We start from the raw sequence: 139,808 nt of genomic DNA, 5'->3' as shown, positions 1-139,808 counted from the left end.
GTTGCCACTGCTGTTGTATATCCTACTGGCTCACCTGTCGGTGAGGAGCCCCCACCGGGAGGACGTAGAGCCTTCGTTAACTTCTACTCCTCCCGGCCAACACTCCCCACTGGCGGGATGACCTTTTACGCAGAGCCTGGTAGTCGATGGTCACTGAGGGGGCGCTTGTTTTACAGGCGACCGGATTAAGGTTGGTGAGGGGTCCGTTAAAACGACCGGGTTAAGGTTGGTGAGGGGTCCGTTAAAACGACCGGGTTAATGTTGGTGAGGGGTCTGTTAAAACGACCGGGTTAAGGTTGGTGAGTGGTCCGTTAAAACGACCGGGTTAAGGTTGGTGAGGGGTCCGTTAAAACGACCGGGTTAAGGTTGGTGAGGGGTCCGTTAAAACGACCGGGTTAAGGTTGGTGAGGGGTCCGTTAAAATGACCGGGTTAAGGTTGGTGAGGGGTCCATTAAAACGACCGGATTAAGGTTGGTGAGGGGTCCATTAAAACGACCGGGTTAAGGTTGGTGAGGGGTCTGTTAAAACGACCGGGTTAAGGTTGGTGAGGGGTCCGTTAAAACGACCAGATTAAGGTTGGTGAGGGGTCTGTTAAAACAACCAGGTTAAGGTTGGTGAGGGGTCCGTTAAAACGACCGGATTAATGTTGGTGAGGGGTCCGTTAAAACGACCGGATTAAGTTTGGTGAGGCGTCCATTAAACGACCGGATGAAGGTTGGTGAGGGGTCCGTTAAAACGACCGGATTAAGGTTGGTGAGGGATGCGCTGCTCCGTGCTTGCGGTTATGGTTAGGTTAGGGATTGAGGTAGGTAGTAGCCGGCGCTGTAAAACAAGCGTCCCATCAGCGACCATCGAAACCGAGGCACTGTGTAAAACGTATTCCCCCCCCATTGACAGGTGCCGCCCGGCCCCAGCCCGTTAGCCTGGCTTGGCCAGCCTCATAGCGGGGATTCACTGAAGATTCTTCCCCGCATATGAGGGGAAGAATCTTCAGTGAATCCCCGCTATGAGGCTGGCCAAGCCAGGCTACCAGCCCGTAGTAGTAGTACGGGCAATGACAATTATCACCCTCCCCGCCCGGCTTCCCTGCTCTGAAACACGGCCAAGTGTGTTTGTGTGTTCGTGATGCCGGCTGGCTGCACCATGGCAGATTCAAACCCACAACCTCCAACAACTAAATATCATAAGATTTTAGTCGACTAAATCTACAGGTGATTTAGTCGACTAAAATGTGTTTTGGTGGGCCTTGATGCCGTCGTAATGACTGATTTTACACTCTGCTACACAGAAAATAGCAGATCTACAAGCTCACAACGTTGTGAGCAATTTCAGCATGCAACCAAGTGTAAAATGACTTATAGTGGATCTCTCGTCCACTATAGTCCCTTCCTAACATTTTAGCCTAGTTTTTATTTGTGGACAAAACCGACGGTATATATTTAGTCATAGTTTTAGTCATCATGGCTTAGTTTTTATTTAGTTTGCATGTAGTTTCCGTCAGTGAAAAAAGGTAGTCGACGAAAAAAAATTGTCAGTGTTATAGTCGACGAAAACGACACAGGTTGTAGGCATGCAGTCGGTGGGAGAGGCCAGCAGTGCACTAAAAGCCTGCAGTGATCTACAGTGGTGGTTATGTAACTGGTGGTTGGGTTATGTAACTGGTTGGGTTATGTAATGGCGCTGCTTAATGTAGGTCAGCTCAGCAGCACAAAGTGGGGTAAGAAGGAGAATGACGTTGGTGGATGGATGTATTATGCACTTATCACGTGTGTGTGTGTGTGTGTGTGTGTGTGTGTGTGGGGGGGGGGGGGTGTTGTGTAAGTCGCTCTGCTATAGGAAATTATTATGTGAACACACATATGCTTAGTCACGCGCAATAAAGTGCGATAACATGTAGTGAGTATAATATTCCGGCATGTAACATTTTGCTGTAAAAAAAAAGATCTTATCTAAACACTCGTGTGAAGTGAGAGGAGAGCCTGGCAAATGTTTGTTTAAAGTGCTCTAAAACAAGCATTCAAAGTCCATAGCCGCTTGGCTGCCACTATGTCTGATAAAAGTGCTCTAAAACAAACATTAGAAGTCCATAGACTTGGCTGCCACTCTATGTCTGTGATAAAACAAACATTAGACTTATGGCTGCCACAAAAATACGTCACACAAGTGAAAGCCAGACTATAGGTGAAATAAAACGTCTGGGTTTCCGAGGCTAGACTATAGGCAGCGCCCGTCAAAAACCTGCCGGGATGAGATTAGTACAAGCGATACATTTCAGAACCAGTTTTCTCAGGATTGTTCTGTAATCTTAGACTAGTCTATATAAACCCTCAGTATTTTTCTTCTCGGTACAACGGAGAGAAAGCTCTATAGTGGCATTCTGAGCCAAGGCCAACAGAGAGGGGAGGGGGTGTTACACCATCTCTGAATGTTCTTCGTATAAAGTTGTTATAATCAACAGCAGACTGGACAAGGGGGACAATTTCATTCCCACTGCGAAGACGAAGTGAATGGAGCAGAAATGGGTCAAAGCAACGTTTAGGTGGGGTTGGTGAAAGCGCCTCTCTGTTCTCCCTGTGTCACACGTACGTAGGTATACTGCCTCCCACTGGTCAGCCGGGGTGCCCGATGGAGGGGAACGAAACTGGTTGGAATAACATGTTCCCTTCCACGCGCTATGTACGTCCTATACTGGGGAACCCCCCCCCCCCCTGTTAAGTGGGAAGAAGCGGCCTCCTCACTCCTCATGCATTGAAGGAAGCATGAGCTCAGTTTGGGGCTCTCCCCAGGTTGGCAGAGGGAGAGTATAGCGCCCATGATTACAGCTTAGGCAATTGGCACAAAATGGGTTACAAAATATATATTAACTAGAAAAAGTGCCCTTCTGGAAACACCACACCAGGAGGATAGGAGTGTGTGTGATGTTTGGCAAAATGTTTAGGAGTATATAAACATGTTTTTTTGTTTGTTTGTTTTTTGCAACAATTTTCTTCATTTTGTGAAATAGAATTCTGGATGAGCAGGACATGTGCAGCATTTTGTACAAAACGGGCCACTTTTGATCACATGACTACAGAGATCATGTGTACCGATTTGCGTGAGATTTGGATGAAATCTGTGCGACTAACATAAACAATGTGTTTTGCAGAAATCGGCCTCATGGTGGCGCTATAACCGGCAGATGTGGAGGGATGCAGGGAAAATGTTTTTCCATGGCCTCTAGGGAGTGCACATACAGATCGATGCAGTTATAGGTAAAAACAGGAATTGCCCTGTTATAGCGCCACCGTGAGGCTGATTTGGAAAAAAAGAAGTGGCATGTCGTCCTCGGCCTAGTGGAAATGTACGTGTATAATTTCACGGAAATTGCACACTGTGTTTGTGATTTGTGGCATTTTGTTCGAAACGGACCAATCATGTGAGCTTTGGAAGCCAATCTTAGCCAATCAGGATGGAAGATGGGAAATGGTGCAGATCTGTGTTGATAACATGACTATGGAGATAGTGTATACCGAATTGTGTGATGTATGGATAAAATGTGTACGAGTAATATACAGAAATGTGTTTTGCCTAAATCGGCCTCATGGTGGCGCTATAACATGCCGTTGAGGAATATTTGGGGCAGAGGTTCATCGTTGGCATCCAGGGAGTGTGTGTGTGCAAAGTTTGGCATGGATCGGGCCAACGGTGCCGGAGATTAGCTGGTAACGGACGGACAGAAGGAAGGACGGACGGACGGACGGACGCACACACGACAGAGTGCAAAACATACTCTCTCCCCATGCCTTCGGCCTGGTAGAGACAAAAAAAAGCAACTTTTAGCCTATAGCCTATTTATTCTTTATTATATGCACATATCTTAGCACAAAAAGGGGCTGATGTTTGGCACGGGAGAAAGAGAGAGAGAGAGATGGAAAGAGAGAGAGAGCGAGAGGGGGAGGGAGAGAAAGGATTCCTCTGTTGCGCATACTTGGCTGGCTGCTGTTGTCTGTCTGCCATGACCCATCCCCTACTGCCTTTGTCTTGTCAAATAGCAAGAAATAGGTCAGGTGTGTTTGTGTAATGTGTATGTATGTACGCTCTGCAGTCTAGTGCACGCATATATTATGAGCGAGTGAGCGTGTGTCTCTGAACTAAGATATATTATGAGCACTGTTTTCAGAATTGATAAATGGCATATACAAATAATGTACTAGTGGAATCATAACAATGATGTAGGCAAGGCAACAAGGTCTCTCTCTCTCTCTCTCATATATATATGCCTGCTACTTTAAAGCAATGTATTGTCTCCACCAGGCCGAAGGCATGGAGAGAGAGTATGTTTTGCACTCCGTCCATGTGTCCACGTGTGTGTGTGTGTGTGTGCGTGTGTCCGTCCGTCCGTACGTCCGTCCGTCCGTCCCGTCCGTATACAGCTAATCTCCGGCAATGTTGGTCTGGCCGATGCCAAACTCTGCAAAACACTCCCTGGATGCCAACGACGAACCTCTGCCCCAAATTCTTCAGAACAGCCCGTTGTAACGCCATCATGAGGCCGATTTTTGCTGAACACATTTCATTACTTTACTCATACACATTCTATCCATACATACAGCACGCAAATCGGTATACACTGTATCCTTATAGAGCACCGAAGTCCTGACGTCACTGTCAGTAGAGGGCGTCAGTCCACAGGTTTGTGTACTTTTTATTTGCATTGTAATCTCCATAGGGGGATTTTAGATCGCCTCATATAAGAACTGTGTTTGAAAAATAAACCGATCACCCCAGCCTTTTGACTCATATGGAATATGAAGCATCGACTGAAGGTGGAAATGTACAAATATACCCAAAGAGTAACAAAATAAGCGTTAGTACGAGTCGAGTCACCACCAGCTGAGCTTACGTCAACGAGGAATCTCAGGAACGCAATGTGTTGACAGCTGGGCGTGACGTATATTAGCCGCGACATTGCTTTCATATGTAGTTTCAAGGCTTTTGCGGCCACATTAATTCCATTTTCTCCAGAAACTGGCTGTATCAAATATGAATGGACATCATTAACGACGCACGGCCACGACAGAAAGGCTGGGGTGGTCGGTTTATTTTTCAAACACAGTTCTTATATGAAGCGACCTAAAATCGCCCTATGGAGATTTCCCTGCAAATAAAAAAATACGGTAACCCTTCATTTTACGGTACGGTAATTACCAGGTAACTAGCAGGTAATTACCTGGTAATAATAGGTAAGTACCTGGTATTACCTGGTAACAACCAGGTAGTAGTTATAAGTATTTACCCATTAATTACCTGGTAATTACATGGTAACTTCCAGATACATTACTCGGTAAAGTATTACCCAGTATGTATAACTATTTACTGTATAATCTCTTCGTAATTATATGGAACTTACCATGGTAAATGACACACTGGTTGCCAGGTAATTACAAAGTATGTTCCTGACAATTACCAGGTATTTATACGTTTTGACTATGTAATTACCAGCTAACTACCCGGTATTTATAAGTATTTACTCTGCAACCAGGCACGATACCCTGGTTGCAGGTACTATAGGTATGTAGGTACTAGGTATACCAAGTATTTTCAACAACTACCAGGTATTTACTCTGCTACCAGGCAAGTTACCCAGTAGGTACTAGGTCATTACCAAGTATTTTCCTGACAACTACCAGGTAATAACATGGTAACTGTATTCACTGTGTTTACATGGGTACTACCCATGAAACACGAGGGTAGTAGCCTACCAGGAAATTACCAGTTGTTACTAGGTAATTTCCTGACAACTACCATGTAATTACCTGATAGGTACCCAGTAAGGAAGGAGGAACTGTACTGTAAAAGGAAGCGTGCTCTATTTCCATGATATTACCATGTACCTACCTGGCAATTGTAGATTATAATCACTGGTAATTTCCTGGTAGGCTACCCATGCGTTTACATGGGTAGTACCCATGTAAACACAGTGATTACAGTTACCATGTAATTACCTGGTAGTTGTCAGGAAAATGACCAGTTGTTACTAGGTAATTTCCTGACAACTACCATGTAATTACCTGATAGGTACCCAGTAAGAAAGGATGAACTGTACTGTGAAAGGAAGTGTGCTCTATTTCCATGATATTACCATGTACCTACCTGGTAATTGTAGATTATAATCCTCCCCATTACCCATCAGGGTGTATTTTGAACTTTGAACTTTGAATTTTGAACTGGCAATAACTGTTAATTACCAAGTATTTACTGTGTAAATTAACAGGTAAAACCAAGCAAGTTACCATGTAAGAAAGGTGGAACTGTACTGTGAAAGGAAGCGTGGTTTGTTTCCATAAAATTACCCTGTACTTTCACTGTAACAAACCACGCTTCCTTTCACAGTACAATTCCACCTTTCTTACACGGTAACTTGCTTGGTTTTACCTGTTAATTTATACAGTAAATACCTGGTAATTAACAGTTTTTGCCAGTTCAAAATTCAAAGTTCAAAGTTCAAAGTTCAAAATACACCCTGATGGGTAATGGGGAGGATTATAAATTATAGATTATAATTCATAATCTACAATTACCAGGTAGGTACATGGTAATATCATGGAAATAGAGCACACTTCCTTTCACAGTACAGTTCCTCCTTTCTTACTGGATACCTATCAGGTAATTACATGGTAGTTGTCAGGAAATTACCTAGTAACAACTGGTAATTTCCTGGTAGGCTACCCATGCGTTTACATGGGTAGTACCCATGTAAACACAGTGATTACAGTTACCATGTAATTACCTGGTAGTTGTCAGGAAAATGACCAGTTGTTACTAGGTAATTTCCTGACAACTACCATGTAATTACCTGATAGGTACCCAGTAAGAAAGGAGGAACTGTACTGTGAAAGGAAGTGTGCTCTATTTCCATGATATTACCATGTACCTACCTGGTAATTGTAGATTATAATCCTCCCCTTTACCCATCAGGGTGTATTTTGAACTTTGAACTTTGAACTTTGAATTTTGAACTGACAATAACTGTTAATTACCAAGTATTTACTGTGTACATGAACAGGTAAAACCAAGCAAGTTACCATGTAAGAAAGGTGGAACTGTACTGTGAAAGGAAGCGTGGTTTGTTTCCATAATATTACCCTGTACTTTCACTGTAACAAACCACGCTTCCTTTCACAGTACAGTTCCTCCTTTCTTACTGGATACCTATCAGGTAATTACATGGTAGTTGTCAGGGAATTGCCTAGTAACAACTGGTAATTTTCCTGACAACTACCAGGTAATTACATGGTAACTGTAATCACTGTGTTTACATGGGTACTACCCATGTAAAAGCATGGGTAGCCTACCGGGAAATTACCAGTGATTATAATCTACAATTGCCAGGTAGGTACATGGTAATATCATGGAAATAGAGCACGCTTCCTTTTACAGTACAGTTCCTCCTTCCTTACTGGGTACCTATCAGGTAATTACATGGTAGTTGTCAGGAAATTACCTAGTAACAACTGGTAATTTCCTGGTAGGCTACTACCCATGTGTTTCATGGGTAGTATCCATGTAAACACAGTGAATACAGTTACCATGTTATTACCTGGTAGTTGTCAGGAAAATACTTGGTAATGACCTAGTACCTACTGGGTAACTTGCCTGGTAGCAGAGTAAATACCTGGTAGTTGTTGAAAATACTTGGTATACCTATAGTACCTACATACCTATAGTACCTGCAACCAGGGTATCGTGCCTGGTTGCAGAGTAAATACTTATAAATACCGGGTAGTTAGCTGGTAATTACATAGTAAAAACGTATAAATACCTGGTAATTGTCAGGAACATACTTGGTAATTACCTGGCAACCAGTGTGTCATTTACCATGGTAAGTTCCATATAATTACCTGGAGATTATACAGTAAATAGTTATACATACTGGGTAATACTTGGTAATTACATCGTAATTAATGAGTAATGCATCTGGAAGTTACCATGTAATTACCAGGTAATTAATGGGTAAATACTTATAACTACTACCTGGTTGTTACCAGATAATACCAGGTACTTACCTATTATTACCAGGTAATTACCTGGTAGTTACCTGGTAATTACCGTACCGTAAAAGGAAGGGTTACCAAAAATACATGCCTTCCAAAGTTTTCAGTAGTGGCCTGTTTCGTACAAAATGGTGCAAATCATGAATGCAGCGTCCGAGTGCGGTGAAACTGTGCATGCATATTCCCACTAGGCTGAGGAAGAAATGCCACTCGACATTTTACAAATCAACCTCATGGTGGCGCTATTACAGGACAAGTCACGTCTTTACAAACAACTGCACCGATCTGCGTAAAACTTTGTATGCAGACTCCCTACAGGCCAAGGAATAACAGCTGGCCTTTATTTTTCAACTGCCCTTTAGAGCGCCACCAGGAGGAACACTTTATTATATTAGTCCTTCAGATTTTATCGATACATCACGCAAGTCGGTACACCTGATCTTTAACCCATTCTGGACGGGAACCCCTTTTGGTGTTTTAACTAAGCATTATGTTATACTTTAGCTATTGAAAAATAGCAGATCTACAAGCTCATAGTGCGCCACCGAGTGGCGCGCTACGAGCTTGTAGATCTGCGATTTTTGAAAAATCGTAAAAATGTGGCACAGATCTTTGAATATATATTCTTTCAGAGCGAACGTTTTTCTTATTTCGATAGGCCTATGCATTCACCATGCATTCATCTTCATAACATAACATAACATACTGTTATGTCACAAACAATCCTATAGCCTGGTGGAGACCTGTGCCCCGAGGGGCACTTTTTCCAGTCTCACATAAATCAGAGAAGAGCTTGTACAACTTAGGCTACTGAAACTATTATGTAAGTAAGTAACTACAGCACCACAGTCACATAACAGTGAAAGGACATACATCTCACATACGTGTGTGTGTGTGTGTGTGTGTGTGTGTGTGTGTGTGTGTGTGTGTGTGTGTGTGTGTGTGTGTGTGTGTGTGTGTGTGTGTGTGTGTGTGTGTGCGCGTGTGTGTCCCCGTCCGTACGTCCGTCCGTCCGTATACAGCTAATCTCCAGCAATGTTGGTCTGGCCGATGCCAAACTCTGCAAAACACTCCCTGGATGCCAACAACGAACCTCTGCCCCAAATTCTTCAGAACAGCCCGTTGTAACGCCATCATGAGGCCGATTTTTGAACACATTTCATTACATTACTCATACACATTCTATCCATACATCACGCAAATCGGTATACACTGTATCTTTATAGTCATGTGATCAACACGGATCTGACAAATTTCCAAATTCCACCCCGACTGGCTGCCACAAATCATGAGCACAGCGTACGAGTTCCGTGACATTATACACTGGGCCGAGGACGGAATGCTACTTAAAAATGTTCAAATCAGGCCTGGGCCATGGCTCAGTGGTCCAGGCACCTTGGCTGGTAATCCAGTCTGGCAGTGTGCCGCGGGTTCGACTCCCGATCCCAACGGCCTTTACTGCATGTCTTCCCCCCCATCTCTCTCCCCATTTTCTGTCAGCCTACTGTCTGTCCCTCCATAAAATATATAAAATAAAGGCGAAAGCCACAAAAAAACATTTAAAAAGAAAATGTTCAAATCAGCCTCACGGTGGTGCTATAACAGGCCAATTCCTGTTTTTACCTATAACCGCACTGATCTGTGTACAACTTTGTATGCACACTCCCTAGAGGTCAAGGAAAAACCTTAGCCCTGCATTTTTTCACATATACCTGTTATAGCACCACCATGAGGCAGATTTTAGCTAAATCCATTTCTTTATATTACTCGCACAGATTTTATCCAAATCTCAGGCAAATCGGTACACATGATCTCTATAGTCATGTGAACACAATCCATGCCACCCAATAGAAACGCTGTGCACCTGTGCCAGAGATAAGGGACAAATGAAAGAATGAATAACCGTGGGCGCATCCATGTGCACATCGTGTGCACGTCAGATTAAAAAAAATAATTAAAAAAGAATATATATATATATTTTTTTTTATAGCGTAACTTTATGTCTTGGCACAGGTAGTACCTGCTGCTTAAAACGTAACCTGACGTTCCTGGCACAGATTGGGTTAATTAAAATTAAGACTGGTCTGTTTGAAGATTGCCTTCCAAAGTTTTCAGTAGTGGCCTGTTTCGTACAAAATGGCGCAAATCATGAACGCAGCGTCCGAGTGGGGTGAAACTGTGCACACATATTCCCACTAGGCTGAGGAAGAAATGCCACTCGACATTTTTCAAATCAACCTCATGGTGGCGCTATTACAGGACAAGTCACGTCTTTACAAACAACTGCACCGATCTGCGTAAAACTTCGTATGCAGACTCCCTACAGGCCAAGGAATAACGGCTGGCCTTTATTTTTCAACTGCCCTTTAGAGCGCCACCAGGAGGAACACTTTATTATATTAGTCCTTCAGATTTTATCGATACATCACGCAAGTCGGTAGACATGATCTTTATAGTCATGTTTATAATCACGCCAGATCTGTCATGCATAATGTATAGGCCCATGCCAGCCATTTATTGAAAACACAACATGCATTCATCTTCATAACATAACTGAGCACTGTACTGTACTGTACTGTACTGTACTGTACTGTTATGTCACAAACAATCCTATAGCCTGGTGGAGACCTGTGCCCCGAGGGGCACTTTTTCCAGTCTCACATAAATCAGAAAAGAGCTTGTACAACTTAGGCTACTGAAACTATTATGCAAGTAAGTAACTATAGGCACCACAGTCACATAACAGTGAAAGGACATACATCTCACATACGTGTGTGGTGTGTGTGTGTGTGTGTGTGTGTGTGTGCGCGCATCCGTGCTTACATGATTAAGCAATGATGTTATGCAATCCTAAACCACCCCTGGGTTATGTCATATCCTGTACATGTGTGAACATTGCTGAGGAAGTAAGCTGCGTGTGCGTGAGTGCGTGCGCGCACACAAGCTCAACCATTTCTATGCAGTGAAACACCATGGTGTATTTTAGGATGGTGATCCATTCTATCACATGGCTGGTGAATTTATCAGCATAATGCATATAGTGCAAACTGTGCAGATCAAAACTCTCCGTGCATCCGCTACACTACTTCCTACTTCAGTGGCATGCACAGATAGACACTAGGTGGTGCTAGAGCACCTGCCCTTTGCCCTCTGGACAGCAATGTGCCATTTTGAAGGAAAACAATAAATTACACACACACACACACACACACACACACACACACACACACACACACACACACACACACACACACACACACACACACACACACACACACACACACACACACACACACACACACACACACACACACACACACACACACACACACACACACACACACACACACACACACACACGTATGTGAGATGTATGTCCTTTCACTGTTATGTGACTGTGGTGCTGTAGTTACTTACTTGCATAATAGTTTCAGTAGCCTAAGTTGTACAAGCTCTTTTCTGATTTATGTGAGACTGGAAAAAGTGCCCCTCGGGGCACAGGTCTCCACCAGGCTATAGGATTGTTTGTGACATAACAGTATATTCATAAATAATGCTCAGTTATGTTATGAAGATGAATGCATGTTGTGTTTTCAATAAATGGTTGGCCTATCGAAATAAGAAAAACGTTCACTCTGAAAGAATATATATTCAAAGATTTGTGACGTGTCCTGTTATAAAACATTTAAACGTTTTTTTTCGTGTGACTTTTTTATGGAGGGACAGACAGTAGGCTGACGGGAAATGGGGAGAGAGATGGGGGGGAAGACATGCAGTAAAGGCCGTCGGGATCGGGAGTCGAACCCGCGGCACACTGCCAGACTGGATTACCAGCCAAGGTGCCTGGACCACTGAGCCATGGCCCAGACCATTTTTTTTTTTTTTTATTATTATTATTATTATTTTGTACAGCATGTGGACCATGGTGACATTGATCAATTATTGATTAAAAGCTTCTAATATATTATTTATGGCCCAAAATGTATACTATACTATCACACTATTAAGGCAACCGGCCGGTTCCACGCGCAAGGTTCCCTTTTTTTCACTTGAGCACCTGCCCCTCTAAATGTCTGTGCACGCCACTGTGCTACTTCATATAACAAACCTCCTCCTTGACTGAACCGTTATATATTGCAGTAGTTCCCAAACGTTTTCACGTCAAGGCCAGGGACCCCCATAAGAGAAGATTGTTATGGCTCTAGCAGTGATTCTCAAACATTTTAATTTCAAGGACCCTCAGTTTGATATGCATTAGGCTACGGACCCCTATTTAATGGCAGCATTTGAATTTCTACCTCTGGGGCCCCCATTTATATTGTAAAATCAATGTTGATGTAACTCTGAGAGTGTAGAAGAAAAAAAGTCCTTATGCACAACTACACAACAGCGGTGCGTCGGATAACTGGAACTGGACAAGTAGACAAAAAAAGGGAAAAAATGTCTTCACCAAGGGGCCAGTGAGGCTATTCAACATTGAAGCACTGGGCCCTAGTGGTAGGAGGAGGGACTACAGGCGGACCCGTGGATTCATGACCGGGAAACCCCGTGCAGCTGGGCTTTAACATTGAGCGCTCGGTTGCACTTCCGCATTTGACCACCAAAATTTGGTGGTCAAATGCGGAAGTAGACGTTCTGAGACGGTACTTCCGGCAGTCTTCCGGGTGCTTCAAAACGCCACTGAGCAACTTCCACTGACATGAATTGCTGGGGCTTTTATATACTCTATGGTCTTCACTTGCAGAATTACATTACATACAAAACGTGTCGGTCATTCAGACGCCTGATGAAGGTCTGAACGACCGAAACGTTGCTCAATAAATCTAATTCTGCAAGTGAAGACAGTGTCCCTTTTTTCTCTACTACTCTGAGTGTACAAAATGGAACCAAATGGACCCGATATACAACTCTCAGAGTTACAGACCTATAACGGTCCCATTTGGTTCCCTAATGATCATTTTACTGGGGACACCTAGGGGTCCCCGCCGGACCCCACTTTGGGAAACACTGATATATTGTCATCTCATCTCAGCTCAGCTAGCAACCAGTAAGGATGTTTAACTTTATTGAACTATAAACAATCATCTTGGTAACTAGTTACACACACAACATTGTTACTATGGTGAGGTTGACCCCATTCCACAAAATGACTCTTGCTCATTTTGATAAATGATGCTATAATTTTACAGTGAGTGCAGAGGCGTAATTTCCGAAAGAAATAGAGGGTATGTGTGTGACATCATCATCATACCCGGAAGTTATGCAGGAATGCCTACTGAGTGGCAAAAAACTACTTTCTGGCCTTGACAGCCCATGCATCCAAACAGAAAAGTCATATTTGATTGCATTAAAAACAACGTTAAATTCACTTTGTCACTCACTTTTCCACTCGATTTGCCACTCGATCTGCCATTCACTTTATGCATTCGCATACACTCTATAGCAGGTGGCAAAATAGAGGCATTAAGCTCCATTTCTAAAATGGCGAAAATCTACAAGCTCTCAAACTCGTTGAGAGCTTGTAGATCAACTATGAATGTAATGACATTCCCCAAATTGGAATGCCACGTTGACAGTGGTTAATAAATGTATACAATAAAGCTACATTACAAAGCCGCAGTCTGAAAACCCACCTTTTCAGACTCCATCATGGCCCGTAGTACTTGCCCTAGCCCCTTAGATAGCACTTTTTATAGAACATATGTCTACATACAGCATGTTATGTAGACAGCTTTAGAATTGCATTTTATGTAGTCATAGCACTTTATAGTATATATGTATAGTAGTATATATGTATAGTTTATATGCATAGTTTCATCATATAGATATTCCACTGTTACGCTCTTAGCTTACGCATGTTTCATGATAACTACTTTGTATGTATATGATGTATTGCCCATGCTTTTGTTCTTGCTTAATGTAAGTCGCTCTGGATTAAGAGTGTCTGCTAAATGCCTAAATTGTAAATTGTGTCATTAGTACACACGATGAAATCAGATTAATTAAGTTGGAGACAATGACAGACTTTTAACGTTAAATGTGAAGCAATTGCCATCGTGTGATGCCCCAAATCCCTGAGTGAGTGCATGTCTTGATAAGTGTCGTCGCACAAGAGTACTAGGATAAGATATATTGGCTGTTGATGGACACAGTGGTCTGACTAACGGACAAACATAAAAACACAAAGTATTTAACACCTACTTGAATGCTTCACAAGGCGGCTGTGTGCGCGTGTGTGTGTGTGTGTGTGTGTGTGTGTGTGTGTGTGTGTGTGTGTGTGTGTGTGTGTGCGCAGCTCTGACAGCTCCTTAGCTAGATTCAAAGCTAACATTTCACGATGTGTGGCATGTGTCTTACAGGTCAGCTTGAACTGCCAGCATTCTCCTCCACACTGACAATAAGTGACTATTCATCAGACAAGATGAATACAACACTGAGTGGCCAACTTTGCTTGACCCTAAAAAGCCTGACCCATGAAAAAAGACCTGTCATCTTTCAAATACAAAAGCTACCATTTTCGCTTTCTTCGGCATTTCTACTTAACTTTGTGTCAGTGAGAGAGAGACAGAAAGGGGATGCCAAGAAAATTGCCACATGGTCAAAGACGGGGCCTGGTCAGGTGCATATTTTTCAAATACATTTTATATTTTTGGAAAGAATGTTTCTTTCATTTTTATAATGGAAGTCACTGGAGCTCAACTAGGACTGAAACCATTCCAAGGACTCCATTTATGGTCATTAAAAGGAAATTTACTGACAGATACAGATATCTCCATACAGGGAAAAAAATCACACCCGTGTGAACTGAGTGGTGTGAGGTCTTATATAGACTGATCAGCTGTGGTCTGACGTAATGTCTGACGTAATGAAATCACACCCGTGTGAACTGGGTGACCATAGCAACCGTGCTCATTTTTTGGTACGAACAGACAGACAGACAGACAGACAGACAGACACGTAAACTAACAAAGCCAGTTGTAGGAGTGGTTTACACCACTCAAAAAGGGACACGGGATGTATGTATGTATGTATATGCATGTATGCATGTATATGTATGTATGTCTGCATGTATGTCTGCATGTATGTACGCATGTATGTTGCATGCATGCATGTATGCATGTATGTCGGGGCAAGAATGGTTGTCCCTTATTGGCTGTTGATGGTGACGTAACTATGGTACGTTTCAAGGTTGGTATAAGGTCAATAACGTTTCTAAAGGATTTAGAACAGCAGTTGTAATAGACATTAGTTAGTAGCAGTGCTTGCACGCTCTGCTTGCGCACAAGTAGGCCATGTGTGGTCTTTGTGTGGCCTACTTGTGTGCTTTTATTTTAATTCTTTTTGGGTACTTCGCCATCTGGTTACGTTTTGGTGGTTCCGGGCTTGACGACTACAAACCAGTGACTACAAATATGACGTAAGTTATCATTGTGGCAGCGGTGGCCGAACGGTTTGCGGAGCGGTCTTGATACCGGAAGGTCGCCAGTTCGTATCCCCGGACCGGCATGTTCAAATTACCACCGCTGAAGTGCCCTTGAGCAAGGCATTGAACCACTACCATGAAATGTTCTATGAGCAGGGCCTGGCTGTAAACAAGTATCTGATGCTTAGTCCAGTTACCCTGGGTAAATATAGTAACTTTGCTTTTTCTTTGCTATCCGCTCCCGACCGGATCAGAAAATGGAAACTGTTATGTGTCCCAGGCTAGGGCAGAATGGGCAGTGCAAGGCTTTGTGTGGTTGCTATTAAATGGATTAACCTCTTTAGATTAGTCTCAGCTATTTCCACCCATCTGTCTGCTCTATAGCGTCGCAGAAGATCTACTGTACTTCACATACTGTACCTTTGTGAAGTAGGCTGCGACAGGACACTGGGTTACAGCGATGGCATCCTGACATAGTATAAGCCAGACCGAATCAGCCGTTGGCAAAAACAAATTGCCTGCCGGCGGATTACGGTCTGGAGAGGTTCAATTGTACGCCCATTTCCTACACCAGAGAACTGGTGTGGCCAATCGGGACACGGTATGCAATATGGGCGGGCTTTGGTACAGCGACGTTCAATGCTTGAGACCTTTGACTGACAGTAGCTCTAACCAATTGTGTCAAAGAGAAAATGTTTGAACCCGCCCCCCGGGAAACAAGATCCATACACAGCATCTCCAGACTCAAATACCACACGACAGTGTGATTTGAGTCTGGCTTATTAGCCAGGCTAATCCTGACAGCCACATGTTCAGTAGGTGTTTGTGCTATCTCAAAAACGAGAAAGCGAAAGGGGGAAAAAAGTGTGTGTGTGTAAGGCAAGACAAAATACACACAATGCAGTCTCCAGGATTCAGAAATCATTGATAACTAGGCTTAGGTTTACAAACCATGGACCATATGCAGACCGCGGCCATCTTACCATATAAGTTAATGGCAAGGTGGCGGTGCTACCTAGGTGCAACTTCCATTGGCAGCCCATTCATCCAAACAGAAAAGTCCTATCTGCTTGTATTACACAACGTCAAACTCACCAACATTGCAGCTGTACGGAAAGCTTGAATTATTCTCTTTTATCCTCAGTGTTTGTTTCATAAAAATCCACTGTATACATGTTATGAGTTACTTTCTGTCCTTGCAGGTGATTCATTTTCTAAGTGTTGCAGTTTGGAAGTGCTCGTTAGATATCACTCAACTGCCCTGTGTACCACCTGTTTTCAATTTGCTCATAATGCAGGAGGCAGTGGGATGTTGCTTTACTGAAAACAAGTGTTTCCAAACTCTGATGGCAAGATGGCAAATTGTCAATTAACTTAACACACATGGCACCTTTGTCAAGTCCCGCCCGTGGTCGCGACCCTCTTCACACCCATTGGTTCCCGTTTCTTGGTTAGACAATAATCCTTTCTCTCCATCCACTACCACTGATTGCGAACGCAGTGAGCATTTACTATGAGACCCAGCAGATCATGTCTGTGTGTGTGTGTGTGTGTGTGTCACGCTGTAACACCACCCGCCCACCACCAGAGGGCGCAGCTGTATCACACACAAAAACACACACGCACACACACACACACACACACACACACAACTTAACTTAAAAAAAAACTTAACTTGAAAAAAACTTAACTAAAAAAAAAAGTTAAAAAGAAAAGACGTTAAAAAAAACTTAACTTAAAAAAAAAACTTAACTTAAAAAAAAAAGTTAAAAAGAAAAAACTTTAAAAAAAACAAAAATAAGTTAAAAAGAAAACTTTAAAAAAACTTAACTTAAAAAAAATCTTAAACAAAAAAAATAGAACTTAAAAAAAAACCTTAAAAAAGTACGTAATTTATTCTAATTGTGGTTATTGCAATTTACGAGCTGCGTTCGCTTCCCGCGTTCGCGCGTCTTACTTGTCATAACAGGTTGTTCAGTTGCTTCGTGTTGATATTTAGTGTATTCAATTGTTATTTTAAATTTAGTCTCAGTAAAAAGGAACAACTCAAATGCAGTATACTAGTAACTGGGCATAAATTATGTCTTTTAAAATGTTTTAGCAAATTTAACACAAACTACCATTAGGTGGAACCAGGCAGGGTAGAACAAGGCAGAAAGAGCCTGCTGGTTAGTCAGTCATCATCAGGGACCAATCAGAACGGCTGACAATGTTAGATCTGTACACAACAGTACGATGCAAGTACTGCAGAGAAAAGCTAGAATATATCATATAATATCAAGGTTCAATGTGGGATGTAGAACAGCAGACGTAGACAGACAGACATGTGGACAAAGTCCTCTCCGGGTGGACGTTATGTGACAGCTATTAAACAACATGTAACAGCGCGCGCACACACACACACACACACACAGACACCAGTGTGCAATACCACCTCCTCCTTCCCACAGAGCGAAAGCTGAGAGGTGGAATGGAGGAGTGTGTTGATGGAAATTGGGAGCTCTGATTAAGTGCAAAAGCAGCACAGGCCAGAGAAAGGGGAGACAGGTCACGACCCCGTGACCCCTGGGGGTCCCCTGGAGGCAAAAGGGGAGGGGCAGGGTGCTATTCTTAGGGCTGTGTGGATGTGTGTGTGTGTGTGTGTGTGCATGTGTGTGTGTGTGTTGACTGTCTGAGAGACAGCCTACGCGGGGGCATGAGGTTCATGGCTATCCCCGTTGCTAGGATACACACATCTGCCACTTTGAACTCTGACCTCCCAGATTTCGTAGCCAACAAGAGGTCACCAAGGTAGGAGAAAGGCGGGATTATGTGTCGAGCGGTCTTTTGTTTTCTTCTTTTCCCGCTACTACTTTGTTCATCATCTCTCTGCTGCTGCTAAAAACGGCACACATGTAATTCTGGTGTTTATTTATTGGTCAAAAGACTTCGGTAAGAATGATACCCGACAAAGATTTATTCATTCTTAGTAGTGATACTACTAGTTTAAATGCCAGGGGTGGGCAACTTCGAAGCTGGAGAGGGCCACTATATTTGCACACCCACTCCAGAGGGCCACTAGGCTATATTTCCACACAAAAATAGCCGATCTACAAGCTCAAGTCAAAACGCGTCGCACTGCGACGTGTTTTGAGCTTGTAGATCCGTTATTTTCCTGAATTATTTTTGGCTATTTTTTTAATTGGAATCCTGAAAAGTAACTTTTTTTATTTCAATTGCATTTAGTTATAGTAATGTTGACTTTATGAACTAAATACAAATATTATTGGACATAAAAAAAGACAATAGCATTTTAATACTATACTCATTAAGCTACAAATAGGCCTATCGGCTGAAGTAATTAAAGCGGGTCATGTTTGCATGTTTGGAATTGTAACAGCTGAAATCAATACAATATCATTAAGTGAAGGTTGCCCATGCCACCAGTTGCCCATGCATGGTTTATTTATGCCATTGATATTGCAGTGCCCTAGTAATGGAAAACTGTAAAAACACAAAGATTGTTTTCTAGCACCACCACATGGTAGCTTGAAGTCATTACAAGTTCAAAGGGATGAATGGCCAGAGTTGCAAAGTAAACCACTGACCAATTCGTTTTTTCTCCCTGGAAATAAAAACGTCTGGCTTTCCGAGGCTAAACAACTAGCAACTTGTATCTTCTTTTGAATATGGAAGTCACGTCAAATGAGAAAGTGTCACAGAACTATGCCAACTTTGGCCATATTCTGAATAGCAATTAAAGGTAATAATAAACAAAATGTGCACTCCGTGAACTAGGGTTGTCCCGGTCAGGTTTTTTTGCTCCCGATCATTTGATTATTATATTATATGCCGATACCGATTTTTCCCGATCCGATATTTATATGTTTATGGAACACTTATGCCATATCACAATAGTACAATATCCAAAATCACAGACAATATCCAGTCTAACTTCATGATCTGGATATAATATTGATAGGCTACTAGGGATGTCCCGATCACGTTTTTTTTGCTCCCGATCGATTCCGATCATTTGAAAAGGACGCGATCGGCTCCGATTTCCAATCACGTTGATCGGATCGGGACAACCCTATACCGTGAACAACAAGTGAGCAATCGTTTGAGGAAAATGCCTTTATTGTTTCATCATCGCAAAAATTGACAATGAAATACAAGTGCTTAGATTAACCTCTGCTATAAATAAAATGCCTACAGTGTATGGAAATTAAACGAGTAGCACATACAGGCTCACAACACACACCGAATGACGATGATCAAAGTCAGTGGTTCCCAAACCTTTCATGTCCAAGGACCCCCCATTTGAAAATATATGCCAAGGACCCCCCATAAGAGAATATTTTTACGGCTCTAGCAGTGATTTTCAAGGACCCCCCCACCCAGGTTTGACCTGAATTAGGCTAGGGTCCAACATTTCTATCTCTGGGACCCCAATGTATTGTGAAATCAAAGTTAATTTAACTCTGAGAGTGTGCAAATGGAACCAAATGGACCTTTTAGGGTCCATTTGGACAATCTCAGAGTTAACGGTCACTGAGAGTGTATCACTGAGAGTGTACAAATGGAACCAAATATTTGGTTCCATTTGTACACTCTCAGAGTTACAGACCCATAAGGGTCCAGGTGGTTCCTATAAGTATCATTTTGCATGGGGACCCCCTGGAACTCCCTCAATGGACCCCTAGGGGTCCCTGGACTGGACCGCACTTTGGGAACCATTGATCAAAAGTTACTTGTAAGGCAAGGCCAGAGAAAGAAAGAAAGAAATGAATGTCTTTTTTATATCATCCCTGAGTTTAGAGAATGATAGAACACCACCTTATTCCCCATGAAGTCTCGATAAGGAATAAAATGAGCTACAACAACACCCATTTCACGATGAAAGATACACAAAAAAAAAGAAAAAAAAAAGTAAAGCGTGTTTCGCCTTTGATTGCAGACCGAAGTGATGATCGGCCTCCATGACCCAATTATAACGAGTATATTTAAAAGGGGGGGGGAAAGTGCAACAGTGACCCACAGCCCACATAAATATGTAGGAGGAAGTTCGACCGAAGACCTCCTCTACTTCCAAGTATAAATAACAAGCATAGTCACAAGACAGTCCGTTAAATTAGAAAGCCAGCATGCATAAATAACACACACATGTAGCACATGTAGTCACTTGGTGAGATCGTACTCGAGACGTTGGCACTTAAATAGAACACACAACGGATATTAAAAATGACATAAACAGATGTCATTATGATTTCATACTGTTATGGACATGACATTACAACATGTAATCATTAAATACCATTATGTTATTACCCACTATTATAAGGGTTATAGTGTGAACGAGAATGAGCATAGGAACGCCCATCTTGGCATTTTGACCTGAGATCAGATTCTAAAAATGTCTTCTACATCCTGACAGTTTTCTGAAAAAGCTATGTTTCTATGTCAGTCGTTCTTCGATTTTTCAAAAATAGCAGACCTACAAGCTCGTAGCGCGCCACTCGGTGGCGAGCTATGAGCTTGTAGATCTGCTATTTTTCAATAGCTAAAGCATAACATAATGCTAACACCAAAAGGGGTTCCCGCTCAAAATGGGTTAAATAGAACACAAAACGGATATTAAAAATGACATAAACAGAGTCTTATGATTTCACACTGTTATGGACATGACATTACAACATGTAATCATTAAATACCATTATGTTATTACCCACTATTATGAGGGTTATAGTGTGAACGAGAATGAGCATAGGAAAGGCTTAATGCAGCGCTAACAACTCACGGAGAATCAGAGAATGGGTCTCCCTAATGAGGTTGAGAATCCCTTACCGAAAATATGTATAGGTATATAAACTAGCATGGTTACATTAAATGCCACAAATGCACTCTTAAAACCTAAACATTTAAATGCGAGAAGTTAAAAGTGTATTAAAACAATTACCATAATTACAATTACGGAAAACAATTCGGAAAATGAATTATTGATTTTTCACCATTGCTAGTTCTAACAGCCTAATTATGCTAGGAATGTCCACTGCACAGACCTTTGTCTAATCAGTAATGTGTAACCAAAAACGTTTACCGTTTTGGCCACATTTCAACTGGTTAAGGACAATTAAACCATCACATGAATAATCCGGATGCTTGTGGGGATTCAATGTTAACTGATGACAGACATCAACATCATTCTGTCAGGCTTCTTCTGTCTTTTCTCTGAGGCCCGTGTGTGATATGAAATACAGATTAAATGGCAACAGTGACCAGGATCTTACTACTATACATGGCAAGAGAATCCAGGTGTCTTTATTCTGTACCTTTCATTCAGAAAAAAAAAAAAGTATGACTACCACCCTAGAGTGCCATCGACACCGGTTGACCATTCCTTTATCCCTGTATTTAAATAACTAGTGTCGGCTGGGGACAACTGTATTCTAGAACAAAATGGAAGGTCCTACAGTTGAGTTCTGTTAATACTTGAGCATTCCAAAGCTCCCGAAATACCAAAGCTTATTATTGGCTGATATTTAGAACGCCCATCTTGGCAAAAAGGAAAATTATTAATATAAAAATAACTGCCGATTCTTTTTTTTGTTATGTCCTTTGCTATATATATATAAAGAAGACTGATCTAGATTCCAACACGTGCAATCTCATTTCTAAATCTGAGCAAGAATGGTGCAGCACTATAGTTGGCTGTCCAATTCATTTTACTTACTCTTATGTTTTTGCTACAAGAGAGAGACTTTGAGAGGTTTAGGTCAAGCACTTTGATGTTGTCTGTTTTTAAGCAACAGTAGTTGGCTCCAGGTGCCACATTTTGAACGTAGTAATGTTCAGCAACTACAGAGTAAAGACAATACTTATTTTCATGGTCGTGATCTCAAATCTTGTGGAGGAAAAAAAAATCGAGATTCACATTTGAGCAAGAATCGTGCGGCACTAGTCCTTGGCTTCTCTCTTCAGATGCCCAGGTGTTTTCCACCAAGCCAAGCCCATATACAGTATGTGTTCACTCACCATCTCGCAATTTAGATCTTGTGAATTCCAGTCAGTAGATCGGAGAATCAGCGTCTTGGAGAATAGTGCCGTAAGGTCATTTTAACTCAACATTCTCAGTGACTAGGGGAAACTCTAATATTTCAGGTATATTACAGCATTTACACCCAAAGAGAACTAGTGGGTGATTGCACCAGGTGGGTCTCGTCGTGAGGCTGCAGTTTTCAGGAGTGCTTTTCTCTCCCTGAACATAGGTCATAGGTCAACATAGTATTGGTTCTCTTCACTGAACTCTTCCAGATGCAATTATTATCCCGTCCCTCTTAGTTCCAGCCAGGAGTGTGGCCGCCGCCGTTCATTTGGCCTGGCGTCCCTTGGCTTGAGTCCCAGGGCTGGAAGAGGAGCCCAAATGTCTGCCGTAGCTCCGTGAGCGCTGCTGGCGCAGGATAAAGTCATAGTTGGCCGAAGTGCACATTGCATAGAATACGTTTGCTTTGTCAGGGATTTGGAGCTCTGAAGTGACAAGAAGAACAGGAAGGCATTACAATAGGGAAGGGAATAGGAAGATTGCGCTCATCTTTTTCGTTTTTTTAAAGATAATTACATTTTTAAACAAGATTAACGCATTACTTCAACTCTGGCTCCCCCATTTCGGCCCATGTTATTATAGGCAACATTTTTAAAATTCTGTTTGGAAAAGCTTGTATATATTTATAGCTATTTTCCGAAACATTGCAAGACACATTTAGAAAAGATTAGGGCTTCAAGTGCCAATCTCTCTAGGTCGTCCCTCCATCGTCGCTTCCAGTCATCCCGGTTCTCTCTCCATACCGTACATCTGGCCAGATCGTTGGTGCTTTGCGCTCTTGCGTCTTTCTTGAGTACATCCACATATTGGTTAAGGTGGGACTTCCGCGCGAGCGGTGCCCGTGTGTTGGTTCCCACAGCACCAATGAGATGAATATGTATACTATATGTATACTTTTAGAGCATACCGTGGTCATTTGTGTATTTTTATGTCAAAAGTCCAATTACAGCTCCTGTTGACTGTTCATTTTGGAGTTTTGTTGTTATTGAACAGCCCTTGTGTATACTTTAGTTTACTTCTTGGAGAGCATTTTTGAGTGGTGTAAACCACTCCTACAACTGGCTTTTGTGTGCAGAAAAAAATGAGCATGGTTGCTATGTTCAAAATAATTTCTGACTTAATTAAATCACACCCGGGTGAACTGGATGACCGTAGCAACCATGGTCATTTTCTCTGCACAGAAAAAGCCAGTTGTGAAATCACATCCGGGTGTGATTTCATTACGTCAGATCAGAGCTGATCAGGCTACATAATACCTTACCTTATTTCATTACGTCAGACATTACGTCAGACCACAGCTGATCATGCTATATAAAACCTTACACCACTCAGTTCACACGGGTGTGATTTTTTATTGCATTGGTAACTGTAGTTTGTTATTCATTTTGCTTCTGTAAATACGCAGAACAAGTTCAGTCAGGAAACTCAGTGCAGTTGTCGGCGGCCGTTCATTGGGCCATAATAAAACCATCAAACCATAATAAATATATTGTTCCATTTTATATTCAATAAATATATATCCATTTGTGAGTTGTCCTGACTGAACAATATCCATCCTCCCGATTCTAGGAATGGAGCAGTATTTACAAGCCTCAAGGTGAGCAGGCAGGTCCAGCCCAGCAGACTAGTGGCTGGATTGTCAAAGGCAAAGGACTGGTGGTGGTGTTGTGAACTCACCTTTGTCATGGTTGAGCACCTGACTGAGACTGAAGTCATGACAGCTGACACCCTCCATGTTGTGCTTCTCCAGAGCCCTCTGAATCACCTGGGGTGTGTGGTCCTGGCTCGTTAGCTAAGAAGGAGAGATAAAAATGTCACGTTTCAATTTTCTTCATTTAATAGCAGGATAAGATAATGCTGCAGTGCCAACCATTGCAAACAGACTAAAACATTTTGTAAATCCCCCAATAATCACCGAGACATGCAGAGAATAATTTTATATCAGATCATCTTCAGCTGTTACAGTTAAGTGCTGTATGGCCAGAGACGTATCTTGTATTTTCTGTTGTTTAATGCATTCTGGGCGGGAACCCCTTTTGGTGTTTTAAGCAGTGTTATACTTTAGCTATTGAAAAATAGCAGATCTACAAGCTCATAGCGCGGCACCGAGTGCCACGCTACGAGCTTGTAGGTCTGCTATTTTCTTTTAAATCGTGAAAATGTGGCGCAAATATTTGAATATATTCTTTCAGAGCGAACGTTTTTAACTCAAATCTTTGCTTCTGGGTGGTCACTGGAACAACATATTTTCAGAAGGGGTCGGCGGCCAATTACATACATTTTTGGGGGTCCTTGACATGAATGAAAATGTTTGAGAACCACTGACATAGAAACATAGGTTTCTCAGAAAACTGTCATGATTTAGAAGACATTTGTCTCGGGTCTAAATGAGTTAACTTTCCTCAGACTATGGTCTCCATTTTCATCACCGCTAAACCCCTTATCCCTAAACATCTTTGCCTTTTTTTACTATTTTGCAAAACATTTTTGAGTAGTTAAAATGGCCAGTCTACAAGCTCAAAACGTGTCAATGTAGATTGGCTAGTTGAACTATTCAAAAATGTTTTTCAAAATAGTAAAAAAAGGCAAAGAAGTTTTAAGGATAAGGGGTTTAGCGGTGACGAAAATGGAGCCCCTATGTGCTAAACCCAAGTCAAATAGGTGTCATTATCACACGTCTCAACATCCGCGTCTCCGAGTCCTTACCAGTATGCTCTTGTAGACGTTGCCGTTGTTTTCACTTTCCACACTGACCCGGATGATGCAGGAGTCGGCCACCTGCCTGTTGTAGACGGGCAGCGAGGACTGGGAGGAGGACGAGGAGGAAGAGGAGTCTGCGGGGCTGATGACCACCAGGGACAGCGAGCTGAGGTCAGGCTGCGAGGAGCTGCAGGAGGACATGGAGGGACTGGGAGACGACGAGGACGTGGAGCAGGAGGAGAAGTCCTCCGCCACGTTGTGGAGAGAGCCCGAGAGAGACTGAAGGAAAGAGCACAGAGGACGGGATGTTAACCACATGATAGTTTATTTTGGTTGGTTTATTTTGGTTTTTGGATGATTCAGTACGGGAACTCCGTTTGGTGTTTTAAGCATTATGTTATACTTTAGCTATTGAAAAATAGCAGATCTACAAGCTCATAGCGCGGCACCGAATGCCGCACTACGAGATTGTAGGTCTGCTATTTTTGAAAAGCGCAAGTTTGGAATATATATTCTTTCAGAGTGAATATTTTTAACTAAAATCTTTGCTTCTGGGGGAGGTCCCTGGAAGAACATATTTTCAGATGGGGGTTGGCGGCCAAATACATACTACATTTTTGGGGTCTTGACATGAAATAGTTTGAGCACCACTGACATAGAAACAGGTTTTTCAGAAAACTGTCATGATTTAGAAGACATTTTGTAGAATCGAGCTAAATGGGTTAAATCATCTAAATGGGTTAAAACATGTACATGTACACATGTAGATATATTACAGCAAACTTTACAGAAGATGTTTGGACCGTAAAGGTGTAGGTTGAAGCCGTAGCTTAAAGTGCCTACCCTTTTTAACTGATATATTACACTAATACAAGTAATAACAAAACAAACAACAAAACTTGATACAACAGGCAAACAAAAGAAGACATTTGGTAGAAGCATATGGTGGAGATAATGTATGTTATTGTTTATAATAATGTTTGATATTTTTCAATTATATCATTTTCTTAAATGTATAGATTGAATTGCAACTTTTGTGGTCATTATCACAACTATTCCATGTTTCTGCTGCCGTTACAGATGGAATGAAAAACAAAAATCATGAAAAAACGACATGCTATAATTCATGGTTTCGGAAGACAGACTATAGTCTGTCGTTTTTCATGATTTGAGGATTTAATTCTTTTTTTAATTAATGAAAAAACGACATGCTATAGTTCATGGTTTCGGAAGACAGACTATAGTGTCATACATCATCATATTTCATCTCATTATGGCCAATCACAACAGCCACAGGCGTAGCTTAAGAGGTCCAAGTATATTCTGTCTCTCGAGTAATGCGCAATGTCTGACATCTCTCTACCAGCCACATATATACGGGTGTCCCCCGTGGTACAATCGTTATGCGATGCTCAACCAATGGCACATCTCCCACCCAATCACGCCGGCCAATCACAACTTGCGTGCTCCCTTTTGTCTTCAATGTTTGTGTATACACAAACCCGGAAAGCTGGGCATAGGAAAAAAGGAATAATGTGTTTTTTTGACCACCGTCTGTCCACACCTTGAGTTTGAGTCTGAGAGGCGAGGGCTGTGGGCTGGACAGATCCTCCATCTCTGAACCGCTGGAGCCAGAGGACGTCACGCTGATCTGGTCAGAGTGGGTCCTCCTGTTGGAGCCGTCACTGGCTGGCCGCGACCTGCAACACAACATGACGGGCACGTTTCAGCCATTTAGACCCGAGGACGATTCTACAAATGTCTCCTAAATCCTCCTGACAGTTTTCTGAAAACCCTAATGTTTCCATGTCAGTGGTTCTTAACCTTTTCCATGTCAAGGATTATCTGGGGGTCCCCCTTTCATGTCGAGGACCCCCAAATTGACACTAATTAGCCTGCGCCCCCCCCCCAGTCTAGTTCTTAGGATGTATGTTAATTTTTCCATTTTGACAATATCCAGGACTATTCCATGCCAATCGTCCATTGTGGGTGTGATTGGGGTTAGCCATATTTGTGCTGGCTGCCAGGAGCACCTGCACAAAGTATTAAAACTCATTCTGTCTGGGACATAAAGGGGAGGCGTCCAAAGGCGTCCAAAGTTGGCATGGAATGAGTTAAATGCTGAACACAGTGATTTGTGAATATTGTTCCAAAATACCTTCAACTTGGGGCACCCCCAGAAAATGTGAAAGTGGTTGGCTTTCTTTGCCCCACACTGCCCTAGCAGTGATTCTCAACACGTTTAATTTCAAGGACCCCCAGTTTGACATTAGTCTACAGACCCCCATTTAATGGCATTTCCATCTCTGGGACACCCAATTTATATTGTAAAATTAATGTTAATTTTACTCTGAGAGTTACAGACCCATAAGGGTCCATTTGGTTCCAAACTATCATTTAGCTGGGGACCCCCTGGAACTCCCTCAAGGACCCCTGGGGGTCCCCGGACCCCACTTTGGGAACCACTGGCGTATGGAAACCACTCCAGAACCTGTGAAATGTGCAACACAGCACAGTGCGGATCACTCAGTTCTTGTAGTCGAAAAGAGCCATAATAACTGACCTACGTTACCAGGCAAGGAGGAGAGTTTACATCTCTGTGGTCAGAAGGGGCATTACTAGTATGGCCCACAGGTTAAGACTCATATCAGACTTACGTGGCATGTTTCTTGGCGAGCAGGCGGCGGTGGCTCCACCTGGGTGAACTGGGACAGGGGTCCGTGGGGGGCTCCAGACCTCGGGACAATTCATAGCTAGAGATACAGACGAGCACAACGAGACATACAGTAAGTAATGCCACCAAGTTATCCATCCGTTGTGTTATTTTATGTGCATGTGGTACAGTGTGTGTGTGTGTGTGTGAGAGTGAGTGAGTGAGTGAGTGAGTGAGTGAGTGAGTGAGTGAGTGAGTGAGTGAGTGAGTGAGTGAGTGAGTGAGTGAGTGAGTGAGTGAGTGAGTGAGTGAGTGAGAGAGAGAGAGAGAGAGAGAGAGAGAGAGAGAGTGAGAGTGAGAGAGAGAGAGAGAGAGAGCGCGTGCGTGCGCTTCTCACCTCTCCTGGTCTGTGAGTAGTGTGTGAGCCTGTATCCAGGTGGTTATATCAGGGTTCACCGGGAGGCTATACTGTGAGCAGGACCCCTGCATTTGGCGGATGTGAGAGAGAATCTCAAACTCCTGGAACAGAATCAAAAAGAAAATCAACCACATAAGATAAGAACGCCTTAGTTTTAAAAAACTAAAATGTCTTGCATGTTTTGTTTGGTGATATTAGTAGCAATTCATCCAGGAGGCGAGACCTACCCTTCTGCGCTTCTCAAAGTTGATGAGCCCACCCTTTGGAAAGGGAAATAAATAATAAATACGGTGAATTACACTGTGCCATAAAAGTGCGTTTAGTACAAAGTTCATCATATCCACTTAAGACATCTACAATACCCTTACTTTAAAATACCGAAAATCTTCAACGAGGTTGGACGGAGGTCTTTCTGTTAACACCCATTTTGGGCGGGAACCCCTTTTGGTGTTAGCATTATGTTGTGCTTTAGCTATTGAAAAATAGCAGATCTACAAGCTCATAGCGCGCCACCGAGTGGCGCGCTACGAGCTTGTAGGTCTGCTATTTTTTTTAAATCGAAGAACGACTGACATAGAAACATAGCTTTTTCAGAAAACTGTCAGGATGTAGAAGACATTTTTAGAATCTGATCTCAGGTCAAAATGGGTTAAGAGTCAAGACCCTTCATTTACACCTTGTTTATGCTTTTGAAGTACCAGGTACAGAGAGGAGGTTATTATCTGCTGCAATCAGGAGGTCAAATTGCAACTCTCAGCAATGCCGTCTCAGTGCTATGGTTTGCTCTGAAACCTGACTGAGAGCCTTCGAATAAATTGTTGTTCATGTCTATTGTTTATGTTTATTTTAAGTCACATAACTGTTTGGCGACTGCTTTCTCTGGGATTTTGGAGAGAAATGGAAGGTTTGATATGGGTCTACAGTTGGCTAGAATGCCTGAATCAAGAGTAGGCTTTTTGAGGAGAGGTTTGATTACAGCTACCTTAAAGGATTGTGGCACGTAGCCTGTCACCAGGGACATATTAATCATATTGAGCAGGGATGTACCAACCGGGGGCAGGACCTCTTTGAGTAATCTAGTTGGAACTGGATCCAGGGGACATGTCGTTGATTTTGAGGAAGTTATCATTGAAGTAAAATCAGAGAGCTCGATTGGGGAGAAACTATCCATATATATATATTTGGGTGTGCGGCCATCTCTGAGACCACCACACCACAGGGGCGACTGTGGCTCAAGAGGTAGAGCAGGTCGTCCAATGATCCATGGGTCGGCGGTTCGAAACCCAGCTCCTCCTGTCTACATGTCGAAGTGTCCTTGGGCAAGACACTGAACCCCAAATTTCTCCCGATGTGCTAGTTGGTGCCTTGCATGGCTTCCACCGCAATCGGTGTACGAATGTGTGTGTGAATGGGTGAATGTAATGCACAATCTATGTAAAGCGCCTTGGATAAAGGCGCTATATAAATGCACCATTTACCATTTGGGGGCAGTCCAGTGGGGGCCGAGAGTAGTAGGTTATCAATTTGATCTCTGATAGTTTCTATTTTGCCATTGAAGAAACTCATGAAATCGCTACTGATGATGTGGTGGTTGGTGGGGTGGGTGGGAGAGGCTGTGTATTTATGTATGTATGTATCTGTATATTGTCTGTATCTGTGTACCGTACGTTTTATGTATCTTGTTCGTGTGTCACGGGTCCCCCTTGAAAATTAGATGCTGCATCTCAACGGGGCTATCCCTTCAATACAGGCCCGGTTCTTCCTACAGGCCGACGAAGCGACGGCTTCGAGCACCATGGGGGAGGGGCGCCAAAAAGGGGCGCAAAAAAAAAAAAAAAAAAAAAAAAACATTTTTTTTTTTTTTTTTTTAACTTTTTTTTTTACTCTGTCCCAACTCTGTCTGCCCAGTGTCCCCCCAGTGCCTCCCCAGTGCCTCCCCAGTGCCTCCCCAGTACCTCCCCAGTGCCAGTGTCCCGCCAGTGCCTCCCCAGTGTCCCCAGTGCCTCCACAGTGTCTCCTCAATTTTTGGGACAGAGTAAAAAAAAAAAAAAAAAAAAAAAAACTTTTTTTATTTTTTGAGGGGGGGGGGGGGGGGGGGGGGGGGGGGGCGCCGCGAAAAATCCTGCTTGGGGCGCCAGATTGCTCAGGACCGGCCCTGCTTCAATAAAAATCTGAAAAAACGCGTTCGTTCTCACCTCTATGATGTCTGTAAGCGCGGTGTCCAGCATGGTGAGTGCGGTCAGGTACGTGCCCAGGTAAGGAACGTTACCGCCACTGGAACTCTGACAACCAGGAGGAGAATACAGCGTACATTTTACCAGAATCAATGCAAACATCGAAATAATTATTAAAATCCTTTTTTGCCCATGAAGAATTTTAGAATTAGAATTCCTTTCTTACATATCTTTATGGTAAGTCAACTCAAGGAGGGAGGCAGTTCAATCAAAAAAAGGGGGAACTGGTCTATTTAAGTTTACCGGTTACATCTTCTGTAATAATTCTATCCTAGAGTATAGTTCAACTACATGTGACTTTTAGAGAAGTAGAACTGCTGATGCAGCTCTGCAGGACGAATATAGACTTGCATTTCATTTTTGCACTGGCTGGCAAACTCAAACATCCACTTTATTTTTAGTCTCACGTGGCCAGACTGTGCCTCCCACAATTTTAAAAATGCAAATGTATCCTAATATAAATCGAAATCATCTATGCATATATAGCTTGCTGCTTAGCAGAAAGATTTTTTTTAAATGTATTTTCGTAGACGGAAATGTCAGCTTCCTTGCTCGTATTTTGAGAGGTGTAGTTTCAGACTCTATGTAGCATTCGGAGATTGTGGAATTAGTTGCCTGGCTACGCGAGACTACTCTATTTTGGTCTTTGGATTTAAAAAAGAAAAAAGGAAAATCCACAGGAACATCACTCTCACCAGTTGCCTGGAGAAGGGGCAGTGTTTGGGTGATTTAGGGTCAGATGTCATGTGATCCTCAGTCTGAGTCCCATCCTGAAGCAGAAAAATACACAATTGATGATTGATTGCATTGAACTTGACATGAGTGCATGGTTGTTAGAAAATAACACGCTGTGGATGGTTATATAGCAGTGGTTCTCAACCAGTGGTCCGGGGACCACCAGTGGTCCTTGAGGGGGTTCCAGGTGGTCCCCCAGCTGAATGACGGAGCGTTGGTAACCAAATGGACCCTTATAGATCCTTAACTCTTGAGAGCGTAAAATGAACATTTTAGGCTCTCAAGAGTTAGATTATTGTTAAACACCTGCATTAGTTAATCTACATACAAGAAGTGAAGTCTACACAATTAGAGAATTGTAGAATATTTGTGTTTGCCTGTTATCTCTCCTAATGGTAACAAAACATGAGTACAGCATGGAATTGTGGACAAGATATTCTTTAGCTTTGGGCATGAGGTGCTAAATGTCATTCAAATGGTGACCCGTGGCTCAAATGATGAGTAAATAATGGGCCTTGAAAACCACCGTTGTATAGTTTTGTACAGCAGGCCAACTACTTTGTTGGGCTGCTGTCCCATAATTGTCCCATAATTGAGGCAGATGCCAAATCCACATTTAAGCACGTGTTCTACATCTGTCCTATTATAGATATATTGTGTTGGCTTCATTCATAGGTGTATGCACCGTAAATGATATATGTGGATATTGTGTGTACTTAAATTGATTCGAGCGAGCGAGAGCTAATCAACCGAGCAGAGCTTGTCAAATGTCTAGCATTTTGTCTCCAACAATCTACCCTTATTTCTAGCTCAATGTATTTGCATTGGCCGTGAAGGTGCAATTGTTCTTTGTCCCTTTTTACAGCCTTATCCTTGTACAAACATTCTTATCATTTGCTTTTGACCGGGGGTGTGGCTATTAGAAAATGGAATATACTCTAGACAGAAAAACATTAGGTGTGACCTATAAATGACAATATACCACGGCCTGGAGTTATTGCTTTTATAAAACGGCTACCAAATATAGCAACATGAAATACATATACCAATTAACTATTTTATAAATTAATTAATAATGAATAATTTCATAATAAGAAACATGTTTACAATTAGTTCATGATTGCCTGCACACACACACACACACACAATCCCTATAATGGCATGGAAGTGTAGTGGGGAACCTTTATAGAATGCCAAATGTGCATTTTATTTGTTCAAATATGTTTTTTGTTGATTTCTATTCAAAATGAGTTTGGAGTGTTTGGGCAGTATTATGCGTGTCTTAAGTACCAGGTCTTATGACTTAACTTAAGACCTGGAGGCGTGGACAATGCTGTTTGGCCACTCAGAATAGCCAAATGGCATTGATCACGCCTCCAGGTCTTAAGTTAAGTAATAAGACCTGGTACTTAAGACACGCATAATACTGCCCTTTGGCTCCAAAGCAGCTGGTCACAATCTCCTGTTGCTCTCATTAGTCTCATGCACTTCTCCGGTTCTCAACATAAACATGTCAGCGGAACTGTTATTGATGAGTGTCATAGAATATTATGACCATTGAAGATCGGCATCTCTGTGGGAGTGGATTTGCACCCGAGTAGAGGCCGTTGGGGCTCGGGAGAGATAAGAGGCCTTGCCAGCAACCAAGGTGCTCTGATGAGGATCTCACAGGGCGGAACCCCCTTTTGGTGTTTTAAGCATTATGTTATGTTATACTTTAGCGAGAAAAATCATGAAAATGTGGCACAAATCTTTGAATACATTACCCTTTCACAGCGAACGTTTTTAACTCAAATCTTTGCTTCTGGGGGAGTCCCTGGAACAACATATTTTCAGATGGGGGTCGGCTGCCAATTACATATATTTTTGGGGGTCCTTGACATGAAAATGTTTGAGAACGACTGACATACAATGGGTTTTTCAGAAAACTGTCATGATTTAGAAGACATTTTGTAGAATCAGCCTCGGGTCTAAATGGGTTAATAAACTTATATATATTTTTTACCATAAACAGAAGCTTAAACTAGCTGTTGTAAATGTCAAATAAATCAGCTACTGTAGGTAGCACTTGCACTTGTTGTCCTAGCCTCGACGACCTTACAGGCGTATCCAAAGGCTCAACTTATGTAACTTAGATAGCATTCTATGTAGACATAGTGTTCTCTTAGGTTCTTAGTGTACTGTACGTATGATTCTTGATGACTATTTTTTTTATGTTTTTGATGTATTACCATGTTTTCTTCTTGCTTACTGTAAGTCACTGGATTAAAAGAGTCTGCTAAATGCCTAAATTGTACGTATATAGCGACTTGGCGGAGACACGCTATATAAGTCAGCATTGGTGTCAGCTCTTAGCCGAGTGATTGATATACAAAGGCAGACTTCATACATAGCCATGGTATATGGTTCTTATATAACAACTATCAACCACTCACATGATTTGCACAACCTGTATTTACAGCTCTATGGACAGAGCAACATTTTGTGGAAACACAACGGTTTGTACCTCCATCAACAACTCTCTGCTGGTCAGGACACAGTTCTCATCAGGAAAGGTCTCGGACATCTGGTCGAAGATGGCCATACTCTCCCTGAAAACAAAGATATTATAATAAATGAACGGTGAGTTCAATAAGCTTCGGCACAGCAACTTCTTAAGGATAGGAAAACCGTTTTATTTGTGGCAGTCAGCAGCACACCAAACAGCACAGCAACTCAGTTCTTCATCAAAGAGGAGAGGGGGTGCTACGTACCTATCTCTCATGGTGTTCTCCCCAAATACATTTTCAATCTCATCTGTGAGTCAGTCATTTATATATTATTCTTTTATTTTTATCTAGTGACGTTCCAAATAAATACAAATCTGCTGCCATTTTTCATGCAATGTCCTAAAAAAACAAGTGTTTGCTGCTTTAACTTTTTGGGGTTTCAAAACATATACTCAGATTATGGAGAAAGTGCCAAATGGCGTTGGCCCCCAGGTGAATATGGCCAATTCATTTAATTAAACCAGTGGTTCTCAACCAGTGGTCCCTGAGCGGGTTCCAGGTGGTCCCCAGCTAAATGATGCAGGGTTAGTAACCAAATGAACCCTTATAGATCTTCAACTCTTGAGAGCGTAAAATGAACGATTTCATTTTACGCTCTCAAGAGTCTAGACGTCTACGGAATTAGAGAATGTATAAGAATTTGTATTTACTTTTGTCCTGCGATTTTGCAACCCATTTATACACCCGGTGCCTAAACTGCCAACCTGGGGAGAGCCCCGAAATGTGCTCATGCTTCTTTTAATGCATGAGGTGTGAGCAGGCCACTTCTTATAACCTGACAGGAGGGGAGTTTCCCCGGTATAGGAAGTAGCGCGCGGAAGCGTGTTATTCCAACCATTTCCTTTCCCCTCCATCAGGCGTTTGCCTGTTGGTTACCACATCAATACAGCATGGAATTGTGGACAAAATCATTATCCAATGATAACAAAATATTCCACGTTTTGGGTCTGAGAGGCTAAATCGAATCAAATGTTGGTCTGTGACTCGAATGCTGAATAAAAACAGTGTCCGTCTCTGACCTGCTAACAGCCGCCCAGGTCTTCTTCAGTCTGTAGACGGCGTTGGACTGCAGCGCCGACAGGATGGCCTTCAGGGAGGAGAAGTTCTTCAGCTGTCTGCACTCCTACAGAGACAACTGTCAGGACTCACTCAACAAACTGTCTGCACTCCTACAGAGACAACTGTCAGGACTCACTCAACAAACAAGGGGGCATCATTTAGGGCATCAGGGGCTGGCAATTGCATGTCACCCCCTATTAGTCTTCACATTTAACCTCAAATTCAGTTATTTTATATTGTCCCCGATTCTGAATGTTATTTTGAGTGGTGCTAGCGCCACTCCTATACGTGACTATGTGTGTGTGTATGAGCACGGAAGTACCACACACACACACACACACACACACACACACACACACACACACACACACACACACACACACACACACACACACACACACACACACACACACACACACACACACACACACACACACACACACACACACACACACACACACACACACACACACACACACACACACACACACACACACACAACCACTTTTTGTTTTTGCAGATTAAACTGATTTCATTGCAATCGATGCCCGTCCATCTACATGTGATGATGTGACACGTGTTATAATTTAGATACCGGTACGCGTTTTATTGAATGCAACCATTAACCACTTTCAACATGGCATCACACATTTTGGGAATGTCATTATAGGCGATTTTTTTCTCTCTGTAAACTGATGCTGACCTGGGCAATGGCAATCCACCTCTCTATGACGTGCGCTCTGTGAGTGGGACTGGTGGTGTGAGAAGGACAGGGAGAGCCTAGGGTGGCATGGGGGGAGGAGCAGCGTGACACGGGGGAGGAGAGAGGAGAGGAGGTGGCAGCGGGGCTCGGCGTGATGACCGGGCAGAGCAGCGAGGTAATGACACGGTTGGTGACGGCGTTGAACTGTGCGATGGTGGCGCGCACGGTGGGAGCCAGGTTCCGGTTCTCCTTCTTGTCCCGCTGGGACCAGACACAGCCGAGGCAATGGAAGGGCACCGCCTGCACAAACAGATCCTGTAGGGAGAAGTAGCAAGGAGGACACGTCCATTCAAGTGCAGATTGACACCCAGAAATAAATAGAAATTAGGTTTTAATATTTTTGTTAATAATAAAATGGTAAATGGCGAATTTATATAGCGCCTTTATACAAGGCGCTTTACATAGATTGTGCATTACATTCACCCGCACACTCATACACCGATGGCGGCGGAAACCATGCAAGGCACCAACCAGCACATCAGGAGCAATTAGGGGTTCAGAGTCTTGCTCAAGGACACTTCGACACCAACTCTGGGGGAGCCCGGGTTCGAACTAGCAACCTTGCAGTTACCATCCAGCCACTCTACCCCTGAGCCACTGCCACCCCCCTATATACAGTAAGTATCTCAAATTTATATAGAGCTTTTCTGAGTACCCAAAGATGCCTTACGTGGGGGCTATGAGGAAACAAATAAAAACTACTTTATTAGGGGGGAGACACTACGTTTATGGAATAAAATCAATAAAAACTGTGGAATGAGTTAGCAGGGGAAAGCAATATAATATTGAAGAGGTGGGTTTTGAGGGCGGTTTGGAAGGTTTGGAGGCTGGATGCATCTCTGAGAGTTTTGGGGAGTACGTTCGATGTTGTTAATGCAATGCTGTAGAAATGAATAGTGATCGCAGATTAATACTCACAGCATCTAATCTGGTCAGCTGCTCCGCCACGTCTTTGACGAGAAAGTCCATGAAACCCAGTCCGTCCTCCTCATAGCCGTGTTCCTCTGGCCGGTGACAGTAACCATTCTGCTCCGACGTGGACCCACGGCCCGAGGTGCAATCTACCAAATACCATGGAACCATTCTCGTAATTCACAACTTAATTCAAAACAAACAACATTGCACATAATTCGACGCACTCTTTTATGGAAAAAACATCTTCTATTCTTTGTGTACCTCGTTCCTGGAACTTCTTGAGCAGGCTCTCGGCAGTGCGGGCCAGTCGTCTGAAGCAGAGGCGAGGTCTCAGGTGGCCACAGAGCAGGCGGAGGGCCGGATGCTCAGGAGGCTCGTAGAGGTCTTCACTGAACTCCTGGAGCCACACTTTGATCACTGGCAGCAGGGGGCTAGTGGGGACCATGGTCATTGGTCAGGGACATTTATTACATAAGCAGGGGGCTAGTGGGGACCATGGTCATTGGTCAGGGACATTTATTATATAAGCAGGGGGCTAGTGGGGACCATTGTCATTGGTCAGGGACATTTATTACATTCACACGGGGCTAGTGGGGACCATGGTCATTGGTCAGGGACATTTATTATATAAGCAGGGGGCTAGTGGGGACCATTGTCATTGGTCAGGGACATTTATTACATTCACACAGGGCTAGTGGGGACCATGGTCATTGGTCAGGGACATGTATTACTCACTGGCAGAAGGGGGTTAGTGGGGAGTCTGGGGACCATGGTCATTGGTCAGGGACATGTATTACTCACTGGCAGAAGGGGGTTAGTGGGGAGTCTGGGGACCATGGTCATTGGTCAGGGACATGTATTACTCACTGGCAGAAGGGGGTTAGTGGGGAGTCTGGGGACCATGGTCATTGGTCAGGGACATTTATTACATTCACACGGACTAGTGGGGACCATGGTCATTGGTCAGGGACATGTATTACTCACTGGCAGAAGGGGGTTAGTGGGGAGTCTGGGGACCATGGTCATTGGTCAGGGACATTTATTACATTCACACTGCAGCCACATTTTGATCACTGGCAGCAGGGGGCTAGTGGGGACCATGGTCATTGGTCAGGGACATTTATTACATACACACGGCAGCCATTTCACTCTCGAATACAATTAAACAAACTATTGGGATTTCCCAAACCAGAGTATTAAATATACTCTGGGTTGGGAAATCCCAATAGTTTGTTTAATTCTATTCTTTATTAAATAAATAATGGTTGTTCTTACCTTCTTAGGCAGACAGTGGTATCTAGATTGGCAACCAAGTCATCCCTATGGAAAGAGACCAAACTAAATTACCCATCAGCTAAAAACATATATTTAAATTGAGGTGCTGAAATTCATTCAGTCAAACCTTTTATTCTCGAAAGACATTGTGAAAATGATATCAAAAGGAGACCTTATTTTTTTCCTGTTAAATTACGGTCCTGTATGTAATGGATGGATTTGTAAGAGAAAAACAGAATTCAATTAACAATACAATTCTATAGCGCCTTTATCCAAAGCGCTTTACAATTTGCTCTAAATTCACACCCACATTATACACAGACAGCAGAGACAACCATGAAAGGAACCAACACTCATTGGGAGCAGTTAGGGTTGTACTGAAAAGTGACATCACTTTAAGCCCACAGGAAACCTGTTGCCACCAGTAGCACAGATATGAGGGAGTCTGTTTAACAAATACATTATCAACTAAACGACACTCCGCAAGTCTCCTACCGGAGACTCCGCCCATCTTATACTGCATAACGGCCACACGTGGTTCATTAAGAGGTTACCCTTTCTGTAGCCTCGGAAACCCAGACGTTTTTATTTCCAGGGAGGAAAAAAAAAGTCTGGGTCCGAGTCCACTTCAATTCGGCATAGAGTAGCGCAAACATCGCTCACTCTCTGCTGATTTCTGATCATCTGCACCTTTGTTAAATTGACACACGCACACATGTACACACACACTCCTCTCTCTATCTGTCGCTCTAAGTAATTAGTCTCATGTCGCGCAGCTGCGCATAGTTTCTCCTGGCGGCCATAAAAAGCATAGGTGAGTTCCAGGCTACCCTTTCTGTCGTCATCAGCAGGTGCATTTTGAGACACTGCCACTGAGACACACAGTGAGTAGAATTATTACCAAAGGCTCATTTAAGGATGGTCGCCTCATTAGTGAAAGAGATGCAGTTAAGTTGAGATGGACAGAACACTTAAAGGAAGTGTTCAATAGAGTAGAACCAGAAAATCCAATAACTGAAGATGAGGAATGAGATTTCAACGACACCTTTGTAGACTTTCGTAAAGGCTTTCGACTCTGTTCATCACGAAAGCCTGTGGAAAAGTATGAAGAAGTACGGAATCCCAGAGAAGATTGTTAGAATGATTTTATGAAGACTTCCAGTGTGCAATAGAAGACCAGGGAGAAATATGTGAGTGGTTAAAACCGGCATCAAACAAGGATGCAAAAATCCTGGTCTCTAAACTGCCTCCCCCTGGCCAGCCGGGGCGCCTGATGGAGGGGAAAGGAACTGGTTGGAATAACGTGTTCCTTCCAACCAGGGAAACTCCCCCCTGTCAGGTGTAAAGGAGCAACTTGGACACTCAGGCATGAAGGAAGCATGAGTTCAAGTCCGTTGCTCTCCCCATGTCCCCCATATATGGGGACTAGGTTGGCGGAGGGTGTGTAGAGCCCAGGATCACATTAGATAATTGACACAGGGGTGAAAAACAAAACAAGGATGCAATATGTCAGGGTTCTTGTTCTTGATTGTGATGGACTGGGTAATGAGAAGAACAGGGAGAGAATGGAATTCAATGGACATGGACATCAAAACGTAACAATCTAGATGTTGCAGATGAAATAGCGTTGCTCTCCACCACAAGACAAATGGATGAAGAAGCCAGGTGAGTAGGACTACGGATTAACATACAAAAGACAAAAACAGTGAGGATCAATGCAAGAAACCAGGAACATTTTCAGATCAATTCATGGACAAGATCTTGATAGAGCAGTTCACTTACTTGAGAGCTACAATTTGCAAAGAGGGAGGTGGCTGCATGAAGGACCTGAGGAATAGACTGTCAAAAGCAAGAGCTGCATTCGTCAGACTGAAAAAGACCTGGAGCTCAAACAGCATCACAAAAAGAACCGAGCTAAAACTGTACAAGACGGTGGTGACGCCAGTATTGCTATATGGATGTGAAACATGGAAAATTAATAAAGTTGATGAGGCAGTTGATGTGTTCCATTGCAGATGCCTACGAAGAATACTCGGTTTTCGTTGGCAAGATCACGTCAGCACTAAAGACCTGCTTGAAAGAGCCGAGATGAAGCCACTGGCTGAGGAAGTGAAGCTGTGTAGATGGAAGATTATTGGACACGTACTGCGACAGGACCGCAACATATAGCAGTAACATGGGCACCAGAAGGAAAAGGAAGACCAAAGAACAACTGGAGGTTTCAACCGTTGAGAAAGAAAGACAAGAAGGAGGATGGAAATCATGGTCTCTAAAGTGAGGACTGCGGCAGCACCTGAAAAGTGGAAGCACTCTGTGAAAGCCATATGCGCCACAAGGCACAAAGTGGATAGGAAACAGGCTACACCTCATTTAAGATGAGTCAATTAAAATACTTTTATTTTGTATCCCATGCCAAAATATATCCAACTAGAAAAAGTGCCCTTCTGGGCACAGGTCTCCACCAGGAGGATAGGAGTGTGTGTGATGTTTGGCAAAATGTTTCGGAGTAATATAAACATGTTTTTTTGTTTGTTTGTTTCTTGCAACAATTTTCTTCGTTTTGTTGAGGAAATGCAGAGCCAGATCACTCATAGCATCTCTGAGGATAGAATTCTGGATGAGCAGGACATGTGCAGCATTTTTTACAAAACGGGCTCCTGAACTTTGGAAGGCAATCTTAGTGGCTCGTCTTGATCACATGACTACAGAGATCATGTGTACCGATGTGCGTGAGATTTGGATTCAATCTGTGCGACTAACACAAACAATGTGTTTTGCAGAAATCGGCCTCATGGTGGCACTATAACCGGCAGATGTGGAGGGATGCAGGGAAAATGTTTTTCCATTGCCTCTAGGGAGTGCGCATACATAAGTTGTCGATGCAGTTATAGGTAAAAACAGGAATTGTCCTGTTATAGCGCCACCGTGAGGCTGATTTGGGGAAAAAATTGTGGCATGTCACCCTCGGCCTAGTGGAAATGTGCGTGTATAATTTCATGGAAATTGGACACTGTTTGTGATTTGTGGCATTTTGTTTGAAACGGACCAATCATGTGAGTTTTGGAAGCCAATCTTAGCCAATCAGGATGGAAGATGGGAAATTGTGCAGATCTGTGTTGATCACATGACTATGGAGATAGTGTATACCGAATTGTGTGATGTATGGATCAAATGTGTACGAGTTATCTACATAAATGTGTTTTGCCTAAATCGGCCTCATGGTGGCGCTATAACAGGCTGTTGAGGAATATTTGGGGCAGAGGTTCGTCGTTGGCATCCAGGGAGTGTGTGTGCACAGTTTGGCATGGATCGGGCCAATGGTGCCAGAGATTAGCTGATAACGGACGGACGGAAGGACGGACGGACGGACGGACGGAAGGACACACACACACACACACACACACACACACACACACACACACACACACGGACGGAGTGCAAAACATACTCTCTCCCCATGCCTTCGGCCTGGTGGAGACAATAAAGCAAATCCCACTCTCAGATTACACAGCAACCAGAAATACTGAATTACTGGATGGTGATTTGTCCAAACAGCTTTGTGGGAATACAAAATGCAGAATGCATTTCCCCAGCAGTGGACAAGTCCACTGACACCAGTGATAATGGTCAGTTGGTGGTGTTTGTGAGGTATTATGATGAGGGTATGAGGCAAAGGGGGAGTTTATTGAGTATTAATTTAGTGTTTGAGTGGTGCAACCACTATAGACAGCTATGTGTGTGTCCCTCCCTGTGTCCGAGCACGGAAATAGCGTTTTTCAGTTCCAAGTATTTTGTAGCTGCAGATATCATGATATATCGTTGATGAAATTTCATACAATATATCGATATATCGCAATATATCGAATATCGTGATATTATCGTTATCGAGGGCCTAATATCGCGATATATATCGTATCGTGAGGTACCCATATCGTCCCACCCCTAATTAGCAGTACTGATGTCAGTATCTTGTCACTATCAAGGTGAGTATTATGTCTGTATCATTCATGGCATTATCATGTCAGTATCATGGTCAGTACTATCATGGTCAATATCATGGCCAGTGTCATATCAGTACCATGGTTAGTCATGGTCAGTATTGTTAGTATAGTCAGTAATCATCATCAGTATCATCATCGGTATCATATCAGTATCATGGGTCTGACATGAAACAAGGGGTAGGATATGCATGCACATCCCCACAGTTTCTTTAAACAGTGCTGGACCCAAAAATAATCAAGTGAAGAAAAAGAGAATGTCCACACAGTCACACGATAGGCTGCTTGCGTCTTTTTTAATTGTAGGCTATTTATTTATTTGTATTATTAATTCAACCAAACAACAACTTATCGTTATCGCCCATGTGCTTCAACAAGTTGACATTCAGTCACAGTGCTGTGAGAGCTCGGGCCCTGATGTGACATCACATCTTAAATCTGAGGCTTTTTTTGTATACTATTTAAATAGTCTTGTGAGTCTTGCTATTTGTCCCAAAGTGACTATAATACATTGCTGCTATTTGTTTCAAAAAAGCTTTATACCCAGCATTTAACATCTTTATAACGATGCAATGTAACATAGCTCTGTTTACAAAATGCCTGTACCCCCTCCAACTGTATTTACTGTACTTTCCACATTTTCAACTGCTTTTATTATATTTTGACACTTGCTTTGGCAATGTAAACGTATGTTTTCTCATGCCAATAAAGCTCCTTTGAAATGGAATTGACATCCATATACAATTCCACTTATAATGTAACAGGCTTTTTACCTCTCCCCCTCTCCCCCCTGTTTTCTAAATTATAATAATCAACACAATAGCACAAAGCTTTTTAATTTGAATTGGTTGTGGGGGGGCGGTAAGGGACCTGGATATTGTATAGGGGGCACTGGACCAAAAAAAACAAAGGAAACTGTGCCTTAACACTAGGATGTCTGAAAAAAATGCACTACTAATATCATGACGGCTAACGGTCAGGCTGACCGGTGTTTTTCGTGCTATTTGATTGGCCATTGTCTCCCCCACTGTCTAATGATCTTCACACCTCTCTCTGCACCCGTTGACGGCTTGCCATTGTCTTCTAAATGTTACATTCCAACGAATTCAAGGCAGCAGTTTCAACTAGACAGGACAACTCAAAGTTATTTTTTATTTCAGTTTACCAAACTATAATTATAGTGACGGTGTGAGCGCTATATTGAATACCCTTGCGCAGCAAACACTGTCCGACTTTGTATTGAGCCAATACAATAGGCTACCACACGTTATTGCCAGAGTAGGCACATTGCTCAGACGAAATACGACATTAGTTATATATTGTCATTTTATATAGAGGGGGAAACATCGATGTAATTAATATATATTTGATTGATTGTGCCAAAAAAAGGAAAGAGCTGTGCGTGCGTGCGTGCGTGCAAATCAGAAAAGTTTAGGCTACAGACAAAGGAGTTGGGAGTTTGGGAGCGGCTAGCCTTCTATATAATGCTGCGCACATATTAGCCTATATATATTTTAAAAATACCCAGCATAATTTTTGGGAAGGCTAAGCCTGGCCTAGCCTTACATACCCGCCGCCTATGATCGATGTAATTTATATATATTTGATTTATTGTGCCAGCAGAAAGGTCCGTAGCAGCAGCACGGTTTATATATACACCATAGGATAGATCAAGTCATGTGACGCATCACCGCCACAAATAGTGCTACAGCGTTATCTAAAATGCACTTCCGCATACCTCACCGTCAGTTACTTGGATATTTTCTCCCTCTCCACGAGAGAGGGAGAGAGCCGTGAAAAAAAGAGAGCCGTGATGCGTGGAAATCAGTTCCACTGGTCGCGTGCAGAAAAGTTTACAAAGAAGGACGGACAGAACTGTTCTTCTGACTGACAAAACATTTAGAAGTTCGGGACGTCTATCGGGTTGGACTGATTTCAAACACTGTCATTTTTATTTGGCATCGCGCTGATTCGCGCTGATGTACAACTTTGTATTGAGACAATAAAGACATTTCAGGCCTACATGGTAATATTCGTTCAAAAACTATAGCCTACGGTACAAAATAAATGTAGGATGTACCATTTATTCATATTATACACAAGTCATTTCATTGAAAACAGCCTTTGACTAGGAAAGAGGTCCACAGCTCAGGGTATATTGAAAACGGCCTGGGAAAAAAAAAATCGCATCGGCAAACACACCATATTTCACCATATTTTTGATGCGCTGATATATGAAATGAATATGCGCGACATAGTCACAATGCTATAAACTTTATTATTCCAACATAATTATGCTAAAGATGGCGTGTATAGTCAACATGTATTTATATCTATTGAGCTATGCGCTTGGTGGAAACAATACCACACACCATATTTATTTTTCCGTTTCGAGAAATAAAGTCAGACATCGTTATTTCTGCAAACCGCATATAACAAATATAACATCTAAAACAACATTTAGTTTATGTAAGTTTGTAATGTAAGTTTGCCTACATGTGGAAGTAGTTGGAATGCAAATGACACATTAGCTTGAACAATGCCCGTCTCCAGCCGGGAGGAAGGTGTGAACAGCACTGCTTGTGGGGGAGAAAGGGTGAGGGCTCTAAGAGCGGTCCCACGGACCGAAAAAGAGCAGACATTTTAGTAGAATTATGTCTAAAATCATATTTCCAAAACGTTTCAGATGAAAAAAAAAACAGAGATGGTTTGAATCGAATTTAGAAAAAGTCATGCAAGGGGAACTTTCTCAGGACTTCATGGGCAAAGAAAATCCACTTCAAAATTTCAAAATCGGTCAGCCTGACCGCTCCGACGCGCTAGTGTTAACAAAGCATCTGATAACATCTCAACTGCTGAACTGATCACACAACCGACACACCTGCTCACCTGATTCAATCTCACCTGCTAATAATTCCTCCCCCTGCTCACCTGCTGCCAATCGATCTTCCATCTGATAGCTCTTACCTCACTCACCTGTCACTAATCCATCTGATATAACAACTCTTACCTCACTCACCTGTCACTAATCCATCTGATATAACAACTCTTACTTCACTCACCTGTCACTAATCCATTTGATAACAACTCTTCCCCCGCTCAGCTGTCACCAATCCATCTGATAATAACTCTTCCTCACCTGTTGCCAATCTAGAAAAAGTGCCCTTCTGGGGACAGGTCTCCACCAGGAGGATAGGACTGTGTGAGATGCTTGGCAAAATGTTTAGGAGTTTTTTTGTTTTAGTTTTTTGCAACAATTTTCTTCATTTTGTTGAGGAAATGCAGAGCCACTCATAGCATCTCTGAGGATAGAATTCTGGATGAGCAGGACATATGCAGCATTTGGAACGAAAACGGGCCACTCCTGAAAACTTTGTAAGGCAATCTTAGCCAATCTGTGTAGAATCTGAGAAATCCATGAAATCCAAATCTGACTACAGAGATCATGTGGACCGATTTGCGTGAGATTTGGATGAAATCTGTGCGACTAAGCAATGTGTTTTGCAGAAATCGGCCTCATGGTGGCGCTATAACCTCCAACCGATGTGGAGGGATGCAGGGACAATGTTTTTCCATGGCCTCTAGGGAGTGCGCATACATAACTTGTATACAGATCGATGCAGTTATAGCTAAAAACAGGAATTGGCTTGTTATAGCGCCACCGTGAGGCTGATTTGGGGAAAAAAATTGTGGCATGTCGTCCTCGGCCCTAGTGGAAATGTGCATGTATAATTTCACGGAAATTGCACACTGTGTTTGTGATTTGTGGCATTTTGTTCGAAACGGACCAATCGTGTGAGCTTTGGAAGCCAATCTTAGCCAATCAGGATGGAAGATGGGAAATGGTGCCGCTCCGTGTTGATCACATGACTATGGAGATAGTGTATACCGAATTGTGTGATGTATGGATAAAATGTGTACGAGTAATCTACATAAATGTGTTTTGCCTAAATCGGCATCATGGTGGCGCTATAACAGGCTGTTGAGGAATATTTGGGGCAGAGGTTCGTCGTTGGCATCCAGGGAGTGTGTGTGCAAAGTTTGGCATGGATCGGGCCAACAGTGCCGGAGATTAGCTGATAACGGACGGACGGAAGGAAGGACGGACGGACGGACGGACGGACACACACACACACACACGGACGGAGTGCAAAACATACTCTCTCCCCATGCCTTCGGCCTGGTGGAGACAATGAGGCACCACAGGAAATCAAAACTCATAGCCTCATAAACATTTCAACCCCTTCAGTCTGGACAACTCACCTATTGATTGAAAAGGTTGATTGATGGCTATGGCATGACAATAGTTTTGGTAGACTAGATCTGCTTTTATGTCTCCCTGCTGCATACAGTACGTGTGCATATTCTTTGGTCAGGAGGAGTAACATAATCCACCCAAAGACCCATACAGTAAAAGCAGATCTATGGAAGTGGAGCTGGAGAGGGCCTGGCTGAATAAAACAGTAATGGCAGATCTATGGAAGTGGAGCTGGAGCGGGCCTGGCTGAATAAAACAGTAATGGCAGATCTATGGAAGTGGAGCTGGAGAGGGCCTGGCTGAATAAAACAGTAAAAGCAGATCTATGGAAGTGGAGCTGGAGAGGGCCTGGCTGAATAAAACAGTAAAAGCAGATCTATGGAAGTGGAGCTGGAGAGGGCCTGGCTGAATAAAACAGTAATAGCAGATCTAAGCAGGTTGAGCTATAGGGAGGAGGCCGGTTGAGCATGGCAACAGAAAGCAGCCTGATGGCGAGTCAACTGGGGCAGACTCGGCAGAGTACTACACCACATGCTGTACTTGACATTAAGGCGTGTGAAGGATCAGCTAGGTAGTCAATTAACTCTTAGCCTGCCGCCATTAATTAATCCCTCGATTGCGTATTGCCATGGTTTAATCACGCGTGACACTTACTTTGAAGAGCCAAATATCCGTATCGCATTTTACTATGAAACCATTCCGTGTGTGTTGACGAAGCTGGTGCTCGTTCTCTCGGTCGGTGGTGGAAAAAGTGGACCGCGAGTATCACAGCGCCTGCTACAGGCCGTTGAAAACGCTTTTCTGGGACAAAGCGTCCTCTGCAATGTCGCTTCTGTGAGATAAAGCCGTCTGAAAACAGAGCCGGCAATGTTAGTGGATGCGCGCGCATTTTCAAAATGGCCGCGCCCATTGTGTCAGAAGCATAACAAAGCTAACGGACGGTAGATTTCGATACGATCGTATTAAAACATGCATTAATGAATACATCGCTGTTAAAACGGCTTTTCCGTTTGTGGCAGGCTACAAGATTCTACGTGTTAATATTCCTATGTTCCTGGCGGGTAAACGATTAAATCGTTAATTAAACATGTGAATGATGGATTAATAGTAAAGTTAAATGTGTAATCGTGACGGCTTCTAACAGCGGGAAGTCTGGTCTCTCACCTCTCAAACAGCAGCTCAATGAGGGAGCTGGTGGAGGTGAAGGCCTTGTAGGTCGAGAGGAAGACCCGTGTGAAGTCAGCTTCCCGGTGCTCCGGGTCCAGCAGGTGGGTGATCAGGCGCTCCAGGGTGCCGGCCTTCAGTCTGCGCACCTTCACCGCGTGATACTGGCGGAAGCCGGAGACCGGGGGGGGCTCCTCGGACGTCTCCATGACCGGCTGGGCGAGTTCCCTGCACAGGGTGATGCCAAACACAGCTCCATCCTCATCCACCTCCTCCCCCCATTCCTGCCTTGGATCCTATAAAAGGAGGAAGAGAAGAGAAGAAAATTATGGCTGGGGAAGAGTGTTGGAACCGAGGTTGTCCGGACAGACAATGTCTGAATACGTTTTGGAATAGAGAGTATGCACATGCATCACTTTTCCACTGGGACATAGACGTGTGCACTGCCCTCGTGATTCAATTTGATTGCGATTCACCAGGTAACGATTAGATTCTACGATGCATCGCAATTCGCGATGCATCACACTTTTCTACAAGCAGTCAGGGCCTGGGCTGTGGCTCAGCGGTCCAGGCACCTTGGCTGGTAATCCAGTCTGGCAGTGTGCCGCGGGTTCGACACCCGATCCCGACGGCCTTTACTGCAGGTTAACCCCCCATCTCTCTCCCCATTTCCTGTCAGCATACTGTCTATCCCTCCATAAAAAAAAATATCAAATAAAAGACGAAAGCCACAAAAAAACATTAACAATAGTCATATATACCAAACAACATATTTTATTTTAATTTATATTATATAATATTCTATACATACATATGCACATACTTCGATTATCGACTATGTCACGTTGCTGCATCGATGCAGAATTGTGTACGAACGAATGGCGATGCATTGCTGAATCGATTATTTGTTTTACACCACTACCGGGTCCGGGACATGACCCCCCCCCCCCCCCCCCCCCCCCACAAAAATCTTACTATTTTGAATGTCAATCCCATTTTCTACCCGGAGCCAACCTATAGGCTAGGCAAAATGGGCTGTAAAAAAATGGATTGATTATTGATTGGCTAGTCCCAGTACATCCCATAGGCTACAGGAGGGACAGGAGCATTATAATTGGCTAGCCTGGCAAGATGCTGTATTCATTTTCCATTATCGTAGTGAAAACCGTAGAGATTAGCTGTGGAAACGAACGCATGCACGCACACACACTCACACACCTTTCAGAGATAAACGTTCATTACAAACCTTGCAATGACAATCTGAAGGTGACGTGATAACTCAGATCTCCAACAATACTTCACCACCAAAAGTAACATGACACCAAAGTGGGGCCACAGCTGAATTCTAAAACTTAATTTATACTCCATTCACCAACCCTTTTATCTAATGTCCCTCAGTTTATCATAATTATGTTCATTTATTTGACAGGTTATGAAAAACCTTAAACAATAACCAGAAAGGCTACATAATTTATATATAGCCTACATTTGAGTCATTTTATCACATTCACAGCCTGACATGTTTGAGTCAGACACTGTCCAAATGTGAAAATAATTTACCCAAGTAAAAGTCAGACTCAATGTAGATTATATTACTTTTTAACTCAAAGTGCGGCCACTGACTGATGAAGAGATTAGACTCAGCTGATAGCTGTGTGATGATGACAGCATGTTTGGCAGTCTTTGAATGCTCAGTGAGTCAAATAAACGGTAGCCTAACAACCGCAATATTTTGCTAACAATGTTTTAGATCACACTGTGATGATACATTTAAATCACTGTCTGACTCAAGTCATGAAATCATGTTGATCCAAAAATACGACGTGAGGCAATACAGGACACTGCAGCCTACTGGAAAGGTTCAATTTTAAAGACGTTTCTCCCAAAAAACTAAATACTAAATGAAAACAGCATTGCTACTATAGCGTTATGCAACATGCACCATAGGCGCTTTAATGTCAGATATGACAGAGTAGACCTATCCTATCCTACATTGAATTAATCTGAACACTGCACAGATGATGAACACGCGCAAATTAAAGTTAGCAAGTTTTCCTGTAGAGAAGTTCCATACATTCTATATTTATTATATATATCATACGAAGCAAACAAAAACACATGTTTAATTATAACCTACCATTGATATTTGCCATTTCCCCATAGGTCTACTGTAGATTTGGGAAAGCTGCGCAAAGGTCCACTGTTTTTCCCCAAAGGGACCCGATCGAGTGGCTAGTGGCCGTTCGTTCGGAAGGATTTCTATTGTATGGGATCAGGCTGTCGATGTGCGTTAAGTGACAGTCCGTCCACGTTCAACGTGCATTCATTCACGTTAAAGCGACAGAACGTGCGATTAACATTAGCCAGCGCGAGCTCGAACGTCGAAAAAGAACTGAAGCCCAATGAATGAATAAGTCCTTTAGAAAAAGGTTCAACTTTTCCGCAGCAGTTTCGTTGAGACTGAGCGACACCCGAGGTCGTGTGGCTCACATGCAGGCTGCTTGTGCTTGTCAAAAAGGTGTGGGCGGTCGGACGGCAACTGGACGTCATACAACAGTGGTATCTCAACCAGTGGTCCTTGAGGGGGTTCCAGGTGGTCCCCATGGAGCTATATGAAGGAGAGTTGGTAACCAAATGGACCCTTAGGCTATAGATCTTTATCATGCTTTTATCTCTTCCAGATTAGATTACTGCAATGCACTTTATTCAGGTATCAGTAAACAGAACATTCACAGACTACAACTGATACAAAATGCAGCTGCTAGACTACTGACGCGCACAAAGAGAAGTGAGCACATTACACCTGTCCTTGCGGCTCTTCATTGGTTACCTGTAAGTTTTAGAATAGATTTTAAGATTTTTGTCTCCACCAGGCCGAAGGCATGGGGAGAGAGTATGTTTTGCACTCCGTCCGTCCGTCCGTGTGTGTGTCCGTGTGTCCGTCCGTCCGTGTGTCCGTCCGTCTGTGAACAGCTAATCTCCGGCACCGTTAACCCGGTCGATGCCAAATTGTGCACACACACTCCCTGGATGCCAACGATGAACCTCTGCCCCAAAATTTCCAGAACGGCCTGTTATAGCGCCACCAGGAGGCCGCTTTGTGCAAAACAAGTTTTTGGACAGTACACCTACAGATTTTGTCCAAACATCAAGCAAATTAGTACACAGTCTCTCTAGAGCCATTCAACGAAACGGGTCTTTCAGATTTCTCAGACTCCATCCTGATTGGCTAAGATTGGCTTCCAAAGTTCGCAAGAGTGCTCAGTTTCAAACAAAATGCTGCAAATCATGAACACATCATGTGATTTCCGTGAAATTGCGCACGTACATTCCCACTAGGCCGAGGAAGAAATGCCACGTGAACATTTTCAACTCAGCCTCATGGTGGCGCTATAACCGGCCAAAAAGTGTTTTTACCTCCAACTGCACGGATTTGTGGATAACCTTTTTTGCCAACTCCCTAGAGGCCAAGGAAAAACCTTTGCCTGGAATTTTTCACATCTGCTCTTTATAGCGCCACCAGGAGGCCGACATATGTAAAACACATTGTCTAATATTACTCCTTCAGATGTTATCCAAATTTCACGCAAATCGGTACACATGCTCTCCATAGTCATGTGATCAAGACGGGTTTCTTTGATTTCTCATAATCCACCTTCATTGCCTACGATTGGCTTCTAAACTTTTCAGGAGTAGCCCGCTTTGTACCCGTTTTGTACAAATCGCCGCAACTACTCAACGCAGCGTCCGATTGCGGTGAAACTGTGCATGCATATTCCCACTAGGCTGAGGAAGAAATGCCACTTGACAGTTTTCAAATCAGCCTCATGGTGGCGCTACAACAGGCCAAGCTGTGTCTCTCACACACACACACACACACACACACACACACACACACACACACACACACACACACACACACACACACACACACACACACACACACACACACACACACACACACACACACACACACACACACACACACACACACACACACACACACACACACACACACACACACACACACACACACACACATTATATTACTCCTAAACACACACACTCCTATCCTCCTGGTGGAGACCTGTGCCCAGAAGGGCACTTTTTCTAGTATTACTTGTTTTTAAAGCTCTAAATGGTCTGGCACCTGCTTACATCCGAAATCTTTTAACTCCCTACAAGCCTGGCCGCTGCCTGAGATCATCCAGGTTAACCCTATTAAAGGGTGGAACTCACTGCCTGAGGATCTCAGGCTGGCAAACTCAGTATCCTCTTTTAAATCGCGGTTAAAAACTCACCTTTATTGCACAGCCTTTTTATGAATGTTTTAAATTGTGTTTATTATTTTATTTTGTTTTATTCTTATTGTATTATTTTACTGCTATTATTATCTGTAAAGCACTTTGTAAACTTGTTTTTTGAAAGGTGCTATATAAATAAAGTTATTATATTATTATTATTATAACTCCTGAGTTATAAATGCATTTGAAATTAAATTAATTGAAATTAATTGAAATTAAATTAAAAAAATAAAACCAAATTGAAATTGAATAATTAAACGAAAATGGACCCGTACGGGTCCATTTGGTTTCATTTTACGCTCTCACAAGTTAAATAATTGTTAATCATCTGCATTACTTAATTCACAAGAAGTCTACACAATTAGAGAATGTAGAAGAATTGTTATTTCGATCAACGTTTGGCAACAGCATGGAATTGTGGACAAAACCTTATCCAATGACAGCAAAATATTCTTTAGTTTTGGGTCTGACTCTGAGAGGCAAATGTCATCAAATGGTGGTCCATGGCTCAAATGCTAAATAAATAATGGGCCTTGATATGAAAAGGGTTGAAAAGGGTTTTTTAGCCACATGTTTCACAAGAATACCGGAGAACTCGCCAGTTTTCCACCTCGCCGCGAAAAGGATGTGGTGACTGACCATGCATTTAGTAATGTAGGTGAACTGAATGACCTGGTGACCTATGATGACCATTCATGTAGTCATTTACTGACAAGTTGGAGGTCAAGAAATAAAAAATTAAAAAAAGGGAGTCAATCTCAGGAAGGGGAAGTGCACTGGATTGTCTGGTTGAGTCATTATTATTGGTTGAGAAACAGTGGCATGAATACACATGGGATGCATAGCAAGTGTTACAAAAGCTCTAATCTTAGCCCATATATCCCACCGAACACAACAGTGGTCCCCAGGTTAATTCTAAGTCAGGGTGGTGGTCCCTCGTTCACAATAAGTTGAAAACACCTGATCTACTTGCTATATCAGCATAATCAAATACAATTTCTATTTTCTTTATATGGTTATCTTTGTTTCGAATAAATGGTTTTACATTCAGCATAATGCATCAACAACCCCATCATGACAAATTCCTTATGCAAACATATAGGCTACCTGCCAATTCAGATTTCTCTTCAGTATAGTAATTTATACTAACATAAAATACAATATGCCATCCATACTTTCAGTCTCTCAAAAACAATCACTGGGAACTATTATTTTTCCCTTCCTGGGAACTTATAGAGACAAATTCACAGTCTCCCTTCCCAAGAGATTGTTCTCCACTAATTCACAAAAACAGATGCCTGATCCACAAATAGCTATATGCATCGGACTGCCGTTTTGTATCGCACTTGGCATTGGCTATGAAAAGTCTACTTTTCACTGTAGATATTCATAACATTCAAGGTTAGAAAGATCTCTCTATAGCAGTCTGGACAGTTGAGTCACAAATAACCGTAGTGTAGGCCAGGGGTGGGCAACTTTGACGATGGAGAGGGCCACTATAGTTCCACACTCACTCCAGAGGGCCACTATAGTTCCACACTCACTCCAGAGGGCCACTATAGTTCCACACTCACTCCAGAGGGCATAGTTCCACACTCACTCCAGAGGGCCACTATTCCACACCAGAGGGCCACTATAGTTCCACACCCACTCCAGAGGGCCACTATGGTTCCACAATCACTCCAGAGGGCCACTATAGTTCCACAATCACTCCAGAGGGCCACTATAGTTACACACTCACTCCAGAGGGCCACTATAGTTCCACACTCACTCCAGAGGGCCACTATAGTTCCACACTCACTCCAGAGGGCCACTATAGTTCCACACTCACTCCAGAGGGCCACTATAGTTCCACACTCACTCCAGAGGGTCACATTGCATATTACTGTCGTAGCAAAAATATTTTTGCTATATTTGAATTGAAATCCTGAATGTTTTGAACTGGAATCCTGAAAAGTGAGCATTTTATTTCATTTCAAATGCATTTAGTTATAGTTATGTTAACTGTATGAACTAAATACAAATACAGTGGACATAAAAACATTTTAATACTAGTAAAATCAATAATATATCAGTATTCTGACATTAACCTGCGGACCGCATTAAGTGATGGTGGGGGGCCGCATGTGGCCCCCAGGCCACCAGTTGCCCATGCATGGTGTACTGTAGGTAGGCCATAGCAGAAAAGTTCACATTATGTTTAAAAGTTCCACAGTTAGGTTATTTGGCTGAAACAAAGAACTGCACTAGATTGGAAGAGAAAAGGTGCTGCCACAGATTTCCGTACAGATCATCAATTCCAAAGACCTGCCACTAGTACACCAAGGACATACTGCGGCTCTTACCATGTTGCACCTGCACCCACTTCCTTCAGAGAAGTCAGGGCAGTTTATTTCTTCTTTTCAACATGAATATCCATGATGTCTAGGGAGTAGTGGGTCCATGTTAACACATTGAGAGCCCACGCAAAACTGCCCAAAAATCACTTTCACCTAGAAAATCCATTCACATTTTTTATAATTCAGCTGACTATGGAGACACATGGTGGAACTTTTTACTTTGAAATGTTTTATAGTTTCTGAGTTATTTAATTTAAACGCCAAATGCATTCTCAATGGCGAAAACACAAACTTTGGCACCACGTATTAAAAAAATATATATATTACTCCTCCAGATTCTGTCCAAAAATCTCACAAATCATTACACAGTATCTCTATGGTCATGTGCTCAAGTCGGATCTGTCCGATATTTCATATTCCATCCTAATTGGCTATAATTGGCTTTCACAAGTTTGCAAGATTGCCCCCTTTTGAACAAAAGCCTCAAATCATGAACGCAGCATGCAATTTACGTGAAATCTTTCACACATTTTCTTACTAGGCTGAGGAACCCTTTTCACATTGGCCTGTTATAGCGCCACCAACAGGTTGATTTTTGCAAAACACATTTTTGGAACAAAATGCCTCAAATCATCCAATTGCCATTAAAGGCGTATGAAGAAATGGCACCCTTTTCACATTGGCCTATTATAGTGCCACCAGGCACAAAAAAAACATGTTTATATTACTCCTAAACATTTTGCCAAACATCTCACACAGTCCTATTCTCCTGGTGGAGACTTTTTCTAGTTTTAATTCATTTCAATCAGTTTTTCTGTTGAATGTCTTGACCTTGAATGTCTTGACCTCCAACTACATGGACGGTCATCATAGGTCACTCAGTTCACGGTTTCTCAACTAGTGGAAAGAAAACTAGAAAAAGTGCCCCTTCCACCAGGGCAGACGGTTGTGGCCTCCTGGTGGCGCTATAATAGGCCAATGTGAAAAAGGTGGACGTAGAATACGCACATCGACAGGCTGGGTGCTGGGCTAAAGAAACTTCAGTAGATATTGGATGGAGCCCACACACCACAGGTACAAGAAAGACGTTCTTTATTGACAATTCTGACCAGAATTCTACCTGTGGTGTGTGGGGCGGGCTCCATCCAATATCTACAATGTGAAAAGGGTGCCATTTGTTCTTATGCCTTTGATGGCAATTGGATGATTTGAGGCATTTTGTAACAAAAATGTGTTTTGCAAAAATCCACCTGTTGGTGGCGCTATAACAGGCCAATGTGAAAAGGGTGGGATATATTCCTCAGCCTAGTAGGAAAGTGCGTGAAAGATTTCGCATAAATTGCACGCTGCGTTCATGATTTGAGGCTTTTTGTTCAAAACGAGCCAGTCCTGCAAACTTTGAAAGCCAATGTTAGCCAATTAGGATGGAATATGAAATATCGGACAGCTCCGTCTTGAGCACATGACTATAGAGCGTCGCAGTCCCGCCCCCTACCATGGACCAGGAAACGCCGCGGACAAAGCCAACTCGAGTCGTGACAACTCATGACAACACAAACAATATTTTGGACCAAACAAATAATTACAAAGAAGAAAAACAACAAAAAAAGTGTTGTAACCTGCCGTTTTTTTTTCTTTCTAATGATTTGTCACGACTCGAGTTGGCTTTGTCCGCGGCGTAAACGTCTTTAAATAAATACTTTCTGAAATGTCTATGAGGAAAATGAACGGAGAATCATTTCCTGGTCCATGGTAGGGGGCGCGACTGCGACGCTCTATAGAGATACTGTGTAAAGATTTGCGGGATTTTCGGTCTGGAGGCGTCTGGAGGCGTAATAGCAAAAACTGTGTTTTACAAAAGTCGGCCTCCTGGTGGTGCTATAACAGGCCGTTCTGGAAAATTTGGGGCAGAGGTTCATCGTTGGCATCTAGGGAGTGTGTGTGCAAAGTTTGGCATGGATCGGGCCAACGGTGCCGGAGATTAGCTGGCAACGGACGGACACACACACGGACAGACACACGGACGGACGGAGTGCAAAAAATACTCTCTCCCCATGCCTTCGGTCTGGTGGAGACAATTAGAAAACAAAAACAAATCCTACATTACAAAATGCATGGTCAGGGACCACATGCAATACCTCCACGGACCACCTTGTTGAAAAAAACGTAAGCATGTTTAGTGTTATTCTGATCATCATCAGGCTTCTTTTTCTCGTTAGGCATAGCACACATTACTAGCAATAACAAGGAGACTGGAAAAACTGTCTACTAATGAGTTCACAACCTCTCCACCGGAAATTCCAAACCCATCCATCCAACAAGAGGATGAAAGGAACACTGAGAGCTTAATTAGTGTTCATTTGATAAATGAATGGGTGATGAGGTGACAGGTCAACACAACAAGCACGTAGTGTGCATAGCATACAATACATGCACAAGCATACTGTAGGCACACACATCATCCATCTTTAGAATTAACTTGTAATTCCATTCAAACTATTCATTTCAGACCTTATATATATATAGCCATATTTGAAATGACACCATTTATCGGGATAAAACAGCACTCCGGGAATGACAGACCACTTCCTTTTTTTTGCAAGTTCCACAAATAGCTCTTCATGCTGTTTTGAGTGAAACTGTAGAGCTGAATGGAAACATTTGGCAATCACAGGTAATAAGCTAGCATCTGACGTCAAACCAGCATCGTTCACCATGGTAGCCATTATGCTGTACAGTACACTAATGCCTAATTTATACTTTGTCATACCAAAAAGTGTCACTTTCTAAAAATAACAATCTTTCAACTAAGAATAGGCATCCCTTACGATGAAGTATACATTCGCATTAAATAGACTAGTCATTCTAAATAGACAGTACACTGTCAAGTCCAGTGTAAATGTGTTCATTTGTAACTCAGGGAGTGTACAAATGCCCATTTGGTAACATTTGTACACTCGCAGAGTTAAATGAATGCTCAGGACTTTACAGTGCATCTACTGCATGCCAGCTGTGAAATGGTCCAAAGTAAATTACTGCTCCCTGACTGTGAAAGCCTGTAACAAATCAGTTCTACGTTAAGAGGAAGCAACAAGCAAAGTCCATGCTATTGTTCACATGATCTCATGTTTTCAAGCAGCTGTACTGTCTGTCAATGATGAGAACAGGTGTCACCACTCCAGTGTTCATTATGGAATGAAACTCTTCAGGTTCCTTACCAGTTAAACAGCATACTTTCCTTGCTAAAAGTATTTATAAGGCTTATGAAGGAAGAGAAGTGGTCACGTGACTGGGCTGCGCCATGACACTTTCATGGACACTTTCATAGGAGCCAAACTCACACCGGAAGTGCAATGAATACATGGCAGTGAATGGAGCCAGCTGGACCAGCTCATAACAAACAAATGAGACCTTTGTCATATAATCGGTTCAGGAATATAAAAGAATACATATCACAGGTTGTTTTCTAATCACTTACTTTTCGACGTGCACAGAGTGCACAGTATATAATTTTATCTGAGGATCTAAACAGCAGCAGGTATCGTTTCTGGCTCCGAAGTATCGCGAGATTTGGCTGCCAGGCAGAAAACTGTGGGAAGTCTCGCGATGGTACGTTCAGAAAGGTACTTTGTGCTCTTTAGATACCATAACTCTATAAAAATTACACAGTGTACACATCGAAAAGCAACACAGCAGACAATAATGTGTTACATGTCTTCTGTTATTTTCCAGAAGTGATTACTTTACAAAAGGCCTCAGTCATTCATAAATAATGTTTGTTCATGAGCTGGTCACTGAGCACTCATTGACTCCAGTGCATTCTGCCAAACTTCCGGGGAGTTTGGCTCCCATGAAAGTGTCCATGAAAGTGTCATGGCGCAGCCCAGTCACGTGGCCACTTCTCTTCCTTCTCAAAGCTTCCTTGGGTAGAACAGGAAATGTACAGTACACAGCGGGTAGCTTTTTAAGATCACTCTCTGGTTCAATGGGATTACATTGCTGAGACGGTATCAAGGAACTCTACTAAGCATTATGTTATACTTTAGCTATTGAAAAATAGCAGATCTACAAGCTCATAGTGCGCCACTCGGTGGCGCGCTATGAGCTTGTAGGTCTGCTATTTTTGAAAGATCGTGAAAATGCGGTAAATCATGAGAGTACTTTATCCACCACTGTAAATAACATACATGACACATATTGACGTCTCCTCTCTCTCCAGTCTCTCCCAGTACAGTGATGAGAACATGATGGACGCGTACAACCTGGCCATCTGTTTCGGCCCCACTAGTGACTTACCTCAGATTGTCCATCATCAGTGTCCAGCGACTGGAAGCTCCTCAGCCGGACGCCTGGCTCGATGTCCGTGTGGATATCCAGTGAATGACCCCTCCTCAACAGCAGCCTCTTCACCTTCCCCACTTTGGACCTCAGACCGGTGGACCTCATGTCCACCACTGCAGAATGAAGAACGAAGATGGCTTGGTGTCACACTACAGAGGTCCTCCTGTGTCCGAGTTCCACCATAGCTTCTGGCATCTGTGCGACGGGGACGGAACATTAGAATTAGAAAAGTAACTCGCCTTCATGCACCCACGGAACTATTTTGTTATAATGAACATAATAAAGAATAGTTCAATATTCAAAGAGAAGTGTTCTGATCCATAGCATACTGAAAGCTATCGTCTCCAATTCTTTCTCATGTTTCTATGAGAAAAACAATCCTCGAGAAGCTGAGACAGTAGTAGTCATACAGATTACAGTACATTAACATTTGTCAAATATAAGAAAATCATGATACAACTGACCAACAATGACGGTTTTGACACATAGTCAGAACACATCTTTAGCAATAATTCTGGTTTTACAAGCATGATGACCCCAATTACAAATGAAGAAAATTAACCCAATTCAAAGAAAAGACAACTCTTCATAACATAGGGCATATTAAAAAGTATTCCCGACTCTACCAACAAGTCAATTCTGTCAGATTGTGCCATACATTTCAGACTACTGCATAAAACAGACCTATAGATAATCACAGTATGGATAAACTGTTGGATCAAACAAATTGTGCCTTCTTTAAAAACTATCACCAGACCACGAAAGTATAACCCTTACAAAATGTGCTAAATATATTGATTTTGAACAATGTGGCAATTTCATCAAACACAACATAAAAACATGATGTGGTAAAATCTAAGAATAGCTGTACAATATGCCTAATCCTGGAACATGTTAGCCGACATGAGCAGATGGGCCCACTGACCCAAAGGAAACTGACATACAATACAATATTTAAAAAAAATCCTTCATCCCAAATGCCATTAAGGCACTAAATGATACCATGTCTCGCTAGATATGTTGTTTTTCAATGTATTTGCCACTGTTGTCCTGCACTTTTTTGCCATGGAAAAATAATTGTGTAAGTGTTGTTGCTGTTGTAACAGTTTGTTTTTTACTGTTGATGAGACCGAAGACAAATTTACACACATGGACAATAAATGAAACTAACTAACATATCCTATAGCCACAATCCAAAGCAGAGGACCATTATTGACTGTCCCAATCATAAACTCACTCTATAGTTCGACATTTTGGACACTCAAAATACCTTTTGATTTTTTTTTAAAGAGACCCACTTAACTGTTCTCTTCTCCAGTGTCTTCTCTTGTAAAACATCCTTAAAAAGCATACTCCATATTAAGAGAAATTATTCAAAAAAAGCAAGCAGTGATACTGATACAGTATAGGCTATGCGTCACACACAGGATAGACTGAGAACGAGGACTGTCTGAGTCGGTGGTGTGATGACATGACCCGTGTGTGAGTTTGTGTGGTGGATGGAATGCCCTCCTGCCACATTGCTTCTATTGTCTGACATTCTAATATGGCCCACTTGATTATTACTTAGGCAGGCCTGCATTTCTGTCAGATCCGATCCTTCCACGTCAGTACTCCTTATCAAAACGCTGCCCTCTTTCTTTTCCTCTCCAAATAACGCCATGTGTCAGTAGGCTCGATTTGTCTTTTATAGTTTTAATCTTGTCAATACAATCTTTGATGTTCTGCTCGACTCTCATCTGTCATGGACTATACAAAATACAAATGCTTTTAGTTTTCATCAAGTCTACTCTACAGATGAGATGACACTAACTTATTGCCAATGTGTGGTGTTATGTGGGGTTAATGTACCTAGCATGTCTTACCTGCAGGTAGGCTGTATACGTAGGGCTGAAAATGAGCAACTACGGAAAAACCTAGAATACTACTAGGCGCTTTATTTCGTCTGGTTATCGACAACGCGACCATCTTTTTGACGTTTGGTCACATCGCAGACAGCAGCCTGCCGACATGTATACAAGCGCGACTGTTTGTTTGAAACTCGGTGTCAGGAAGCACAATAGAAGACAGATGCATCACATGACGTGTCTGATTGATTTAGGCCTACTCCTCGGTGCCATTTGTGCCCCAGGTCATAATACAGTATATATCTTTTAAAAAAATAACAAGAACGGGGGAAAAACTATCCAAAAAGCTTATCTTATACTATTAAAGCTGTTCTACCATAGAAGAAATATATGTGTACCTCAGAGTGAAATCCATGGATTTGAGTAGACAGTAGAGGCATGTTAAATGCCATGTTGTCCCTCATCATGTTTATTCAGCTGCAGTTACACTAATCAAATTCAAACAAAATCTAAATTTCGAATTCTTATAGTTCTATAGGCTTCTAACCAAATTATATTAATTGTGATAAATGTATTTTATTAATGCTTAAAATCTGAGACAAATCCACCTGTAAATGTCCCCCCGACTATTTATCTAGCCAGAAGAAGTAACCTGTGAGTGTTTAATGTTATATTATACTGTATCCTATGAAAGGGTGTTTTGGTATACATTTTAAATACAATTTTTTTCTTATTTAACTCTGCAGGTGTTAAAGGGGGTTTAAAACACTTCTGGAATCATTGTAATGTCTATGTTGAAGGAAGTCCAGTTGATCAAGCAGAAAGTATTTATTTGACACGCATTAGACATACAGCAAAGGCTGCAAAGCAGGTTTTAGGCAGCAATCGAACAGAGTATCCACTTGATATCGTAGGAGACCCCGCACATCCTAAAATCTGTCCCTTATTATACTTTCCGTTTAGGTATCTGGTCCAATTAAACAACGTCATCAGATGGATTACAAATTATTCTCCTGATAGCTGTGTTGGCAACAAACTCCTTGTTTGTCCAAAATGTTCTTTCCTTCGCCTATCTAAATGGTGCATTTATATAGCGCCTTTATCCAAGGCGCTTGTGCATCAATTCACCCATTCACACACACATTCATACACCGATGGCGGAGGAAACCATGCAAGGCACCAGCCAGCACATCAGGAGCAATTAGGGGTTCAGTGTCTTGCTCAAGGACACTTCCACACTAACTCTGGGGGAGCCCGGGTTCGAACTGGCAACCTTGTGGTCCCCATCCAGCCACTCTACCCGTAAGCCACCGCCGCCCCTATCTCCTTCAAAACATCTGGTGTGGCCCCAGTTGGAAATCATGTACTGAGCTATATTTATGTACTTTTACTGTTTTGCCACTAGATCTACACACTCAGGCTTTTGTGTGTGTGCAACACAGGCCGTTTTAAGTTGCTTGATTCGATATTTAGATATGCCTACAGTATTTTTTTTTAGTATTTTATTGGATTTTCTTTTTCAGACACAAACACAACACCAGTAACAACAATACAGAACAAACCCACGAAGAAAAATAAAATAAAAAAGGGTTTGACACAAATCGACAGTCACATTACAAACAAAAAACAAAAAACAGTATTTGATATTAATTTGATAAGACACGCCCTCCTCCAATCTATCTATAAATGTCATAAAACACTTACCACCTATGACATGTTCGCAAAAATGTGTGTATGAAAGCCTGGTGATGCGAGGTGTATCATAATAGCCATCACTTGCTGCTGGCATATGTTTTGTAACGAGGGCCGTGCATCTCCCACAAAGACCATGGATGAAGAAGAGTTCACATGACATGACACCTACCTGACTTGAGGAAAAACAAGCTGAAACAACATTTTACTTGAATGAGAAAGAGTTAACTCAGTCTTAGACTTAGCGCAACACAGGCCCTATGATATGATTCAATATTATCTTACCATAGAAAGCTGATAAATAAGCCCAATTTGTTGCATTAATTACTGACTGTGTCATATTGTAATAGCAGAATCTGGTAACCCATGTGCTTATGCTGACTTGACATCTGTCAGGGCAAGCCTCCTAACAGCATTGTCAGTGTCACCAAAGAATAAAGGTAATTGTCACACACAATACATCACACTAATGATCGCATTACATTTACAATGGATAGGTTTCAATCAGGGACAATGCAAGTAACTTGTCCCTCCCAATATGCATGGTCTATTGGGGGTTGGCTGCATATGAGTAAATCACAACAGGATTCTTTTTGGTTTCACCATGATGCAAAGTGTTAATTATCAACAGTGAAAAAGAAGAAGAGGAGAATTGTTGAGGCAACAATGAAACATGCGGCAGAGAACATTTCTGTTGTGAAAACAAACCCACTTAAATATACATGTAACCATCATCAAAGGCACGTGGCTGTGTAGGCTACAGGTACCTGTTAATAAAACACTCAAACAAATAGCCACAGTAGCAAAATAATTAACCTTATAAATGGATTGGATATACTCCACTAAAGTAAAAGAGTAAATGCACTTGTAATTTCCACCACTGGTTCCTTTTGTGTGTTTTTTTGGTGACAAATAGATCAGGTGAAGTGAAAGAAGTGGCAGTCGCTGTACCATTTAAAAGATTGTGTCAGATATTGGAATTCTGACAGACAAGCAAGTCTAGCAAGTGTCATCAGTAAATTACATAGCTGTCATAGCTGCGTCATAACGTCACTCCCCCCCACCCCAGTACAGCATGTCCTACAACCACATACAAGGCACATTAGTAACCAAGAGGTCAAGAACAAACATTTAAAGTCATTCTATCAGTGGGCTGTCCATTTAGCTCCCACAGATAAGCTAAGTAAGTACTTTCTCCTTTCTAACAAACAGGCCACAACAGGTGGACAGGTTTGTAACCTGGTGTGATGAACATCACTTACAAGTTAATGTAAGGAAAACCCAGGAGATTGTAGTGGATCCCAGGTCTATAGGTGACCACACCACGATCACCATACATGGTCATGACATCAAACAGGTCACCTCCTATAAATATCTAGGAGTGCACATGGCTTGTGATATAAGCTGGCACTCCCATGTGACAAGTATGTGTGCAAAAGTACACCAACGCCTTCACTTTCTCCGTAGGCTCAGACTTTTTGGTGTAAGTAGAAACATAATGCTGATCTTCTACAGAGCTAGTATAGAGTCTATTCTAAGGTATGGTATCACCAGTTGGTTTGGAAACCTAACTGTGAAATACAAATCTGAGATCCTTAGATTAGCCAAAATGGCAGGGAAGATCATGGGTATGTCTACACCTCCGATCACCCCCCAGGTCATTTTTGAGCAGGCCACCATTGGACAGGTTAAGAAGATTGTGTCTGACCCCTCCCATGTACTATACCCTGAATATCGGCTAATGCCATCAGGTAGGAGGTACGAGGTCCATGCGTGCAAATATAATAGGTACAAGCATTCCTTTGTCCCTCTGTCAATCACACTCCTTAACAGAGTCCTTGCAGAGAGCAGACAGGGTAGGGGTCAAAGGTTATGAGGTGATGTTCTTCTTCTTTTGCACTAGGTATGTTGGTGTGTGTTTTCTTTTCTTTTTAATGTTGTACGGGTCACCGTGTGCCTTTGTTGTCTTGTATTGTGTATTGTTTTGTATTGTACTGTATTGTTTTGTATCTGTATGCTGCAGGACGGGTCCTTGGGGTCCAAGACAAATTTCTCCCTTGGGAGACAAAATAAAGAAACCTTGAACCTTGAACCTTGAAGCATGACGACAGCTTGTCTAAATATCAACTATAGTCTTTTAGTTTCACTGCACCCGGGAAGAATTAAACTGGCACCAAACAAGAAAGGAAAACTGGCAGAAAAAGACTTGCTTGCCGCATAAACTATTAAGGAAAACACCTTAGGCAGAGAAATAAGAATTTATTTTCTTTGCACCTCATGGTATCATAGCAGTAGCACCACAAAGCCTTAAGAACAAGGCTTCAGACATCCCAAAACAACCTGGTCAGGCTACTGCTTGGCCTGCAACACATCTACCCCTGCTGATTATGCTACGGTGGTGGGATGGCTAGTATAGAGGACAGAGTATAGCAACTTGCAATGGGCCTGGTCTAAGACAGGGGTTCTCAACGTTTTTGGCCGGGGACCCCCGGAAATGCTTTGGCAATGTCTCGGGACCCCCGCCCCGCCCCCTCCCGACCCCCAATATAAATTGACTGCTACAATAACCTTAAACCATTTTGGGCGGGAACCCCTTTTGATGTTTTAAGCATTGTTATAATTTAGCTATTGAAAAATAGCAGATCTACAAGCTCATAGCGCGCCACCGAGTGGCGCGCTATGAACTTGTAGGTCTGCTATTTTTGAAAAATGAATTCTTTTTTTTTTTTTATCTTTTTTTTTTTTTTTTTGAAAATATTTTGGGGACCCCCCAAAATAATTTGGCGACCCCCCGAGGGGTCGCGACCCACGGGTTGAGAACCCCTGGTCTAAGATACACAACAGACACCACAGAGACACCCATGTGTATGTACTGTACCTGTCAAACTACTTCAACAATGTTAAAGACGCATACAAGCACAACACCAGAGGGAGCTCCACCAGCACAGATTTGGCTCAAACAAGGGCTTAAAACTACTGCTGTGCCACCAAAATGTGGAATTCCCTACCAACAGTCATAACAAAGTGTGACTCCTTACTCTCCTTTAAAACCGCTCTAAAAAGAGACTTTTGGCTGCAATTCATATAACTGACCCCCATAAAAAGTGCATACTTTTCCCTTTGATTACTACTTGTTTTATATGATGTTGTTCCATATAAATGTCTATCTTTAAATGTTTCGATTAATTTAATACAAGCCATCCGGCTTTCTTGGGTTATCATTTTAGCATCCTTTGTATGTACTGTGCTTTTTGCAAACTGTTACAGTATTCAATCAATCAAATAATCAATAAATGAAGCAAGCAATCAATCAATCAATCAAAGCATTGGAGGACCCCAATGTAAACAAGCCATTGTGCTTTTCTGGGTATTTCAATCCCCTTTGTATACCTTGTATAATTGACCTGTGCTTTCCTCGAACTGTACAACTCTACAAACTGAATACAAATTTCAATCAATCAAGCCAAGCGACAGCAGTCTGTTCTGTTTTTCTGCCCTCTAGTGTCGTTTTCCAGTATTGCAGCTGCAACTCAGCTCGCATAACGGTAAAGTGCCCCTCGGGGCACAGGTCTCCACCAGGGCAGGTCAGGTTGTGGCCTCCTGGTGGCGCTATAATAGGCCAATGTGAAAAGGGTGCCATTTCTTCTTATGCCTTGGATGGCAATTGGATGATTTGATGCATTTTGTGCCAAAAATGTGTTTTGCCACCTGTTGGTGGCGCTATAACAGGCCAATGTGAAAAGGGTGGGACATATTCCTCAGCCTAGTAGGAAATGTGAAAGATTTCATGTAAATTGCACGCTGTGTTCATGATTTGAGGCTTTTTGTTCAAAACGGGCCAATCCTGCAAAGCCAATGTTAGCCAATTAGGATGGAATATGAAATATCGGACAAATCCGTCTTGAACACATGACTATAAAGATAGTGTGAAACGATTTGTGGGATTTGGAGGAGTAAAATAAAAAATTTTTTTTTCAAAAGTCGGCCTCCTGGTGGCGCTATAACAGGCCGTTCTGGAAAATTTGGGTCAGAGGTTCACCGTTGGCATCCAGGTAGTGTGTGTGCAAAGTTTGGCATCGACCGGGTTAAACGGTGCCAGAGATTAGCTGTACACAGACAGTCCCTGCCTGGGTCCCTGCCTGGGTCCCTGGCTGGCTGGGTCTGTCTGAGCACGAAATAGCATTTGGTTGGTTTTCACAACCAAGTGTCACTGTTGCGCGCGCACACACACACACACACACACACACACACACACACACACACACACACACACACACATTAAAGGTATATATGATGATTTGGGTGTTACAGTACAGTACAGCGACAGTACAGTAGGCCACAGTAGAGGGACCCCCACAAAGTAACTGTCATTTCTCGACCGTTTCGGACGCGGGGCGGCTCACCAGAACCAGGCCGGCATCCTGGCCGCGTTCCTGTGGGTCTGCTTCTTCCGGGGACCCCCACACGGAGTTGCACTACTCACTTCACGCGGGTGTGATTTATTTTTCTCTCAATTTGGTGTGAGTGCCTGTCTGTCTTAGCTCCCCAGCCTTCTGTTTCTGTTCGCTGCTTTGCAATACAACTCAAATGATCATAGAGGTAAGAAGAAATCCATTACTCAGTAACAGAAATGCAAAAGTAACCTGTTGAACCTTTTTGATGGCCATTCACTTGGGAATATAGCAGGAAAAGCAACCTGTAACCTGACAATGGCATTGAGTAGTATGGAATGAGCACACTTCATCACTACATGACAGGATGGAACATCTTTTTATTTGGTGAAAATGGGCTATTAAAGTAAGTAAATGGCAGTCAGATGTTGCATGTCTAGTGGTTAGAATGTTAAATCAACCCGATCAATAGGCCTATACACAGGTTTCATTTATCTGATAAGTCTACACCAGTGGTTTTCAGCCCATTATTTTGATGAGATTTAGCCTCTCAGACCCAAAACGTACAATATTTTGTTGTCATTGGATAAGCTTTTGTCCACATTGATGTGGTATCCTTATAGAGATAACAGGCACACGTCAATCAAAATAATAATTCTTCTAACTCTTTAGAGCATAAAATAAAAAGAAAAGGACCCATACGGATCCATTTAGTTTAATTTTACACTCTCAAGAGTTAAAGATCTATGGGTCCATTTGGTTACCAACTCTTCATCATTTAGCTGGGGACCACCTGGAACCCCCTCCCTGAAGGACCACTGGTGGTCCCCGGACCACTGGTTGAAAACTACTGGCCTACACAAAAGATAATAGTGGCCTTTCTGATCATTTAATTGTATTTGTACTGTAATGTGTAAAAAAACGTAAGTTTATTTGTAATTAAATTCAGTTTACTGTACCAAAATTTACATTGAACATTTTGCACGCAATGGAAAAGTATGTACACCGAACTTATAAAAATGAACTTAATTAAAATGAACCGCATTCAAGGCAAAGTAAAAACACTCAGACAAAACATCATGTGATTAGTTCGTTCAACTTAAAATATTGTAACCTACAGTACAGCTTAAAGGAACATTAATAGTTAATGTCTAAACAGTGCAATATGCAATATGCTTAATAACATCAACAAAAAAAATCATTAACATACATTTCCCATAATACTGGTAACATTACTGACGAATTATGGACCCTTCATACGTAGCATTACGGAGTTGAAAACAACCCAATTGCATGGCCGAGTTAAAAAGAAAACTCACAAATCTCACATACTGAAGCAAAACAAGCCTAGGTCAAGGAATTTATGCAACATATTGATGCTTAAAATTCATCGTTACTTCTCTAACATAGTAAGTAGTAGTAAGTAAGTAGCCTTGCCGAGCCATGAGGCCCATAGGGCAGGAGCCTATCTCCTGTTTCTGTAGCGTGAGGCAGCTTGATGTACAAGTACACCCCCTGGACATGACACTAGTATGTCGCAGGGACTTACCCCCAATCCAACCCTTGATGCTGAGTGTCAAGCAGGGAGGCACTGGGTCCCATTTTTAGAGTCTTTGGTATGACCCGGCCAGGGATTGAACCCCGACCTCCCAGTCTCAGGGCGGACACTCTAACCACAAGGCCACTGAGCTGGTATCTCTAACATACATAAAAGGCATAACAGGCATAAGCTCCCGTATTGTTTTCTGTGATAAAAAATAAATCTCCTCTGGTGTATTTAAGCCATAAGTTTAAATAAAACAACCAACAATGACATCCTGGAAACAAAACAAACCGAATGACAGTAGCTGGTTATGGTAACAACATCTCTGTGAGACAGATTAACTAATATTTAAGGCACATACATCATACAAAACTAAGATATGGCACTTCTCTTTGGTAACAAAACCGCTTACTTTGTTCTGTTTTTTGGTCACATTCAAATGCAAGCCCCCGCACACGCACACACGCACACGCACACACACACGCACACACGCACACACACACGCACACACACTCCCAGGTATACACAGTAAAATCCTTTGTTAATCTAACTCAGAAGAGTATACAAATGGAACTAAATTGACCCGTAATCACTCTTCGGAGGTCAATTAACACCGGGGGATTTTACGTGGTAAGATATATTATTCCACAGTTTTTGCCTGAACTTCATTGTGCTTCTTCAGTACGCTGAGCAGATTCTGGTTCATAAAGAATGGCCTCTCTGCCGATCCGTCATTGCGCTCCAAGTCTTCCACTGTGACAAACGGAAACAACCAATGAGAGGGGAGACTGAACAGCATTATAATCAACTCGGCTTTTGCTTGTATTCATTTATTTCTATTTAGAGTACATTTTGTTTTCTATTTCTATGATTAGGAAATAAAAAATACAAGTTTAAAGAAAGCTAGATTGGATATCTGAACTCACCTGTTGCCTTCATCCAAAATGCCAAATATCAAGACGTTCATCCATTTCACACATACATAACAGAACTATTGTGATTAATACAAGTACCTTTAATCAAGAAACTACAACCAATAAATATGGAATGTCATCTAAGTGTCAGTGAAAAATCTACTTACAACGCTCACAATGTTGACGAACGACAAAACGGTACAAAAGCATCCCAATAACATATCAGATGTTAGTAACGGAGAAGTTAGTATAGGCAATGTTTCACGCACCATGCAGCACTGTCTGAGACAGAGAGAGAGAGAGACAAAAAGAGAGAAAATGACAGAGAAAGAGATACCAAGGCAAGTAAGGGTTGGTAAACAATTGCAGGGTTTTGCAGAGTCTTAAGAGGTCAGCATGGTTGCGTCGTCGCGGCAACACAGTCACAGCACTTTACACCAGTCTGACTGAAATACCAAGGCAAGTAGGTGGCAATACAATACCGGGAATCCCAGCCAAGCAAGTAACCTTTGGCCGGGGGTCTCTACAACAGTGGTTCCCAAAGTGGGGTCCGGGGACCCCCCAGGGGTCCTTGAGGGAGTTCCAGGGGGTCCCCAGCAAAATGATAGTTAGGAACCAAATGGACCCTTATGGGTCTGTAACTCTGAGAGTGTACATTTGTACACTCTCAGAGTTAAATAGATTTTACAATATAAATTGGGGTCTGAGATAGAAATGCCATTAAATGGGGGTCCGTAGCATGTCAAACTGGGGGTCCTTGAAATGAAACGGGTTGAGAATCACTGCTAGAGCCGTAAAGATCTTCTCTTATGGGGGTCCTTGGCATGTCTTTTCAAACGGGGGGTCTGCGGGCTAATTAGTGTCAATTTGGGGGTCCTTGACATGAAAAAGTTTGGGAACCACTGCTCTACAAGACTGAAGCTACGTAAATAAATAAGTAAATACAATTCAGGTTCAGAGCAATTATTATACAATATCTAATATTTATAAAGTATATGAAACGTGTTGGTAACCTTTTGGCATCAGCTGGCATTATATTACGGTAAACAGTGAGAGATATTCACCGTGGATTGAAATGTGTTGCTTAAGAGTGTAAACAATGGTATATCACGGTTCTGTAGTGCATTCAATTGACAGGTTTTAAGATTAATGATAGTTAGTCAGGCACAGAGTCAGCACTTGTACAATATTCTACAGGTTCTCACAATATAAAAACCAACACTGTCTACATACGGGCCAACATGACAGAACCATTTTTTTTTTCAAGCTACATAGATGCACCTGGAGGGATTTTGACTTGCCTCGAAACGATCACGCCACGACAGCCATCTCCGAAAATGAACGAGCGCTGAGGGCCAACCCGTTGGCATAATAGCAAAGGTGATATGTATCGAAGCTGATTGTATAGCCTACACTCAACGGGTCCACATCACATCGTTGGTCGGGTACGTATACAGCTGTTCCACTCTGACTCAGAACTATAACGTATGTTGAGAGACCCCCCGTTTGTCTACTCTCGCGGCGCAGTGGGAGGATCCTCTTCTTTAGCCTCCAACTTCTCGTCTTTCTTCTCATCCGCCGTCTCTTCTTTTCCAGCTTCTCCAGGCGGAGGAGGAACCTGCTCCTCCGGCTTAGCCTCCTTCTCCTTGGACTCCTCCTCCTCCTCCACGGGCTGCGTGATCTCGGGGACGTCCTGTTTGTTGTCGTCGTCGGGGTCTTCCTCCTCCACCGCGAGAACGACCTCCTCCGGCTTCGTCTGGCTCTTATCCTCCTCCTCCTCCTCGCGAGGACCGTCGTCGGTCTCTGCGTTGGACTTCAGGGGTTGCTCCTCGTCGGGGTTCTCCTGGCCGAGGACGGCCTGCGTTTTCATCTGGATCTCGCCGTCCTGTTGCTGGAGAGGGGTGTCTTCCTCGGCCTCCGCCACCGGCGCGCCTCCGTCCTCCTCGTCGTCCACCCCCTTGCTCTTAGAGAGGATCTCCAGCAGCTTGGGCGACATGAAGTAAGGCCTCGCAGCGGAGCCATCGTTTCTCTCCAGGTCTTCACCTTTTTGAGTGTGTGCGTGTGTGTGTGTGTGTGTGTGTGTGTGTGTGTGTGTGTGTGTGTGTGTGTGTGTGTGTGTGTGTGTGTGTGTGGGTGTGTGTGTGTGTGTGTGTGTGTGTGTGTGTGTGTGTGTGTGTGTGTGTGTGCGCATGTGTCAGTGTATTGATTGATTGAGTCAACGCAAAAATTCAGAACGGAACAAAACGATGTGGAAGAAAATGGAAAAATAAAGCGGGAAAAAAAGGTGTGGGAAATAAAGAGAAGAAAATATGATCACATGGAAGGGAGAGATAAGACAAAGAGAAGAGCAGTCAGAAACATGTCCGGAACAAAAGGAGACCAGCAGCTCAGACAGTGATTAAAAAGCACAAAGGGTGATATTAAGATCACTCTGCGGAAGGAAAAGTATTTCACACTAAATGAAGTTGTGTTCAACGCAGATTCAGGAGTGGAGAACGCCCACTGCTCAACCTGATCAATCAGCTTCCCTATCTCCTTATCGAGTTCACCTGCGTCCTACAGTCTCACAGCCTATCACGTAACATTCCCCACAGCATAAATACACCTCATCTCATCCCTTACCTGCTTGATACTGCCTCGCACTTTAAAATTCCCCCCCCTCCTCCCCAACTAACCCCCTTCATCCTCAGCCTTGCCCCGCTAACACTTATTTCCCTCTCCTTCTCCTAGGAGCCCCGAGGGGGGCAGCATCCGAGCCGAGGCGACCGATCGCTACCGAGCACGGCGGTCGCCTTGCTCCCGAGACTACGCCCCCACCCTGAGTCTCGCCCTCCCCGGCTCCTCATCAATACACCTACATCTCACTTGTGCAATAAACACCCCTAAACTTGAGCAGTGGTGTGGTCTCTTACTAGTGAAAACACTGTAGTTGTTCTCAGATGACTTCAAACAAACAAACACTCAATGACTATGAAGGAGTCACTTACAGAAGCAGAGGAAGAGCGTGTCCACACACATGGCATACACACTGAAGAAGCCATGGGCGATGAGGTAGGAGCCCACCACGACCGTCTGGAATCACACAAGAAATCAAAGTCAAAGTCGTACAATTTGTCACACACGTTACCGCAGTGACATTTGTTCTCTGCATTTGACCCATCTCTTGGAGCGGCCGCAGCCGTGCCGCACTCGGGAATCATTTGATTAGTTGATTTGACCCCCCACAATCCAACCCTTTGATGCTGAGTGCCAAGCAGGGAGGCATTGGGTCCCATTTGTACAGTCTTTGGTCTGACCCGGCCGGGGATCGAACCCTCAACCTCCCAGTTTCAGGGTGGACACTCTAACCACAAGGCCACTGTCTCCATCACAGTGTTACATTACCACATTAAGACCTGGAACGCATCTGTGTCACCTTAGCTTTTAACCATATTAACCATTATTTTAAACTTTAGCTATTGAAAGTAGCAGATATACAAGGTCAGATCTGCCATTTTTGAAAATGTGTGCAAATCTTTGACTATAAATTATTTCACAGCGACCTTTTTTAAGTCAAATCTTTGCTTCTGGGGGTCCCTCCCTGGAACAACATATGTTCAGATGGGGGTTGGTGACCAAATACATATCATTCTGGGGGTCCTCGGCATAAAAAGGTTTGAGAACCACTGACATATAGAAGACATTTGTAGAATCAGGTCCTAATGTGTTAAAAGAAAGCTGCTGCTCTGTTTTACACAGTTGACAGAGATGGATTCACGTTCCAATGGGAGGCATCTTGTTCTCTGGTTGTCTACGTCTAAATCTCCATAGCAGAGTCTTGAACCAAAAGAGGCGGTTCTCAGTTCTCACCAATATGGGCACCCAGTAGTAGTTGAGAGACGGAGCGGCATCTTCTACGGCTTTAATCTTTCCAGAGAAGAAGAAGAAAGAGAAGACCCCTGTATCGAAACAATTACAATCACAATTTTAGGCATTTTGTCTCTTATCCAAGGTGTCCGCCACGGTAGCCATAGCCATATGTTGGTCAATCACTCGCATCAACTGAGACTCATATCGGCCCAGGTTTGCCCCAAATGGTCACGCCCGTACAGTACAAATGTCGACCGTTTATTAATAACTACCGGTACACCTTGCAGGCCTGCTGTAATGGATCAACTTGGACCTAAGTACAACATAAAAAATTTAACGTATTTCACCTAGCCTTGCTGTAATGGATATCACTTATGGGATCTTGCAAATGAAAATACAAACACACACCTAACTAGAAAAGTCGCAAATTTTGTGGTGCCATGACATTAATTCCCCTCTGGAGAGTGAAGGAGAGTGAAGTGTAAACTAGTATAGTGTGTAGAGGCTTTTTGAATTAGAAATAGCAATAATTCTAAAGCTTCTCACAATAAGGTAGATTTCCTACATGGCTTTGACATAATTTTATAGACAATACCATTACACTAAGTATTTCCTTACCCACGATTCCAACAATGAGGAGCTTTCCAAGGAACAGCAGAAAGTCGGTCACTTTGTCTAAAACAGCCACCCTGCATACAAGATTACATTCAAATGAAAGTAAAACAGATTAGAGTCTGACATGTAAAATAAGGTGGAAACAATAGGAAAACCAACAAACAAAAGGAAATACATTCTGATTAAATTGCATGTTAAAGATAAATTCATATTAATTCAAACCAGTGGTCCGGGGACCACCAGTGGTCCTTGGGGGGGGTTCCAGATGGTCCCCAGCTAAATCATGAGTGTAAAATAAACTAGAAAAAGTGTGATTGTCGCAGTCGCTTGCATAGGCCCCTCCCACTAATATTGTCTAAAACATAGATTGGTTACGTAACCAACAACAGCCAAATTAGCTACTACAAACGTTATGCAAAGCTCGGCCAATCACAGCGGAAGTTAGGTAGGTAATAATAAGAAAGTGTGACAATAACTATAATCTGGCAACCACACTAATAATAATAGACCTTGGGCCTGGGCCATGGCTCAGTGGTCCAGGCACCTTGGCTGATAATCCAGCCTGGCAGTGTGCCGTGGGTTCGACTCCCGATCCCGACGGCCTTCACTGCATGTCTTCCCCCCCATCTCTCTCCCCATTTCCTGTCAGCCTACTGTCTGTCCCTCCATAAAAAATATAAAATAAAGGCGAAAGCCAGAAAAAAAACCATTTAATAATAATAGACCTTGGTATGAAAACCACTGATTTCAACCAAAGCGTGAAGGTGACAGATCCTCTTGCAGAGGAGGAGGAACCCTACCTGACAATGTTCCTCATGAGAAGGAAGAAGGCGTCTCGCGCTGAGGTACAGAAGCTTTTGCCATAGATGGCGACCTAGAGAGAAAGTAATGTCATGTCAATTGTACAAATATAAACTATAGGCTTTTCTATATATACAAGAAGTCCAAAACCCTCACCATGATGTATGCATTTCTGTTGAGGAACTTGATACACTTCTCCAGGCACCAGAAGCAGCACTTTAAGCAACTCAGAAGGAACTTGGCACACTTGTTCTCAGCACCTGGGCAAAGAGGTAAAAGCAACAATAATGCATTGTGTGACCATGTGTTATTTATTAGAACACAATCAATCACACCACAAATCTATGCAGTCAATTAACCCATTTAGACCTGAGGACGATTCTACAGTTTTCTGAAAAACCTCATGTTTCTATATCAGTGGTTCTCAAACATTTTCATGTCAAGGACCCCCACAAATATATGTAATTGGCTGCCGACCCCCATTGAAAATATGTAGTTCCAGGGACCCCACAGAAGCTAAAAACGTTCGCTTTGAAAGAATATACATTCAAAGATTTGCACCACATTTTCACGATTTTTCAAAAATAGCAGACCTACAAGTTCATAGCGCGGCACTCGGTGCCGTGCTATGAGCTTGTAGATCTGCTATTTTTCAATAGCTAAAGTATAACATAATGCTTAAAACACCAAAAGGGGTTCCCGCCCAGAATGGGTTAACCCTGGAGCAATCTGGGAACCCACCGGCAAAACAAGGAAAAACAGCGATCTGTTTTCCTTTGAATTTGCCTCTGGGCCTGGGGGCGGCGGCACCAAACAGAATGTGGATAGCAGGATGTTGGCCCCATTGACATATAAGGTAGACACCTCTTCCGGCACCGGGGCGTGTGTCAAAATTGAAGGCACAATATTCCTGAGATTCCTTGCGAAGCAGTGGAAGCATGAGTGGAAGCTTGTCAAGCGTAACAGAAGTCCCGGAAAAGACGCGTTGTGATTGGCCAGTAGTCACTTGAGTGGCAGCGAGAGACATGGAGGAGTCGCATGAGTGACGTCATTTGGGCAGTAGCCTGGGGTCCAACTATGCTTTCTATGGCATAGGCAGCTCCCGGCAGGATCCGCCGGAAGAATCTAGACGCAGCTGCGCGACATGAGACTAATTAATTAGAGCGACAGAGAGAGAGAGAAGTGTGTGTGTGTGTCTACGGTTGTTCGGGTGTGCGTCAATTTAACAAAGGTGCAGACGATCGACGTTTGCGCTGCCGAATTGAAGTGGACTCGGCCCCAGACTTTTTTTCTTCTCCCTGGAAATAAAAACGTCTGGGTTTCCAAGGCTACTTTCCGAGGCTACTATTTCCGAGTGGAATAGTAAGAGTGGCGACACGCTTTGATATCGCCGCAAAGCGGGTGCCTATGGGCTATAGTTCCAAACATTGGAACTATCCCATTGAGATAGAATGAGCACTTCCGCATTCCACTATTAGAATGGGAGTCAACGCTAGTGTCGTCACTCTCATACTATTCCACTCGGGGCAGCGACGCAGCGTGCCTTCAGCAAATGCCTTCAGCACTTCCGCTTGACTTCCTGCCTTCAAGGGAGACACGTCACTCCAATGAACTGCAGCGGCCAATGAGGCATCTATTTTTTTTTAAATATCTATGGTTGGCCCGTTTGCTCCACCTTAGGCCCTCCTCTTCCGGTGGGGCGCCAATGTTTTCATTCCCACTAACAACAATGTATGCACGTTCTGAATGCCCGTGCCGACAGATTCTGTATAGCGTAGCTCGGAATCTGAATTGGCACTGTGGTGCTACACCACATCTCTCTCTTTGCCGAAAACAGCTGATCTACAAGCTCACAACACAGAATCTACATACCTACAGTACATTGACCTGTATCTCTCCTGTGTTTCAGGCTCAGTGCTTTTGCTACTATGACACCCGAATCTTGCCCCCGGGCAGCTGATCTACAAGCTCACAACACAGAATCTACAATTCTACATTAAAGGAGCATTCAGTGATTTGGAAAAAAAAACCCGGTCCACCCGGTAACAAGATGTGCACATGCACACGCTCTACAGTGGGGGGAGTACAACAGACCAACAGCACATGCACCAATGCCCGCCCCACTCGATCATGATTGGAGGAAGGCCCCTCTCATCCTGATTGGATGAAGGCTTTGCCACCCAAAGCCAAAACCGAAACTAGGGTTTTTTGACCCCAGGGGCTCACTGGGGACAGAGAGGAACTCCATATATGGTCAGCACACTTTATAGTAGGGAGGATTATCCAAAAGATAAGAAAAAATAAGTGATATTTGAATTAAGTGAAATCACTGAATATACCTTTAATGCCAGCTTACCTTTCAACTTGTGATCCAGGTATTCTAAGATGACCCTGACGACCTGCACCAGAGACAGAATGAGAGAGCCGAAAGCCAGAGAGCCTGTGTGATACCTGGAGGGCAAGAGGACAGGAAGAAAAAATAAATAAAAGTTAGACCCCTTTAGACCTGAGGCCGATTAAAAGTTTTCTGAAAAACCCTATGTTTCTGTCAGTGGTTCTCAACCTTTTTCATGTCAAGGACCTAGGGTGACCAGATGGCCCTCTTTGCGTGGGACAGTCCCTCATTTCAAAGACTTTTCAGGCGTCCCACAAATTGAGACCCTGTCCCACATTGTGACTGATGACAGGCAATGGCATCAGTGTTCAAATGCCCTAATAGTTAGTCCCCTAATAGTTGGCCTTCTGTTGTAAAGCTCTCTCATTGTCTCTTCCTGCAAGATGTGTTTTTAAGCCTGTTAAAATAGCATACAAATAAAAAATAAAGCATGATTTTAAAACAATGTGAGACACCAGAGGAGTTTATAAATGATAGCCAATAGGCCTATGGCCGAATATGACATCAAGGCATTTAATAGCAACTCAAGTAGTAAGTTGCTAACCCGATACTCCAGTATCGCTTGTGTGGGACAAGTGGGATGGGGGGACAGGGTCCCCCCATGAACAGTTTGGATCTGGTCACCCTACAAGGACCCCCAGAATTATCTGTATTTGGACCCCCATCTGAAAATGTTTTTTTTCAGGGACCCTCCTGAAAAAGAATATATATTCAAAGATTTGCGGCACATTTTCATAAATTTTCAAAAATAGCTAAAGTATAACATAATGCTTAAAACACCAAAAGGGGTTCCCGTCTTGAATGCGTTAAGACAAAGTTACAAGACACACGCACACACACACACACGCACACACACACGGCCTACCTGAGAGCCCTTCCCAGGGAGGCGAAGATGGGATAGGCGGGGATGTCGTCGGGCTTGTTGAAGGCCCAGTAGTAGGAGGCGAAGGCGCCGGCAAGCGTCACCTGACCCAGGGCCGTCACGAAGTTGGCGCACCAGAAGAAGAGGAAGAGGTTGTAGAACTGGAACAGGATGAGGTACTTGTGGTAGAGCGTCTCGCCGCCGTAGAAGGCAAACAGGCACTCTGCGTCGGTGCACTGGGCCGAGATGTTGGAGGTGTTGAACGTCTGGAGGAAAGACAAGGGGGGTAGGACAGCAGGAGTAGAGAAATATGAATGATGTCGAGTAGATATCCCATTTAGACCCGAGTTAACCCATTCAGGCCTGTTTTCTAAATCATGACAATTTTCTGAAAGATTTGCGCCACATTTTTACGATTTTTCAAAAATAGCAGACCTACAAGCTCGTAGCGCGCCACTCGGTGGCGCGCTATGAGCTTGTAGATCTGCTATTTTTCTTTTTTTTTATCACTTAGATTTTTATTTGTTTTTGAACAAACACACAATGATAAAGGACAAACACAGCACAAACAAACATGAAAAACAAAAAATTAAAATACAATAAAGTCGACAATGCATATCAAATCTTGCTCAATACATCACATATTCCTAGACATATTCTGGTGTTCCTCATTCCCCCATTGCTCATGGTCAGGTCATTGAATATTGTCCATTTGGACCATTTGTCCTCCATTCGTTCCTCCTGCAGTCTCAGGCGATGTGTCAGTTTCTCCATGAGCTGTATCTCCTGAATCAACTCCTCCCATTGTCCCTGTGTTGGAGGCTCCTTCTGTCCCCATTTCCTTGTGATAGCCTTCTTTCCTGCCGCCAATAAAATGTTTACCAGATACCTATCCTCTCCTCGTATTTTTCCCCCCATCAAGTTTCCTAAATACAGAACATCACACTTCATAGGCACCTCATAACCCAACACCTTTTGTATCTGATCATGTATCACTGTCCAAAAAGACTCAATTCTGGGACATTTCCAGAACACATGTGAGTGATCCACATTTACATCTCCACAACCCCTCCAACATTGTATCTGTTGCTTCAACTGCGCATGCTTGCTCATAATTTTTGGCGTTATGAAAAACCTGCAAAGATTTTTCCAAGAGAATTCCCTCCATATCCGTGAATTGGTAGATGATTGGTGCATTTTCCACATATGAGCCCAATCTTTTTCTGTAATTTCTATGTCTAGTTCTGCTTCCCATTTCTTTTTAATATATTCTGTTGAATGACTGCCACTCATCAAAGTCGTATATATTGCTGATATAATTCGAATATTTTTCCCCTTGTATATATTTTTAATAATTTGGACAATACCATTCACTTCTATGGAGGGCTTCCCTTTGACTTCCTTAATATAATAATCCCTTAGTTGAAGATACCTGAAGAAATCATGTTTATCCAACATGTATTTAACACTCAAATCTGTGAAACTCTCCATTGCCCCATTTTTCTCCAAAACAGACCAGGCTGTCATACCTCTATTGCTCCATACTTTAAAGCCCTTATCATGTCCTGCAGGTTTAAATGAACTATCAAATGCCATCCATTTTAAAACCTTTATGTCCTCTTCAAACCTATATTTTTTAACAATTTTAAACCAGATCTCTAATGTAAATAGGGTGATTGGATCAATACGGTGTTTTATTTTCTTAAACTTTTCTTTGTCTCCTATAATATTCTGTATTGGATGTTTGTCGAATTCCTTTTCCATATCTTTCCATTTTGCTATATAATTTGGTTTACACCAACATCCTACATATCGTAGCTGGGCCGCATGATAGTACATTTTTAAATTGGGAAGACCCATGCCCCCTCCCTCCTTTGGGAGTTGAAGGGTCTGAAATCTGACCCTTGGCCTCTGCCCGGCCCACACAAACCTAGAAATCATTCTGTCCCATGTAATAAATTGCCCTTGGGGGACCTCTACCGGTAAGGACTGGAATAGAAAGAGCAACCTGGATAATACATTTATTTTAACTGCCTCCAACCTTGAGTTCAGGTCTAGTGGCAAAGTAGCCCATCGTTCAATATCTCTTTTTATCTCCTGATTTAATTTATCGTAGTTGGCTTTATATAATGTAGACAATTTTTTCGTTATGTTTATACCCAAATATTTAATACTTTTTTGTTCCCAATTAAAGTTGAAGGCTTCCCTTATAGATGCATTTGGAGCATAATTTAAAGCCAAAATCTGTGTTTTGGCTATGTTGATCTTGTATCCTGACAAACGACCAAATTCTTCTAATACCTTGCTTAAAACAGGAAGTGAGTCATCTGGTCTCTGGAGAAAGGCAATTACATCATCGGCAAAAAGTCCTATCTTGTGTTCGCTACCGTTTACCGTCACACCTTGTATACCTTCATTGTCTCTCACTGCTTGTGCTAAGATCTGCTATTTTTCAATGGCTAAATTATAACATAATGGGGTTCCCGCCCCAAAATGGGATATACTGCCCTACAAAGCCAAAGTGCAGTAAGTAACTACGTTTCACTTTTTGGACACACAGGACTTATTTGTGTGCCCCCAAAGGTCAAATTAGCCTTTGTGATTTTGGGGGATAAAAAACAGAAAATTAGTGTAATATCACTTATTTTGCCAATATCTCATTTGGCTGACCAGTTGAAACACCTTTAAACCCAATATCGGCCACTTTTATTTGACGTAGTTACTGCTTTGTAGAGCAGTTGTATAGTACGTATGCAAATGTTACAGTGAAATTAACTTAATCAGCAATGTTGTGATTGAGGCTAAGTCAGTATATCATTTATAGTCACTTTTGATAATGATTTGTTTTTGCTGCTATTTGTGCCCCAAAAAGAAATGGGTTAGTAAAATTGCATCTTCTCCACACTAACTTTCATGCTAAAATTGCTATGCCAACCAAATGCAGAATTGCCAATGGTCAAAATGTGTTGCATCTCAATTTAGTGCTACACATTTGTGACTAAATTTGACTGAGGGACTGCCATTGGATTTTTTTGAACTTTCGTTTTTTTCATGTCATATGAAAGCAAGGAATCATAGCTTCAAATTTGGCGGACCAGTTTTGGAGATATGGCTTATAGAGTAATGTCTTGCAGAAAACAGCGAGTTGAGAAAACAGGCTTGAAAGGTTCACTTCTGTGGTCTCTAACATTACACCTAGCTACATGTTTGAGCATTTATTTCAGATTTACATGTCGATTTCAGCTCTGACACTTATTTCAGACATGCTCTAGTATGTGAAGAGTCTGCCTGTGCTATTAACTCATTTTGGAACTCGATTTGGAAGTTTTTCTCCTCTTGTGAAAAGCTGGAATTTGTGCGATGGCAGTCTCTCAGTCAAATCTGGTCACATTTAGTTCAGTCAGACAACTCACGAATAGATTTACCAATATTTATTACAGAATGAGTAATGAGTGTGCATATGATATTTGACTTGGCGTTCGGCTCTGCTGGATTTCTCCCTGCTCGGCAAGATTAAGCAACAACATAAAAAATTAAGAGCAGGGAGATAGATATACAATAACCCCCCATGGGGAACATAAATAGCAGAGCCCACCGGTGGTGCTGGGGTGGTGGTGGGAAAAAACATCACATACAACCAGGGACCATATGCAGAGGAAGGCAGGAAGAGCATGCAGACTGGTGAGCTTAAGTAGCCCGCCCAATTGGTCAGCTGACTGCCGGATCGGCGAATGACGTGAGGGACTTGCACACACTTGTACACCCACATAGTAATGTAGCATGTTAACCCCTTGAGTATAGTATGCGCCTTTGAGCATGGCATGAACCCCCTCGAGGTTGTCTGAATGAACTAACTCCGCAAGCTACGTCTCATTTACACATCCATTACACATGCACATCTAGTGGCATACCTTGGGGTCGCAGGTGTCTCTGGAGAACTCACACTCAGAGGTGTTGAACACTTTGTAGACCTGCTCGTTGGAGGTGGACAGGAAGCTGGTCACAGCACGGGTCAAGGAGCATTTCATCTCACTAGAGAGGATGCTGTAGTACTTAGTGTTGATTTTGACAGCAAACTTTGATTTAGTTTTAGTCTTTTGAACAAAATTCAGTTTAGTTTTAGTACAATTCTAGTCATATGAAATGTTTTAGTGTTAGTCTAGTTTCTTACAGTTCTACAGTTGATTTTGTCGACTAAAATGTGGCCTTGATGGCGTCGTAATGCCTGATTTTACGCTTTGTTGCATGCTGAAAATAGCCGATTCTACTGGATCTCTTCTCCACTAGTCCTCCTCCCTAACATTTTAGTCTAGTTTGTATTTTTTTGATGAAATTGTCAGTATATTTAGACTCCGTTTTAGTCACCGTAGCTTAGTTCTTTATTTAGTTGGCGTCAGTGAAAAAAGGAAGTCGGGCGAACATGTTTTTCGTCATAGTTTTAGTCGGTCAAATAAACACTGGCTGTCCTGCATGACTCAATGGGGTAGAGCAGGGCATTAAAGGACCACTTCACCACTTTTCAACCTATCTTCATATAATAGGTCCTCACTAAAAATCATGATAAAATGGCACATTTTTTTTCTACTCAGTCTGTGTCTCATAGGAGGGCTGTGGGCAGTTTAGAAACCCGTCCACCAGTGACATCATCGTTAGGCAAATTTTTTTTAAACAAGATTTTTTTTACAAAAATGTTTAGATTTGTATTATCGTGAGAACGATGGCTTCCATTTTCGCATTGCAACTTTTCAGGACTAGAAAGCCTGCAGTTTCTATTAGCTTGGATTCCCCATCGATGATGTCACTGGTGGACGGGTGTCCAAACTGCCCAAAGCCCTCCTATGAGACACAGACTGAGTAGAAGAAAATGGTGGTGTTTTATCATGAACATTAGTGAGGACCAATTATATGACGAGATGTTGAAAAGTGGTGAAGTGGTCCTTTAACAATATATCAGCATTAGGGTATTGATTCTCTCTTGGGCCACCCTGTGCTAAAAATGAAAACACTCTTTGCGCTTCAATGCATTTTACATCAACCCATTTTGACCTGAGATCAGATTCTAAAAATGTCTTCTACATCCTGACAGTTTTCTGAAAAAGCTATGTTTCTATGTCAGCCGTTCTTCGATTTTTCAAAAATAGCAGACCTACAAGCTCGTAGCGCGCCACTCGGTGGCGCGCTATGAGCTTGTAGATCTGCTATTTTTCAATAGCTAAATTATAACATAATGTTTAAAGCATCCGCCAATAGCTTCGTACACTACAGTACATAGGACTGCGGCGGTGTGGAAAATGCATTACTGCGTTTGGGTGGTTAACCAAACCAAAATATGCAACATTTGGCTTAGAAACTAGGTCAACTGGCTGCTGTATAATATAGGCTATACCCCTCCCCCTCCCCCTCCCATGCAGTGACGACAAAGTTCCGTTTCTCTAGAAACCCACAGGATGTACAAAGGATGATACGACTGTCAAACTAAGCAATAATTATCATGTTCATGGACGGTAAGCTTACATAACTGCAGTGTGGAGGGTATGCGCATGACGTCATAGGATGATTCCTATCTGCATTGCATTATTATACAACGTTTAACTACGTTAAAGTCACTTTGCTACTCGCTCACCTTATGCATGCTGTGCATACCCTCTTTTGAAGGTATAAGTTTGTACAGACATAGTCTGTAACTTAGACTACACTGATATCCATTATATTACAATGTTATAAGGTCCATGATTACAGACAGTACTGGTTCCCAAACATTGGGCCGGTGGTCGCAGACACATTTTTCATTGTGTCCCTTTATCTTTTGTTTCCTACGTTCTGTTTTAAATTATTGTTATTTCAAAATAGTTTCAAAAATCATGAATTAAAAACACAATGAAATGTTTCTTTTCATTAATTTCATGAAGAAATACAGCAGTGGTTCCCAAACGTTTTCATGTCAAGGACCCCCAAATTGACACTAATTAGCCCACGGACCCCCGTTTGAAAAGATATGCCAGGGACCCTCCATATAGAGAAGTTTTTTACAGCTCTAGCAGAGATTCTCAACCCGTTTAATTTCAAGGACACCCCAGTTTGACATGCATTAGTCTACGGACCCCCCATTTAATGGCATTCCTATGTCTGGGACCCCCAATTCATATAGTAAAATAACTGTTAGTTTAACTCTGAGAGTGTACAAATGGAACCAAATTCGGTTCCATTTGTACACTCTCAGTTACAGACCCATAAGGGTCCATTTGGTTCCAAACTATCATCTAGCTGGGGACCCCCTGGAACTCCCTCAAGGACCCCTGGGGGTCCCCGGACCCCACTTTGGGAAGCAGTGCGTTGCAGAATGCCACACATCTCTTTTCACAACAGAAGGATACACTGCAGTGATGGCCCAATAGGCGATCACGAGAGCCAGGAGGGCAAAGGTCAGCAGTGGGTAGAACAACGATGACATCACTTTCCCGATAGCTCTGCAAGAGATAGAAAATCAACAGAACAACAGAATGATGATACTTGGTGTTTTTTTTTGTCGAAGTGAATCAATGGCCCTCTTCAAAACAAACAAACAAGCAAACACAATGTTTAACCACTAAAGCCCTATATATTTCGTCGTATAACAAGTATATAAAATAGCCGATATATGAGCTTGTATAAGGCTATTTTTATTTATGTTTTCAAATGTTTTTTTTATTGAGGTTCTGACCATTCACATTTTGTTCAGTTGTAGGATACAATTTGTGTACTAACTATACAGTTGGTAGTAAAGGGTTGTATGAGACTGACCTGCTGGCTTCCTTGATGAGGGCGATAGCAATGAGCACTCTCTTCCTGAGGAAGATGAGCAACAGGATGATCACCACTTCTACAATCGCCAAGATGATCACTGGGCAAAAAGAAGAACAAGCGTTATTGCAAAAAGGACAGTGACGTCATTGGGGTCCGTACGCTTTTTCCGACCAGTCATTGGTTCAGACATGCGGAAAACGACCGGATTAAGATTGGCGGGGTTTGAGGTAGGTTGTCGTTGTCGGAACTCTCTCTTCTCCCACCCAAAGGCACGTCGAAGGAATAGTTTAGGTTTGTGGCACGAGTTACTAGTTAGTAATAGTAGTAGCCTGGGGTCCACCTATGCTTTCTATGGCATAGGCAGCTCCCGGCAGGATCCGCCGGGAGAATCTAGACGCAGCTGCGCGACATGAGACTAATTAATTAGAGCGACAGAGAGAGAGGGAGGGGTATACGTGTGTACGTACGGGTGTGCGTATGTGCGTCAATTTAACAAAGGTGCAGACGATCAGAAATCAGCAGAGAGTGATTGACATTTGCGCTACTCTATGCCGAATTGAAGTGGACTCGGTCCCAGACTTTTTTTTTCTCCCTGGAAATAAAAACGTCTGGGTTTCCGAGGCTACAATAGTAGTGGTTCAGTACAGAGATGCATGGAACATATTTAGAGTCACATGGTACAATTCTCCAAAAATGAACTCAAAGGAATGCTCCAGAACATTTTTCACCGTGATTGCTCCTGCTTCAATTGATTTATTTTACTGATGGTTGTTCTGTATAAAGTTCCTTTGTAATTTATCCTGATTTATAATGTTGTGTTTGATGTATTTTTTGACTGTATTTTGTGTATTGTAACCTCGGCTACGTTGAAAAACTGTATTTCCGAGTATAAATAAAGGTGATGATGATGATGATGATGATGAATTCACAATTACAATGTAGGTCAGGGTTCCCCAATTAATTTTCCTCAAGGGCCATATTTTGACTAGGGTACCAGGCTGGGGGCCGAGTCCGCACGCGTGAGGTCGAGGTCTTGCTCTGAAAATTCATTTTCAGGGCAAGACCCCATTTGAAAAGGATGCCCAGTTTGACATGCATAGGCTACTGACCCTCATTTAATGCCATTTATATCTGGGACCACAGCCCCTTCTTTCTATACTGTAAATTGATAATAAATTGAAAAAAATTAATTGAAATTCTTCCGCGGGCCGCAAGGGGACACTCCGCGGGCCGCAAATGGCCTGCGGGCCGCCTATTGGGGAACCCTGATGTAGGTGTTTTGAAGGCCTCCGGGACCCGAGGCGTGAACCGGATGTAAACAAATGCCATGTAGTGACTGCCGATTCGTCATTTCTTCCACACAGAAAATACATTTTGTAACCGCGAATCATCGGTTCTTTAGTTACGGGGCCGTTGAATAAAGCTTGTACGGACGGTCTAAATGGGTTAAGTGTTGGATTCGGTCTGACGTCCATAGAGTGACAGAATGCTAGCTGCTTACTGAAGGCCAGCCAGGTCTGTCTGATCTGCAGGTAGACAGAGAAGTCCGTCTGCACGCCAAGGTCACGGATGGTAACGTCAGCTCCAGGCTCTCCAGTCAGACTTCTGTACTCCATGAAGCAGTGGAAAATACCTGAAACACACACGCACGCACGCACACAATGATATCCAAGTTAAAAAACAATAATTGTAACAAACTGACTATGATGAACTTGTAGATTGATGAACTGATAAACTCATTAAGAAAATAATAAAATAGGATCCTCTTGGCAGAGGGTGTCTGTCGATCTCCTCTCTGAAGTCTATCGAAGTCTATCCTGAAGCTGTCTTTCTCTTTATTCTTAATCTCCTTTTGCTGGTGTGTATATTTATATATTATTTTTTTGTTGTTGCAGTAATTATTGTTGTTATTATCCAATACCTATCATGTGAGGAAACAGAGTATGCAGTGCACAAAGACGTGACAGAGAAAGAGGACAATGATGTATTTGTATTTATGCTGGGGGGGGGAGAAGGTGTGGGGAAATGAAATGTTTTGTTCTTTAAAATGTTAAAAACCAAATAAAAATATTTAAAAAAAACAAAAACAAAAAACAATAATTGTACTGACATTTCACTTTTCACATTTTTTATATACATGCCCAGACATATGAGACTTACCATAACCAATGACGAGAATGACCGATACAATCATCACCCAGATCATGATACCGGCCAGGAACCTCAGCAGGACAATGAAGATCAGGCTGACTACCATGGCTATGAGCAGACCACTGTGGAGAGAGAGTGGCACAAACACAGAGGTTTTAACCAGGCTGACTATCATGGCTATGAGCAGACCACTGTGGAGAGTGGACACAAACACAGGGCTTTTAACCAGGCTGACTACCGTGGCTATGAGCAGACCACTGTGGAGAGTGGACACAAACACAGGACTTTTAGTTTTAACCACTTTCAACCCTGTTTTGGCATGTCATTTTTTTCATCAAAAACGTAAAAGAAATGCAAGAAGGCATTTTCATACATAGCCCAACAAGCGTTGTGTGCTTGTAGATCGATTATTATCAATATTCAGTGAGTGGTCAACTTTACATTGCATTATGATGACAAAAAAAGCTTGTGGTTAATCTAAACTTCCTGTAGGGTCAGCAGAATCTAAAGTCCAAATAAAGAATTTAAAATGTGTAACGGTGCAATGATATCTAGTGTCGTTTAATTACATTTATTTATTTATTAAGCCAGTTTCAAATCTTTGCAAGTAGATATATCCATTCTGTACAGCAATTAACAGAATCCAGTGGCTTCCTCGGAAATCAAACAAACCAAGGTATGGATTGGAACATGGTCGTCAGTAATGTCAAATACAGTTCTAATCAATGGAATGCCCGTCCACCAGTGTCGTCCTTTAAAGTCCAAAGAATGATGAGACTCACAGCAAAATCCAATGCCAGGATTGAGTGTAGTCTTCAAAGATCCTCATGGCCACCTGGCGAGCTTCAACAACCACATTGGACTTCCTGTGGGGGAAAATAATGCAAAATATTTCCCAATTCCAACTTCGAAAGATATGAGAGATGTTAGTAGGCTATGTTTAATGTCAAGGTTCATCTAAAACAGTGGTTCACAGGCAATTTTGAGAACCACTGGTCTCTACTCTCTAGAGGGCAATAAATATTGCATATTTACAACCTCTGTGGTTGTAAATAGCACTCTAAAACAGATACCTCACGCTTGTGAAGGAACATGCTATCCTTCCCAGTTCGCTCTCTGCTGAACAGGCACCCTGACTAACCTGTAGGAGGCGCTAGCACAGCGACAGGCAGCACATGTGTTACCCATGATACTAATGAAGGCTCTGTTCCATTCTGGTCAAACAAGAGTCAGGGTGCTGATTATTGTGCATGTTGGCTCACTGGAAACACTCTGCTACACCAGTGGGTCTCAAAGTGTCCTTGAGTGGGTTCCAAATGGCCCTGTACGGGCGTGTAACTGTAACCACGACTCACTTTGATGCGTCGAGCAGATCAGCGGCGCTGACATTCTTCCCCTCGCCGTCATTCAACATGGTCTCGTTGCCCACCACCACCACCCCGCCCTTCATCGTTCCCAACGCAGGGAGGCAGCGACGTGTGACTGGGGAGGAAAGACGGACGTTTCACAGATAAGCAATAGCACCATATACCTGACCTGTACACAGTACACAGCTAGGGTATGATACAGTATGAGTAAATATCATTGCTATCGGGTACAAAGCATGTATGCCCAAAACTATTACGTTACTTTTCAGGAAATGGAAAGAAATTGTAATCTAATGTAATTATGAGTAGAGATGTCCCGATACTGTATCGGTATTGGGAAAAGTATCGGATCGGCCCTTATTTGTCATATCGGGTCATATCGGTATCGGTGAATATGCCAGTCTAACCACAGATCCGACACAGGGGTAGGGGGTTGACACTATGGCAGGTAAATAAAATGTTGGGACATGTGGAGTTTGCTTTGGAGTTGCCCAAACTGCAAGTGCACATTTGAGTGATGAGTCTGCTATAAACACAACACGAGATATAGCTATAAACACAACATTAGATCACGACACTGGTATCGGTATCGGCTAACACAGAAATTGAGGTATCGGGATCGGATCGGAAGCGAAAAAAGTGTATCGGGACATCCCTAGTTATGAGTTAGTCACAAGCTCTTATTTATACTTTTCATTGGTTATGTTTATGGACCTAACCACATTCACTTTAAAAATGTTTCAAAAATAGCTAACGTCACAACATGTTGTGAGGTTGTAGATTGATGCTATTGATTGCTACTTCCATTACTTGAAATACTTTTGCATGACACGCCGTTGATTTACCCCCGAAACAAAAAAAGATGAAATACGGAGATACAGGTTTTGTGCCCAACCGTGACTGACGATACGCAGGTGACATGGAATTTATACTCACAGGGTTTACTGGGCATGAGCATGGCGGGGCAGAGGCCATCCCTAAGGATCTCAGGTACACTCTGAAATACACCACACGCACATCAGGAGGAATCATGCTGTACACAGCAAAGCTCAATGTGTAGGCGTCATTAACCCATTTTGGGCGGGAACCCCTTTTGGTGTTAGCATTATGTTATGCTTTAGCTATTGAAAAATAGCAGATCTACAAGCTCATAGCGCGCCACCGAGTGGCGCGCTACGAGCTTGTAGGTCTGCTATTTTTGAAAAATCGAAGAACCACTGACATAGAAACATAGCTTTTTCAGAAAACTGTCAGGATGTAGAAGACATTTTTAGAATCTGATCTCAGATTCTCAGGTCAAAATGTAACCTTTTACAGTCTCACACCCCAGAACATCAAACATATTTGTATTTTTAATAGCGCATGACCCACCATCATTTATTTTTTATGTCACTCACCAATTTGGTGAAGTCCACGCCTTCCTTACAGAATTGTTTGTAATACTCCTGGTCTTCTGCCGTGCTTAATTTTGATACCGCTTTGATCAACGTGAGGTGCTTCGTAGGACATTTCTCCACACATAACTGTATGCAGATAGATAGATAGATAGATAGATAGATAGATAGATAGATAGATAGATAGATAGATAGATAGATAGATAGATAGATAGATAGATAGATAGATAGATAGATAGATAGATAGATAGATAGAAAAAGAAACGTCATGACTCTCATCGTGACCAACTTTGCAAAAACACACAAATGTTAGGTAAAAGGTTTTTTTTTTTTAAAGTATTTATTAGATCCCCATTAGCTTGCTGTACATGACAGCAGCTACTCTACCTGGGATCTCAAAACCATCATCAAAAACAAGGTTTTTCATGTCATTACTTAGACAATACACCATTCATACAACACACAACAATATAATACGATACAATACAACACAAAATATCACCTCATAGCATGTAATTTGATAGCTAGCTCTTAAGGGGTGGTAGAAGAACAACATTTAGGCATGACAGAGCGTGTGTGTAGGTAGTGTAGGGGGCATGTCTGACCTGTGTGGTAGGACACTGGAACTCCAGCAGCGTTAGGGGACTGGCACACTTCAGGATGTTGAAATAGAACAGCAGGTGCTTCTTCCTGTTGAGCAGGGACGACAGAGAACACTTTTAAATAGGGATGGAGCTCAAAAACCATTACAAACTCGGTAAGAGATTTATCCAGTGCCCGGTATCAATAAGGTTTGGGCTTATCAGGCCTGTTAGCGAGCATAGCGGCCCATGACGTCATCAATCTAATCATCCACGTTGGCACAAACATGTCGGTTTAAAAGTGTATGGATACCTGCCAACCAGCGGCTGCTGTAACAAAATTACAGTTTCTTCAATATACTTTTCCAAAAGTAAAAAGGTAATTTGCCTTCCGTCTGTTAGAACAGTACTGTGTTTGAAGGCCCTAGTAAAATGTAGTGCAAGTGATATTTAAGAGCTGAAGAGACATGGAGATTTTAATTATTACAGTACTATTCATAATATAAAGCCATTTAACACTTATTGCACATTAATGACTGGTTGAGTTTATGATAAGCAAAAAGATTTGTAACTTTTGTCACCATCATTTCATTTTAGATGGCGGTGGTGGTCAGCAAGATACCAGTTTTGTTCAGAATTTGTCGTCTCACGTCTTTCCACAAAATATTACGCTCAATAGTGGGCTCGATAAAAGCTCGGATCAAGAAGCAAGATCGACGATAAGGTGCTCCTTATCAATATAAATGAACAAGCTCCATCCCTACTTTTACATAGGAGGCATCAGAAGGCATACAGTATGTATGATTCAATCTCAAGGCCTAAATTGCTGCTAACAGTACATTTTAGCACAGGTCTAATAACCCATAGAATTATCACATTTCTAAACATGGAATTTTTTTAAACAGGTCTAAAGATGAGAGAACTTACTCTAGAGGCGTTCCCTCCTGGCCACAGAACTGTCCCCTGCTGTCTGTAGGGTAGATGACCTTCCTAGGGTCACCCTGGGACCAGGCTATACATGGAAGACAAACATGGTCATTTCTAGGGTCACCTGGGACCAGGCTATACATGGAAGACAAACATGGTCATTTCTAGGGTCACCTGGGACCAGGCTATACATGGAAGACAAACATGGTCATTTCTAGGGTCACCTGGGACCAGGCTATACATGGAAGACAAACATGGTCATTTCTAGGGTCACCTGGGACCAGGCTATACATGGAAGACAAACATGGTCATTTCTAGGGTCACCCTGGGACCAGGCTATACATGGAAGACAAACATGGTCATTTCTAGGGTCACCCTGGGACCAGGCTATACATGGAAGACAAACATGGTCATTTCTAGGGTCACCCTGGGACCAGGCTATACATGGAAGACAAACATGGTCATTTCTAGGGTCACCCTGGGACCAGGCTATACATGGAAGACAAACATGGTCATTTCTAGGGTCACCTGGGACCAGGCTATACATGGAAGACAAACATGGTCATTTCTAGGGTCACCTGGGACCAGGCTATACATGGAAGACAAACATGGTCATTTCTAGGGTCACCCTGGGACCAGGCTATACATGGAAGACAAACATGGTCATTTCTAGGGTCACCCTGGGACCAGGCTATACATGGAAGACAAACATGGTCATTTCTAGGGTCACCTGGGACCAGGCTATACATGGAAGACAAACATGGTCATTTCTAGGGTCACCCTGGGACCAGGCTATACATGGAAGACAAACATGGTCATTTCTAGGGTCACCTGGGACCAGGCTATACATGGAAGACAAACATGGTCATTTCTAGGGTCACCCTGGGACCAGGCTATACATGGAAGACAAACATGGTCATTTCTAGGGTCACCTGGGACCAGGCTACACATGGAAGACAAACATGGTCATTTCTAGGGTCACCCTGGGACCAGGCTACACATGGAAGACAAACATGGTCATTTCTAGGGTCACCTGGGACCAGGCTATACATGGAAGACAAACATGGTCATTTCTAGGGTCACCCTGGGACCAGGCTATACATGGAAGACAAACATGGTCATTTCTAGGGTCACCTGGGACCAGGCTATACATGGAAGACAAACATGGTCATTTCTAGGGTCACCTGGGACCAGGCTATACATGGAAGACAAACATGGTCATTTCTAGGGTCACCCTGGGACCAGGCTATACATGGAAGACAAACATGGTCATTTCTAGGGTCACCTGGGACCAGGCTATACATGGAAGACAAACATGGTCATTTCTAGGGTCACCCTGGGACCAGGCTATACATGGAAGACAAACATGGTCATTTCTAGGGTCACCCTGGGACCAGGCTATACATGGAAGACAAACATGGTCATTTCTAGGGTCACCCTGGGACCAGGCTATACATGGAAGACAAACATGGTCATTTCTAGGGTCACCCTGGGACCAGGCTACATGGAAGACAAACATGGTCATTTCTAGGGTCACCTGGGACCAGGCTACATGGAAGACAAACATGGTCATTTCTAGGGTCACCTGGGACCAGGCTATACATGGAAGACAAACATGGTCATTTCTAGGGTCACCCTGGGACCAGGCTATACATGGAAGACAAACATGGTCATTTCTAGGGTCACCTGGGACCAGGCTATACATGGAAGACAAACATGGTCATTTCTAGGGTCACCTGGGACCAGGCTATACATGGAAGACAAACATGGTCATTTCTAGGGTCACCCTGGGACCAGGCTACACATGGAAGACAAACATGGTCATTTCTAGGGTCACCTGGGACCAGGCTACACATGGAAGACAAACATGGTCATTTCTAGGGTCACCTGGGACCAGGCTACACATGGAAGACAAACATGGTCATTTCTAGGGTCACCCTGGGACCAGGCTACATGGAAGACAAACATGGTCATTTCTAGGGTCACCTGGGACCAGGCTATACATGGAAGACAAACATGGTCATTTCTAGGGTCACCTGGGACCAGGCTATACATGGAAGACAAACATGGTCATTTCTAGGGTCACCTGGGACCAGGCTACACATGGAAGACAAACATGGTCATTTCTAGGGTCACCCTGGGACCAGGCTATACATGGAAGACAAACATGGTCATTTCTAGGGTCACCCTGGGACCAGGCTATACATGGAAGACAAACATGGTCATTTCTAGGGTCACCCTGGGACCAGGCTATACATGGAAGACAAACATGGTCACTCTGAGTGTGCATGTCTTTGTATTTAAAAGGATCCCTGGCTAATAAGACAAATATGCATTTTAACACATTATAATTGCCATCTTTAACTAAAAATCAAATACATTTTACTTAAATTAATCCATTTAGACCTGAGGACGATTCTACGAATGTCTTCTAAATCCTGACAGTTTTCTGAAAAACCCTATGCACACTTTCACGATTTTTCAAAAATAGCAGATCTACAAGCTCGTAGCTATGAGCTTGTAGATCTTCTATTTTTCAATAGCTAAAGTGTAACATAATCCCGCCCAGAATGGGATGAACAAATAAATAAATCTTTAAAACATTTAAGACTTTCACTCAAAGTCAACAACTCCCATTGCTAGTGGATGATGGAATATGTCCATGTGTGACTCCAGCCCTATGGAATTTATGGAATGCATGTGCTAATACAAAGTAATTAAAATATTGCTTTGATGCTCATATCATACTTAGGTATGTATTAAGTTGTTTTTTTAAAACAACTTGGTGGTCCGTGGCTCAAATGCCCAATACATAATGGACCATGATATGAAAAGGGTTGATAAAAACCACTGCCACCCGGTCAGCAGTGACTAGGGACTACAGTACAAGGGGACTTGGAAAAGGACAGAATTGCTCAATTGGGATGATAAAAAGCGGATAAAATATAAATATAGAAAATAAAAACTATTAATCATTACACGTAATCATCACAAGGTTCCTTTTAAAGGTTGTGTATGCTAAGTAGGCTATGCAAGCTCTCAACATGTAATTCATATAGACTAAAGCAAACACAGGTTTACTGTATGCGTATCGTATCAGAAATCATTAGCGAGGCCTGGGCCGTGGCTCAGCGGTCCAGGCACCTTGGCTGGTAATCCAGTCTGGCAGTGTGCCGCGGGTTCGACTCCCGATCCCGACAGGTGGCCTTTACTGCATGTCTTCCCCCCCCCATCTCTCTCCCCATTTCCTGTCAGCCTACTGTCTGTCCCTCCATAAAAAATATAAAATAAAGGCAAAAGCCACAAAAAAAACATTTAAAAAAAATGAAACTACATGGACCCGTACAGGTCCATTTGGTTAAAAAATGAAGGAAAAAAAATCATTAGCGAGGTAGAGGACTCACCAACAATGCCCACAGCAAAGTAGCCTAATAAGGCTATAATGAAGAGAAGACAGCAGAAGACATCTGTGCAACCCCTGGTAAAGCACAAGATACAGAGAGCACAGAGAGAGCAGAGAGTGAGAGAGAGAGAGAGAGATAAAGGGGAGAAAACAATTAGCATTTGTGTTTGTAAAGTCGAGTACAGTATAGAATGGTTCCTTGCAGCAAATGGCAGGGTTAATGTGGAGACTGCAAAGAGAATGAATGATGATGGCAAAGACAAATTGTTGTTTTGAGTTTGAAACAGCTTTCTTTACATCTCGGTCTGTTATTAAGGGACCTTGCGTCCTTTGAAACAATGAAATGGGCCTGATTCACTAAGCTCGGGCGTTTACGCCCAGATTTTGTACTTAAGGGCTTTTATGCAAATTCCCACGTTACGAGTCTGATACATCCGTCCGCTCTTTCTGCTCAGAGGCAGACTCTCATGGCACCACGGCTTGCATATGTCATTAGAATCACGCACAATCAATTACATTAGTGCCAAAGTTTGGCCAATAAACCTCCATTAAAATATTCATGTGCCCAACATTTTTCAACGCGCACACACGCACACACACACACACACACACACCAAAATACAGCAGCGAAATGGCATGCTTGATGACTTCTTGTGGTATGTTCTTCAATTGCTAAATAATAAATAGGAGAACCAAGTCATGCTATTCTCATTCATCTGAGATAATGGAGAAACAAAATTATATCGAGAGCGACCGAAGGGACATGATTCATAAATTGCAATCCAAAGAGGGAACAAGATAAAAGACATATTACCGAGCCATCGACCCAGATCTATCTGTTCATCCACTCTATACAAACACCAGCAGTAGGCCTACTATCCTATATTGATATTTGAGAATTTCCGGTTGTCCGGAACCGTGTACCGCGTGTGGAAATGGGGAAGTGGAGTGGCATACCACCTGCACAGCGTATGTGTCAATGTGAGACTAGTATACAAAACAAACAGGTGTTTCCCCTTCACGCAAGACATCAGAGTGAAATATGGACATGAGTTTACTGATTTGAGCTCACTCTGTGACCCCCTTTCCACCGGTTGGTTCCCAATGGGAACCGGTTCAGTTCTTTTTGGTTCTTAGTCCATGAGCCAGAGCTCCGAAATTGTTGGGAAAAACTAGACCTATATTAAATTGTTTATAGGATCAAGACATGTAAATGTATACATGATAACACTTCCACAGTAGTAGCTTTTCCATATTTTCGATTATTTTGCACATTTTCCTACATAACATTTGCATATTTAAAAATGTAAAATGTGTAATCATTGTCTTCGTGCAAGTACTCAATTGGGGAAGTTTCATGGTGATAACAATCTAATATAGGTATGGTTTTGCCCTCTCAATTCATAATTAACGTTTCAATTTTGGAGCTCTGGCTCATGGACTAAGAACCAATAAGAACTGAACCGGTTCCCATTGGGAACCAACCGGTGGAAAAGGGGCCTCTGTGTGGGCACTTTATAACAGAGGAACTCTGCGTATGCTACATACATGCCTGCCTGTCACTTTTGGAGCAACGGCGGTGGCTCAGGGGTAGAGCGGCCGGATGGTAACCGCAAGGTTGCCAGTTCGAACCCGGGCTCCCCCAGAGTTAGTGTCGAAGCGTCCTTGAGCAAGACACTGAACCCCTAATTGCTCCTGATGTGCTGGTTGGTGCCTTGCATGGTTTCCGCCGCCATCGGTGTATGAATGTATGGTTGAATGTAATGTACAATCTATGTGAAGCGCCTTGGATAAAGGCGCTATATAAATGCACCATTTAACAGAAAGCCCCTGTTATATAAGTAAAGAAGGGATTTTGCATTGTATATTTGAATGTATTGGAGCGTTTTAAATTGGAGCGTTGTCTTCAACTTCTCTGAGGTTCTGGATGATACCTGACCAACTGCAGCTCCTGGATTATATAGAGGACTCGACCGCATAACAGACGTGTGCCTTGAAGAGGAATGTTAAATAAAACATGTAAAGGTTTTCAACCTGTGAGTCTGGACCTGTCCTGCATATTGGTACATCATTTAAATTGTTTAAAACTGTGCTGTCCTCTCACCTTAAGACTACCTGTTCATGTTTTCACTAATCATCAGACAGATTGATTGATTGATTGATTGATTGATTGATTGATTGAAAACTTTATTGAAAATTCATTCAAAAGGATCACAGACTCCAGGCACCTTGGCTGGTAATCCAGTCTGGCAGTGTGCCGCGTGTTCAACTTGTACGCTTTTAAAGTTTTTATTCATGGGTTTTTGATTATTGTTTGGACCCGATGCTTCATACAATTGCCTGTTGTGCTTTCATGCCAACTCCAAAGTCACACTATTAATTTATAATATCGACCACATCACATGAACGCAGTCTTACCACATGATGAGGACACAGCATGGATGAAATCTAGCTGGGTCCATTTTGAGTCCATTACTCCATTTCCAATTCCGATGTAGGACAGTGGAGGGTTCGTCCAAAGGACAAAATTTCCCTCAGTAATCAATAAAGCTCTGATAAAAGGATATTGGCGGATTCAATAATATCCATTCCAAGTTTATTAGCCTCATTCACTTTATTTACACGCCATTTACGAACATCTTAGTGAATCAGGCCCAAATTTGCCCAAAATAGGAATGCCCGAGTTAATGTTGTTAAAAGATTGTCACTATTTGCATTGAGACAAGAAGGGAAGTTGACAGGGTGACAAGATACTAGATGCGAACACAGTCAATGGCGTCATACTTTCCTAGGTGAAGAGATGGAGACATAACATGAGAAATTGAGAATAGAGACACTCTACCTGTTGTTAATGGGTCCCTTGAAGGTAGGGTCAAACTTCCTGGAATCCCCTGTTTTCGGGAAAAAAATTACATGTTTTGTTATTGTCCACTATAAAGTATAAGCCACTATTTCAACCTGTAACCAATACTTATGGTCCCTGCACACTGCTGTGTTTTTCGGATTCTTTTAGCTGCGTTATTCCGCAGGTTTTCCGAAAGACGCGTCCAGTTTGCAAGGACATTTACAGCAGTGGTTCCCAAAGTGGGGTCCGGGGACCCCCAGGGGTCCCTGAGGGAGTTCCAGGGGGTCCCCAGCTAAATGATAGTTTGAGAACCTTATGGGTCCGTAACTCTGAGAGGGACCCGTTAGGGTCCATTTGGTTCCGTTTGTTTTGTACACTCTCAGAGTTAAATTAACATTGATTTTACAATATAAATTGGGGTCTCAGAGATAGAATTGCCATTAAATGGGGGTCCGTAGACTAATATGCATGTCAAACTGGGGGTCCTTGAAATTAAACGGGTTGAGAATCAACCGGCGTTCCGGACAACCGGCGATCCGACGCACTCGACACCGGGCACTGCACTCCCTGTGGTGGTGTGGAACGTGTGTGTCAAATTTAAAGTCGGTGGGTCGAACGGTTTACGAGTTACGTCGTGGATTACAGACGACCGTACATACAGAGACTTGGTGCATTTATAGATAGACAATCAGAATTTCTTCGTGCTCAATAGAATAATCACTAAAAATGTAATCAATAGTTACGGCTCTAAAAGCAAGGACCTTTTCCACAACAAAAAGGATTCTCCCATCAGACTGACATGCTTAGCAACCCACAGAATGACTCCCTGGAGACCAACAGCTCCCGGTGAACATTCCCTGCCACCATGGTAACACCTCGCGCAGAGGAGAGGCGCAAAGTCACACCATACAATATGTCACACAACGGTTAGGCCTGTCATAATCACCTAATGCAGTGGTTTTCAACCATTTCCATACAAGGCCCATTATTTATTCAGTATTTGACCCGCGGACCACCATTTGGTGACATTTAGACTCTTAAACCCAAGACTTTGAATATTTTGTTGTGGTTAGATAAGGTTTTGTCCACAATTCAATGCCGTATTGATGTGGTACCATCAATACAGAAATGACAATTCTTCTACATTCTGTGTAGACTTATTGCAAATTAAGGAATGCATTTGTTTAACCCATTGATGCCTGAGGCCGAATCTGGGAACGCCTTCTAGGGCCTGACCTAAGGTTTCTAAAAACCTTCAAATTCGGATTTTTTTTTTTTAAATAGTTATGTTGCTACATGTATAGCAATAGCTGATGAGACGCAGAGAGCGCGCCGGCATCAAGGGTAGAACAACGTATACGTTGCATCAGGCATCAATGGGTTAACAACAACTTAACTCTTGAGAGTGTACAATGAAACCAAGTCCATTTGGTTTCATTTTACACTCTCACGAGTTAAAGATCTGTAAGGGTCCACTCCATTTGGTTACCAACTCTCCATCGCTGGGGACCACCTGGAACCCACTCAAGGACCACCACTGGTTGAAAACCACTGACCTAATCACAATTATTTGAGATAATGGCAATTATTTTTGCATAATCGTCATAATCGTTTCCATGTTGAAAATGTTTCATACATTTTCAAACATTTCCAGAAAATAGCAGAAATTAGGTTTGTATTCATACGTTCTAGTGTTCACTGCCAAAAACTTAAATTGTTAATAATTATTTGTGCGACAATTAATCGTCACATTAAATGTGTAATGTGTGCAACATTTTATCTATAACATACAGAAAAATAATGATGGCACAGCTGCACAACTGAAACTGAACAGTAATATGTAAAGTATGTGGTCTTGGTGTGACCAACATCCTGCTAGACTGCCATAATAACACTATAGTGTCACACTGTAATGTCATGTCACGTTTAAATGTACACATTTCAACGTGAAAATCACTTGCTGAGACGGCATCTTATAATACTGTCCTCCCTGTGACTGTAATCTTAAGTTAATTTAGCTATTGAAAAATAGCAGATCTACAAGCTCATAGCGCGCCACTCGAGCTTGTAGGTCTGCTATTTTTGAAAAATCGTGAAAATATTTCAGAGGATTTAGAAGATGTTTTTTTTTAATTTTGAGGTCAGGCCTAAATAGGTTAAGTGCCAAGTGACCACTAATGTAGCTGTCGACATCCCATAATCCACTGTCACAGAGAGAGATACAGTATAACATTTAGTCAATGAGTCACACTCCCCTAGCCTGCATACACGCCCTCAGTGGCATTACTGGCATAACACAACGATAACGGTTTCATTTACAAGCCCCATCGGATACATTTTTGGAGAAGAAAGAAGGCCTTACTGGAAACTGTACCATAATATTAGCAATGTCCACTGGTGGTGGTTAGGTGTTGTTACCGCAGAGAGGAAGTGCTGTGGCAATCTTATAGTAGATAACAGAGGTTTTCAAGCTTTTTCAGGTCCATTATTTATTCAGCATTTGAGCCACGGACCACCATTTGATGACATCTAGCCTCTCAGACCCAAAACTTTGAATATTTTGTTGTCGTTGGATACGATTTTGTCAATACAGCACAATTCCATGCTGTATTGATGTGGTACCATAGGAGAGAAAACAGGCAAACGTTGATCGAAATAACAATTACTCTACATTCTCTAATTGCGTAGACTTGTTGTTGTTGTTGTTGTTGAGAGCGTCAAATGCATGTTTCATTTTACACTCTCAAGAGCTAAACATCTATAAGGGTCCTTTTGGTTACCAACTCTCCATCATTTAGCTGGGGACCACCTGGAACCCCCTCAGGGACCACTGGTTGAAAACCACTGGTATATAATATCACAAGTCCTAACTATGTCAATACAACCAAAATGACCAACAACCTCCTAGTTCAACCAGCCAACCTACAGACTTCTTAAAGACTCTTATACGGTACCTTTCTTGCCTTTCATCGTACCAGCCACTATTATTTCTCTCTCTCAGCGTCTTTCATGAACAGATTTGGAGGTTCCTCGGCGTGTTGTGTTGTTATATACACAGAGCAGTTTTTTTTCTCTAATGTCTCCTTTCCTGTATAGTTTGCCCTCAGTTCTTCACTTCCTTTTTCCTCTCTGTCGAAAACTATTTCACACTTCAAGTATCAGTCCGCCTTCCGCTCCTTTTTGTTTCTATCTTTCTTCCTTTCGTTTGGTGTCATTTCTTCCTCTCTCAACTACATTTTTGTCAGGGGAGGGTTGTTGTGACACACGCACACGCACACGCACACACACACACACACACACACACACACACACACACACACACACACACACACACACACACACACACACAGACACACACAGGAGTATTGCGCGGGGGGAATTGAGAGGAGAGGCCTTTAAATACAAAGATTGGTGGCTTCTTTGTCAGTAAATATAAGGCTCTTGAACTCTCTGTTGTCAAATGGCTCAGTATTCATACACAAATCATGTGTCAGTGTCATGGCTCAAATTAGAGCCGGGTGTAGTCAAATCATCAGTGGGGAAAATGTACTCAGCTGAGCTAGAAACGCAAGGCCTGAAGCTATACATTCTTTAAAACTGGCACAATCTACTAGACGTAACAGGACTACAGTATGTACTGTACTGTACTGTAACAGGAAGACAGACTTTAGCTAAGTCTTTGTCCATCGAGAGTGAGATATGGGGCTTCTCACAGTGTATTCTCAACTTCTGGTTTCTAATCTTAGAGTCAAGACATTCTACTCGCAGACGCATGTCATTTGGCCCAATATCCCCTCAGCTTCAAGTGCCATCGCATGCAGTCACCTTGAATGAATGAATGAATGGTTTATTTCGTATGCCGAATGCCGAACATTACAAGAAGTATCATGTTTTAAACTCATTTGACATGATCGAAAGGGTATAGGTGGAAACTGGTAGCTTATTAATGCCTATCCTTATTACAATGTTCAGTTATAACTAAGAGAAAATTGGAATGGAAAAAAAAAACAACAACAAAAACAAACAAGCACGGGAAACGAAAGAACAGACAAGCAGAGAAGAAGAAGAAACACAACTTCGAGCACAGTAATCAAACAATACGGAAATAAAACAAAAACAATTCAATCAATAATGATTCAGTCATTCACTTTTGTATTTATCCAATATAGCATTTTTGTTTAATTATATCCAGCAGGTCATTCCATAGTTTCACCCCGCGAACGGAGATACACATACTTTTCAGTGTGGTACTAACACTAGGTTGTTTGAAGTTTAGTACCCCTCTCAGCTCGTACCTCCCATCCCTATCCCTGAACCAATTTTGGATGTTATCTGGAAGAAGTTTCTGTCTAGCTTTATATAATATTTGTGCAGTTTTGTGGTCAAGTCAAATTATTTTAATGTGTGTGAGTTCAAGAAGAGTTGATTGGTGTGTTCGTGATATCCTACATTGTTGACTAATCTTATTGCATTTTTCTGCATTATGTTAATTGGTTGAAGGTTACTTCTGTAGGTATTACCCCACACCTCCACACAATAGGGGAGATATGGTGTAATTAAGGTGCAGTACAGAGTGTTCAGTGAGTCAAAGTTTAAAACTTGCACAAGATACCAATACTTCTCGCTAGTTTGGAGCGGATGTAAGTTATGTGAGGTTTCCAGGAAAACGTATGCTCTATTATTACCCCTAAGAATTTGTTGTCAAATACTCTTTCTAATATGATATTATCGATCTTTATCTCAATATGAGTATTCATCAATGTTTTTTGTTTGCCGAAGACCATGTATTTTTCTTTTTTTAGATTGAGTGATAGTTTATTTTGATCAAACCATTTTTTTAATTTGTCCAGTTCACCTCCAGTAGCTCTTGAATATTCTCTCCTGAGCAAAAGATATTAGTATCATCAGCAAAAATAAGAAATTTCATTACACTTGAAGCCCTACATATATCATTAATGTATAGTATAAACAGTTTCGGCCCCAGTATTGAGCCCTGCGGCACCCCACACGTGATAGGTGAGCAGCTTCAATTTACAATTGATGTAATTCACGTTTAGTTAAACATACTCAGTCCATCAGGGAGAAAGAAAAAAAAACTATGAACAAAGACATCTTTTAAAGTTTTGTTTTTTTCAGCATTTGCAAGACAATGACTTGATTATTTTGTTATGTGCGTGAGTGACACTTAAGAGGCGGCATGCTGAGCTATACGGTTTGATGCATGTGAGATAACACCATCCTACATGTTCACTCAAAGCACAACATGCTGTAGCCCCATATGTGCCCTCTCCCTACGCTCATTCTGTAGCTCCGAGATGAGGTCACAGAAAGAGCCCCTCCCACCCCGTTCAGAGACGGCGCATGTTTCCACAATTCCCCATTTCTTACCCTTTTCTAAACAATATATCAAAAACGTGAAGTGGCTTTCAGGGATTACACTAATTCAACGTCAACAACGGAAAAGAAAATCCAACTTTAAACGGTTACACAAGCGTCTAGCGGTTGTTTAGCATGTTTTTCAAGGAAGTTGAAAAGGTTTAGCGCCTCCCCGGCGCCTCCCCGGCGCCTCCCCTGGTCGAAAATGTCCAACTGACTTCAGTTCACTCGACATGCCCGCGCACACGCACCAATCCCTTGATAAACATGGAAGCGGCTGACTAAACCAACCGCTGTAACGCTCGTAACCGTTTAAAGTTGGATTTTCTTTTCCGTTGTTGACGTTGAATTAGTGTAAACCCTGAAAGCCACTTCACGTTTTTGATATATTGTTTAGAAAAGGGTAAGAAATGGGGAATTGTGGAAACATGCGCCGTCTCTGAACTGGGTGGGAGGGGCTCTTTCTGTGACCTCATCTCGGAGCTACAGAATGAGCGTAGGGAGAGGGCACATATGGGGCTAAACATGCTGATACAATGTTGGCAATGTGGCATGCCCCCCACCTCTACTGCCATGTGACATGATGCGATTCGCCATTCCATACAGGACAGTGCTGGTTACATACATACAGTACACACATGTACCCTAACCAGAAACAGCAGGGCCCTGGGTTTTAATATGATGGTAGGGATGTACAGTGTATGTGGCTAGTTGGTCTATTAACCATCGTCCTCCTCCGGCGCTGGCTGACAGTTAGGTGTGTGTGTGTGTGTGTGTGCGTGTACGTGCGTGTGTGTGTGTGTGTGTGTGTGTGCGTGCGTGCGTGCCTGCTCGTGTGCTTTAAGGGAAGTGATGATGTCATGAATGACTGATGTGTATGAACTAATGGGTCCACAGGACTTATCAGATGGCCCCTTCCCCGTCTACTTTAATGGGTTGTTGTGTGGCCAATGTGTATTATGTTTGTGCGAGTGTGCGTGCATGCGTGCAAGTGCAAGTGCAACGAATGTGTGCACATACATACACACGCTAATTGATTGTGCAAGTGTGTGTGTGTATATTGTAATGCATCCAAGTGTTTGCCCCTGCCAGCTTGGAGCTGACTGGATGGCCCTTGACTCAGGCTGTTGAGTGGGTAGTGTGGCCGGGCAAGGAGAGACACTGTGAGCTCTGTGCAAGCAGCAGCCTGCCTGGCTCTAATCTGCCCCAGCCTCGCCACGCCTAGCCAGGGAGAGGCGTAATGTCAGGAAGAAATAGGGGGTGGCAAACAAAAAAAATAGGTTCATTTGCCATTTAAAGGTATATTCAGTGATTTCACTTCATTCAAATATCACTTTTTTTCCCTTTTTTTTTTTTTTGAATAATCCTCCCTACCATAGAGTGTGCTGACCATATAAGGAGTTCCTCCCTGTCCCGAGCCCCTGGGGTCAAAAAACCCTAGTTTCAGTTTTGGTGGCGGGTGGCAAAGCCTTCATCCAATCAGGATGAGAGGGGCCTTCCTCCAATCATGATCGAGTGGGGGCACAACCTGTTGGCCTGTTGCACCACCCCCCACTATAGAGCGTGTGCATGTGCACATTTTGTTACCGGGGCGGACTGGGTGGTTTTCCAAATCACCCAAATCACTGAATGCTCCTTTAAGCCCCATTTCTAAAATTGCTAATTTTTTTGCTATTTGTTTGGGACGAAAAGAGAAAATGTTTGAAGATGTCCGCCTATAATGACATTCCTGAAATTGAGATGCCACGGTTGAAAGTGGTTAATAGGTTAATGGTTGCATACGATGAAACGCTTGTGTAAATTATTATAACTTGTGTCACATACAGATGGATGGGCATCAATTAGGATGAAATCATATTAATCTGCAAAAGCTATTCAGAATCGGGGGACAATAACGGGGAATTTGAGGTTAAATGTTGAAGACTAGGAGGTGGCAATCGCCATGCCCTGATGACCCAAATGACGCCCCTGCCAGGGAGAACCTACCAAATTAGGAAAATGTTGAGTGCCAATATACTGCAACTCTGCCTGAGAGTGGAAAAAAGGGACAGGCCAATTGTATCAACAATGTAGTACAATCATAACAGCACAGCGTAATTTCAAAAGCCAGCTCTGACTATGAGTCATTCTTCGGCATAATGCATTAGTTCCTTTTCTGTAGATGCAGGCTTGTTTGCAATCATATACATTCAATTCAATTATGAGAGAGAGTTGTAGTTGCTGCTGCCTGTCTGTATTCTACAGAGACCTTCACACACAGATCTCTGGAGGGAGACCGGTGGCGGTATAAAACAATCATGTTTACGTGGTAACAGACATATGAACACGGACAAATTCCACACGCGGACCATCAAAGGACATCCAGAAAGGATGTGCTCGTAACTTGGATTAAGCGTGAGTCTGGTCTGGAGTCTCTGGACTGGCTTTTCCTAATATTGAGTGTCTGAAATAATAATAACAACAACTCTGGCAGAGTAGCTAGTATTGTTGGTGAGACTGGGTTACTGTAGAGCGCTCTGTGGTAACGGGCCGGTAATGCTAACATGTAATGACAATGACGTGGAGTATTAAGGCAAGAAAAACACGAGTTAGGAAACTCCATGACTCAACAGTTCATATGACAACCAGCAGCCCTGCCCAGACACACACACACACACACACACACACACACACACACACAGGACCACAGCCAAACCACTGACTGATGCTGCTGTGTACAGTGGTGGGCTGCTGAGTGTCATGGATCCTCTTAGGAGATAAGAGCCATGCATGCATAAGTGACATGCACATACATGTGTGTAGTAGTAGTAGTGTGTTACTAATGTTCTACAATGTCATGGCTATTACAGAATATTAATTTTGGCGTAATATAGCCTATATGTAAAAACTTGGATATATATATGATTCATAATACACCACATGAGCAAAAGGGCTAGGCTGCCTATGTGTGTTTGAAATTACCTTACAATATTTATTTATTTTTTGTCAGAGGGAGGGAGATGCACAACAACAGCACATAATATGGCTAAGATTAGTGTATAAGGATATATTTGAGCTAGAGTAACACTTTCTCTGTAACAAGTGTTGTTTTACTGAATAGCTAATCTGAACATATGTAAACCTAATTGAAGATTATGCACTGTGTAAATATAAGGCCGGCCTCAATCAATATAGTCTACATCTAAACAGTCGAGAAGGAGAAATGCGAACTACTTCAAGCTCCACAAAATATGCCACTTCAGTCACTGTTATAACGTACGTGATTTACACAAAATGTTGCAGAAAAAGACAAAAACCATAATATGGTTTTATGTTACTGCTTCGCCGTTGTGTTTGCTGCATAGGCGGCCGTTACACAGAGAGGCAATACGACCACAATTTCGTCTCCGTGCAGAATCCGTCTCATCTTAATTCATTACAGTTGGCGAATGAAAATATACAGTCAATCGGTATGCAAATGATCCAAGATTACAGATTAAAATCACTACTGAAAAGTAAAATCACAAACGTAAGACTGGGTGTGGGTGAGGATGCCCACTTGACCAGTTTTTAGTCAGATCCATGCGGTCCACACCCATAAATCCATCCACTACACTCATTGTTTCCATTTCTTTCCCCAGTCGTTTCCACAGGAAAAAAAACACAAGACATAAGCAAAGGAACAGTGAATGAAGAAACCTATTCTTCTTACCATATTTAGGGTCGGGGGTCTTCTCTTCCATTTCCATTCTCGTTACTATACTTTCGTTGATATAATCTTGGACGGGACAGCTAGACTAGTTACCATGGAAATGTTGTGGGGGAAAATGCATCAATAAACTGCTCCAATGTGTTCCCCTCCCCGGAGCAGACCAAGAGCGTTCCAATCTATGGGAAAGTGGAGACTGGAGAGGGAGCCAATGAGAACCAAGAAGTCCTTAATTGACATCTGTGCTGGCCTATCATGCTGCACAAAGGCGGAGCCACAACGTCAAACATTAATTCACCGACACTTTGAAGGAATGTGTGGATGAGAACTGGATTCATCAATCATCATCCAAATAATCTATTATATATTTTATACTATTGCTACACTATTTATTAGAAGTATGTTACGCACAAAAACGCAACAGATGAGGGATGAGAAGTCAGAAGAGTGAGTCATATGATAATGATCACCTTTCAGCTTTGAATTAATTAAAATATGCAGAAGATTGCTGTGACAGCAGTATAGCCTAGGCTACACTACACTCTACAGTGTGTGACGTATGATAATACCTCGTCCTATTTTGAGCCAGGTGTCATGTGCATAGCCCATCCTTTGTAGATAAATAATACATCAGTTTGAACCACACAATTGTTTCAGGTGGTCGTCAGGTTTCAAAAGAAAATAATGTCTGCATGCATTTGACACCACGATGAAAGCAATATTATTAACATGTTTATCTGCTTTATCAATAGAATATGATAGATTTACTCTATTATATGTAGTCTAGACAGACACATATGCTTAATAGCCTATATAGTCATCAAACTTAAAGAAGATTATGCAAAGACACATTATTGTTTGTTTGTTTGTTTGTTTTTAGTTCTGTTTGAGATTTTTCACCAATTATCTCCCCAGTAGGCCTACCATTATAATATTCTAAAGAATCTAAAGTGTATTCTGTACATTGATCTTCAGCTTCATTACTTCAGAAATTGTAGTAGGCTACTGATATTTCACTTTTGTGCAGTTTTCTTAGACTGGTCTATGCCATGTGTTGTCTCTTTAAGAAGACCTTAAAGAATTGGTTGCCATGGTTTTGTTAATCAGATCATTGATTGACTGCCCTCACTGTCAGCCACAACAGCTGGTGGTTCAATCACCATGAAACCCAATTCATATATAAACTCGATCTTGTCACAACATGCTCTGATGATCGAAGGCCACCTAAAGGCAAGCTGAAACGTTATCTTTGTCTGGCCGAAATAAATTGGTTAAATTGAGGCACTGTCTCTATAGTCCTGTTTTAAGTTGGTGATGTAGTGCTACGACACAGTGCAGACTTTGAGCCAATCTATCCTTTCTGAGCTAAATATGTCAATTATAAAAAATGTTAGGCATGACTCATGACAACTTCAGATTCATCAGCATCATATTCAGAGTGTATAACATGTGTATTATAACACGAATATTACCCGTTTTTCCTTTTCTCCGAATTATTAGCCTATCTTTAAAAACCTATTGCATGTTGATAATGGTACTGTATGCCTTCATTGTTACAACACAAAACGATCGGCCTCTGTTGTCACATGTCTTTACTTGCAGTTGCTGCAATGTCACTTACCAAAGATGTATGTACATAACAGTAGTACACTATAGCCTACACATGCATGCATCCAAACATTCTGAACATGTGAACCGCTATTATTACAGGCCAATAGACGACGTGGGCGTGAGTCAACACCCCTCTCATATGCTGCCCACACGTCAATGTAGAAAAGCCATTTTGAGTGAGGATAGTTTGCAAAGTTAATTCCAGATATGCAAATAGGCTATTTACATTTTTAAATGTGCAATATATGCATGACAGGACAAATTAAACAGTCATGAAGACATATGCTGCACAGTATATAGGCCTAATCAGTTTGCATAGCATAATATTATAGTCCGAGTTAATGTTCCTCTTGCCTCAGCCATCATGGAGGAAAAAAGTTACTATGCTTGTTACTAATACCGGTTTGACGTAGTCTGACTCGACTTGTTACTTTAACAACTTTGAAAGTTGCTCGGGATTGGCAACTTGTCATAAGCGAAACTTGCGACTTTGCGAGCTCACTGAAGAAACTAAAGAAAAAAGGTAGGATATTGTTGTATTATTTATTTGCCTATGCCAAATGCATGCATTTGCTGCAGGATTGTTTGCTGTGTCTTAATCGTCCTGTAGGCTATAACACTTTTAAAGCACAAAATGTTCGTTTGCTCTAGCTGTGGCACATTTTATTATAACCATCCTCACTAAAGTCCCCCCTCGTCATTTAATGATATAGCCTACCCTACACAATAAAGTAAGCATAATATGAAATTTTTAAAAATCAGAAAACAGAATCATCTCATTTTGAACATAGGTATGCCTCAGCATGTTTCTGATTGAGTTATTGATATTTAACATTTGATCTAGATGCATAATGTATAATTTAATAGGCTACTTTAATCACCCCACTGCATGTCAGAGATCCATGGCTGTCAGAAGTGCTGTCTCTCGGCTGCTATCCAACACACAGAAATGTGTCACCATCACTGCATCCCGAGCACATGGCACAGCTGCACCAGCCCAGAAAGGTCTGTATAAAAACAACATGTTTTCAGTCAGAAATTAGATGAACTGTGAGAATGCTGGACTGAGGCAGTCTATAGGCAGTGTCTCATAACCACTCAATTCACTCAAACCACAGTTCACTGGCCGCTGGTGTCCCCCATGGGTCAACTTGTCCCCCTCCATTGTCCCTCTACACCAGATCTCTTTGCCGAATATATCAGATCTACAATACCAGGCTTTCATTTCCGTAAGCTCACAACTGAGCTTGATAGCAGATATTTTCTCTGAGCGTTCGGTTCGCCCCCAGAATAGTGTAGATATACAGCTATTGGTGTATGTGGTTAAACATCACACGGCCATCTAAGCTATAATATAGCTTAGACTGACTGTCTATATTGGACTGACTGTCTATATTGGTGAGACTCCTATCTATATTATAGATAGGAGTCTCACCAATATAGACAGTCAGTCCTCTTCTCATTTTAATCTAGAGAAAATTTAAGTATTCCAGGAAGGTTTTTAATAGTAAATATAGCAGCACTTCAAAGGTCTTCTTGAAATTATGATTATAATGTATTATTCCTCCTTTAGAAGGTGAAGAAGAAGTCAAAATGCCACCCAAGCCTGGTAAGTAAAACGTTGAAAATGTTTGAAACCATAACCTATCCAACTTTTGTGTTTGTTAACCCCATTCTGGGCGGGAACCCCTTTTGGTGTTTAAAGCATTATGTTATACTTTTAGCTATTGAAAAATCTTGAAAATGTCACGCAAATTATTGAATGCATATTCTTTCACAGTGAGCGTTTTAACTCAACTCTTTGCTTCTGAGGGGTTCCTGGAATAACATATTTTCAGATTGGGGTCCTTGACATGAAATATTGAGAACCACTGCTATAGAAACATAGGTATTTCAGAAAACTGTCAGGATTTAGAAGACGTTTTTTTTAATTTTGACGTCAGGCCTAACAATAACCCAGTTCAAAACTATTGAAGCTGACAACAGTTGCCTTTGTCCCCCTGCAGCTAAGGTGGCGTTTAACTGGCGTGACGCCCTGGACCTGGACGGCCAGCTGACGGAAGAGGAGGTTATGATCCGCGACTCCTTCCGCGACTACTGCCAGGATAAACTAATGCCCCGCATTCTCATGGCCAACAGAAATGAACGTGAGTTCTCTTATTCAAAACAGATATGCCTGGTTTGGACTTACATGGAGCAAGTCATATTAAAGGAGCATTCAGTGATTTGGGTGATTTGGAAAACCACCCAGTCCGCCCCGGTAACAAAATGTGCACATGCACGCTCTACAGTGGGGGGAAGTGCAACAGGCCAACAGCATGTGCACCAAGGCCCGCCCCCAGTCGATCATGATTGGAGGAAGGCCCCTCTCATCCTGATTGGATGAAGGCTTTGCCACCCGCCACCAAAACTGAAACTAGGGTTTTTTGACCACAGGGGCTCACTGGGGACAGGGAGGAACTCCTTATATGGTCAGCACACTCTATAGTAGGGAGGATTATCCAGAAAAAAAGAAAAAATAAGTGATATTTGAATTAAGTAAAATCACTGAATATACCTTTAAGGTGTCTCAAGCCTAATTATCATACAATACAACCGTGTCGCTCAAGTCAATGGAAATGAATAAGCAATTTTCTATTTCCAGTCAAGGGACACAGAAATAAAAGAATTAGGCTTTAGTTTATGCCTTTAATGACGTAATGCATTCAAAAGAGAATCACATGTTATTCATAAGGCAACTCAACCTTCACACCCCCCCGCCCCCCCCCCCTTTTTCCCCTCACTGTATATATTTCTTTTCCCTTTTTACCTCCTTTTTGATGAATTCTTTTTTGATGAATTCCTGTTCTGTCTATAGAAGTGTCTATTTGTACGTCTCTAAATGTTTTGATGATTTGAACATGGTGGACCCTGTTGGAAACAAGTGTAATGCTTAATTGGGTCGTCCACTCACAGTTAACAGCCTTTGTATTGAGTTTGTGCTTGAAATGTACTGTAATTCTGCAAACTGTTAATAAATTCTTCAATCAATCAATCAATCAAACACAATCGATCCTGACTTGTGCTCTTTTTGTATACATTGCTTCACTGAGTGTTTGAATCTTGCTCCCCCACCCACAGATTTCCACCGTGAGATTGTCTCAGAGATGGGAGAATTGGGTGTCTTGGGCCCAACGATCAAAGGTATCGAAAATCAAGAGATATAACTGTATCTCATTCATGAAATATACTGAATAAACAATATTATATGGATATATAACTAATTAATTTTACGAGCTTGTAGATCCGCTATTTTTGAAAGATTGTGAAATTGTTGCGCAAATCTTTGAATATATATTCTTTCAGAGCGAACGGGGGGGGGGGGGGTCCCTGGAACAACATATTTTCAGATGGGGGTCGGCAGCCAATTACTGTACATTTTTCTGTACATATTTCTGGGGCTCGTTTTTCAGAAAACTGTCATGATTTAGAAGACATTTGTAGAATCTGGTCTCAGTCCTAAATGGGTTAACCTCCTATCCTCTACCCGCCATTCAGGGTACGGTTGTGCTGGCACCAGCTATGTGGCATATGGTCTGATCGCCAGAGAGGTTGAAAGAGTGGACAGTGGCTACAGATCAGTCATGAGCGTTCAGTCCTCCCTTGTCATGCACCCCATCAACGCCTATGGAACAGATGCACAGAAGGACAAGTACCTGCCAAGACTAGGTAAGACTAGGGAAATTAATGATATGCAGTTGGATATCCAAGTAAGTCTATTAAATATTGTATAATTCAGAGTGCCTGGCTATAGCATCCCTTATTGTGTTTCCTGTTTTTCCTTTTCTCCAAGTTCCCTCTTTAAAAAGAAAACTGAAGCGAGTGGTGCAACAGCAGCCCCTATTGGTACTCTAAACATAGTAACATAGTAACATAGTAACATAGTAACATAGTCACATAGTCCCATAGGGACAAAGCTGTTCCTTGGAGTGGTTGCACCACTCAAAAACCTGTTGCATTGTTGATAATGGTATAGGGACTATAGGCCTACTCATTGTTACAATACAACACAAACACAAAATGATCGGCTTCTGTTGTTTCTGTCTCTGTGTGTGTGTGTGTGTGTGTGTGTGTGTGTGTGTGTGCGTGCTTGGGTGCGTGCTTGGGTGCGTGCGTGGCTGCGTGTAGCCTGTGGAGAGATCTTGGGCTGCTTTGGTTTGACAGAACCCAACCACGGTAGTGACCCCAGTGGTATGGAGACCAAGGCCAAATACAACCCCTCCAGTGGCACCTTCACCATCAATGGGGCCAAGACCTGGTAGGTAGACAGTCTAGAGTCTAGACACTCATGTAGACAGTAGCTTTATTTACTAAAAGCTGTGCATTGATTTAGAATGGGGGCCAAGGACAAAACGTGTCCTCATGACTTTATTATAGATGGATATCAGTCCTAGACAATGTGCTCTCGAAATGTGGATGTTTGATGGGGCCGATTTAACTAAAAATACACCGCAGCATGATGGAAAAAAACTAGGAATCATTTACATTTCCAGACACACATGCACTTCTGTTTGTCTACGGGTGGGGAGTCGGGACCTTGACCTGTGCTACACGTGAAGGTTTGGTATTTAGCAACGCATTATGTAAGAAAAGAGCTGCTAAAATAGCTTCCATAGAAATCCATATATAGAAGCCGTAACTCCACACCGGTACTATATGACCCCTTCCTTAACCCATTTAGGCCTGACGTCGAAATTTAAAAAAATTAAACCTTTTTCATTTATTTGGCCGCTGACCCCTATCTGAAAATATGTTGTTCCAGGGACTCCCCCAGAAGCAAAGATTTGAGTTAAAAAACGTTCGCTCTGAAAGAATATATATTCAAAGATTTGTGCCACATTTTCAAGATTTAAAAAAAATAGCAGACCTACGAGCTTGTAGATCTGCTATTTTTCAATAGCTAAATTATAACATAATGCTTAAAACACCAAAAGGGGTTCCCGCCAGGGCCGGTTCTAGGGGCGGGCAGGATTGGGCATAGCCCACCCAAATGTGCGTCCTGCCCACCCAATGTGGGTTTGACACCCCACCCGCGCCGGCGGAGTCGCCCCCCCCTTACAATTCTGTCTGCCCACCTGGGTGGGGCTGGCTAAATCCGGCCCTGGTTCCCACCCAAAATGGGTTAATACTGAGACATGTCAAAGTCAATGACATGTATCACATTTCTTTCTGATATCAATCTTGTATGGCGGCTATCGGAAACAAACGTATTAAGTCGCCATACATTTATCAGCAAAGTTGGACGTCACCCGCTCTCCATTCCATTCATTAAACCCGTCGCAGGTGAACAGCTGACTTTACTACTAAAATTGACTGACGTAGCACCAACACCACGTGACCCCTTTGTAAATGGCATGCCCAATGATTCAATCAAAACCCATAACCCATCAAGCTGTCAGCAACAAATCTGTTAATATAATTCGTAATGACAGAGTCTCTTTGACCGTATGATGCTTACCATCGCACTTGTCTGCGCTGCTATAGGATCACCAACTCTCCTGTGGCGGATATCGCGGTGGTCTGGGCCAAGTGTGAGGATGGCAGGATACGGGGTTTCATTCTAGAGCGTGGAATGAAGGGCTTCTCCACACCTAAGATTGAGGGCAAATTCTCCCTGAGGGCTTCTGCTACTGGAATGATCGTGATGGACGACGTGGAGGTTCCCCAGGAGAACCTGTTGCCCAATGTTTCAGGCCTGGCTGTGAGTTTATTTATTTATTTTTGAGTGGTGCAACCACTCCAAGGAACAGCAATGTCCGTGTTAACCTATGTGACTATGTGTGTGGCTATGTGTGTGGCTAATGGCTATGAGTACCAGTAGGGGCAAAAGTGGCACTGGCAACAGAGAGAGAGAGATAGTGTTGCACTGTTGCCTAGTGTTAATTACAGAGAGAGAGAGAGAGAGAGAGAGAGAGAGAGAGAGAGAGAGAGAGAGAGAGAGAGGCAGGGGGAGAGGGGAGTTGCACCACTCAGTTCACACAGGTGTGATTTTATACTGTATATTCTGTATATTCATAGCAATCCCCAGTGAATAATCAGCCCTGGGAGATAAAAAACTGTAATGACGTGCAACTAAAAAAGACTCACATCCAACAGTCCAGCTCATTAGTTTACAATTATTTACTTCTCTTTCAGTGCACCAAATATTTCAATACAATTTCTAATAAATAAATACATATGTGCAGAGAGAATACTGTAAGTCAAACAGTGAGCAAAATTCAGATCAAATGCAAATTGCGGTCAACAGAATATATACCTCTCCCAGCTCACCCTACCCCCTACGGTCAAACCAGCCATCAGGTGAGCAGGTGAGGGTCATTATGTATAGCCGCTGGAGGCCACCCACAAAGACACTCCCACCAGCACAGTGCCAATGCGGTGCCTCCATGAAATGAAATGATTACTATATTTACCCAGGGTATCTGGGCTAAGCTCAAGAACTTGTTTCCAGCCAGGCCCTGCTCATAGAACACATTTCATCGTAGTGGTTCAATGCCTTGTTCAAGGGCACTTCAGCGGTGGTAATTTCGTGTCGGACAGCTGATTCGAACTGGCGACCTTCCGGTATCAAGACCGTTCCGCTATCCGTTCGGCCACCGCTATCCGTTCGGCCACCGCTGCCACTGCATTACATGCATTACACTATGCATTACACTATCAATGATCAATGATCCAATCCAATGCACATATACAAATAAACACCCTTCATGGCTCCTACACATGTGCTTAAGTATAGTAGCCCAGGGGCCCGTTCCACGAAACTTGGATTAGAGATTAAGCCGGGATTTAACAGATATCCTGGCATAATATATCCTGGATCAGCGATTAACCGATTTCATGAAAACTGGTTAATCTTGCCAGATTAATTTAACCAGTTAACCTGGATATGTTGAGACTTGATTCGGTTTCATGAAAGTGATGCTACATTAGTTACCATGGAAACTAATGCTTTGGACCTAGCCTGCTCCGGACCAGGCTAACAGCCAGGTTTAACCTAATCCTGATGTCTTCTACTGTTCATATAGGCTGCACAACATCATGACAGCTTGTGAGCTTGTAGATCAGCTGCTTTTGGTGAATGTTCCCCAGAATAGGTTTGCTGTTGTGCAAGTGCACGGTTAAGAAGAATTATTATATTATATTATATTATATTATATTATATTATATTATATTATATTATATTATATTATATTATATTATATTATATTATATTATATTATATTATATTATATATATATATTTTTTTTTTGTAAAAGTGAAAACCACTAAATATTACCATTACTCATTGTTTTACAACATATTACCATTGTAACGTTTCACCCACTATTGAACCCATGACCCACAGTTCACCAGTCTGGCCCCTGTCTGGACAACAACCCCCTTCCCCAAAGGTAGCTCCCTCAGAGGAGGGAGTTATGGCCAAATATCACAATGCGACAATATCATTATGCTTACAATATTAAGACTTCTGTTTTAAGTTAATAGTAGTGGTAAAATGTAAACTATATTTTTGGGGTAGCTTAAGTCCTTGTATCAGTAAGTTTTGAATAGATTAGTAATGATACTGAGATATACAGAAGGGGGCAGTAATGCAACTATTAATGATGCAAACTGCCATAATACCCCATGAAGAAGAAGGATCAGTAAATCTGTGTTCCACCGAATGGGTCTAGAAACAAAAAGCCAGGCTCTGCATTGAGCCAGGCTTTATGATGCTGGCTCGATAAATCCGCCCATTCTAAGCCTCGCTTGGCTTTAGTGGAACAGAATAAACCAGGCTGTAAAGACCAGGATTTAAAAAGCCTGGTTTTGGCCTAAATCCTGGATTAGTTAATCCAAGTTTCGTGGAACAGGCCCCTGGCATTCCAATTCTGTCTAAATCCAGTTGTTTGATCTGTTTTTGTTTTCCGTGTTGTCTTGTGTAACCTTCCCCACTGCCAGGGTCCATTTGGTTGTCTGAACAATGCCCGTTATGGCATTGCCTGGGGAGCTCTTGGAGCTGCTGAATTTTGTTTCCATGCTGCCAGACAATACACTCTGGATAGGTACATGACATTAAAGTAATATCGAGTTGGAAAAAGTATTAAATAACATACCCCAGATATTGTGGCCCGAGCTGAACAGAAATGGTTGGGAGCTCACCGTCTATAATATGGTCTGTTTAGAATCCAGTTTGGAGTGCCACTGGCCAGGAACCAGCTGATGCAGAAAAAGATGGCAGATATGCTGACAGAGATCACCATCGGGCTGCAGTCTTGTCTAACACTAGGCAGACTGATTGATGCGAAGAAGTGAGTCTCTCTCATGATACCAATGTGAATGTAATGGTGGTAGCTTTGTTATTCATCGTCACACTTTTATATACATGTAATTCAGGGAAAGTATTTGCACACTCCAGCTTCAATGCAAAACGTTATTTATCACAAGCCAAAATGTTGGCTTTTGATAAATGCGCGAGAGTGCTTTTCCTAAACTAGTGTTTTCCCTCATGGTCAACATTGGTGTGTTCTGTGTTCCATTTTTTCTACAAGGGACACACTGATTTATTTGCTTCACAATAAATCAGTGGTTTTCAACCCTTTTCATATCACAGCGCATTATTTATTTGGCATTTGATGAGATTTAGCCTCTCAGACCCAAAACTAAAGAATATTTTGTTGTCCTTGGATAAGATTTTGTCCACAATTCCATGCTGTATTGATGTTGGTACCAGTAGGAGAGACCTCTCCTACAGGCAAAACATTGATCAAAATAACAATTCTTCTACATTCTTCTAATTGTGTTGACTTCTTGTAAGTTAAGTAATGCAGATGTTTAACAATAATTTCACTCTTGAGAGCGTGAAATGTAACAGGTCCATTTAGTTTCATTTTACACTTCTCAAGAGTTAGAAAGATCTATAAGGGCAAAGCAAAGCAAAGTTACTATATTTACCCAGGGTAACTGGGCTAAGCATCAGATACTTGTTTACAGCCAGGCCCTGCTCATAGAACATTTCATGGTAGTGGTTCAATGCCTTGCTCAAGGGCACTTCAGGGTCCGTTTGGTTACCAACTCTCCATGATTTAGCTGGCGACCACATGGAACCCAACGGACCACTGGTTTGAAAACCACTGCAATACATGAACCTTGTTTTCTGCACTTCTAACAGAGCAGCTCCAGACATGATCTCCATGCTTAAGAGGAACAGCTGTGGTAAGTCTCTGGACATAGCCAGACAGGCCAGAGACATGCTGGGAGGAAACGGCATTGCAGACGAGTACCACATCATCCGACATGTGATGAACTTGGAGGCCGTCAACACGTACGAGGGTATGCAAAAAAAACTACATGTACTAACATGGAATAATAATATATTAACCTTCTTTATCATTTACCGGTAGTCAAGTGCATCTTTTAACAGATTAGTCCGGGGGTCTTCAACGTTTTTCTGGCCAAGGACCTCTTAGCTGAGAGAGAGAGAGAGAGAGAGAGAGAGAGAGAGAGAGATGAAGCAGGGACCCCCACAGTCACTACAGATTGGATTCATGTTAAATGTGTGTTTTCAAACATTTAACCACTTAAACCCTCAATACTTTGTAAATTTGACCTTTGGCTTGGTACTTGGTCTGCTCTTTTTACCTTGTACACCAAGCCACTTTGAAGAAAATAGCCGATCTGCAAGCTCACAAACACGTCTGTAGATCTGCTATTTTCGGCTAATGTCCTTCCCCCCCCAGAATAGGGATGCGAGGGTTCAAAAAATAAAGTTTCCTGACACACAAACGTTTTGGAGATTTGGATTGTACTATGAGGACGGGTCCCGGACCCCCTGTTGAAGACCCCTAGATGAATCTATATAATTTTGTCAGTTGTATCTGTAAAATTCTTAATCAAACCGTCATCATACCAGTGTCCACTAGGAGTCAGCAGTGTTCAAAATATTGAAGGCTGATACTTGCTGCTGGAGAAATGAAGATGATAGCTTTACGATTGAATAAAGCATGTTTAAATGTATGATCTCTGTATCTATGTACTTAAATGTAACCAGATCATTATGTTGTCTTATTTCCACAGGAACGCATGACATTCATGCCTTGATTCTGGGCAGAGCCATCACTGGACTGCAGTCTTTCACTGTCGAGAAGTAACTCCTTCCAATCTCCTCTCATGGAAATGGACTTGAGATACACAATGGGTGTAATGCATGGCCTGGTTGGGCAAACGTTACCTGGGGATATGTAAGGTCATTTTTTGTAGGCTTATTTATATAAACAATACCTCAGTTGTGCATTTTCAAGCTGCTGTTGTTGGAGATGTGTAATAGGCCTATCTCACAGCCCCCTTTCCACGCCCCCTTCCGGTAGATAGTGGTGTCATTTAACATTAGCATTTACACGTTTTTTCTCTGGAGAATCTAAGTACATTTCCTAATGTAAAAATGTGACAGACCAATATTATTATGAAGCAAACAAGATGGTAAATCAGCTCGAACAGATAGAACAAACCTTACCTTGAGAAAACAAAAGTTGTAGACTTCTTAAATTAACTCTGTTAACATCTATGGAGTGACGTTACGCTATCACCACTAACTCGGAAAGGGGGCGTATTAAGGGGGCGGGGAAATTCTGTGAGATAGGCCTATCCTTACGTGTGGTGTGTCCTCTATTTATGTTAAAGGGGGGTCAATCTAACAAGGCAATGGGTCCAAGCGTGATATTAATTTTGTAGTGTCATTTGAGTCAAGGGTTAAAACAAGGTGCATTTCAAAAGTGTGGCATGCTGATTGAGAAAGTTTGATTGATTTATGTAATTCTTTGTAGCCTACTGTAGATTAATGGATGCGAAAAGTTTAAGTGAATGTAGCTGAGATACTGTATTATGGTTATGTGTGGATCATTCATTATTTTTTAACTGTATGACAAAGTTAATCAACTTTAGTAGAATATGGCAGTGCACAAATATGACGTCTAAATGTTAGAGACCGAATTGGAGTGTTTGCACATTGAATACAAACTTTAATTGTGTTAAGTTTATCCCATCTGTGACCATTGTGTGCAGCGTAGGATTCAGCTTGTTTTTTGTTTGTTTTTAATCTCTTCACAATAAAGGCTCTTAAAAATGGTACTCACATTCCTCCTCCTGATACTTTTGTGAGTGGCTGGGACTTATTCTTTTTTGCAGGGGTGAACATAGTGTGTTCTTACAAGTTGTAGTGCATTTCTTTTTAATAAAGTACTACACTCAAGTACATTAACGCATATTTTAATTTGTTTAAACCGTGACCACAAGACAAAGGCCAAACGTATATAGTATATAAAGCAAAATCATACTGCCAGTATAAGATCAGTAAGGGGTAGTGTATAAAACGTATACAAACAAATGGCAATTACCGCTGTGCAGTGAAAACACCAGAGAGAGTGAGAGAGGTCAATTAAAAGATTCAAAAAGGCAGAAACTTATCTGGCATAAGAAGCCCATGTACAGAAAAAGCACAGCTAATGTGCATTTCATAACTCAGAAACATAAAAACATTACTGTTCTGGTGTTGGGACAAGGTCAAGGCCCTTTCTGAGACTCGCCAGCGCCTGGCTGGCCTCCTGGAGCTCTTCATTGAGCTTAGTGCAGCTCTCCAGCACCTCCGACAGCTCCTGCAGTTTGACTTTCATGTCATGGCTGTTCACCTCATACACTGCGTACATGTGTTCCTTCATCCCCTCGCACACGTCTGTCACCTGAGTGGAGACGGGGAGGGAAAACAATACTTAAACCGAAACCGGGGACGAATCTACAAATGTCTTCTAGATCCTGACAGTTTTCTGAAAAACCCTATGTTTCTATGTCAGTGGTTCTCAAACTATTTCATGTCAAGGACCCCTAGAATTATATGTATTTGGCCGCCGACCCCCATCTCAAAATATGTTGTTCCAGTGACCTCCCAGAAGCAAAGATTTGAGTTAAAAACGTTCACTCTGAAAGAATATACTGTATATTCAAAGATTTGCGCCACATTTTCACGATTTTTAAAAAATTGCAGACCTACTGTACAAGTTCATAGCGCGGCAAGTGCCGCGCTATGAGCTTGTAGATCTGCTATTTTTCAACAGCTAAAGCATAACATAATGCTTAAAACACCAAAAGGCCCCAGAATGGGTTAATGTTTATATACCGCATGCTTTGACCAAAATGGCAGTCTTCAGAATCAGAGCACTGCAATAATCACTAAACAAAATGATGTATTGGTATTTGGTGCCATTGAAGTGGAGACGTACTAACAGCTTACATAAATTGGCACGGTACAAGGACAAAAGGACAAATTCAATATATAGTGCAAGCCAAGGACATGAATTCTGAATGCAATAGCTATATGCATTTGATCAGTGTGGTAAATAACATGGATGCAGCTGTAGAGGGTAGTCCAGAATAATTGAGGATTAAATAATATACATAAAATGGGAATTAATTGATGCATTATGTAATAAAATCTATGGCAATACTGGGCAATACTATGGCAATACTGGGCAGTATAGCTTCTGAAGAACAAAAGAAAGTTGATGTCACCTTCGCCATCATGTCCTTAAAGCTGTCCATCATCTTCAGTTCATTGGTGCGGCTCTCGTTGATCTTATAAACCAGGTCCTGCATTATGCTGCTGATGTTATCTATCTTTGTACTGCAACCATTTGAACGACATAGTATAAATTAAATATATCTACATGATATAAACAATACATCATGGATTTCATGAAACCGGAAGGATGACTTCTACACAGTAACACACCTGCACCAAATTTAATCTCATGATGAGCAAGATAACTGACCATTCAGAAGCACTTTACCCCGACTGGCCCAGTCTATGTGTCGAGGTGTGCCTGAGCATTGAACAAGATTTAACTCAAGATTTAACTTAACCCCCAACTACCTGGGTGTTGTAATAATGGCAGCCACTGCTCCTAATATATGTATGATGGGTAAATGTAGAGCACAAAGTATATGTATATGTGGATCAGATGTACTGTAGCAAATAAATACCCCAACAATAATTAAAGGGGACACAATTATTATTAATTTATTGACAAGTATGAGGTATGGTATGGTATGGTTGGAATTTAATGCAATCATAAAATTAATCATAAAAAGGATCCCCAAATTGACACTAATTAGGCAGCGGACCCCCATTTGAAGAGATATCCCAGTGACCCCCATAAGAGAAGATGTTTTTACGACTCTAGCAGTGATTCTCAACCCGTTATAAATTTTCAAGGACCCCCAGTTTGACATTAATTAGGCTATGGACCCCCATTTAATGGCTTTTCTATCTCTGGGACACCAATTTATATTGTAAAATCAATGTTAATTTAACTCTGAGAGTGTACAAATGGAACGAAAGTACACTCTCTGAGTTACAGACCCGTAATGGTCCATTTGGTTCCAAACTATCATTTAGCTGGGGACTCCCTGGAACTCCCTCAAGGACCCCTAGGGGGTCCCCGGCGGACCCCACTTCGGGAACCACTGGTATATGCAGTACCTACCACATGTTGCCCACTTGCCCCCTACTGTATGCAATGTATAACGTATATAGCCTGGCAAACAGTCCTTTCTACTATACTGTAAATAAAGTTAATGGATGGAAATACCTCATAAGCTGGTCTTGACTCTCATCCTGTGTTGCCTGTGTGAGTGTGTGCGCCTGAAAAGACAAGAATACCAAATAAATAAAAAACAAACCAGAACAACACATTTATATCATATATGTCTGCTATTAAATTAACTTAATGAGCCTAGTAACTAAACTGATTTTTTTATACAAACGTTAACCTCAATATTGTGCATAGTAGTAGGAGTTGAAGTGGAAGAAGGTGCAAGAAAGTCCATTTTCCCTCCACAACTATATGGAAGTTTTGCCTTATATCCTGAGAATATTGCTGCGATGATCCACCTGACAGAACAAAAATAAGCTAGTAAAGATATAGCCTATTTCCTATTATATATTTTTAATATTCAGTTCAATTTCATCAACTAATGTGATTTAATCAGCATGCTGTTTTGATTGATTGATTGAAGTATTTATTAACAGTTTGCAGAATTACAGTACATTTCAAGCACAACTCAATACAAAAACTGTTAATTGTGGACGACACCATAAAGCATTACACTTGTTTACAACAGGGTCCACCATTTTCAATTAATCAGAATTGTGACAGGTAGAGCACATTTTAGCTGAGGCTAAATGTAAAGTTATTATATAGGCCTACATCATATTCGGGAGCAAAGCAATACATGATATTAGTTAGCTTGAAGCTAACGTAAAGCAAACGCATACGGTTAACGTGTAGTGTAGTACATGCTTACAAAAAACTTCACACATTCAGCTGAATTAAAATATTTGAAACAACTATCGTCAGTGTTAATATGTTGTACGGTGGGAAGAATAAGGCCATTATAAATGCACGCACTTACTGTATTTAGCTACTTTAAAACTAAGTGAACAGGTTTGATGTAGTTTAACGTTAGCTAAACAGCTGACCTCTCCACAACAAACAGATGTTTACATTGAGCCAGATCGAGGTGGTGTTTGCTGTACGAAAGACGGTGTCGCGCGCGCCTGAAGCCGAGCAGATCTACACATATATGTCTCTATGGATCTACACTACAGGCTCCACGACGGTGAGCTTGTAGGTCTGATATTTTCTACTCTTTTGGATGAATCAATTTCCGCCAAAATAAAAAATATAAAAAAATAATAAAGTAGCTAATTACACACACACCCCCCAAAACAAAACCATAGATTTAATAAAATAAAATGAAAAAATAAATAAAATAAATTCTTGCAAAACCTTTTGGCTTAAACATGTAACTTTCCTCTAAGCCAGTGGTTCTCAAAGTGGGGGGACCCCCACAGGTCCTTGAGGGAGTTCCAGGGGTCCCAACTAAATTAGAATTACAGACCCTTATGGCTCAGACAGTGTACAAATTAAGGGAACCAAATGGACCCTATAGTTAAATTAACATTGATTTTACAATATAAATTGGGGTCCCATAGAAATGCCATTACATATAGGGCTCCGTAGCCTAACATTAAAGTCCATAGACTTTGTTTGCAAAAAAAATGCCATCTACCCTAAACAAAGTTAAAATCTATAGATAGGCCTATGATGCAATTTCAAGTGCCTCTCAAACATGTTGTCATTTCTGATCATTCCCCCCTCCCCCCGTGTCAATGTGATGACGTCATCAAGCGACACGTCGACACAACTTTGACCTTCTGTGACAGTCTGTCACACTGTTTACAACAGAAGGGTTTTTCTCATGTGTGGATACGTTGGTGTGTCTTCAGGTCACCTATCTGACTGGAACTCTTGTCACACTGTTTACAACAGAAGGGTCTTTCTCCAGTGTGGACACGCTGGTGTGTCCTGAGGCTCCCTAACTTACTAAAAGTAAACTCTTGTCACAGTGTTTACAGACAAAAGGCCTCTCTCCTGTGTGGATACGTTGGTGTGTCTTGAGGTCACCTATCTGACTAAAACTCTTGTGACACTCTTTACAGCTGAACGTTTTTTCTCCAGTGTGGATACGCTGGTGGCGCTTGAGGCTCCCTAACGTACTAAAACTCTTGTCACAGTGTTTACAGACAAAAGGCCTCTCTCTTGTGTGGATACGTTGGTGTGTCTTGAGATTGCTTAACATAGTAAAACTCTTGTCACACTGTTTACAACAGAAGGGTTTTTCTCCTGTGTGGATACGCTTGTGTGTCTTGAGGCTATCTAACACAGTGAAACTCTTTCCACACTGTTTACAACAGAAGGGTTTTTCTCCCGTGTGGATACGCTGGTGTCTCTTCAGGTTACATATATCACTAAAACTCTTGTCACACTGTTTACAACAGAAGGGTTTTTCTCCAGTGTGGATACGCTGGTGACCCTTCAGGTGACCTATCTGACTGAAACTCTTGTCACACTGTTTACAGACGTGAGTTTTAATTCCTGTATAGGTCATCTGACGTGTCTTCACTTCTCCTGGTGGAGTCAAAGTCTCGGTAAACCGTTCATGACTGTACAATCTTGGTTCGTCTGCGTCTCCTTGTTCCTGGCTGGTTATTAAAATGCTGGTGATTTGCTGACAGGATTCTGAGGGTCCCTTTCTGGGCATTTGGCAGTAGAGGTCGTCGTGGCTCGATTCTGTGTGGACACGCTGGTGGCTCTTGAGATTACCTAACTGATTGAAGCTCTTGTCACACTGTTTACAACAGAAGGGTTTTTCTCCAGTGTGGACACGCTGGTGTGTCATGAGGCTCCCTAACCTAATAAACCTCTTGTCACAGTGTTTACAGACGAAAGGCCTCTCTCCTGTGTGGATACGCTGGTGGCTCTTGAGATTGCCTAACTGATTGAAGCTCTTGTCACACTGTTTACAACAGAAGGGTTTTTCTCCAGTGTGGACACGCTGGTGTGTCATGAGGCTCCCTAACCTAATAAACCTCTTGTCACAGTGTTTACAGACAAAAGGCCTCTCTCCTGTGTGGATACGTTGGTGTGTCTTGAGTTGCTCTAAACTACTAAAACTCTTGTCACACTGTTTACAACAGAAGGGTTTTTCTCCTGTGTGGATACGCTTGTGTGTCTTGAGGCTATCTAACACAGTGAAACTTTTTCCACACTGTTTACAACAGAAGGGTTTTTCTCCCGTGTGGATACGCTGGTGTCTCTTCAGGTTACATATATCACTAAAACTCTTGTCACACTGTTTACAACAGAAGGGTTTTTCTCCTGTGTGGATACGCTTGTGTGTCTTGAGGCTATCTAACACAGTGAAACTCTTTCCACCCTGTTTACAACAGAAGGGTTTTTCTCCCGTGTGGATACGCTGGTGTCTCTTCAGGTTACATATATCACTAAAACTCTTGTCACACTGTTTACAACAGAAGGGTTTTTCTCCAGTGTGGATACGCTGGTGAGCCTTCAGGTGACCTATCTGACTGAAACTCTTGTCACACTGTTTACAGACGTGAGTTTTAATTCCTGTATAGGTCATCTGACGTGTCTTCACTTCTCCTGGTGGAGTCAAAGTCTCGGTAAACCGTTGATGACTGTACAATCTTGGTTCGTCTGCGTCTCCTTTTTCCTGGCTGGTTATTACAATGCTGGTGATTTGCTGACAGGATTCTGAGGGTCCCTTTCTGGGCATTTGGCAGTAGAGGTCGTCGTGGCTCGATTTGCATGTACAACCAGAACGGTGGACCTTAGCCTGGGAAGATTGAGACTCCTTCCTGGAGTGGTGGTTCATCATCTATACATGGACTGTGATGGCGTTGTAGGTTCTGTCGGGGAATTTATTTATCCTCTCTTTGACTCCCTTTATGTTTTCTATCTCGTTCTCTCACAACACTGAGTTAAGCCACTTACAACTCCTGGTCTCTGTGGAATGAAGTGGAATTGAAAAACATCTTTTGAATAATTATAATACTGATCAGAGTTCTGATCTGACCTCACTCACAACACAACCGGTTGCCGTGCATGCCTGACTACACCGATGTGTGCATGCAGGCCGCCACACCTCCATATCTGGGCAAGAATTACGTCATCTATATCACATCACCACCATGCCACTCCGTTATTAATTAGACATTAGAAATTATGGCAAATTATGGATCCCTATAACCATATTCACATTTACTGTTAATCAGACCTGCAGTCGGTACTTCATTCCTGTTTTGCGTGTAGCTTTTTTTCTTTTTGGGCTTGACGCCGTCTTATAACTGCTTGCAGCTATATATTTTGTGATTGTTTCCACAAAAGGAAAGGAAAGAAGAGGGGGGGCAGGACAAGGTGGGAAAACAATCACACTTGTGTGAACTGAGTGGTGCAGGCTGCTCAAAAAACACCTCTGGCTGGCTGCAAGCGGTATTGCAGCTGTTTGCACTCAAAAAATAAAAAATAAAAGACAAACACAAGTTATCAGTGGTTTTCAACCCTTTTCATATCAAGGCACATCATTATGTGTTGCTCATTATGTTGATGCTCATGCCTCGTTAGAAAGCCTTGAGATATGTTATGGGTTAGCTACATCTGACCACATCCCTATTGCCATGGTACTAAATATGGATAATGTCCCCTCGCTGGCTAAGAATGAAGAAAACAGAGAGGTTAAAATAGACTGGGGTAAACTATTGAAAGCTGATATCCTTAAATATTGCTTTTGTTCTGATGAATTATTGAGTAAAGTGAATTTGCCCATGAATGCCATTTGTTGCACAAATGTAAACTGTGAGGACTCCTCCCATGGTGAAAGTCTATGCCTTATGTATGATGAAATAGTGAGAGCTCTTCATGATGCTAGCAGGTTTTTATTCACCCGCCCTAGAAAGGCCAAGAACATCAAGCCAGGGTGGAATAAATTTGTAGCTAGCCACCATGCAGAGGCCAATGAGGCCCATAAGGCCTGGGTAATAGCTGGCAGGCCCAGACAGGGACCTGTCCTTGAACATAAAAAGAAAACAAATGCAAAGTACAAATATGCATTAAGGTTTATAAGCAAACAAGAGCAGGCCCTGAGTGCTCAATCTATGGCTAATAATCTACTTGATAATGACATCACTAACTTTTGGAAAGAGATAAAGTCCCTTAACAGGGCTAAAACAGCGCTCCCATGTAATGTAGAGGGGGTAACAGATCCAGTAGGCATCGCTGCCCTCTGGAGGCAGCATTATGCAACATTATTTAATTGTGTTAAGGGTGAGCCTTACCATATAGGTGCTATAGAAGAGGATAGTATATTTTTTAACACCCATGAGGTTGTTAATGCCATACGGCAACTTGCTGACAGAAAATCCAGTGGTCTGGACAATATTACAGCAGAACACTTGAAGCTAGCTGGTCCCAGATTGGCAGTGTTGTTGTCTATCTGCTTCTCAGGGATGTTGACTCATGGCACTTTACCAGAGTCCATGCTGTCTGTCGTTCTGGTTCCTATAATAAAAGACAACGTTGGGAAAGTAGGAAGTATAGATAACTACAGACCCATAGCTCTTGCCAGTATTGTGTCTAAAGTACTAGAAAAACTACTCCTTGATAGATTAAGTATATACATTTCCACCACTGACAATCAGTTTGGCTTCAAGCCCAAACATAGTACAGACTTATGTATTTATGCTCTGAAAGAAGCAGTGGAGACCTATAGAAGGCAGGGCTCTACTGGTCGAGAGCTTTTGACAGAATTCATCACTACAAGCTTTTTAATAAGCTCAAGCTTAGGGGTGTGCCAAACTGTTTAATACGCATTCTTGTTTACTGGTATGCTAACCAGAAAATGCAGGTAAAGTGGGGGAGCACATTATCCACCCCTTTTCGGGTGGGTAATGGTGTCAGGCAGGGGGGGATTTTATCCCCAGCCCTCTTCAATTTATATATGGACGGCCTGTCAATGCAGCTGGAGGGGTGCAGAACAGGTTGTATGATTGGTGATAGCCTGATTAATCATTTTATGTACGCAGATGACCTTGCTATACTTTCTCCTAGTAGCAGTGGGTTCCAACAGCTACTCAATGTATGTACAAATTATGGTATTGACTTTGATATTCTTTATAATGCTAAGAAGAGCATGGTACTGATATGTAGAACTAAAGAAGATCTGGAACTTAAGTTTCCTGCCTTTCATCTGTCTGGTCAAATTATGGGCGTGTCCAAGATTACAAAATATCTTGGGCATATCATAACAGATACCTTAGAGGATGATGAGGACATGTTTAGACAGAGGAGAATGCTATATGTACAAGCCAACATGTTGGTCCGTAAATTTCACCATTGTACTACGGATGTTAAGGTAAACCTCTTTAGAGCTTATTGCACCCCTCTCTACACAGCTCCACTGTGGGTGAAGTATAAGAAGGAGAGTCTACGCAAGCTGCAAGTAGCCTATAATGACTGTCTTCGAATCCTGTTAAAAAAACCCAGGAGCACTAGAGCCAGTGGGCTTTTCTGTTCATTGGGTCTCACTACATTCATGGCTCTGTTGAGGAACCTGACATTCAAATTCATGAGCAGGCTGGATCGCTCACTGAATGGACTCATTGGACAGATGACAGACCCAGGCCGTAGTTCTGTAAGGTACACTTCTACCATCAGAGGACACTGGCACGAGTGCCTCGCTTAGAGTAGTAACCTGTGGGGCTGGGTAAATGTACTGTATTTTTATTTATTTGTATTCTCTATTTGTGATGTACTGTCTTACCTTGTGGGCCACGAGCCTGTAATAAAGTTTATATATTATTATTCTGTGTTTGAGCCACGGACCACCATTTGATTAGATTCAGCCTCTCAGACACCACCAAAGACTCCGGCGCTAGTCTGTTTATCGCTGCCCGGATGCATGGGTATTTTATGAAAACCTTCACTTTCACTTACCCCAAAAAATCAGGAAGGAAAATCACCGTATAGCTAATTTGAGCATCGTGACTATAAGTCCTCAGAAGCGTTAATATCGTAACCACGAGGTAGCAACGTTTTAGTAATGAGCCGCTAACGTCGAAGTTCTGATCAATCACCTCAATCTGAGCCTCGATTCTGAGAAAAAACTGCTGCTTAAGATCGCACTTACAAAGATCGCACTTACATCATTAAAAAAAAACGTATCACATCAATCACGTCAATGGCAGGAATTGACATTAGGAAAAATCACTTAATTGGCAGTCAAAGGGTTAAATCCTAGTGGCAGCCGGCTTCTGCTTAGCACTCTCCCCAACGTCCATCCATGTGGATTACACGTGGGCTTTTTCTTTGTCTCTTCACCGTCCTGAGGAGTTGAGCCGTACCGCAAAGAAGACGAGCACCAACACAGATGCCCTCACTAAAGGTAATTTTGTTGTATTAGAAATTGTCCTATACTACTAGTGATCGTATGTTTTCTCATGCCAATAAAGCCCTCTCTCCTGTGTGGATACGTTGGTGTGTCTTGAGGTCACCTATCTGACTAAAACTCTTGTGACACTCTTTACAGCTGAACGTTTTTTCTGTGTGGATACGCTGGTGGCTCTTGAGATTGCCTAAGTGATGGAAGCTCTTGTCACAGTGTTTACAGACGAAAGGCCTCTCTCCTGTGTGGATACGCTGGTGGCTCTTGAGATTGCCTAACTGATTGAAGCTCTTGTCACACTGTTTACAACCGAAGGGTTTTTCTCCAGTGTGGACACGCTGGTGTGTCATGAGGCTCCCTAACCTAATAAGCCTCTTGTCACAGTGTTTACAGATGAAAGGCCTCTCTCCTGTGTGGATACGCTGGTGGCTCTTGAGATTGCCTAACTGATTGAAGCTCTTGTCACACTGTTTACAACAGAAGGGTTTTTCTCCTGTGTGGATACGCTTGTGTGTCTTGAGGCTATCTAACACAGTGAAACTCTTTCCACACTGTTTACAACAGAAGGGTTTTTCTCCCGTGTGGATACGCTGGTGTCTCTTCAGGTTACATATATCACTAAAACTCTTGTCACACTGTTTACAACAGAAGGGTTTTTCTCCAGTGTGGATACGCTGGTGAGCCTTCAGGTGACCTATCTGACTGAAACTCTTGTCACAGTGTTTACAGACAAAAGGCCTCTCTCCTGTGTGGATACGTTGGTGTGTCTTGAGTTGCTCTAAACTACTAAAACTCTTGTCACACTGTTTACAACAGAAGGGTTTTTCTCCTGTGTGGATACGCTTGTGTGTCTTGAGGCTATCTAACACAGTGAAACTCTTTCCACACTGTTTACAACAGAAGGGTTTTTCTCCCGTGTGGATACGCTGGTGTCTCTTCAGGTTACATATATCACTAAAACTCTTGTCACACTGTTTACAACAGAAGGGTTTTTCTCCCGTGTGGATACGCTGGTGTCTCTTCAGGTTACATATATCACTAAAACTCTTGTCACACTGTTTACAACAGAAGGGTTTTTCTCCAGTGTGGATACGCTGGTGAGCCTTCAGGTGACCTATCTGACTGAAACTCTTGTCACACTGTTTACAGACGTGAGTTTTAATTCCTGTATAGGTCATCTGACGTGACTTCACTTCTCCTGGTGGAGTCAAAGTCTCGGTAAACCGTTCATGACTGTACAATCTTGGTTCGTCTGCGTCTCCTTTTTCCTGGCTGGTTATTACAATGCTGGTGATTTGCTGACAGGATTCTGAGGGTCCCTTTCTGGGCATTTGGCAGTAGAGGTCGTCGTGGCTCGATTTGCATGTACAACCAGAACGGTGGACCTTAGCCTGGGAAGATTGAGACTCCTTCCTGGAGTGGTGGTTCATCATCTATACATGGACTGTGATGGCGTTGTAGGTTCTGTCGGGGAATTTATTTATCCTCTCTTTGACTCCCTTTATGTTTTCTATCTCGTTCTCTCACAACACTGAGTTAAGCCACTTACAACTCCTGGTCTCTGTGGAATGAAGTGGAATTGAAAAACATCTTTTGAATAATTATAATACTGATCAGAGTTCTGATCTGACCTCACTCACAACACAACCGGTTGCCGTGCATGCCTGACTACACCGATGTGTGCATGCAGGCCGCCACACCTCCATATCTGGGCAAGAATTACGTCATCTATATCACATCACCACCATGCCACTCCGTTATTAATTAGACATTAGAAATTATGGCAAATTATGGATCCCTATAACCATATTCACATTTACTGTTAATCAGACCTGCAGTCGGTACTTCATTCCTGTTTTGCGTGTAGCTTTTTTTCTTTTTGGGCTTGACGCCGTCTTATAACTGCTTGCAGCTATATATTTTGTGATTGTTTCCACAAAAGGAAAGGAAAGAAGAGGGGGGGCAGGACAAGGTGGGAAAACAATCACACTTGTGTGAACTGAGTGGTGCAGGCTGCTCAAAAAACACCTCTGGCTGGCTGCAAGCGGTATTGCAGCTGTTTGCACTCAAAAAATAAAAAATAAAAGACAAACACAAGTTATCAGTGGTTTTCAACCCTTTTCATATCAAGGCACATCATTATGTGTTGCTCATTATGTTGATGCTCATGCCTCGTTAGAAAGCCTTGAGATATGTTATGGGTTAGCTACATCTGACCACATCCCTATTGCCATGGTACTAAATATGGATAATGTCCCCTCGCTGGCTAAGAATGAAGAAAACAGAGAGGTTAAAATAGACTGGGGTAAACTATTGAAAGCTGATATCCTTAAATATTGCTTTTGTTCTGATGAATTATTGAGTAAAGTGAATTTGCCCATGAATGCCATTTGTTGCACAAATGTAAACTGTGAGGACTCCTCCCATGGTGAAAGTCTATGCCTTATGTATGATGAAATAGTGAGAGCTCTTCATGATGCTAGCAGGTTTTCATTCACCCGCCCTAGAAAGGCCAAGAACATCAAGCCAGGGCGGAATACATTTGTAGCTAGCCACCATGCAGAGGCCAATGAGGCCCATAAGGCCTGGGTAATAGCTGGCAGGCCCAGACAGGGACCTGTCCTTGAACATAAAAAGAAAACAAATGCAAAGTACAAATATGCATTAAGGTTTATAAGCAAACAAGAGCAGGCCCTGAGTGCTCAATCTATGGCTAATAATCTACTTGATAATGACATCACTAACTTTTGGAAAGAGATAAAGTCCCTTAACAGGGCTAAAACAGCGCTCCCATGTAATGTAGAGGGGGTAACAGATCCAGTAGGCATCGCTGCCCTCTGGAGCAGCATTATGCAACATGATTTAATTGTGTTAAGGGTGAGCCTTACCATATAGGTGCTATAGAAGAGGATAGTATAGTTTTTAACACCCATGAGGTTGTTAATGCCATATGGCAACTTGCTGACAGAAAATCCAGTGGTCTGGACAATATTACAGCAGAACACTTGAAGCTAGCTGGTCCCAGATTGGCAGTGTTGTTGTCTATCTGCTTCTCAGGGATGTTGACTCATGGCACTTTACCAGAGTCCATGCTGTCTGTCGTTCTGGTTCCTATAATAAAAGACAAAGCTGGGAAAGTAGGAAGTATAGATAACTACAGACCCATAGCTCTTGCCAGTATTGTGTCTAAAGTACTAGAAAAACTACTCCTTGATAGATTAAGTATATACATTTCCACCACTGACAATCAGTTTGGCTTCAAGCCCAAACATAGTACAGACTTATGTATTTATGCTCTGAAAGAAGCAGTGGAGACCTATAGAAGGCAGGGCTCTACTATGCTGGTTGGTTTTATTGATGCGTCGAGAGCTTTTGACAGAATTCATCACTACAAGCTTTTTAATAAGCTCAAGCTTAGGGGTGTGCCAAACTGTTTAATACGCATTCTTGTTTACTGGTATGCTAACCAGAAAATGCAGGTAAAGTGGGGGAGCACATTATCCACCCCTTTTCTGGTGGGTAATGGTGTCAGGCAGGGGGGGATTTTATCCCCAGCCCTCTTCAATTTATATATGGACGGCCTGTCAATGCAGCTGGAGGGGTGCAGAACAGGATGTATGATTGGTGATAGCCTGATTAATCATTTTATGTACGCAGATGACCTTGCTATACTTTCTCCTAGTAGCAGTGGGTTCCAACAGCTACTCAATGTATGTACAAATTATGGTATTGACTTTGATATTCTTTATAATGCTAAGAAGAGCATGGTACTGATATGTAGAACTAAAGAAGATCTGGAACTTAAGTTTCCTGCCTTTCATCTGTCTGGTCAAATTATGGGCGTGTCCAAGATTACAAAATATCTTGGGCATATCATAACAGATACCTTAGAGGATGATGAGGACATGTTTAGACAGAGGAGAATGCTATATGTACAAGCCAACATGTTGGTCCGTAAATTTCACCATTGTACTACGGATGTTAAGGTAAACCTCTTTAGAGCTTATTGCACCCCTCTCTACACAGCTCCACTGTGGGTGAAGTATAAGAAGGAGAGTCTACGCAAGTCTTCGAATCCTGTTAAAAAAAACCAGGAGCACTAGAGCCAGTGGGCTTTTCTGTTCATTGGGTCTCACTACATTCATGGCTCTGTTGAGGAACCTGACCTTCAAATTCATGAGCAGGCTGGATCGCTCACTGAATGGACTCATTGGACAGATGACAGACCCAGGCCGTAGTTCTGTAAGGTACACTTCTACCATCAGAGGACACTGGCACGAGTGCCTCGCTTAGAGTAGTAACCTGTGGGGCTGGGTAAATGTACTGTATTTTTATTTATTTTTATTCTCTATTTGTGATGTACTGTCTTACCTTGTGGGCCACGAGCCTGTAATAAAGTTTATATATTATTATTCTGTGTTTGAGCCACGGACCACCATTTGATTAGATTCAGCCTCTCAGACACCACCAAAGACTCCGGCGCTAGTCTGTTTATCGCTGCCCGGATGCATGAGTATTTTATGAAAACCTTCACTTTCACTTACCCCAAAAAATCAGGAAGCAAAATCACTGTATAGCTAATTTGAGCATCGTGACTTTAAGTCCTCAGAAGCGTTAATATCGTAACCACGAGGTAGCAACGTTTTAGTAATGAGCCGCTAACGTCGAAGTTCTGATCAATCACCTCAATCTGAGCCTCGATTCTGAGAAAAAACGCTGCTAAAGATCGCACTTACAAAGATCGCACTTACATCATTAAAAAAAAACGTATCACATCAATCACGTCAAAGGCAGGAATTTACATTAGGAAAAATCACTTAATTGGCAGTCAAAGGGTTAAATCCTAGTGGCAGCCGGCTTCTGCTTAGCACTCCCCAACGTCCATCCATGTGGATTACACGTGGGCTTTTTCTTTGTCTCTTCACCGTCCTGAGGAGTTGAGCCGTACCGCAAAGAAGACGAGCACCAACGCAGATGCCCTCACTAAAGGTAATTTTGTTGTATTAGAAATTGTCCTATACTACTAGTGATCGTATGTTTTCTCATGCCAATAAAGCCCTCTCTCCTGTGTGGATAGGTTGGTGTGTCTTGAGGTCACCTATCTGACTAAAACTCTTGTGACACTCTTTACAGCTGAACGTTTTTTCTGTGTGGATACGCTGGTGGCTCTTGAGATTGCCTAAGTGATGGAAGCTCTTGTCACAGTGTTTACAGACGAAAGGCCTCTCTCCTGTGTGGATACGCTGGTGGCTCTTGAGATTGCCTAACTGATTGAAGCTCTTGTCACACTGTTTACAACAGAAGGGTTTTTCTCCAGTGTGGACACGCTGGTGTGTCATGAGGCTCCCTAACCTAATAAACCTCTTGTCACAGTGTTTACAGACGAAAGGCCTCTCTCCTGTGTGGATACGCTGGTGGCTCTTGAGATTGCCTAACTGATTGAAGCTCTTGTCACACTGTTTACAACAGAAGGGTTTTTCTCCTGTGTGGATACGCTTGTGTGTCTTGAGGCTATCTAACACAGTGAAACTCTTTCCACACTGTTTACAACAGAAGGGTTTTTCTCCCGTGTGGATACGCTGGTGTCTCTTCAGGTTACATATATCACTAAAACTCTTGTCACACTGTTTACAACAGAAGGGTTTTTCTCCAGTGTGGATACGCTGGTGAGCCTTCAGGTGACCTATCTGACTGAAACTCTTGTCACACTGTTTACAGACGTGAGTTTTCATTCCTGTATAGGTCATCTGACGTGTCTTCACTTCTCCTGGTGGAGTCAAAGTCTCGGTAAACCGTTCATGACTGTACAATCTTGGTTCGTCTGCGTCCTTGTTCCTGGCTGGTTATTACAATGCTGGTGATTTGCTGACAGGATTCTGAGGGTCCCTTTCTGGGCATTTGGCAGTAGAGGTCGTCGTGGCTCGATGTACAACCAGAACGGTGGACCTTAGCCTGGGAAGATTGAGACTCATTCCTGGAGTGGTGGTTCATCATCTAGATACATGGACTGTGATGGCGTGTAGGTTCTGTCGGGGAATTTATTTATCCTCTCTTTGACTCCCTTTATGTTTTCTATCTCGTTCTCTCACAACACTGAGTTAAGCCACTTACAACTCCTGGTCTCTGTGGAATGAAGTGGAATTGAAAAACATATTTTGAATAATTATAATACTGATCAGAGTTCTGATCTGACCTCACTCACAACACAACCGGTTGCCGTGCATGCCTGACTACACCGATGTGTGCATGCAGGCCGCCACACCTCCATATCTGGGCAAGAATTACGTCATCTATATCACATCACCACCATGCCTCTCCGTTATGAATTAGACATTAGAAATTATGCCAAATTATGGATCCCTATAACCATATTTGTGCAGTGGTGGAAAGTAACTAAGTACTTTTACTTAAGTACTGTACTTAAGTACAATTTTGAGGTATTTGTACTTTAGTTACTTCCAATTTCCACTTTTACTTCTACTCCACTACATCTCAGAGCCAAAATGTGTGCTTTTACTCCACTACAATTATTTGAAAACTTTAGTTACTAGTTACTTTGGAGATTTCAACCCTATACATTTCGGCCATTTGAAAATAGCCGATCTACAAGCTCACTATGCGTCGCTTTGTGAGCTTGTAGATCTGCTATTTTCAATAGATTTTGTACACATTTTGAAATTGTGAAATGGCACATTCTGCACAATGAGTACTTTTACTTGTAGCACTTTAAGTACTAAAAGTACTTAAATATTGATTGCATATTGATCACAAACCATATAATTTTAACTTCTAGTACCAAGTTAGTGACTCACTTACATCTCAAAAGTAAAACTATAGACCAAGCAATTGCAAATGAGCCATCATCATTTCACACATTATAGGCTACTGTCCCATACACACAGCTATGTAAATCACTACTTTATTCTCAATGAGTCAATGGTCTGACTGAATTGCATCTCAATAGCATAGCCATATAGACCCCCCCCCCGCCCACACAAGAACGAATCAGTGTAACTTGGGTCAAATGGTGAAATAGCAGGCAAACTATACATTAAACAGATTAATGTTTGAAATATTTCCACTTGCTATGAATGTGATTTTCAATCTAATGTCTCGTTTCATCTGCTGTAAAGTATTGGACTTGTGCATTCCTTGCTGATTTGAGTAAATGCTGAAACATGATTGCTAATTTAATTGTAGCTTTTATTTTCTCATACATGGTGTACAAGTCTTCACTGTCTTGTATGTGGGCTAAGCGGCCATTTTATGATATTCTGTAAAAAACAACACCAGTCCTGTGAAACCAGAAAACTGTCTTCTAGATAATAAAGCAACATAATTATAATAATGTAGAATAGTTTACAAGTCAATGTGTGTGACTTGTGTACTATGTAGTGCAGGGGTGGGTGGCAGTTTGTGTCTTGGAAAACAAATAACTGGTAGACTCATTAATTTTACTTGTGATTTATTTATCTTGGTTAAATGTTCAATTGTCCAGTCAAGCAGCAACATTTGATGGTGTTTTATTTTAGTTTCTCCAGACAGACATACAGCAAATGATGTCAAAAATGCTAGTCTCTCCCCAACCTGCTGGTAAAAAACCATGAACCTTCCCAGTGCTCACTGACTACCTGTTTGTGCTCACTTAATTAAGTAGACTCAGCTGTGCCCCCCAGAATTGCCCATCACCTTCAAAATAAAAGCATTAGCTATAACAGAATTAATGGCTGTAAACAAACTAATTAAGCAAAGCAAACTAAATAATAAATGCATTAGATAATTATATAGAAAATATACTGAAATACTAAATAGCTCCCACAGTATGCACTATAGATCGTATCAGTCCTGCCCCCTACCAGTGCCCCTTTCACGTCCTTGTATGAGTCTTCCTCACATTCCACTTGCTATTCAAGCAGAACCATTCAGATAGACGTGACAATCAAGTACACATATAAACCTAATTTGCACCTGATTGTTCCAAATTAAGCTGTTAAATTGTGTTCATAGTATGTTGTTCATAACAGCATCTTCATTTATCTTGCTGTTACATGGTGTGTTATTTCCTTCTAAATGGTATTTCATGTGATTGACTGGAATTACCACACAGTGCAAAAAAGTTAATAACAAATTAACAACAGAAAACACCTCTGACTTGTTTGTCTTTATTTGCAATTAATCAACACAATCAAAATACATCATGCAACACTTTTATGTAGATGTGCTGATATTTATCAGCCTCTATTTAATCAGATTGATGTAGTAAAACTATTTCCACATCGACCACAAGGGAGCAGTTTAAATCCATTGTGTACAACCTTGTGAAAGTATACATCATTTGAGCATCTGAAATCTTTCCTACTCACATATAGGGTTTCTCTCTGGTGTGAATTTTCTGGTGCGTTTTAAGGTTGGACATTTGAGAGAAGTGTTTTCCACACTGATCACATCCATAGGGTTTCTCTCCAGTGTGAATTCTCTGATGCTTTTTAAGGTTGTACATTAGAGAGAAGTGTTGTCCACACTGATCACATCCATAGGGTTTCTCTCCAGTGTGAATTCTCTGGTGCTTTTTAAGGCTGGACATTTCAGAGAAGTGTTGTCCACACTGATCACATCCATAGGGTTTCTCTCCAGTGTGAATTCTCTGATGCTTTTTAAGGTTGTACATTAGAGAGAAGTGTTGTCCACACTGATCACATCCATAGGGTTTCTCTCCAGTGTGAATTCTCTGGTGATTTTTAAGGCTGGACAGTTCAGAGAAGTGTTGTCCACACTGATCACATCCATAGGGTTTCTCTCCAGTGTGAATTCTCTGGTGCTTTTTAAGGTTGGACATTTGAGAGAAGTGTTTTCCACACTGAGCACATCCATAGGGTTTCTCTCCAGTGTGAATTCTCTGGTGGCTTTTAAGGTTGTACATTAGAGAGAAGTGTTGTCCACACTGATCACATCCATAGGGGGTTTCTCCAGTGTGAATTCTCTGGTGGCTTTTAAGATGGGACATTCTAGAGAAGTGTTGTCCACACTGATCACATCCATAGGGTTTCTCTCCAGTGTGAATTCTCTGGTGCTTTTTAAGGCTGGACATTTCAGAAAAGTGTTGTCCACACTGTTCACATCCATAGGGTTTCTCTCCAGTGTGAATTCTCTGGTGTCTTTTAAGGTGAGATTTGTAATGGAAGCGTTGTCCACACTGGTCACAGTCGTGCTGTTTTGGTTTAGCCAAGCTTCTATGTTCATTTACTGTTGGTAAGACAGGGAGGCCAGACTGATGATGCAACACTGGATTGGGAACAAAGATAAATTAAAACACATTGAGAGGTTGAAAGACAGAACTTTGTGAAATGTACATCTAGTTCTCTAATTAATACCAGCAAATGAATCCCAAATTTGTATTTAAGAAATAGTGTGTCAGCTGTCTATTTATTTCTAAATACCAAATAATAATAATAATAATAATAATCTAAGCTATGTTCATTGCACAATGCATATGGTACATACCGTGGTCTTTGGGTTCCTCCTGTTCAGCAGAGTTGAGGTTGACAGAGTTCATCTTCTCCTGAAGTCTGTAGCCCACAGTCAGATCTGATCAGAAATGGAGCAGTTGTGGAGAACTGGCACAGAGCAACTCTTCCTATACTAGAGAGCCTGAGGTGGAGCCACTAACTGCTTGGATTGATAGGCTGAAGAGGCGAACAATAGAACCATCTCTCAGCCAATCACAACTTAACAGCCTGCTGCATGCTCCACCCCTCCCTCCTCCCCCAGGAATGCTCTATCTATATCCAATACATGTATGGACATTATGTACATAGTATTAAAAGCATAAATGTATGTACTGTATCAGTACAGTGAATTGTTACTGAAGCAGAGACATATTCCTTCAGTCACAACAGAACCAAGTAGAACCAGCTCTGATGAAGATACAACTGCTCCTTATACCGTGATCTTCATTTATCTTATAAAATGTTATATGCTTTAAAATTAAAAAGTTTACTATTGACTCTCTATTTTATGTTACTCACTAAATTTGTGAACACACAGCACTCCTACAAACCACAGATTAACAACAACTCTTGACTCTGAACATTTAACCAAGATAAATAAATCACAAGTAAAATCAATGAGTACCAGTCATTTGTTTTCCAAGACACAAACTGCCACCCACCCCTGCACTACATAGTACACAAGTCACACACATTGACTTTTAAACTATTCTACATTATTATAATAAGTTGCTTTCTTATCTAGAAACAGTTTTCTAGTTTCACAGGACTGGTGTTTTGTACAGATGTTCATAAAATGACCGCTTAGCCCACATACAAGACAGTGAAGACTTGTACACCATGTATGAGAAAATAAAAGCTACAATTAAATTAGCAATCATGTTTCAGCATTTACTCAAATCAGCAAGGAATGCACAAGTCCAATACTTTACAGCAGATGAAACAAGACATTCGATTGAAAATCACATTCATAGCAAGTGGAAATATTTCAAACATGAATCTGTTTAATGTATAGTTTGCCTGCTATTTCACCATTTGACCCAAGTTACACTGATTCGTTGTTGATGTGTGTATGGGCGGGGGGGGGGGGGGGGGGGGGGGGTCTATATGGCTATGCTATTGAGATGCAATTCAGTCAGACCATTGACTCATTGAGAATAAAGTAGTGATTTACATAGCTGTGTGTATGGGACAGTAGCCTATAATGTGTGAAATGATGATGGCTCATTTGCAATTGCTTGGTCTATAGTTTTACTTTTGAGATGCTATTGAGATGCAATTCAGTCAGACCATTGACTCATTGAGAATAAAGTAGTGATTTACATAGCTGTGTGTATGGGACAGTAGCCTATAATGTGTGAAATGATGATGGCTCATTTGCAATTGCTTGGTCTATAGTTTTACTTTTGAGATGCTATTGAGATGCAATTCAGTCAGACCATTGACTCATTGAGAATAAAGTAGTGATTTACATAGCTGTGTGTATGGGACAGTAGCCTATAATGTGTGAAATGATGATGGCTCATTTGCAATTGCTTGGTCTATAGTTTTACTTTTGAGATGCTATTGAGATGCAATTCAGTCAGACCATTGACTCATTGAGAATAAAGTAGTGATTGACATAGCTGTGTGTATGGGACAGTAGCCTATAATGTGTGAAATGATGATGGCTCATTTGCAAATGCTTGGTCTATAGTTTTACTTTTGAGATGTAAGCGAGTCACTAACTCACTTACATCAGCACAGCCATTCTTTATGCTAAGTTTACTTGCAATTAATCAACACAATCAAAATACATCATGCAACACTTGTATGTAGATGTGCTGATATTTATCAGCCTCTATTTACCTCACATCTACTTTTTTGTTTTGGTTAATTGACTTTCTACGTTGAACTGCAGTGGCATTGGTTTATCGGCAACAGAACCATGAAGATGAATGTTTGTCAGCAACACTGAGGCTATAAAACGCAAGGCTTTTGCACACGTATAAAGCGACAGGAGCGTAGGAGAGGGACAACCAAGCAGTGGTGGAAAGTAACTAAGTACTTTTACTTAAGTACTGTACTTAAGTACAATTTTGAGGTATTTGTACTTTAGTTACTTCCAATTTCCACTTTTACTTCTACTCCACTACATCTCAGAGCCAAAATGTG

General features: G+C 42.2%; 4 protein-coding genes across 8 annotated transcripts; 1 reads left to right on the top strand and 3 right to left on the bottom strand.

The window, feature by feature from the left end:
- Window positions 1-19,564: 19,564 nt before the first annotated feature.
- On the bottom strand, window positions 19,565-60,339 carry LOC306922418 (ral guanine nucleotide dissociation stimulator-like 1). Of its 4 annotated transcripts, none has more exons than XR_013789921.1 (19): window positions 60,108-60,339; window positions 58,198-58,437; window positions 47,259-47,554; window positions 37,839-37,883; window positions 36,825-36,994; window positions 36,567-36,709; window positions 35,589-35,903; window positions 34,846-34,949; window positions 33,784-33,868; window positions 31,238-31,312; window positions 30,504-30,590; window positions 28,536-28,568; window positions 28,288-28,409; window positions 27,895-27,990; window positions 26,802-26,937; window positions 25,244-25,516; window positions 24,215-24,329; window positions 21,011-22,962; window positions 19,565-20,939 (listed from the first exon to the last, which is right to left on the bottom strand). XR_013789921.1 is itself a non-coding variant. In XM_079500012.1 (19 exons), exons 3-19 carry the CDS (start codon window positions 58,345-58,347, stop codon window positions 22,805-22,807), a joined length of 2,403 nt encoding a protein of 800 aa, XP_079356138.1. In that variant the 5' UTR covers window positions 58,348-58,437; window positions 59,546-59,581; window positions 60,108-60,339; the 3' UTR covers window positions 19,565-22,804. The 4 variants fall into 4 exon arrangements, 3 of the variants coding, with proteins under 3 accessions (XP_079356138.1, XP_079356137.1, XP_079356139.1); XM_079500012.1 differs by adding an exon at window positions 59,546-59,581 and having other exon boundaries at window positions 19,565-22,962; XM_079500011.1 differs by having other exon boundaries at window positions 19,565-22,962.
- A 6,234-nt stretch (window positions 60,340-66,573) lies between these two features.
- Window positions 66,574-105,805, bottom strand: slc44a2 (solute carrier family 44 member 2 (CTL2 blood group)). Of its 2 annotated transcripts, none has more exons than XM_079500290.1 (22): window positions 105,670-105,805; window positions 96,600-96,648; window positions 93,759-93,832; window positions 90,355-90,439; window positions 89,452-89,536; window positions 88,850-88,975; window positions 88,389-88,449; window positions 87,441-87,567; window positions 86,868-86,951; window positions 86,095-86,207; window positions 85,436-85,567; window positions 83,932-84,031; window positions 83,526-83,618; window positions 81,063-81,147; window positions 77,155-77,417; window positions 76,251-76,345; window positions 74,051-74,154; window positions 73,894-73,967; window positions 73,097-73,167; window positions 72,479-72,567; window positions 71,617-71,701; window positions 66,574-68,468 (listed from the first exon to the last, which is right to left on the bottom strand). In XM_079500290.1, the coding sequence occupies exons 1-22, from the start codon at window positions 105,704-105,706 to the stop codon at window positions 68,356-68,358; spliced, it is 2,145 nt and encodes a 714-aa protein (XP_079356416.1). In that variant the 5' UTR covers window positions 105,707-105,805; the 3' UTR covers window positions 66,574-68,355. The 2 variants fall into 2 exon arrangements, with proteins under 2 accessions (XP_079356416.1, XP_079356417.1); XM_079500291.1 differs by lacking the exon at window positions 105,670-105,805 and adding an exon at window positions 99,557-99,674.
- A 1,759-nt stretch (window positions 105,806-107,564) lies between these two features.
- On the top strand, window positions 107,565-118,422 carry LOC306921994 (glutaryl-CoA dehydrogenase, mitochondrial-like). The gene is made up of 12 exons (XM_079499345.1): window positions 107,565-107,800; window positions 108,174-108,282; window positions 108,851-108,886; window positions 109,284-109,424; window positions 110,398-110,460; window positions 110,815-110,985; window positions 111,445-111,574; window positions 112,801-113,017; window positions 115,258-115,361; window positions 115,482-115,607; window positions 116,468-116,628; window positions 117,373-118,422. The coding sequence occupies exons 2-12, from the start codon at window positions 108,180-108,182 to the stop codon at window positions 117,444-117,446; spliced, it is 1,326 nt and encodes a 441-aa protein (XP_079355471.1). The 5' UTR covers window positions 107,565-107,800; window positions 108,174-108,179; the 3' UTR covers window positions 117,447-118,422.
- Window positions 116,699-121,893, bottom strand: syce2 (synaptonemal complex central element protein 2). The gene is made up of 6 exons (XM_079499346.1): window positions 121,759-121,893; window positions 121,117-121,237; window positions 120,936-120,988; window positions 119,857-119,968; window positions 118,834-119,030; window positions 116,699-116,765 (listed from the first exon to the last, which is right to left on the bottom strand). The coding sequence occupies exons 2-6, from the start codon at window positions 121,171-121,173 to the stop codon at window positions 116,762-116,764; spliced, it is 423 nt and encodes a 140-aa protein (XP_079355472.1). The 5' UTR covers window positions 121,174-121,237; window positions 121,759-121,893; the 3' UTR covers window positions 116,699-116,761.
- Window positions 121,894-139,808: the final 17,915 nt, after the last annotated feature.

Source organism: Electrona antarctica (assembly GCF_951216825.1).
Source record: "Electrona antarctica genome assembly, chromosome: 4".
Classification (NCBI taxonomy): domain Eukaryota; kingdom Metazoa; phylum Chordata; class Actinopteri; order Myctophiformes; family Myctophidae; genus Electrona; species Electrona antarctica.
The sequence above is the reverse complement of the archived record's forward strand: the minus strand, read 5'-3'. Positions and strand labels throughout refer to the sequence as shown.

Bases quoted from the DNA above. Each gene is read 5' to 3' on its own strand.
- slc44a2 (XM_079500290.1), bottom strand. From the start codon at position 105,706: ATGGAAATGGAAGAGAAGACCCCCGACCCTAAATATG. The intron at 87,568-88,388 runs GTGAGTATAAAT...TTTCCTCCCCAG, and splicing joins GCTCATGCCCAGTAAACCCT to TCACACGTCGCTGCCTCCCT. The intron at 71,702-72,478 runs GTGAGAACTGAG...GTGTGATTCCAG, and splicing joins ACTACTGGGTGCCCATATTG to ACGGTCGTGGTGGGCTCCTA.
- LOC306921994 (XM_079499345.1), top strand. From the start codon at position 108,180: ATGGCTGTCAGAAGTGCTGTCTCTCGGCTGCTATCCAACACACAGAAA. The intron at 113,018-115,257 runs GTGAGTTTATTT...CCCCACTGCCAG, and splicing joins CCAATGTTTCAGGCCTGGCT to GGTCCATTTGGTTGTCTGAA. The intron at 115,608-116,467 runs GTGAGTCTCTCT...CACTTCTAACAG, and splicing joins AGACTGATTGATGCGAAGAA to AGCAGCTCCAGACATGATCT.
- syce2 (XM_079499346.1), bottom strand. From the start codon at position 121,173: ATGGACTTTCTTGCACCTTCTTCCACTTCAACTCCTACTACTATGCAC. The intron at 120,989-121,116 runs GTTAACGTTTGT...TTGTCTTTTCAG, and splicing joins CTACTATGCACAATATTGAG to GCGCACACACTCACACAGGC. The intron at 119,031-119,856 runs GTGACATCAACT...GTCTCCACTCAG, and splicing joins TTAAGGACATGATGGCGAAG to GTGACAGACGTGTGCGAGGG.
- LOC306922418 (XM_079500012.1), bottom strand. From the start codon at position 58,347: ATGAGGTCCACCGGTCTGAGGTCCAAAGTGGGGAAGGTGAAGAGGCTG. The intron at 27,991-28,287 runs GTGAGAAGCGCA...CTGTATCTCTAG, and splicing joins CTACTCACAGACCAGGAGAG to CTATGAATTGTCCCGAGGTC. The intron at 22,963-24,214 runs GTGAGTTCACAA...TTGTCACTTCAG, and splicing joins GGTGCTCAACCATGACAAAG to AGCTCCAAATCCCTGACAAA.